The following is a 144179-nucleotide window of genomic DNA, read 5'->3' on the forward strand; positions in this document are numbered from 1 at the left end:
TGCATCTCTTTGACAGCATGTCGTGTATTATTTCCACAAGTTGTATTTTCTCAGAGCACCGCTGCTGTATCAAAAGAGCTATGTTGCCGATCTGGTGCAAGATAATAAAAAGAAAACAGTTCGCCCGTCGCTATTCCTCAGCCTGAGTCCAACCACCCCACACCCACGGCAGTGAAAGTGAAAGCGCATCGCGCTGGCTCTGCTGCTTCTTTGGCCAGCTCTCAAGTAGAATAACAACTCGTCGACGCATTTCCTTTCCAAGCGGTTAACTTCAAAATAAGAGCTCCCTGTTATATGATCAAGGCAACTTTCAAGTCACGTGAACTGATTTTATTTTTAAGTCTAGTAGTAGGAAGTAAGGACTCAATAAGAATTACATGACAGTCACAGTCCAGCGCTCTCATACCGCACCACAGTATACTGGTGTGATAAAAAAAATTATATATTTTTGACGGCTCGACTCAAACAATTGGCGTCGATTCCGGGGGCTTAAAACGACGCGTCGATTCGTCGATTTTTAGAGGACAGGCCTACAATCAATCAATCAAAACCGGGAGCAACTAGGGGTTCAGAGTCTTGCCCAAGGACTCTTCGACATTAACTCAGGGGGAACCCGGATTCGAACTGGGAACCCTTCGGGAACCCTTCGTGTTCTAATAACGGTTTCTCCACCCCTGAGCTATGCCGCCCCTGCTACTTAGAAGTTCTGACCAAGCACTTTAGCCAAAATAGCAGATCTACAAGCTGACGGTCATATGACTGCTCATTCAGAATGCAAATGTATAAACACCTCAGACTATCCATTCAGAGCCAAAATAGCAGATCTACAAGCTCACGTTGTGTTAGTGATGGGCAATCTAGTTCATTTCAGTGAACGGATCATTTCACGTTCCCCTGTGTTCTATTTGTCTGTCATTCAATGTTATATGAGATACTTCAATGGTTTCCAGTGGAAATAAGCTTAGGCTTTTCATGGATCTCCTTTTAGTAGACCTTGTACCAGTGAACTGTACCGTCATGAAACTGTACCTTTTCCTATGCAAACTTCTAATAAAGTCTTCAATCAATCAATCAATCAAACCCCCCTGCCAGCCAGGGGGGGAGGGGCGGGAGGGGACGGGTGAACCACGTACACTCGTACAGTATGATCAGCCATTTCAGGGATTTGAACATTTCATTTCATTTCATTTATTTTTGTTTCGCACATGTAGTGTACATTACAGTTATATTATATTTATACTCAGAATTTCAATATTTTACAGTACACACACATGAACGAAAAGGAGCAAGCAGAAGAATAAATTCTTATAAATACCTGCCCCCTATTCAAAAAAAATATATATATACTAATGATCGGCATATACAGCCTGCATGTTCATGCCTTGAGAAGTGTAAACAAAACCAATCTGAACCAAACAAAAAACAACAAAAGCAAAAAAACAACGATGCTGCCACCTGGCAGTCAGATGAACATATTACAACGTCTCAGTCACAACGTCTCTATGTCCTCCTCAGGCTCATGACAAACGATCTACTTTGTCTTTGAATGAATGTCATCACCTTCATAGTCTATAGTCATTGTCTAATACAGTTAGAAGAAAAAGAATAGCTAGGTTGACGCGATACTTGACCCGCGTCAACCATGCGTTTTTTTTATACAAGTTTGTATAAAAAAAACGTGCGATTGAATTCAACAGGATCAATAGTCTCAATAGCTCTGGTCCATAGCGTTAGCGATAACAGCGTGCAGTGCTGTGCTACAATGATTATTATGTTTATGCTATTCAGTCAGTTAGTAAACTTTTTGGTTACCACCGCGCTCTGACTACTGGTGCGGTATCCCTTTAGATCAACATGTAGAAGGAGGAGAATGGATCGCACACAGTGAAGAAGCACACACTGAAGAAGGCTTACAGCCGAAACGTTTGTTTCTCATCCATGCAAATGCAACAATAAAGAAAAAACAACTCTTGCCACTGTGCGATCCATCCTCCTCCTTCTACATTCAGTCAGTTAGAAACCCACTTGTGTTTAGTAGTGTACCTGTATCCATATGCATGCGGGTCCACCGCCACCAGCTTCAACGGCCGTAGCGTAGATGATATCCGAGCTGATCGTGAAATCCACAGACGAGCAAAACTCCGGGGGTCCGCAGCCGACTACGGGCAGGTATTCCGACACATAAAACTAACCCTAACCCCCAACCCTAACCTCATGCAGTAACCGGCGAACGCGACCACGACGCCGTTGGTTCTTCAACAAGCAATCTGAGTTCACACGCAGTTCCCAGGGGTGGGGGCTGCCAGCAGTGGCGTCAGTTCAGCAAAAGCTAAGGTATGGCGACATGACTGGTGTCTTGCACGCACGGTCGCGTGCCCTCACGCGCATGCAAGACACCAGTTATGTTGCCATACCTTAGCAACAGACACAATGAAAAGTACATGTTATTATTTCCCCTGTAGCCAAGGGATGGCAGCTGCTATAGCTTGCCATACCCAATTGACGCCTCTGGCTGCCAGAGCCGAAAGCCGTGCTGCGTGCACCAGGAAATCAACCATACATTTGTATAATATACAATAAAAGGCAGAGAAATGGGCAGTTATCCTTGATTTTATAGAGGATTCTAAGTGATCACATGCTCACTGGATGTCCTAGGCACATGGAAAACATCGCAAAACAACAGATCTTTGTCAGATTAAAAATCAAAATGTGATTTTTCAAAAAAAAAAACGAACATGTTCGGTTTTTGTATTTCTTAATACGTTTTAATAAACCGAACATGTTCGGTTTTGGCACTAGATGAGTTAAGACAATCAAAATACAGCTCGGTGTCTCTGAAAATGATCACTGCATTTGTTGGGAACCAACTGGTCACAAAGAATAAAGCCTCTCCAAGAGAATACAGCCTCTCTAAGAGAAAACCAAAAACATCCTCAAGGCTTTACAGTGCAGATGCCAAGCTTGAACAAAATCTAAACCAAGTGTGTGAAGCTAGACAGGGATATTTAGCTTAATTGAAATGGATGAAAACAAAGCCAATCTGACCCATTTCCTCAAATGAGTTAGAGAAGATACTGTAGTTCCAATTATGGTCAGGAAATTGGTATTAGTGGAGGGTTTGAGGATCCTGAAAAGGTGTCATCTGTAGCTGTGATTGATGTTCCTCAACTGCAGGCTTCATATTAAGTATAAAGAGGCTGTTACTTGCATACTGTACTTCTACATTCAGCTGATGCAACAACCAAGTCTATCAGAGGTGCATCATTCTCTGCAGAGACACAGATGTGCGGGTGTTATTCTTATGTTTGCATACCAACTGAGACAAACAATTTGGATACATGAAAAAGTTCAAGATATCAAAATGTCAAGTGAGATACTAAATGGTCTGTTAGCATTTGATGCTCTCACTGTCAGTTCACTATAGCAAAACAGAGCCTGAAAATAGTTCCAGCCCTCAACTTCTCCACAACTTTGGTGAGGATGAAGTACCAAGTAAGGCTACTATCTCATTGGCAATTTGTATGCATACTCAAAATCAACCAGCAAATCAATTCATGCTGTTTTCTGTGGCCTGTTTTGAAAACTGAAAGCCAATCTTGATACATTGCCGCCAACAAGTGATGCCTTGACTCTGCACATCATGAGGACCCACAATCAACGAGGGTATCCAAAGCTACCCTCACCAATCAATTGTGGCTGGCACATGGTAGAAGGCAGGTTGAACCTCTTCAGGCCAGATGCTTGGAACTTACAGTTTGTGGATGCAAGGCAAGTAGAAACCAGTGCAGTACAGGGCATTGTCTCTGTCATAAAATAGGGAGTTACTGCAGTGGGGCATATGGATGTGCCTGTGCAGCTTGGTACAAAAACTAATTTGACAATGAGGAAACTGACAATGAAGAAATACGTAGACTTTGATCAGGAGTAGTGCCTCACTTGTGAAACTCAAATAGTTAGGGGCGACATAGCAGAATGTTAGGGTCCATTTGGTTCCTAACTCTTATTTAAGGACACACATGCCTGCAGTGTTTAGTTTGGTGGCTTTGTGTAAAACAGACATACAGTAGGCCTACCTGCAGTGTGTAGTTTGGGTGGTGTTGAGAATACCAGAAAACTCACCCTTGAACAAACACACCCTTTGCACTAGCCATAAATTATAACTACCAGGAAATATGTCGCTAATATTCGGACGTTGTGTCTCTCCTGGAGTTATAAGGCAGAGTCAAATGGCTCTCGCTGGTTGAGCCTCAACGTCCATATTCGCCTCAAAACATGTATAAATCAAGAACTTGCTCACCTCATCGTCGAAACAGCTTTATATCTACCGATGAGCCCACTCGTTGGCATGTGTTAGTCCATATGTTTCTAATAAATTAATGTTTACTCAAACTTCTCCGAGACTCGCGTTTCCTCGTCGGAATCCTTCCGCCTTCAGAACGCTTCAGAACTACAGAACGTTGGAATACTTCCGCATACAAAAACGTCATGTCCTAGTATGAGCGAATCGCAACAGCCATCAACGTCACGTGATATGTTCGGCCATTTTTACCCAAGCAGTTCAAAAACAAGGAAAGCGATGAGACTCTGAGAAGTTTGAGTAAACATTAATTTATTAGAAACATATGGACTAACACATGCCAACGAGTGGGCTCATCGGTAGATATAAAGCTGTTTCGACGATGAGGTGAGCAAGTTCTTGATTTATACATGTTTTGAGGCGAATATGGACGTTGAGGCTCAACCAGCGAGAGCCATTTGACTCTGCCTTATAACTCCAGGAGAGACACAACGTCCGAATATTAGCGACATATCTCCTGGTAGTTATAATTTATGGCTACCTTTGCACGTATAGTCAGTGGTGCTTAAACCTTTTGATGTCAATGAAGGTATTTAGAGTTGTTTAACCCTAAATTACATTGTTAATCGTACTACTGGAGTGATTAATAATTTATCATGTCACATTTGTTGTGAATATTATACCAATGAAATAGTCATAACATATATTAATATACAGTTTAAAAGCTTATGCTCATTTTCTTTAATTTGTGATTTTAATCACTTGAAATTCAGTGTCTTTAGACTTTTATTGTGGATAGTGAGAGTAATATCAGTTTCAGATGTTATAACTGACTGAAAGCAATGTTGTGATGATTTTATAGGTCTTGAGGTTTGCAAATTCAAAATAACATAGAAGATCTTCATTTTATTCTAATGGTTTGTTTTATTCTTCCAAAATAAGTCACTATGTGATGTTCCCAAAATTTGAATTACAATGTTGTCCAGGTATAAAGAAAAGTGGTGTAGCAATATAAACGTAACATAAGTTGTGAACTTATTGTCTACGAAGAACAGAATGAGGGTGAGTTTGTTCGAGGGTGAGTTCTCCTGTTACCATGTACACACATACCTGCAGTGTGTAGTTGGGTGGTGTTGTGTCTGTAACAGGCATAGGCCTACAGTACCTGCAGTGTGTAGTTTGGGTGGTGTTGTGTCTGTAACAGACATACAGTACCTGCAGTGTGTAGTTTGGTGGTGGTGTTGTGTATGTAACAGACAGTACCTGCAGTGTGTAGTTTAGTGGTGTTGTGTGTATAACAGAGTCACAGACATACCTGGAGTGTGTAGTTTGGTGTTGTGCAGTGTCTCTATCTCTCTCTGGAAGAGGTTGCACATGAATTCTGCCGCCACACTAAGGCGCTCCAACACAAACACTCTGACATTGAGCTCCACACAACAATCATCAGTGCCACGCTGTTGTTTGTCCAAAACACACAATATCTCATCTCCCACCGACGTCATGTGTTCTTTTATCTTCAGCCGCGCAGACTCCATGCTGCACAATTCACCTCCTTTGTGCACTAAGCGCCGTTCTGTTTTTATTTATGTTTTTAGCACGATGAAAAGGTGGTGTTCCGTGAGCAGATAGAAGCCAGCAGAGATGAAATCATAGGATGAAATCTCCATGAAAACCTACACGACTTTACTTCCGGGTAAACAATGTGTTTCACGCATGCGCATAAGGGTCCACACGTCGTTGCCTTGCCTCAATGCCTTTCGCCTCCTGGTGGAGGGGATGTCTAACTGTGACTGAAGATAGAGGATGGATCAGTGATGGACCAACGGAATGTTTTTATTATGTTCGTGTCTTTAAAATGCCTATAATGACATGCGTACTACTCTGAAAACACACGAATTGTAAAGCGTGTACAAACTACACAAACATTCAAATTTTACAAACAAAGTGCTTAATAAAGTCACAAACCTTTGTAAATCTTGGCCGGTATTGTATACCCGGGATTACCTTAGTAAGAAAGCCTTTTTTATCCGATATCTTTCTGTTTTCCCATGCATTTCCTGGCGTTCCGCATGCAATGCGCACCATGAAGCGCAGTTGAAGCCCCACCCCGTCCTCACTCTGGTGTCGGAAGCGTAATTTGTCACTACTGTGCTCAAAATAAAAACTCTTACTGATTATCAGTTAAATTGTTATGGTTTGGATATGGCTTTGGGCCTATTATGCTGCTATTATGCTGCTTAATAAAGGGAAAACTTTGTAACTTTGCTAAAGAGAAAAACGTACTGAGAAAGCTATTAATTTGTCACTACTGTGCTCAAAATAAAAACTCTTACTGATTATCAGTTAAATTGTTATGGTTTGGATATGGCTTTGGGCCGATTATGCTGCGTGTATTATTGTAATGGATCAGTAGGTAGTAGGTACTTTGCATTTGAGCGAGCAGCACTAACGTTCATGGGCACTTTCATACTTAAGATTATCGAGAGGAAGCGGGTCTTAACTCAATCCTGGTGGGTTTAGGAATCACGCGTTTTCCCCATGGGGCTTTTAAGCCGTGACATCATTTTGTAGTCAGACCTCCATTATCAATATCTGTCCCTCGCTATTTCAACAGATCCGAGACAAAAATAACGGCTTAAGTATAATTCTACCACTTTCCTTTCAACAACAAAGAGAAGAAAAATTAGTAAATAGTAAAAATAGTAAAAAAGATTCACGGGCGCTGGGGCCTTTTGCCCCCAAAAGTTCTCCTCTGCCTACAAAATGATGTCAGACTTAACAGCCCCTATCCGTCCTCACTCTGGTGTCGGAAGCGTTTTCCGCATTCATTTCTTCCATAGACATTTCATAAAGTATTTATTTCAAAGTTTTTAAGCCTTGGACAAAGCCACCTCGGCTGGAGAGGAATCATGACAATATTCAATTTTTTTTTGAATGTACAGATTAATTAGAAAGCTGAAAAAAGGGCAGGGTACAAGACTGCGTACATCATTATTTTTAAAATTGCGGAAACTACACTCCCAGAATGCATTGCGAATGACACTTGTTTCCTGAAATATAGCCCTTAAATCACGCTCAGTTTAGTTATCCAGGCCAGCATATGGCCTGAAATGTAGTGATTGTCATCTCTGTGGACGCTCTTATCGTCATCCTTAGCATAGTGCATCATATTTGTAAAAGAAAGACGATCGCTCACGGAGTTCTGCTGAAGTGCAATAATCCGCCGGGAAGACAGGGGGCAGTAGCTACTTCCGCGGTAACCGCAAGATATGTGAAAGAAGAAGAAGCTAGACCAATCACAGACGTCGATTTCACCAGATGTATATGTTTAGCAGTATGGGAAATGCAGTTCTTCTCCGTGCGATCTTGATTAAAACGTGTTTTTACTAAAACTAGAGTGATTGCATACATACTCGGGGGTTCTACAGGAGCATATAGAAACCTTTTACAACCACCAGCCTAGTGGTAAGTGTACATTGAATTGCTACGACGTCGACTATGTGGCTGATAATGAAAAACCCTATGGTAAGAATGAATGGCGAGCTTGCTTCCGACACCTCACTGCGACGCTCTGAGATGTGGGCGTGGCCTAGCAAAATGGGTCCGGAAATACATGGGAAAACAGAAAATATCGGATAAAAAGGCTTCTTGTTAAAGAATACGGAAGTCCTGGATAATTATACAATGCCGGACAAGATTTACAATGTGTTGTATTAAGCACTTTGTTTGTGAAACTTGAATGTTTGTGTAGTTTGTATACGCCATAGACTGTAGAAAAATATGGACGATGCGAAGCCATTGGTTTCTATGCAGCGCAAATGGCCCTTTCTACCATAGACATAGAAAGGTAGACGCCTCCTTCGGCTAGGGGGTGTATGCATTGTGCAACTAAGGGAATCTTCGTCGCTTCCGTGTTCATTGCTTCCGTGTGTGTCACACATACGGAAGTCGGTAAGCCAATCAGAGGCAGGTGGGGGCTGGTCTTTACGTATGCAGCCTATAAGAACAGCTGAGCAGCGCAACATCGGAACTGGCTCTGTTGAATTGAATTGTGGTCCTCGGATAAGTCACGGAAAAGACACGCTGTGATTGGCCAGTAGTCACTTTGACTGACAGCGTTCCCTTCGTTTTTTCAGGAAGTCCGGACTAGAACTTTTGCACATCGCTCCAATTAAATGCAGAGGCGAACGAAGCATCTAGCTCTATATATCTGTGCTTTCTACCCCTTGGAATGGGTGTTGCCTTCAAAGAATTGTAAAGGCATCAGAGATGCTATTGGCTGCCAACGGTCACGTGCAACCGCAGGGATACATGGGAGAATGTGGTCGGAGCCTCCCGAAATACAGCACACGAAGAAGAACACAGCCAGCTGGTAACACAGCCGGCTAGTTGGCCACGCCCCCCCTGCAGCGATAGGAACCATACAGTATTCATTTTTTCAAAAGCCCTGGGTGCCAATGACGTATTTGACGTCTTTTGTGTTTTTTGTATAGAATTTTTTTTTTTTTCATTTCAAGAAATTAAAAAAAAAAAAATCAAAAAATCATGGCACATCTACCTTGGAGCCATTTTGGCATTTGGCACAGAAAGAGTTAAGGTTAGAAAACGAAAGGGGAAAATTAATGGGATCCAATGGAGAACAATTCTTTTTGCGATCGGCCGGGGGGGAACAGCGCAACTAGCGGCCAATCATAGGAAGTTTTAGTTCCGTATTGGAGTCATTTTAAATCGGCAGAACTATGCCTATGCCCCTGTTTTCTACTCACGTCCGCAACCGACGTGAATAGCCTACTCATCCTGACGTCCATAACGGTCGAACGTCCTGTTATCAGCAACCGTCATAATCCTGTACCTGGTTTAAAGTCCTGTTCGCAATTTGGTGTGAGGGGAGTTTCTCACCTGAACTGAGTCCTATACATGAAAAATCACAGAGGTGCTTGTCTGGAGGCTGGAGAAAAGGTCCTTATATCTGCAATAGTGAAGTCCAGTGAATTAACAAAATAGGTTTGATTTGGATTTTTAGTGTTTATCCTTATTTTCCATATTATCTAAGAGTGTATGTTTGAGAAACTTCTCAATGCAACAGATATCCATTTTAGAATCATTAAATAGCTTAAATTAGTTTGTAAACAGAGCTGTGTTTCCTTACACCCTTCTGTGGGGTGGAGACACATTAACATGTCAAAGCCAACATTTGCATCTGCAGTTTCTGTTGGCTAATGTGTGGTTGTTGTTCTCAGGTTTCAGCTGCAGATCACCAACAATAGGTTAGGGCGGGTGAAGGGTGGAGATAACAATCCATTGTTCACACGCCTTACCTGACTGCCTAGCCTCAAGCCAGCCTGTTCGCTCCGTTCCCCGATTTTTTAATATCTCTCTGCATCACAGTCTGGAAAGCCTCCTATCTCCAAGCGGAGGTGGGACATAGAAGCGGGATTCACACAGCCATGGCTTCCGATTGGTCTTTGGTGATTTCTGTCAAACACACCAGCGTGTATCCTTGGTCAAAAGCCGCACGGAAAGCCCTCCTCGTGTGTGTATTGGCTGGCTGAGGACGCAGCTACCCTGATTCGTTGGAACAGCACCACGTGGCTTTCCAGCCACTGCGGCTTCCGATTGGTCTGTGGTGCGGGGCGGGACGAATACACCAGTCTCTATTGGCTGGCTGATGACGTACCTACCCTTACTCTGCTCTGATTCGTTGGAACAATACCCAATCAGCAACGTCCTTGCTACGTCACAACGGACGTAGCAAGGTCAACGGAGTATTTTCCAGACTGTGATGCGAGAGACATAATAAAATCACGGAACGAAGCGAACAGGCTGGCACCAGGCTAATGACTGCCACTAGTGTGACAAACTTTGAGAGCCCTTTACTCAGATTCTTGGTTCGAGGTTTAGCTATATTCAAATAAGCATATATTTTCTGTTTCTGGGTATGCACATGTAATACCTCTATTTGGACTAATTGGGGTGTGGGGAATTAATTTCTGATATTGTTTTGACCATTTTGGGTGATCTGGACCTCAAAAGGTCATAGTCAAGGTCATATTGCTATTCTGAAGACCGTGGGCCATAACTTGGCCATTGTTAGGAGTAAAAACAGGTTCAGTAGGTCTAAATACATCAACTAATGCTGACATGTATAATTCATTTCTGATATTGTTTTGAACATTAAGGATCATCTTGTCTTTGAGCTATCAATGTCAATGCCATTTTTCAAAAACGGTTTTGTTCATTACTTGCACTTTTATAGTATTTTTTCATAATTTTGTTTTGTTTATAACACAATACATACAAGTGAGAAATACAACAAATAAACATCCCCATTTAACTTTAAAGGGGGGTTTTAAATGGGTGTTTAAATGAGCAAATAAGACAATTTACGCAATGAAAGTGACAAACACAATTACACAACAAAATCACACAAAATTAAATAACAATTTCCCTCAAAGTGCACCATATTGTGAATGTGTGCATGCAAGTTAGAATGATGTGTTTTTACAGGATGTCTCAGACATGGCAGGAGTGTACTAAAGTCAAAGTGCTCCTTCCATCCATCAGAGCTTGACATTGACTTTTTGAGGCAATTGTCCTTTGGACAAGTATATTTCCCATTCACTTGTCCAGGGACAAAAGTCACTTGTCCGGATAAAATGTAAAGTACATTTTTAATGCACTTGTCCCGGACAACAGGACAACCTTTAAGTCATGCCCTGTTCCATGTTCCATTAGTTCAGCATATGTACAGTACATCTGCATGGTTGTCATATCTAGGTCAGTCACTAACATCAATCCAGCACAATGTGGAAGGGACACGCTCTCTTTCTCCTCCAGGCTAGTTTGTTAGTCCAGTGGTTCTCACCCGCGACACCCAAAATAATCATATTTGAACTGGGGACCCCCCACCCTGACAAGCGCTTGGAATTGCAGGAGTTGAGGCATTGCATTTAGTTTGACTCGGTTCACTAATACTAAATATTGTGAAAATAGCTGATAGACAAGCTAAAAATGCTGCGCGGGATTGTGAGCTTGTAGCTCGGACTTTTTCAAAATGTTTGCCTCTTTCTTATAGTATTTGACAATTTGGTCAATGTTGCCCAGTTTTTATAGTATAGTTAATTCATTTTGAGACAATAATGATATTTTTCTTAAAAAAAGAATGGTATTTACAGTACATAGGTCAGGGGGGAGCCGGAGGTAAGGATAGGCTATGGGTTATTTATTTACATACTGTTCAGCTAACAACCTCTCTGTATGAATGCTCATCATCTTCAGATGGGCATTTTGAACATTACTGCACATCATTTGCCAAACCGCAACTAACGGTGTTTCCCCCTGTATGTTTCCTCCTCATATGTCTTTGTAGATGTCCCTTTTGCCCAAATTGTTCCGCACAAAATGTACATGAAAAGGGTTTTTCTCCTGTATGAATCAGCATGTGTGTTTTTATATAACCCTTTTGACTAAAACCATTGCCACAAACTGTACAAATATAGGGCTTTTCCCCTGTATGAGTCACCATGTGTTGTCTTAAAGTATTGCTTTGACTAAAGTCTTTTCCACAGACCGTACAACTAAAGGGCTTTTCCCCTGTATGCGTCTTCATGTGTGATTTCAGACATCCGATTAATTTAAAACCTTTGCCACAAATCTCACAAATGTAAGACGTTGTTTCTGTATGCATTGTCATGTGTTTTTTTAGATGACTTGAGTGACTACAGCTTTTGCCACAAACTGTACACGTAAAGGGCTTTTCCCCTGTATGCATCCTCATGTGCAATTGTAGATTGCTTTTTAGACTAAAGCCTTTGCAACAAACCGTACAACTAAACGGCTTTTCCCCTGTATGTGACCTCATGTGGTGCTGTAGATTAGCCTTCTGACCACAGCATTTGCCACAAACCTCACAAATATAGCTCTTCTTCCCTGATGGACTCCTCATCCAGGGAGTTTGTTTTGATGATTTTGGATCCTGTGACAGTTTCTTGCTCAAAGACAATCTTTGTCCTTTCACATTTTGTGTCTTTTGTGATTTCAGTGTGTTTAAAGCTAAATGGCCTTCCGTGGTTTCCTCCCAATCCTCATCAATGGCTTCAGAGTCAGATTCAGAACAGTGTGACGAGAGCTGGTCATCAGCAGTTGGTTGTGATGTCCCACAGTCCTCGGCAACAGCCTGTGTTTTCATGTGTTCAGTTGAGGTGCTGGCTACAGGCTCTGTCTCTCTGTTTTCATCATCATCATCATCATCTCCAGTCACCTCTTCTAGTAATGTCATAATTGAACCATCTTCAGAATCCTCTGGTCTTTGAAGTAGCTCCTTCTGTTCTTCTTTACTCAGTGGAGGGTCTGATTCTTCCTGGATCCTCACCTGTTGTTCAAGGACAACCTCCTCTTTACACACAGGGAGGTGCAGGAAGTCTAGGAAAAAAAATCACAGAACTTTTAAACTTCAATATGTATTTATAAGTAACATGAGCTGGTCCCCTGTAGCGGTTACTCTCCCTCTCATGTTACAATTAAATGACTGTGAATGTAAGTTCTACTTCAGCTCACCCTGAACGACAAGCCTAATTTTATTGCATGTTGGCTATGTGCAATAACTGCCAAGTAGGCCTGTGCAATATGACGATATCTATCGTCTGGACGAGAGAAAATCTCTATGGTTTAACTCATGTTAAACCATAGAGATTTGGCAAAACAATGCTTTACAGCAGTATTTTACGTCAAAACAAAACAAACACGGATGTGGTGACTGTGATCCTAGTTGAGTAAACGGACGCGACTCAAGACGCAGAGCCGGGTAACAACACTAATAATCAACTACAAGATGACCAGCCAACAACACAAACCAAGGAACTTTTACCAAAAAGAGGGAGAACTTCTGTTATGTGGACGACGTGGTTTGGATTTTAAATGTCCGATACGGACCAGACCACAGTTGCTTGTAAAGTATGCAGCTTCCCGGTCCCAACAGCGACTCCAACACGACAAAAGTTTTTTTATCGCCTGAGCAAGAATCAAGAATACAGAGAGAATCAACGAGCAAAAGCAGGGTTGAGTAACGTTGCTGTTTGTGCTCCTAAGAAACTCCTGACGCAGACGTTCCATCAGGGGCAATTCTTTCACATTTTTGGACACTTCTCCAACTGATTTTGGCCTAGAATCACACAAAGCAGTACACAGTATCTCTAAAGCAATGTCATCAACATGGATCTTTCCCATTTCCTAGATTCCTTCCTGACTGGCTACGAGAGCCTTCTTAAGTTTGTGTATGCTACATGACGGTCGCTTATTTCCCCATTCTTACTAGTACTATTTTGAAATAAATAAATAAATACTTCAAATAGCCGATCTACATGGGTGCGTTGATTAGACAATCTGCTGGCCGTGAGTGCGCTACGCGCCAACGGTAAATCAGGGCTGAGCATTATTTAGAATTGTGACTCACCGCCACATTGATGCTTTCTGGGACGGCCAGGTTTACGCTTCTTAGGTTGGATCACCACACACTGCAGCGCAGGGGAGGGCAGACAGACAGGGTACTTTCTGGGACGACCACGGCCACGCTTCTGAGGTTCAACCACCATGTGCTGTACCGTCATACTGGAGACATCTGAGAGAGAGAGAGAGAGAGAGAGAGAGTTAGTTTTCTTTTAGCCAGCATCCTCCTTGTAAGCAGTGTTGATTTTGGCAGCACACTTTTGATTTAGTTTTAGTTGTAGTCTTTTGAATAAAATGCGATTTAGTTTTATAGTCATATTTTAGTCATCTGAAATGTTTTAGTTGTTTGTTGACAAAAAAAATTTGGCGGGCCTTGATGGTGTCTTATTGGCTGATTTTACACATTTTGTTGCATCTGAAAATAGACGATCTACAAGCTCACAACGCGTCGTGCTGCAATGCATTGTGAGCTTGTAGATCGGCTATTTTCCGAGTGCAAGACCTGAGTGCAACCAAACATATTACTTGTCTTTTAGTTCTTTAGTTCTCGTTTTTATTTCTTGACAAAATTGTCAATATATTTAGTCATAGTTTTAGTCATCATTGCTTAGTTTTAATTTTGTTTCTCTTTAGTTTTCATCAGTGAAAAAAAGTAGTCGATGAACATTTTTCATCATAGTTTTAGTCGACGAAATCAACACTGTAAGAGCAATACATTCTCCTCCCGAGATAACTACTGTATTATATCTATTTATTGTCAAGACTCCGGAACGAACATGCATGGATATTGTTCTCCTGGACCATCATTTTGGGGACCAAAAATATATTTTACTGTTAAACTTAAGATAGACATTTTGGGGCAGAAATTCTCCTTTAACACAGTCCTCGATCTGCAATAGTCAGTGGAAACTAGGAGGAAATTAAACAGCACACACCTATCCTGCCCAAGTCTACTACAGGTTTCAGCCTTTCATCCAACAGTCCATGTCCCTGGTCCGTCTCTCGCCGTTCCTCTGGTAACGTTGAACATCTTTTGGAGGCCATCTCTCCAGATACTCTAGACCTCTCCCTGTGGTGGTCTGTGGAGAACACCATTGGGAAAAGAAGAAAAGGGGGGGAAGTTAGCATTCAGCAACATTAAACAATATTACTTATTTTCTATCAATATACATCCCATGAAGCTTTGGAGATGTTTTTGTCCTGAGCCAATAATTTCATGACCGGTTCATCGGCCAATAGCAGACTCAGTAGGAGACTCAATTGAGTCTTTGAACTCACATTTTGGCTTAAGAATGCTACAAAAACAAGAATCTCCATGAATTAAAGGCTTCATGGTGTGTGTAATAGATATAAATTAAGTCATTTTTTAACAACTCCCATAAGCATGACTGATAGTACAATATGTTATTGTTGTTTAACATGGTATAGATATCATTCTCAGTGTTAAAAGTCAATGCCATGATGTTTTGATCTGATAACTAATGCACGAGACGAGAATCTGCCCCACTCCAGGGACAGAAAGATTGACCAGCGAAATGTCAAAGTGTCCCGGACACTGGATAATGAGAAACCAAAACATTCTACATCCTTGCTTCTGAGTTCACGAGACTCAGTCACAACACCATCTCATGATCCATTGTTATGTTTAATTGTCCAATCATAATGTGACTAATGTATTTTATGCTGTACACATTCAACTATATATGTGGAATCATTATGCTTTGTACTCAGAGAGCTTACGATGGGTGATTTTGCTATACTGTACTTGTACAGTACTTTGAACTCTGACTAACTTGATTAGCTCCGAGGAGATATTGGTCTCTTCCGCTGCTAGAACCAGTTAACAACCAGCCGGGGATATTATCAGACGTTTCCCCTGACTCCCACGGAAAGGACTATCTCCCACACGTTTTTTCCTCCTGTGCGAGGAGAAATTACCTTGGGACGCCCCGAGCACAGGGAGGCAGAAAACACCTGCCGAAATCTAAACAACCTTTTTACAAACGGAACAATTGCACCATTTTTGAGCTTGAAGCCTCTCTCCAAAGCTTGGGGAATGAACTGATAACAGCTTTAATGGCTAAGATAGACAATGAGGAAATGAAACCGGTTGTTTCTAGGTGCCCCACAATTGCACCATTTTTGCCCATATGGAGAAAGGAATTCGGATATGATGACTCTCTCCCACATCAACATATCGATAAAATCTCACAACGGTCTGAAGAAAGCCGAAATGGAGGCAGCCAGGGTTGGCTCTGGCACAGCGTTCCACACCAGGGACCGGACACAGACAGTTTCTCTCACAGAGACTTGAGAGGCGGGCTTCATTCTCACACACTGTCCTAATTCAACAGAACCCCGGTCATATGTTTATACCTGCTGTCTTAAGAGTCTAGCTAGCTCTTAACACAGCTGCGTTTTTATTGTTTAATGTTTTGTAGTCTATTGTTTTTGTCGCTTTTTGTTACATGTTTTGAGGACATAGCAGCCGTTTGGCCACGGAGATTGCTTGTCTAAGGTTGGGTTTGTATCAGTACGAGACTTCAATATAGATTTCATTTTATGCTCTAGAACGGCTGTTTCAAGAAGTTCTGAGAAGAAATCTTTTTATTTGGGGCCAGAACATATTTTGTTCTGAAGGAATGTCTCTTCGGCCAGTACGATAACCCAATACGGCTGATTAGAGCCACTTAATCACATAAGAAATAGCGTGGTTATTTTAATTAGGAGATTTCACTTTATGCTCTAGAACCGAACGTTCTGACGGAAATCTTCATGCTTTAAGCTTACATGTCTTCGTTTTCGTCTTATCTTATTTTATTTTTAATTTCCGTCTCAGGCCACTCTGAGATGTTGAATACAGGAGCTTTTTATCTCAGCGCTCCTAAGAACATTTTTAAGAAACATGACCATTCAAGCTAAAAAAGCCCCCTGCTCCGAGAAGCAGTGTTTTTATTGTGTAAAACCTGGACCCACACGGATGAAAGGTTACAATCTAAACCCAGAACCTCTTTTTAACCCGGACCTCAAGTCATTCTGGAAGATCATCGGGGACTCCCAGTTATCAACACTGCCTAAAACTTTTCCTGGAACATGTCAATGGATATGTGCGGAGCTGTGGAGAAATCGGACATTATTTGCCACTGGATGTTCGAACCTCATCAGGAAGGAACAGAGGACGCAAGCAATGTTTTCAAGATGCTGAAGGGCTTGACAGAGCCCCCCCCCCCCCCCCCCCCCCCCAGCCGAACCTGGCTGGCCTTTCACTCACAACGCGATGGGACGCGTTGTGAGCTTGTCGATCTGCTACGTGACTTTCATGGATTACAATGTCCCGAAAAGAACAAACACTCTTGACCCTTGGGACGCCCCGAGATAATGGTACTATATATTTTGTTTACTTTTGACTAAGAACGACTTCTGAAAAGAAAAAAAAAGAAAAATCAAGTTCTGACTGACAAACCTGTGTGTTAAATGTTTTTGATAATCTATGTCTGTCTAATCCTCTCTAATCCCATTTTCCTCCCGTGGTTACATTTTGGCCTGTCTAGTATGAAAGCAGGAAAATCAAACCAAGTATAAAGTGAGCGGTGCTACTTCTGTGTACAATAAGGTACAATATGTGCTTGGCTTATGCTGCTTGCTTGCTCAATGCCTGCTGCTTGCGTGAGCTGCTTACGCTGCTTATAGGCTGGCACGGCCTATGTGTTATTTTATTGTTTTATTTTGAAAAAAACTATGAGGGGATTGCTGGAATTGTTTTTTATTTCATTTTTCTTATTTTTACCTTGAGAGGCCACGAGCCGTTTCAGTTTCTGTGTGACCTTGCTCTCTCTTTCTCTCTCAAAAATGGGTTTCATTCGCTCTTGTTCTGTATAATCTACTGTTTACATTCTAATACAGGGCTTGATAACAATGTGCTGGGGTTATATTTGAATCTGTCTTATTTGAATCTGTCTTGGGTTTTTCTCCCTCTGTTGGTGTTCTAACTCACTTGCCTGGTTTGCAAAACTAGGAATTATTTACACATATGACTGTCTCTCTCTCTCTCTCTAAAAAGGGATCTCATTCACTCTTGTTATGACTACACTCGTACTGATAACAACCAACGCTTGGGTTTATTTGAATGTTGCTATGTGATGCCCCTAACGTCTTAATAATTTTTTTCCCCATCAATGACAGGTGGGCTTTATTTTATTTTAGGGGACAGGACGGACTAATGACATGGCAGAACAGGTATAGTGGAACTAACTCCACTAACTCGCTACCAACTTAACTGACTGATTATCAGTGACTGACTGACTGACTGACTGTTTTATTTCAATTTTATTTTAACCAGTTTTCTCCTGTCCTCCTGTTTTGTCGTGAAAAACACTATTTCCTGTGTAACAACTGAACCTTGTTCTTTCAAACCACACCTTATGGACATGAACCAAAAACATTTACTTTTACCATTCTTAACACATAAACTGCAGTATGGGTTAAGGATGGAAGAGGCCTAGCCCTGCTTTACTCAACCTTTAATTTCTCATGTTGGTTTATTTTTGGTAATACTTTATCCTCTTTACTTGAGTAAAAGCAGGCTGAGACGGTTCCAAAAACAATTTAGATGGCTGGGCTCCATTCAAACCCGTTCAGTCAAATTCCACAATTATTACAACCCTACTGGGCTTATACGGGATTACACATTATGAAAAAAAAAAAAAAAAGACATTATGATTATGTTATGTGTTTCTATTTAATTTTCATTCATTTTCTGGTTAGAGAGGCTTTAAACAGGCCTCGCTAACTATTGTATGGTTCACTTCCCCCCTCACAGGCCTGGAAGCTCACTCTAACTCTGACAGTGAGCAGAGTCATTGTCCTTTACTGTACCTCGGTACCCTACTGTACCTCGGTACCATCTGTTTCTCATTTAACCATATTTTAACAAATTATCCTCCAAACAAAACAATTTTTGTCACACCCAATATTTTTGGCTGTGGCAAACGGGAGGGAATGTGTTTGGAATTAATATTTAGAATTAATATTTTCGAATTAATATTTTTTCATTTAATTTTATTTCTTTCATATTTTCATTTTCTGAATTCATATTTCATTTTCTGATTTCATATTTTCATATTTCATTTTGTTTTCATTTCATCCCATTTAAATATATTTCATTTTGTGAAGTTGATTCCAATCAATACAGGGTTAATCTGCTTCCCCTAACAGAACAAACTGACACAACTTGTGTCCTCTTTTGGTGATGTATCTAAACATTTCAATTCAATTTCTATATATAAATACCTTATTGCCTTACATTATGGATTGATTTGTCCCTGTCTTTTCCCTTGTCTTACAGATAAAGATATTTTGATGATAATTGAGAATGAGTTGACAGACACATACTTCACTGCATGTCTGTCCAAAGTGGAAATGTCAAAAAGGATGAGTGAAAAATCCATATGTATTTCGTGAGTATGAAACTGCATCACACACGTTTTCCCGCTGTAAAGTTTTCTTCCAGACCTTGACTCGGACAAAAGCCAGTAAGGAGGAATAGACAGTTGGCTTTAAGGCGGCTCCGGTTTGACACCTCACTATAAATGTCCCCAACCTGCAGGGACAATTAAGACCACTCATTACCTAAAGGTAACCTCGGAGGTGTACGAATTATGACCGCCAAACGGCTGATTTTCGGATGCTGTCTAAATACATTTTGAATGCTTTTGTCTTTAACCTAAATTATGGTAAAGAGTCAAGTTCGTCTTGTTTTGACTAAAATCGGCCCCAAATTGTAATAACCACCCGGGAGCGTGATGCTGATGTGTTTTTATCTTGCTTGACATGGATAATTTCCAATCAATCTTCGACACATTGAACCTTTGTAAAATACATATATATAATAATTAATAATTAAGACAATAAAAATCTTTTACCTCTACTTAAAAAACAAAGTTCAATTATGATATTCTGATTTAAATACCTTTGGAAATATACAGTTCTTTTGACTCTACTCTTCAAAAACTATCGAAATGTTTTTGACTTAAATTGTTCAATTATTATGTTCTGTTTCAAATACCTTAAAAAAAAAGTTTAACCCATGTTTTCTTCCCTTGTTGTTTATGCTGCCTTGACATTTAACACTTCAAATGCTATCTCAGGAGGGAATTGATAGTACAATATGTTATTGTTGTTTAACATGGTATAGATATCATTCTCAGTGTTAAAAGTCAATGCCATGATGTTTTGATCTGATAACTAATGCACGAGACGAGAATCTGCCCCACTCCAGGGACAGAAAGATTGACCAGCGAAATGTCAAAGTGTCCCGGACACTGGATAATGAGAAACCAAAACATTCTACATCCTTGCTTCTGAGTTCACGAGACTCAGTCACAACACCATCTCATGATCCATTGTTATGTTTAATTGTCCAATCATAATGTGACTAATGTATTTTATGCTGTACACATTCAACTATATATGTGGAATCATTATGCTTTGTACTCAGAGAGCTACGATGGGTGATTTTGCTCTTTACTTTACTTTACTTTATTTGTTTATTTAGACGGGACAATGCATATTAATGAACACTACATGATAGCAATGTAAATAAGCCGGAATTAGCAAGAATGCTAAATTTCATCCGTAGTCCCCACATGAAGACAAAACAATACACTTTGAACTCTGACTAAACTTCACCAAAAAACGCATATTCTCCGGTGTGGTCTCATTCATTGTGTGGAGTATTTTATTATGATTGGGGAAAACTGTTCATCAATATGGAATATGATCCAAAATTCCATCAATGACGCCAAGCTTGACCAATGCGACCCTGGGAGTAGAAATGTGAAGCATGACAACAGTGATTCAAAGCGTGTGAAACATGACCAAAAGCTTCACTTCTATGTTTGTGCAACATTTTACAAAAAGCAGGTTGACTTTGCTGATAAAGAATCCTCGACGAAGAGCAATAGTGTGTTGAGTGTGTTGCTTAATATGGTTGAGTACAAAGTCGCTCAAATTCTAAAGTAAAGGGTTCCATTGTCACCTGGATGCCATGTTGGATCTCCATCATAGAGTCTTCCTGTCCTCTCTTCATCCTCTCCTGCCATCTCATCTTCTCTTTCTTCGTCTCTTCCTTCTCTCTCCTCCTCTGGCAGAGGGGAGGGGACAGGACCGCCACATTGATGCTTTCTGGAACAGCCAGGTTTACGCTTCTTAGGTTGGATCTCCACACACTGCAGCGCAGGGGAGGGCAGGCAGACAGGGGACTTTCTGGGACGGCCACGCTTCTGAGGTTCAACCACCATGTGCTGTACCGTCATACTGGAGACATCTGAGAGAGAGAGAGAGAGAGAGAGAGAGAGAGAGAGAGAGAGAGAGGGAGAGAGAGAGAGAGAGAGACAGACAGAGACAGAGGATGGAGGATGTTATTGTCAGTATTATTACTCATAATCCTTGTAATCAACTCAAACAAATAGCAGAGTGCCATGATATGGTGTCACATTCTTAATCCATTGTAATAGATATGTATAAAGATGCAGTCTGCGGATACTAATATACATACTAAAATACTCTCCCCCTCGTTCATCTAGTAACCTCCAGCCCTAACCAGAGGCACAACCAGAGGTCATCAATAAGTCCGTACGCGTCCATGGAAAAGACTTGGTGTTGTCCCTGGCAAATTATAATGTTCTTGTTTTGATCATGTATAGGGCTGGGTTCGGTAACCGCCGTACCGCCGTATCGCGGTATACCGCGGCCTACCGCGGTGTCAGGGTCCTTACCGCGGTCAAAAAAGACAAAAAAATAGGCTATTTTTATTGAGAACGAGCGAGTTTTAAAACGGGGGAGAAGCGAGGACCGCATGCGCTCCATGCCGCTCTGCTCTGGGCCGTGTACCACACGTTGGAAGCCGCCCACATACGTCACTCACACACACACAGTGCACGCAGGGCAGTAGAGTACGGAGCACAACTCTATGACGGAGCAGCAATGCAGCATATACTTTCTCTGTAATCCACTCGACACAAGGATGTTAATACATACCTTGTGTTGTGGCATATCTTTTTTTATTCATACGGATTACTGGCGGAGCGCGGGCCGCGTGGACAAAACCGAAAATGAAACTATTTTACTTTCTCCAGCTCCACCGCGTCGCACGTTGTGCTCCGTCCAGCGGCGCGTCGGCGATTTTATAACCTTTTCTGTCAAGTCTTGTAACTAAAACCTGTATATAGCAGCACTCAATCACTGTGATTTGAGAGTTGAGACGTGACGTGAGTTTACAGAATCACTGTACACGATCTGACTACCCTTCCTCTTCTGGTTTGTTCACATAGCTGTTTGTGTCTGAAAAGCCCAAGTAGCTAGCCTACGTTACTATGGTAACCCGACAGTGCAGATCTAAAAGCTCAGAACGCATCGCGGATGCGATGTGGTGTGAGCTTGTAGATCTGCTCCTTTGAAAGCCAGACCCGCTGTGCTGTACGGAGAAGTATATCTCGGGCAGTCAGGCTGTGTCGCCTCTCCACTGTGGAGAGGCGACTTTTGGGAAGATGATTGCAATATTTTGGCTTATCGCCGAACCTTAATTAATAGATACGGGGGTGCGGTAATTACCGCAGTACCGGCGGTAAATGGGAAGACGGTAATCGCGGTAACAAAATGTCCATACCGCCCCAGGCCTAATCATGTAATGGTTTTCAATGTAATGGGTGTAAACCCATGGGTGGTCATTCAAATGGGTCCCAGAATTATTTTATGGGTCCCGCAACGACACACGCATTATGTATCAATGGAGAAAACATCAAAACAGACTTAATTTAAACAAATAGTGGCAAATAGCTACTTGTACATAGTTAATAGACATAAGCATGGATTCACAAGACAATCTCAATCATCTCATCGATAATGCCAGAACGCACAGCTGTGGAGACTCTTCCACAGTCAGCTCAGCTGGTGCAGTGAAATGACTGATAGCAGGAAGGATAGAGTTGTATGCGGATGCAGTGATTCTTAGTTTAACGCGTAATTTATTTAAAAGTATGCCTCAGGAACGCAGGATGCAGGGCTAGTAGCATCACTGTGTATGTCAGTGGTTCTCTGGTAGCTTTTCATATCAAGGACCCGCAGGGCCCATTTGAAAAGATATGACAAAGACCTCCACAAGGACCTCCATTTGAAAAGATATGCCAAGGACCTTGGCATAGAATACCAGAAAACTCACCCTTGAACAAGCACACCCTTTGCACATATAGTCATAGCCCTAGAATGTCTGTGATCATTCATATAGACTTTGTCAATATTTCATGTATACACAGCCATAGTACGCCCCCATTGCGCGGCGGTTAGCAGCTAATCTGCGCGGCCCTAAAGTGCTGCGCGCTACTTGTGTACTCACCCAATAATGTATTCCTGAATGCCAGAAAGGTCGCCCCTATTAAAGTCATCCCTTTTTTAAATTGGAAATGTCACCCCAGGGCACGGACTAGTCGAGAACGCATTCCCACCTAAACTTCTCTCTCCCCCTGGGAGAAGCAGCACGCATAATCTTGCCATCAATCACTATTCATAGTTCATAATTCCACATTTTGAACTGAAGTTCATGGCTCCCCAAAATGAACAAACTTTGTTATTTATTTAACCATATCTTTGAATACTTTTGATTATTTCATACATATCAATTTGGGGGTCCTTGACATGAAAAGGTTTGAGAACCACTGATAGTAACATAGGCCAGGGGTTGGCAATTAGATTTGGCCTCGGGCCAATTTCTGGCCATGATCTGGCAGGCCAGAACATAATGAAAGGCTAATTTGAGAAATTCATAGTTAAACAATGTTACTGGAACTCAAAGACAGACTGCCTTACAAGACATAAGCATCTATGATAAAAAACAACATCACATCACATACATAGCCTATACATTTAGATATAAGAATGATTCATAATACATCACTTTGCACATCTCACAATGCTGTGCAGCACGACGCCTTGTGAGTTTGTAGATTGAATACTGTGCTCATTCTGCGCAACACCTCTGCACGTCGACAAATTGGTCGTTAGAGAAGTGATCGCAGCTGCTCGGCTACTTGTGCAGAAAGACAGACGGACAGCTATACAACGCTAAACATCAGCCTTATCTGCTTCAATTTGGCAGCTATAAAATGCTAAACATCAGCCTTATCTGCTTCAATTTGGCAAGAGAAATGACACAGGAACACTATCCAAACGCATGGTGCGTTTATAGAGGAATATGGACAGAAAATGTATGCGTTTGTATCCTACCTGCTTCAATTTAATTGGCAAGAGAAATGAGTAATGACACAGGAACACTATCCAAACGCATGGTGCGTTTATAGAGGAATATGGACAGAAAATGTATGCGTGTGTATCCTACCTGGACTCATCATTGTCATCAATGCAAAGCCCCTTTAGAACCACAACAGCTTTGCCGTGACATTTTTGGCTGCTTGAAAGGATGGCACTTCCAAAGTTAGTTTCCACGCACTTTGACCACAGGTAAGGTGGGAATGCGTTCTCTGTTTGGACATTATAGCTACGCTAACCCAGTTGGGTCCAGTTTTGGCCCTGCGGGCCGCCTATTGCCGACCCCCTAGCCTATGTCATAGGCTATAATGACCAGCGCGGACAGAGAGGGGGAGAGAGAAGGGGAGAGAGACACAGCTGCTGCGTGCTGCTTCTCCCAGGGGGAGAGAGAAGTTTAGGTGGGAATGCGTTCTCTGTTTGAAAGAAGAAAGAAGAAAATATTATAACCGGTAAGGTCGGGATTTCCTATACTGGGGGTGAGATTTCCAATTTTTCTTGTTTTTCTTGAGGTCGGGATTTCCTATACTGGGGGTGACACTTCCAATTTTCTAGGTCGTGATTTCCTAGACTGGGGGTCGACATTTCCCGAGTGACTTTTCTGCGATTGAGGGCGACTTGAAAAGAGGGCGACTTATCTGGCTACCTGTATTCCTCATCCTGGGAGAAAGACATTGTCCTATAGTGTCATATCCATTTGAAAGTTCTGGCTGAAAACGTGTACTTTGTAAAATATATCAAAACTTCCTTTTGGAAGCACAAAACGCACGGGGCACACAATTGACAGGTGCTTGTGATTGACGTGGGGTGACTAATCACACCACCTGCGTGATTGTGTGCCCCGTACATTTTGTGCAGGAAGTTTTGATATATTCAGTCCAGCAGTCATTCCGGGCCCCTCGCCCGGTCGTTTAAGTTGTCCGTGTTGGCTCGTGATAAGTGGTGATATTTTACAAAGTACACGTTTTCAGCCAGAAGTTTCAAATGGATATGACACTATAGGACAATGTCTTTATCCCAGGCTGAGGATTTAATTATTGGGTGAGTACACAAGTAACACGCAGCACTTTTGTGCCGCACAGATTAGTTGCTAACCACCGCGCTATGGGGGCGTTCTATGGCCCTATTTGAGGGATTACACAAAGTGTCAATCGACCAAAAATCAGAGACATTCTAGGGCTAGTATAGTCAGTGGTGCTTAAAGCTTTCGATGTCAAGGAAGGTATTTAGAGTTGTTTAACCCTAAATTACATTGTTAATCATACATTCATACTACTTGAGTGATTAATAATTTATCGTGTCACATGTGTTGTGAATATATACCAATGGAATAGTCATAACAACATATATTATAAGATAATATACCTCTGTTCGAATGTCTGTTCGAATGCAGCGACGGTTTGGGCTACGTTCGACCAGATGCTAATGCTGCCATTCCGCCTGCAACTTCCAGGCTTGTAAACATTACCGGCTGACAAAACTAGCGATTTTAAGGGGTTGTTTCGTGCCCTGGTTCATGTCTTATGGACCCTGGTTAGGGAGCTCGGAACTACCTTTACTTTGTGGATACAATTTCGGGAAGAGTGTTTTCTACCTCAACGTTGGAGGCGTTCGACCCCCCCACGGGGAAACCTTTATAGGACCTCGTCTCGGAGCACAACAGTATGCAGCGACGGGTGAGGCAGTGTTGCCGTGGTCTTGGGTCGCGCGCCCCCGACGAGTCGACGACCCATATCTTTTTTGAGCCAGGGTCTCGCACCCCCCCAAGTTCACACCTCGACAACTGTTTTAACAAAGAATCGAGCCTATTTGCATATCAATAGACCTGTATAGTAGGTGTTGAGCGACGTTCGCGACCCCCCAAACATTGAATCACCACTGCACCACTGGCGGTGAGGTTCTATATGGGGCTAATAACATACATACCTGCAGTGTGTAGTTTGGTGTTGTGCAGTGTCTCTATCTCTCTCTGGAAGAGGTTGCACATGAACTCTGCCGCCATACTGAGGCGCTCCAACACAAACACTCTGACATTGAGCTCCACACAACAATCATCAGCGCCACGCTGTTGTTTGTCCAAAACACACAATATCTCCTCTCCCACCGACGTCATGTGTTCTTTTATCTTCAGCCGCGCAGACTCCATGCTGCACATTTCACCTCCTTTGTGCACTAAGCGCCGTTCTGTTTTTATTTATTATGTTTTTAGCACGATGAAAAGGCGGTGTTCCGTGAGCAGATAGAAGCCAGCAGAGATGAAAACTCCATGAAAACCTACACGACTTTACTTCCGGGTAAACAACGTATTTCACGCATGCGCATAAGGGTCCACGCACCGTTGCCTTGCCTCAATGCCTTTCGCCTCCTGGTGGAGGAGATGTGTATTTTTCTGTTTTCCCATGCATTTCCTGGCGTTCCGCTTGCAAAAATGGATCCGGAAATACATGGGAAAACAGAACGATATCGGATAAAAAGGCTTCTTATTAAAGAACACGGAGGTAATTATACAATACCGGCCAAGATTTACAAAGGGTTGTGACTTTATTAAGCACTTTGTTTGTGAAATTTGAATGTTTTTGTAGTTTGTATACGCTTTTCAACTCACGTCCGCCAACCTAGGTGAATCCTCATCCATGACGGTCGTACGTCATGTTATCAGCGACCGTCACGTTTCAGGGCTTTTGTATACTCTCCTCCTGTAGTGCGGCTGTTAAGCTCATTATATTGGAAGGCATAGGCGCCGACTCTGTGTGGGCTGAAGGGCCGCGGCACCCCGCGAGATCAAGCCCGAAATTAACACACGTACAGCTGAGCTTTGTTTGAGGGGAAAACACCAGCCCCCCTGGGGCTGAGGGAGCGATAGAAACTAACGTTGGGACTGGAGGCGGAGCGCTCCCATAGCCTATTTGCATGTATGCAAACATGCCTAATAGTTCTTTTGTTTTAACCGGGCAGGTACATTCCAGTGGGGGGTGTTGGTGTGGGGGCTGTGGTTTTGTTTTGCTGCAAGTAGCCTACTTGTATGCGGTGTTCACTTTATAGGCCTAATAGGCTGTTGCAATAGCGTGGCCATGGTTTGAATACTATTTTGTCTTTCTTTGCATTTTCTTTTCTATCATTTAGCAGACTACTGCATGATGCACGAATACAAGGGCGAGACGGCACAGTGTATTCTCTAATCAATACAATGCCATGGCATTAGCTAGTTTTTTGTTTGATACTTTGATACTATGGTGCTTAACTGTTGAAACATGCTGAACTTTCATTGTAAAAATGTACCATTGACAAATTTTAAATAAAGTACCCCTTTTTTTGCGGGGGGGGGGGGGGGGGTTAGCACTCGATGCTTCAGCACCTCGCGGCATGGACAAAACCCGGCGCCTCTGTTGGAAGGTATTGTGCATTTTATGAAAGAAGCATGAAACTTTCTACAGTGTTTCTATATACTACTAAGTTTGTTTTCAGACGTGGAAGCACTTCTGAATTGACCTTTGCGGCCCCCGAAATCCAAGATGTCCGTCCAAAAAAGTGTTTTTACCTTTATAACTCCAAATGCATTGATTTTAAGACCCATAAATGCATTAAAGTTGAATATAAAATCAGGCATTGCGGACATTTTGGTACCAGGTACGTGTCTGTATCCATTTCAGTTCTTGAGACACAGCATATAGGTACACCTGAGTCTGTAAACGTACCTATATGTTGTATCTCAAAAACTGTAATAGATACAGACACATACTTTAACTTGGTACCAAAATATCCGCAATGCCCAACTTTATATTCAATTATAATATGTTTATGTGTCTTAAAACCAATGCTTTTGGAGTTATAAAGGAGAAAACACTTTTTTGGAAGGACATCTTGGATTTCGGGGGCCGCCATCTTTGATTTTCACGTGGTTCGGCTTCTTAAATCAAAGAGTGGCCTCCAAAGATGATGTGTACCAATTTTCACGCCTGTATCACCGAGTGAACAATTGCTCTTATTATTTCCTGTACTATGAGGCAAGACTCCTGATCAAGATCTAATTCTTCATTGTCAGTTTCTTCATTGTCAAATTAGTTTTTGTAACAAGCTGCACAGGCACATCCATATGCTCCACCTCAGTAAAGCCCTCTTTTATGACAGAGACAATGCCATATATTGCACTGGTTTACACTTGCCTAAGTGGAAACCAGTGCACAAACTGTTCCAAGCATCTGGCCTGAAGAGGTTCTAAGTTTAAAGCTGGGGGACCAACCTGCCTTCTACCATGTGCAGCCACAATTCATTGCTGAGGGCTTTGGATACCCTTGTTGATAGTGGGTCCTCATGATGTGCAGAGTCAGGGCATCACTTGTTGGCGGCATTGTATCAATATTGGCTTTCAGTTTTCAAAACCGGCCACAGAAACTGCATGAATTGATTTGCTGTTGATTTGGGGTCATAGAGTGTGCATACAAACTGCCAATGAGATAGTAGCTGTACTTGGTACTTCATCCTCACCAAAGTTATGGAGAAGTTGAGGGCTGGAACAATTCCCAGGCTCTCTTTTTTCCTATAGTGAACTGGCAGTGAGAGCACTCTGCACTGTAGAGGCTTGAGGATGTTTTTGGAGAGGCTGTCGTGGAAGTCTTTCGTGGAAGTCTTTATTATTTGTGACCAGTTGGTTCCCAACAAATTAAGTGATAATTTTCTTGCCAGACTGCAGCATTTCCAAGGTCCTTCAGTGTATCTTCTGAATCAACATCACCAGTTGTCAGAGAGACTAGATCATAAACATTCTCCTATTGGAAGATGTGATATCTTTTGATTCTTGGTGTCTTCATCATCATGTGTCAGTCCAAAACATGATCCTCTGCCAAGGTTCCACAAACACCTTCATTGTAGGTGATGGACCAACGGTTTATAACTGTCTCATGTCTGTGATCATAAGCAGCAAACCAGGGCATCATGCTCTTGAAATAATATTCACCATTACTCTTGCCAGCATCAACTAATATTAGCTTTGCTACCTGCATTTTCATTACATTACCACATTAGCAGTACATTTACATATGCAACTTTGCTCAACATTATTGCAGCAAATTTAAAATAAATGGTCAGTACTGATTTGTGAGAATACAACCAGGAGGTGTTATCTTAGGTCAAGTCAATATCAGCTTTGGCCCCCTGACAACCAGGTATGACTGCACACACAGAATCAGCCATATCCTCCATTACACCCAAAGACAATTATATTCATTATCACTTTTGCCAGCATCAACTAATATTTGCTTTGCTACTTGCATTTTCATTTCACTACCACATTAGCAGTAATACGTTTGGAAATTCACAAACCCCTCACCAATGAATTGTGGCTAGCACATGGTAGAAGGCAGGTTGGTCCCCCAGCTTTAAACTTAAGAACCTATTCAGGCCAGATACTTGGAACAGTTTGTGCACTGGTTTCCACTTACAGGCAAGTGTAAACCAGTGCAGTATAGGGCATTGTCTCTGTCATAAAAGAGGGCTTTACTGAGGTGGAGCATATGGATGTGCCTGTGCAGCTTGGTACAAAAACTAATTTTACAATGAAGAAACTGACAATGAAGAATTAGATCTTGATCAGGAGTCTTGCCTCATAGTACAGGAAATAATAAGAGCAATCGTTCACTCTGTGATACAGGTGTGAAAATTGGTACACATCATCTTTGGAGGCCACTCTTTGATTTAAGAATCAAAGAGTGGCCGGGCCACGTGAAAATCAAAGATGGCGGCCCCCGAAATCCAAGATGTCTGTCCAAAAAAGTGTTTTTTCCTTTATAACTCCAAAAGCATTGGTTTTAAGACCCATAAACATATTATAGTTGAATATAAAGTTGGGCATTGCGGATATTTTGGTACCAAGTATGTGTCTGTATCTATTACAGTTTTTGAGATACAACATATAGGTACGTTTACAGACTCAGGTGTACCTATATGCTGTATCTCAAGAACTGAAATGGATACAGAGACGTACCTGGTACCAAAATGTCCGCAATGCCTGATTTTATATTCAACTTTAATACATTTATGGGTCTTAAAATCAATGCATTTGGAGTTATAAAGGTAAAAATACTTTTTTGGACGGACATCTTGGATTTCGGGGGCCGCAGAGGTCAATTCAGAAGTGCTTCCACGTCTGAAAACAAACTTCATAGTATATAGAAACACTGTAGAAAGTTTCATGCTTCTTTCATAAAATGCACAATTGGTTTGGTTAACAGCCCCACTACTGCCCAGTGCCCACTCAACTCTCCCCATCAGACCAGACCAGAGCAGTCATTTTTGTTTTGACATTTCAATAAACAAATATATTCACTTCAGTTCACATGAACAATGTTGATGCAAGCTTATAACTAGCTTCCAGTGGCCGTAAGGTAATTTTCCCTCAAGTTCATTGCACATTATTTCATAATGTCTTGAGGAAAATTATGATTATTTTGTGTTTTGTAGCCTACATTAATTGCAAAAGGAAACAAAAATGGTCAAGTTATTTTGTAAGTAGGCCTAATTGCATGAATAAATAATAAATGAAATCGAAGAAATTCCATAAATTAGAACACAAATATTTAAGAAATAGTGAAAATAGCTGATCAACAAGCTCACAACGCGGCGCAAAGTAACGCATTGTGAGCTTGAAGATCTGCTGTTTTCACTAGTGTGGGTCACGGGCAAATGTCTAACTTCTCTTTTGGGTCAAAAGCTAAAAAGTTTGGGAACCACTGGTGTAGACCACGTTGCTCAGCAGAGTTCAGTGTAATGCATGTTGTCAAGTGATGAAAATGGTCTATTAAGGTTACTAGAAGCTGGGCCGCCCTTCGGGCGGCCCAGCGTCTAGTCGGCGACCTGGCCAACTCGGGAACGATGTAAATAGGGAATGAATGCCCCGCCCTTTAATGCAAACCCCATTATACCTGTTGTCATAGGACTCGTTTTGACCATCTGTTTGCCTGTGTCCATTTATGCCCATATATGGAGATATCTGTATCTGTCTTTCTGTCGGCGTCCATTTTATGTCCATATATGGAGATCACTGCAGATATAGTCCTGGGTCCTGTTATGCCCATATATGCCCATACATGGAGATATCTGTCTATTTGCGTCCATGTTATGCCCATATATGGAGATCTCTGTATCTGTCTGTCTGTGTCCCTTTTTGCCCGTATATGGAGATATTTGTGATTCTGCGTCCATTTTATGCCCATATATGCCATATATGGAGATATCTGTTTATCTGCGTCCATTTTATGCACATATATGAGATCTCTGTCGCTTTTTGTTTGTTTCTTCTTTAAGCAGCCTGCTTAAATCTGCATCATTCAAGTCATCCTCCCAGTCCCACGCTTTGTTGCTTGTCTTATGTTTGTCTTTGTCTCTTTTATTTTCTTTTTCTTTTTTGGAGCGGACCCCATGAATGCCCCACCCTTTAATGCAAACCCCAATATACCTGTTGTCATAGGACCCGTTTTGACCATCTGTTTGCCTTTGTGATTCTGCGTCCATTTTATGCCCATATATGCCATATATGGAGATATATGTTTATCTGCGTCCATTTTATGCCCATATATGAGATCTCTGTCGCTTTTTGTTTGTTTCTTCTTTAAGCAGAATACACAGCCTGCTTAAATCTGCATCATTCAAGTCATCCTCCCAGTCCCACGCTTTGTTGCTTGTCTTATGTTTGTCTTTGTCTCTTTTATTTTCTTTTTCTTTTTTGGAGCAGACCCCATGAATGCCCCACCCTTTAATGCAAACCCCAATATACCTGTTGTAATAGGACCCGTTTTGACCATTTGTTTGCCTTTGTCCCCTTATGCCCATATATGGAGATCTCTGCACACACAGTACATACATACATACACATTCACAGAGATTTTTTGTTGACTCATGTGGTGTACGTGATCTCAGAGCCTTTTATGAAGTGATGTCACAATGAGTCAGCGCTTGCGCCGATTTCCTCCGGAACAGCCTGATGTCAACAATCAGCTCCGCATAAGGAGATTCCGAACGTTTCGCGCCGGTTTCGGAAAACCGCGAGTCGGGTCGGGTCGAGGCCCGGCACTGCACTCCGCGCAGCGGCGGGGAACGCGCGTGCCGAATCTGAAGCCGGTGGGACGAACGGTTCTCGAGATACGCGGATTACAAACAAACAGACAGAGATTTGTCGCATTTATAGATAGATTAAGGTCATTAATGGGAGCCCAACTAAAAAGTTACTTTTCACAGTAACACATTACATTTTGATGTAAGTAATCAGTGAAGTAACTGAGTGAGTTACTTTTGAAATTAAGTACCAGGTCTACTAAAAACACATTTCAAAAACTTTTAAACTTATTTTTAAAATAAAAAATAAGAATACAATATTGGGAACATTTAAATAAAATGCAATCCACAATATAAACAAACAAATAATGTTTTGATCATATATACTGTGTATCATTGCTTTATCTGGCTGGGGGGGCGCTCTCCATTCCGACATGCTGCCATCCCGACATTGACTTCTAATTGTCTGAGTGTGGTAGCACTTCCATAGAGGTTAGGGTTAGGTATAGTGTTAGTGTCGTAATGGATTGGGGGGATGTCGGAATGGGGGGATGCATCAGAACCCCATCTCCATATTTCAAAATGAAAACTTCCCATTTTGATCATTGTTTAAAAAAGGGAACTTAAAATGTATGTTTTTTTTTTTTTTTTGCAGAAGGAGTTGCCTGAGTTTTAAACACCTGAGGCTCTATTTTGATTGTCTTAAGTACCAGCTCTTAGGCGCCGTACAGACATCTGCGTCACGCATCATCATCTTATCGTCTGCGAATGGCCACTGGGGGCGCCGTACTAATGCATTCTCAATGCAAGGTTGTTTGGTGTTTTGTCGTTGCCGTGTCTCTTCAAGAGCGTACAGGCTGCGGTTGAGCTTGAGACACGGCAACGACAAAAAACCAAACAACCTTCCATTGACAATGCATTAGTACGGCGCCCCCAGTGGCCATTATCAGACGATAAGATGACGTTGCGTGACGCTAATGTGTGAGCGCGGCCTTATGCCTTAGGCCTGTCCATACTGTCTTAGACCACCAAACCTTTCGTCAGAAAGGTCCTGTTCAACTACAAAGATTCCGTCACACGCATCTTCTGAAAAGCATTACCCCGAATTGGAGTTCGGAAAGCTGCACGTAGGAAAGTCCGAACTCCCCGGTGAAAGGTTTGGTGGTCGGAGATGAACAGGCCTTTAAGTTAAGGCATTAGAGAGCTGGTACTTAAGACAATCTGTTCTGAATTGGCATCCAGGGAATGTGTGTGCAGTTTGGCAGCGACCGGCCCAACTACTCCGGAGATTAGCTGGTAACAGACGGCTGGACGGACGGACGGACGCACAGGAGGCAAAACATAGTAATATGTTAATTCAATTATACAAGTGTTATTATACCAGTGCCTATTCTTTATCATAATAAATATGAATTATAATATTCAATATTAAATTAACATTAATAATATGCATTATTATAATAGTTTATTATAGACAATATACATATACACTCTTGTGGGATTATTGTAACCGTGGGTCGCAGTTAACTATGAAAACTGGCAGATCCTGTCTGTCCGTCCGTCCGTCCGTGAGTAATGCCTCAATGGTTATATAAGACACAGATGATTTCCCGGTTTTAATGGGTTATTCAATTCATGTTAGCAAGTTAATTGATTGATTGATTAGATTGATCAAATAAATACTTTATTCACAGTTTTCACAAAGTACAGAGGTACAGTTATACTGGTCCTATGTATTCAATTAATCAGGACATAATAAAGACACTCAGTACTATGCAAGTAAGATGCCTTAAGGGCGAGAAGCATCCGCAGGGCGCAGGGAAACAAATTGCTAATTGACTATTTAGACTTAACTAAATATAATAATAATAATAAAAAGAAACATGTCATTTACGTTTTATTTATTTACGTACTATTCAACTAACAACTTCTCTGTATGAATGCTCATCATCTTCAGATGGGCATTTTGAACACATCATTTGCCAACACGCAACTAAAGATGTTTCACACCTGTATGTTTCTTCCGCATATGTTTTTGTAGATGACATTTGTCCGCAAATAGTTTCCCACAAAATTTGCAAAAAAGTTCTTCTGTATGAACGCTCATGTGTGTTTGTAGAGAACCCTTCTGACTAAAACCATCACCACAAACTCTACAAAAATAGTGTTTTTCTCCTGTATGAAGCCTCATGTGCATCTGTAGATTATAGTTCTGAAGAAATGCCTTTCCGCAAACCGTACAACTAAATGGCTTTACCCCTGTATGAGTCTTCATATGTCTTGTCAGACTCTGGAGTGATTTAATACGTTTGCCACAAACTTCACAAACGTAAGACGTTGAACCTTTCTCTGTATGGGTCATCATGTGTGATTTTAGATGACTTGAGTGATTACAGCATTTGCCACAAACTGTACACATAAAGGGCTTTTCCCCTGTATGCACCCTCATGTGCACCTTTAGATTGGAAGGCTGAGTAAAGCCTTTGCCACAAAATGTACACGTATAGGGCTTTTCCCCTGTATGAACCCTCAAGTGACATTGTAGATGAGTATTCCCTGTACAGCATTTGCCACAAAACGTACAAATATAGCTCTTCTTCCCTGACTGACTCTTCATCGAGGGAGTTTGTATTGATGATGTTGGACCCTGGGGCAGTTTTTTGCTCAGAGACTTTTTTTTCCCTTTCACATTTTGTGATTTCAGTGTGGTTTCCTCCCAATCGTCATCAATGGCTTCAGAGTCATCAGCCTGTGTTTTCATGTGTTCAGTTGAGGTGCTGGCTACAGGCTCTGTCTCTCCGTTTTCATCATCATCATCATCATCATCATCATCATCATCATCTTCACTTTCCTCTTCTAGTAACGTCTCAGGGAGATGCAGGAAGTCTAGGTAAAACACATTAGAGACAAACAAAAACATTCGTTAGATCTTTAAAATGTTCCATGCAACTTTTCCTCTGTGTTATAGCTGGGGGTCAGATAAGGTGGATATAGTTAGATAGATACCTTTATTATCCCAAGGGGGAAATTTAGTTGTCCAGTAGTAGCACAGCAGTATACAGTTATTTACAAAGTTACAGAGACGTAAGAAAGATAGATAAGAGGGGAAAAAAACAAAACAAAGACAAGAGCAGTACAGTACCAATAAGGAGAAGGTGCATCAATAGAGGGGGCGAATAATATATAAGTATATATACATAAAGTGTCTTGCAAAAGAGACCATAGCAGTCAATGCTAGTTAGTGCAAACAAGTATCTCACTGTCATTGTTAAACAAAGCAAAAATACTCAGAAACTACCAACACTAACAACCTAATAGTGCAGTGTCAAAAATCAGTGCGAAAAAAGAAGAAACTAGGAAGCGTGTCACCGCAAGGCGCACATGAGCACTCTTCCTGGAAGGTCCTTAGAGGTCAAAGTCAATACAGCAATTGTTCCTTAGAGGTCAAAGTCAATACAGCAATGGTTCCGTAAGTCTAAGTTAGGAAGGGAGACCTTTTCAAGCGTCCGTTATGTGTCTCGTTGTCCAGCGTGACACTTGTGGAACACTTCCAGACATCTTTTAGTTTTGAGTCAAATTATTATTTTTATTTAGTAGCCGGGTAATAAGCGGGATAAATACTGGCTCCTTGGGGGTTGTCCATATATAACATCCCGACGGACTGATCGGAACGGAACTCCGGAACTTCCCGAGGCGCAAGCCGAGGGGAGTTATCAGGCCGAAGGGATGTTATATATGGACAACCCCCAAGGAGCCAGTATTTATCCCTTACTTGAGGGACCAGCATTCCTGGTGTTCCAGTGTGGTTACACTGATGCGAGTCGTGAACAATCCACTGGGAACTGAATTACGTCATGTGAAGAATGACAACAGTGTTTTTGTCTTCTTTTTCTTTTCTTTTTTTTTTTTTTTTTACAAAAATTCAACCACTTTCAAATCCAACAACTGAGGCAGCTTCTTCAAACTGTAGTCTGAACAATTAAAGTTATATCTCACCAATGTTTGGAGTGGCATCATGGCAAGGTAACTACATAACCCAAACCTCTGCCAAGGTGTAATTTGCTTAATGCTGTTGAATACAATGTTGTTCAAATTCTAAAGTAAAGTGTTCCATTGTCACCTGGATGCCATGTTGGATCGTCATCATAGCGTCTTCCTGTCCTCTCTTCATCCTCTCCTGCCATCTCATCTTCTCTTTCTTCGTCTCTTCCTGCTCTCTCCTCCTCTGGCAGAGGGGAGGGGACAGGACCGCCACATTTACGCTTTCTGGGACGGCCAGGTTTACGCTTCTTAGGTTGGATCACCACACACTGCACCGCAGGGGAGGGGACAGGACCGGCACATTTACGCTTTCTCGGACGACCAGGTTTCCGCTGACGGCCACGCTTCTGAGGTTCAACCACCATGTGCTGTACCGTCATACTGGAGACATCTGAGAGAGAGAGAGAGAGAGAGAGAGAGAGAGAGAGAGAAAGAGAAAGAGAGAGGATGCAGTATCCTATGTGTTATTATTAACCATAATTCAAACATGACATGGTGTCACACAGGCCTTTGGTGTTATCCATTTTTTGAGGGCACAAAGGCAAAATGCCAGGGCGGGAAGGCCATCAAATAAAACACGATTTTAGTCCATTAATAGAATTTGTTGAATTTAAGGGCTAATGATGATAACCTAAACTGCAGTGAAATAGATAAATGATGGACCATGGTATTTAGTACAATCTGATCCATGCTCAGCCCTGCAACAATCAAAAAAGATGGGGACTCAAGGGAGTTAAGATTTCAGAATAAAAGAAAAAGAAAAAAGGAATATTCGAAGCTTTGTTCGATGGCACGGTGAATAGCCGCAGTGAAGAGCTATCACCGCAAACCCAGACACATCTCTCTGCTTGTACTATCCGACAATCACTGCTTCACCTCCGTTCACTGATTGGTCTAGAAGCTGGGTCGGCGGTCCCCTTGTATTCCACTGGCAGTTTATGAAAACAGCGGGCTGGGGACAGGGAGAAGACAGAGAGCAATGCTCTGGGAGAAGAATTGATTGATTGATTGAAGACTTTATTAGTAGTTTGCATAGGAAAAGTTAGTTTCATGACAGTACAGTTTACTGGTACAAGGTCAACTAAAAGGAGATCCTAGTAAGCTGTTCGGCTTATTGACACAGGAAACCTTTATGTATCTCATATAACATTGAATGACAGACGTATAGAACACCGCACTATGCAGTGGATGTCGTCAGAAAAAAATAAATAGAGACACGGAAGAACGATGGAATGGAAGTAAATGCTGCCGAAATAAAATAGTGCAAGAAGAGGCACGAATGTTACTTTAAGAACAACATAACCACTGCCATGTCCACCATGTGTTGTATTGTTTTTACTATTAAATTATACATGGCCAGACCAGACGGCCAGCATCGCTGCCCCAAGTCTGTGCTTCAGGAAGTCAGAGTGCACATGAATCAGAGGCAGTGTCAAGTAACTAAGTACAGTTACTTGAGTACTGCAGTCTGTATCAAGTACATAGGTACTTTATTAGAGTATTTCCAATTTCCAATACTTTTACTTTCCACTACATCTCGGATTCAAACATGTTCCACTACATTCATTTGAAAACTTTAGTTATTAGTTACTTTGTAGATTTCGATTATTATTACAGGCGGTCTGGCCTGACAGAAAGTAGCTCATAACATGTCTTTTGATTGATTGATTGATTGAAGACTTTATTAGAAGTTTGCATAGGAAAAGGTACAGTTTCATGACGGTACGGTTCACTGGTACAAAGTCTACTAAAAGGAGATCCATGAAAAGACTAAGCTTATTTCCATAGGAAACCATTGAAGTATCTCATATAACATTGAATGACAGACGGATAGAACACAGTACTACCGTAGACTTTTATGAACCAAATTCACTGAGTTTGACATTGTTTAATACAATCAACAAAAGAAAATGTTTTGATTCACTGAATCCCAATGGGAGGTATTGCAACAACCCTAGATTCATCATGTTAAAAAATAAAATAAAAATCTATTGTTGCAACTTGCAATGTGCGGCTACAGTACAGACCCACGGCCACGACGAGGACAGCTACGTGTTTTTTCGCTGTGTTCAACCAGATAAAGCCATTTCAATTCAAGGAGCTTTATTGGCACGAGAAAACATACGTTTACATTGCCAAAGCAAGTGTCACAAATAAAATATAAACAGTTGAAAATGGGGAACATTTACGCTACATTGGGAGGGGGTACAGCATTGTGTAAACAGAGCTATGTCGCATTGTGACATTTTATATAGGCCTACGGGGAAATCTCGCTTGTTCGACGTCCCAAATGTTCGACGGCCCGCAACTTCGACGCGCCGATAGTTCGACTTAGGGATCGCGAGATTTCGGCTCCGCTGTTTCGACGGCACCCTTTTTCGAAAAAACTGACGCCGGTCTTTCGACTGGGCGGCACGCTCTTTCGACAAGGCAGCACGGTATTTCGACAATGAAAAAAACAAGTCTCTCTCACACACGCACAGACAGACTCACAATGCCAACTTACCTCCCCGACTTTTTTGTTCTCTTTCTCGTCTCTCTCCCTCTCTCCCTCTCTCTCTCCCTCTCTCCCTCTCTCCCTCTCTCTCTCTCTCTCTCTCTCTCTGGATTAACATTACCTGAGGACGTGGGGTAAAGTAATCTTTACGGACGGGAAAAGCAGGGCCGTGCTTAGGGCCTAGGGGGACCCAGGCAAGGCAAACCCCGGTTTGAGGCCCCTGGCCCAATTTGGTAACCCTCTCTCCCTCTCTCTCTCTCTCTCTCTCTCTCTGGATTAACATTACCTGAGGACGTGGGGTAAAGTAATCTTTACGGACGGGAAAAGCAGGGCCGTGCTTAGGGCCTAGGGGGACCCAGGCAAGGCAAACCCCGGTTTGAGGCCCCTGGCCCAATTTGGTAACCATCAAAATTGCATATATTTTAAGTCCATGTTAATCATTGCCAGTAAAACAAACACGAGACTGCACCTCTAACGAGGAGCAAACTTGCGCTTTTTATCAAGGCATTCTTTCTTTAAATGTTTCACGCTAATGTTTTTTCATTCATCAATCAGCTATTTTCACTACTTTTGTGCCTATATATATATATATATATATATATATATATTTCTGAAGCCAGAGCCATATATACACACATATATACCTGGAGAGATACTTTCCAAATCTATCTAGACAACCTCTTCGGGTATATATCCTCTTTAGAATATACCAGAGAGAGAGAGAGAGAGAGATACTATATATCCTGCACATATATATATATATATATATATATATATATATATATATATATATATATATATATATATATATATATATATATATATGTATATACAGTATATCCTAAAGAGGATATATACTCGAAGAGGTTGTCTGGATATATGTATGGAGACTATCTCTCCAAGTATATATATCCATATATATTTGGAAAGTATCTCTCCAGGTATATATATATATATACACAGTATATACCTCAATGTCCAAGTTTTACGTATTATATATATTATATATTATATATAATATATATATATATATATATATATATTATATTTAAGTATTATATATAATATACTTCAGTGTTCCAATGTGTGCCACAGACAAAAACCTTCAACTGAAGGTTGAAGGTATATATATATATATATATATATATATATATATATATATATATATATATATACAGTATATTCTAAAGATGATATATACGCGAAGAGGTTGTCTGGATAGATTTGGAAAGTACCTCTCCAGGTGTATATGTGTGTATATATGGCTCTGGCTTCAGAAATATATATATATATATATATATATATATATAGTATGTATATATATATATATATATATATATATATATATATATATATATATATATATATATAGTATATTCTATATATATATATATACCTCAATGTCCAAGTTTTACGTATTATATATATTATATATAATATATATATATATATATTATATTTAAGTATTATATATAATATACTTCAGTGTTCCAATATGTGCCACAGACAAAAACCTTCAACTGAACTCCTATATATATATACCTCAATGTCCACGTTTTACGTATTATATATATTATATATTATATATTATAAATTATATATATAATATATATATATATATATATTATATTTAAGTATTATATATAATATACTTCAGTGTTCCAATATGTGCCACAGACAAAAACCTTCAACTGAACTCCTATATATATATATACACCTCAATGTCCAAGTTTTACATATTATATATTATATATATAATATATATATATATATATATATATATTATATTTAAGTATTATATATAGTATACTTCAGTGTTCCAATATGTGCCACAGACAAAAACCTTCAACTGAACGCAGTACTTGCGCCTCATATTTTATATAGGCGCAAGTAACAAACACTGCGTGCCATCTTTAAGAAGCCCCAGTAAACCCTGTAAAAATGTGATCTCATCCTGGGGGGCGCCACTTTAAAGTAACTGTCCAGGGCCCCCAAAACTAAAGGGAATTGATACACATATGTATATCAATTTAGGGGGCCTCAAAACCTTTTAAATATAAATATTTACACAGACTTTAGAAGAAATGGATCCATTCCCTGCATCCTTTAAATTAGTGTACATGACATCACAGAACATTCATGAAGGAACTGCTTGTGTAATCAGGGCCATTGTTATCTGGTCTCACCTTTGCGAGCCAAGCTCCTTTCAAATTCTAATGAGCTAATATATCCAAAGCAATTGTGCTTCACTCTCACATAATTTTTTTAGAGTTACAAGATTACATAATTGGAATATCAGAGTTATTACCTACAAATAACTATACCTTAATGATAATAAGAACAAGAATAACTTTAAGTGCATGTTTTGCAGTGGTTCTCAACCTTTGTCTCACACTAAATACATGTAAATGGATGTGTGTCCACAGGCAGCCTGTTAATTATATTTCAATTCATAGCTACTTCAATTATTGCCAGTAAAACAAACTAGCATGCCATCTTTAAGAAGCCCCAGTAAACCTGTTTAAAGTATTAAGTTAAACATAACATTTATGTTAAGTCGCTTACCGTTCATTATGTTGACATCATCATGGGCCCACTTCAAACTGTCAGGGGGGCCCCAAATGAGATTGAATATATACATATATATCAATATATGTACCTCAATTTGGTAACCCTCATATATATGTTAAGTCCATAGCTACTTTAATTAATCTCGTCCTGGGGGGCCCCCATTCCCTGCAGCCGGAATGGATACTTCTAAAGTCTGTGTAAATATTTACATTTAAAAAAGTTTTGAGGGCCCCCAAATTGATATTTTTGGGGGCCCTGGACAGTTTGAAGTGGGCCCCCCAGGATGAGATAACATTTTCACAGGGTTTATTGGGGCCTCTTAAAGATGTATGTGACATCACAGAACACACATGAAGGAACTGCTTGGGTAAATTAGGGCCATTGTTATCTGGCCTGCACCTTTGAGAGCCAATCTCTTTTCATATTCTAATGAGCTAATTGTCCAAAGCACCAATCTCTTTTCATATTCTAATGAGCTAATATGTCCAAAGCAATTGTTTCATGTTAACCCTCACTTCAACTGTTCTCTGTTCAACAGCTCAACTGGGGCCCATGCCCATATTGGTTAAAAAAAAATCAAAATCTCATGAGGCCCCCAGCCTGTGTGGGGTTTGCCTGTATGGACTGCACGGCCCTGTTTAAGAGTAGCCTAATGAATGACCACAGTCAGTGCGCAACAGGCTCCGCCAATCACTTATCTTACTTGTTAAAAGCAACATATTATAAAGACATGACAGTAATATGGGTGCATATAAACGTAAAATATACTCTCCTCCCTAGCTGTAGGCCTATGCACATATGAACATGTCTGTGTCCAATAGAAAGCTGCAGAGCATGGAGTTTTTTTTTTTAAACAAGGCAGTACAAGGCAAAAATAACAGGCTATCATCAACACCGTCGGATAGTAGCCTACAGGATGTTAACTTGCAGATCTGTTCTTTTAAGCATGCACACAGAGAGAGGGAGAGGAGAGCATGGAGGAGAGAGAGAAAGCGAGGAGGGGAGAGAGAGAGACAGACAGACAGACAGAAGATGCGCGAACACCCTTTGCTGTTTTAGCACCTCGCAAAAACACTACTGATCTAATAGGTGTGATAACGTGCGCATGCATGCGACCGCTCCAGCTAATAAATCCGTGCACAGGGCTTCTAAATGGAGACCCACTCCCCCCACAAGTTGCCACAACACCCCTGCCTACAGTTCATGCATGTCACGAATACAGGTCACTTCGCCAAAAATCCAACGCAACATAGGCTTCAAAGGAGCTTTATTGGCAAACACGGGCTTATGACAGCAGAACAACAGTTTGCATTTGGGCCATTGTGAGAAAGACAGTAACCAGTCCGCCGTTCGCCCTGTGGCGTGTGTGTGTGTGTGTGTGTGTGTGTGTGTGTGAGAGAGAGAGAGAGAGAGAGAGAGAGAGAGAGAGAGAGAGAGGGGGGAGAGACGAGATCGAGACAAGAGAGAGAGAGAGCGAGAGAGGGAGGGAGGGAGACGAGAAAGAGAACAAAAAAGTCGGGGAGGTAAGGCTGGGTTAGTTGGCATTGTGAGTCTGTCTGTGCGTGTGTGAGAGAGACTTGTTTTTTCATTGTCGAAATACCGTGCCGTCTTGTCGAACTGTTGTCGTGTCGGACAGTTGTCGTGTCGAAACATTGGCGTCCTTTTTTTCGAAAAAGGGTGCCGTCGAAACAGCGGAGCCGAAATCTCGCGATCCCTAAGTCGAACTATCGGCGCGTCGAAATTGCGGGCCGTCGAACAAATGATACGTCGAAATAGCGACACGCTCCCTAGGCCTACAGCTTGTATATAAAGCTATAAAGCTTTTGGAACAAATAACAGCATCATTTTTTTCTCAAAATGCACTAGGGTATCTGTTTCATACTGTATGTGTAGTAGGTCTAGATGTCAATTCCTGGTTTATAGTCCTATAAACCATGAGACTATTTCAATGGGACCGTAGCCTACCTATGTTCCCCAGGTTCTATGTTCCCCACTTTCTTACCACCTAAACCTACCCCTACCCCTAGCCATAACCTCACTAAACTAATGCTGTGAGGTGGGGAACATAGAACCTGGGGAACATAGGTTGGACCCTTTTATATATACTCTATGGTTGGACCCCATTTCAATAAACCCGTTTGAAAAGCAGCTTAACCAACCTGCTCTGTGGAGTTTGAGCAGCTTGTCTTGTTTCTCCAGCAGAGTTTCCAGTGTCTCCATCTCTCTCTGGAAGAGCTCGCACACGAACCGTTCCACCGCGCTGAGACACTCCAACACAAACACTCTGACATCAATCTGAACGCTACAAACATCACGCTGCTGTTTTTCCAAAACACACGACATCTCCTCTCCCACCGACGTCAGGTGTTCATTTATCGACAGCCGTAGAGACTCTATTGTGGTTTTCACTGCTGGAACACGAGACATTTTCCCCACAAAGTGACCGTTGGCTCCGCAGACAGCAGCAACATGAGCAGCAACCGTGGAAAAGGGGAAAAACTACACGTATTAACTTCCGGGGTCAACACAAGGAAGATCAAAGAAGGAATGGACACCGACGTCATTTTAGGCTCCATGGACATCCGCCATGACACTTTGGGTGCAAGGTAAATAAAGAGGTACAGACAGCCACGCCCCTTTCGCTATCTCGCAGTTCCAACCGGCAGATTCGTCGCACCATGGGTGCCAAACTGCAGCCGGAAGTTCGGTGGAAGACTGTGGAGCAGCCTCCCAGCAGCTCACATGAACATGAACAAACACTATTTATGAAAAAGTGAGACCTTTATAACATACTCAGCTCAGGAAAATAAAAGAAGGCGTGTCACACATCTTTTTGTGCTGTGTGGATTTTCGATGTGTGCACTGTCATTTTATAGCAGTATCTAAAGAGCAAAAAGTATGTTTCTAAACGAGCCAAGTATCGCGAGACTATCCACCGTTTCCTGTCTGGGAACCAAATCTCGCGATACTTCGGTGACAGAAACGATTATTATTTACTGTTATTATTATTATTTTATTATGTACTGTGCACATCGAAAAGCAAGTGATTGTAAAAATACCTTTGTTATGTCTTCTTTTATATTCCTGAACAGATTAGATGACAAAGGTCTCAGTAGTTAATAAATAGTTTTTGTTCCAGGTTTGTTCATGAGCTGATCAAGCCTGCTCCATTCACTGACGCGACCACGGTTTTCCCAACGGCCCTGAGCGCAACGGTGTGGGGGCGCGGGAGTGTGGGAAGCCTATTGCCCATCGGCCCCCACCTTTGCGCTCAGGGTCACTGGGAAAACTGCGGTCGCTTCGCTGACATGTATTTTATCGTACTTCCGGTGCGAGTTCTGGCACCCATGCTGAGCTCCATACCATAGAGCAGGGGTGCCCAAAAGGTAGATCGTGATCTACCAGTAGATCACCAAGGGTGTGCAGGTAGATCACATGACATGCCTCTAAAATATATAATTAAAATATAAAAAGAATATGTCAATATGACATCAAGAAGGGCCTGTCAGCTTACTGAATTTCCCCCTTGGGATAATAAAGGTATCTATCTATCATGGCTTCTAAAGTAGGCAAACCTACAATGCAATACTTTGTTCAAGAGTCAGTAGCATTACAAAGCAGGGGCGTTGTAGTTTCAATATTAAGCTGGGTGCTCGTTTTTGAAAACCAATGAAACAGAGCGACCTGAATTCAAAATGCAGACAGGCCTATATAGTAACTGTAAATGTACAAACGTATTGGTATCAAAATATCCCATTTCATGTCAGCAAAAGAAAAGGCATTTTTTTTCATCATTGAGTACTTTATTTAGGCCTACAGTTTGCCAATAGTACAGTGGTACGATAACGATGTCATACAATGAATGCACTGTAGGAATTTTTATGACACATGAGCAATCATGACTTTTCAGCAATCAGTGTGTTTCAACATCTTAACAAAGTAATTAATGCATGATATTGCACCTACATTAACATGCTACAAGCAGAAACAGAACTTTTTTTCCCAAGATCTTTGTCTATTTTAATTGTGGAGGAACATGTTTTTTAAAAAAATGTAATATTTTCTGTGTAAAAAGAAAAAGATAAAAAAAATAATAATAAATATTGTCCAAAAAAAATGTGGAGGAAACATCTCTCCCTCCCTGATCGCGGTCTGTCACCTTCACTGTGCCTGCTGCAGTGCTGCTTGGCCATCATCTAGAAATGAAAAGGAGGAGAGGGGAATAAAAAAAAGTATTACAACCATGACATTGACAACAATATTGCTACAGTAAATTACAATTAGCCTATTATAGTGAACCTTGCTTGATTGATTGATTGATTGAAGGCTTTATTAGAAGTTTGCATAGGAAAATGTACAGATTCATGACGGTACAGTTCACTGGTACAAGGTCTACTAAAAGGAGATCCATGAAAAGACTAAGCTTATTTCAACAGGAAACCATTAAAGTATCTCATATAACATTGAATGACAGACAAATAGAACACAGTACTATGCAGTAGATATGTAAAGAAAAAAAGAAAACAGTAGGTCTATACAATCAGTAAGTACAGTATATACAATATGTACAAGGAAGGGGCAGGTAACAGTAAGTCTAAACAATCAGTATGTACAGTATATACAAGGAAGGGGCAGGGAGGGTAGGGTTGGGCTAGGTTTTTACCAGTTGTGAACGGCTGCTGCCTGTAAGTGGTTTTTTAGGGCAATTTTAAAGGATGCTAGTGATCCACACTCCTTTATGGCCTTCGGTAAGGCATTCCACATTTTTGTGGTGTAGCAGAAGAACGAGTTCGACCCTTTCTTTGAGTTGACTCTGGGTTGAACGTGATCTGTGGCACTGCCTCTGGTGTTGTAATTATGGACATCCTTAACGTTTATAAAGTATTTTGACAGGTACTTGGGTATCATAGTGGTGTAGTGTATCTTGTACACCAGGCCCATTGCAAGTTGCTGTACTCTGTCATCTACTCTGAGCCACCCCACTCTTAACTGGTGAGTAGCGGTGAGGTGAGTCTGATTGGGAAGGTTAAGCAGGACCCTAATTAGTTTATTTTGGGCTGTTTGGAGTTTAGTTTTTAGGGCTTGTGGGGCGTCACGATACCATACGTGGACTCCATAGTCAAAGAGGGGCTGGATTATTGCACCAGCTATGGTCTTCAGTGTGTTGAAGTTTACCATTGGGGCGATCCTCTGTAGGAAACGAGTTCGTTGGTTGATTTTTTGTATTACTTTTGAAGTCATCTTTTCGCTGGAAAGATTAGCTTCAAGGATACATCCTAAGTAGGAGATTTCGTTTTTTCGTGTTATGACCTTGTCACCCACTTTGATTGTGAAGTTCTCTACCTTTTTGAGGTTATGATTTGATCCAAAGAGGATGGACTCGGTTTTGCCCAGGTGAATTGATAATTTGTTGTCGTTAAGCCATGTGCAGATCTTACTCAGTTCAGAGTTAAGTGTCTTTTCAACCTGCAAGTGGTCCTTGCCCGAGACTAGGAGAGCCGAGTCATCCGCGAACAGGAACAGGTTGCAGTCGCAAGCAGATGCCATGTCGTTCACGTATATTAGGAACAACAGAGGTCCCAGTATGCTACCTTGTGGAACTCCACAGCTTACTGGGAGGGGGGGGGACAGGGTACCGTTAATCTCCACCACCTGTTCCCTCCCCACCAGGTAAGATTGCATCCAGCTCACTGCTGCGCTGTCAAGACCGATGGCTTTTAGTTTCTCAATCAGAATAGCATGATCCACGGTGTCAAATGCCTTCTGGAGGTCCATCATGACCATGCCACTATACTTGCCCTGATCCGCTTCGCGTTTGATTTGGTCAGTCAAATAGAGAAGGCATGTGTCAGTGGAATGGGATTTTCTGAATCCAGATTGGAACTCGTAAATCAGATTATTCTCATCGAGATATCTTGCAATCTGTTCGTAGACTATTTTCTCCATGACTTTGGATATGGAGCTAAGAATGGAAACGGGGCGGTAGTTTCCAGGGTCTAGTTTGCTACCTTTTTTATGCAGGGGGGTTACTTTTGCTAGTTTGAAGTCCTGGGGGACATGACCCTGTTCGATGGAAAGGTTAATTATGTGGGTAATGATTGGAGCAATGGTGGCGGCTGAATCTCTGAGAAATCTAGCTGGGATTTTATCAAGGCCAGTGGCCTTGTGTTGAGGTAGGGCGCTCAATTTTTTAAACACTTCATCAGTTGTCACTGTGGAAAGTTTAAAGCTGTCTTTACTGACGCCCAGTTTTTTGTAGAATGTATTAACAAATTCTTCACCATACCGCCCAGATGGGGCGACCAGTCTTTTGACCAGTGAACGGGCTGTGGTGGTAAAGGTTTTGTTAAAATGGGTAGCCACTTCACCTTTGTCAGAAATGAGAGCGGCGTCCGTTTTGATGTTTATGTTGTGGCATATGGTTTTTGATTTTAAGCCTAATTGGTTGTTAAGCAACTTCCATAGGTCTCGTGGGTTGTTTTTGTATTCATCGATTTTGTCGTCGATGTAGTTTTTTTTGGCGGATCTAACTAGGGCGGTTGTCTGGTTTCTAAGTCTCTTGCATTGAGCAGTAAGATGCTCAATGTGTTTTTTGAGGTCATGGTTGAATTTTTTCTTGAGCTTTTTGCAGCACTTTCGTTTTTCATCGTATTTTTTGTCTCTGAGTTTAGCTGATTCTGCAATATCTGAGTTATACCATGGCTCTTGGCGGGCTTTAACCCTGGTGGTATTCAAGGGGGCCACGTCGTCTAGAGCATCGGTCAATTTGGTTTTAAAACCGCACCATGCTTCCTCGACATCTGTACACTGCAGCTCTGGGGAAAAGTCTACACCCGCTAGTTTGAGATTAAAAGCCTCACTGGAGTAGTTCTTCAGGCTTCTAGCAACGACAGTTCTGTGGCCACTAGCTTTGGGTTTGTGTATTTTTCGGGTAGAGTAGATCATATAATGATCACTAAGACCGCATACAATAGCCCCGCTAGCGGTGACTTTGGACTTGTCAGTGGTTACGACGAGATCTATGAGGGTTTGAGAGTGCTCTGTCACCCTGGTGGGTACTGTGACAAGCTGAGTGAGGCTGTATTGATTGCATAACCCATCAAAGGACTTGAACATGGGTGCGTCTTTACGCAAAATGTCCACATTCCAGTCGCCCAAAATGTGACACTCAGTACCGTCCACCTTTGCTAAGCTCTCATCAAACAGCTCAAAGAAGTCATTCTGATCAGGTGGTCTATAGACAGCGCATACTAGTATGTTTTTTGCATGTTCAAAGATTACCTCAATCCATACAGTTTCAAGAGAACTGTGGTGTAAGTCTGGACGGGGCATAAAATTGACATCATTATGTACATACATGCAAACTCCGCCTCCATACCTGTTTCTATCATTTCTGATTACAGTATAGTTGGCAATTTCAATGCTAGCATCCGTAAACGAGTCATCAAGTTTAGTTTCAGAGAAGGATAAAATCTTTACCTTACCGTCATGAAACATTCCCTTAATTAACTCCAGCTTTTTGGGATTCAAGCTATTGATGTTTAAATGGACATGATGAAGACCTGGTTTAGCAAAAACAACAGAGTGCATGTTCTCTGTAGTGATCGAACCAACGTCGGAGCAGGGGGGCTCTTTGTCTTCGACCGAGACAGGAAAGTTTGTCGTGGGGGGGAGGTGGTCATCATAGTCCGGTTGTAGTTGAGACTGAAGTGTGGGAGCGGTGGGGGTGGGGGTGAGCTCAGGTTCCTGTGTTGTCTGTGAGCTCAAACAGGAGGAGATCCATGCCTTTTCGACCGCACGGGGGGTCGGTGTGGCGGCGCCGACAGCTTCAAAGCCAAGATATTGCGCCAGCCACGACTGATCACGATCCCTGGGGGGTGGCGGGACCAGCGGGGGGGCATCCGGCTCGACGGACATCTCCGGCGATCCAGCGGCTGCGAGCTGGGCACCAGCATCCTCGGTGACGAGGGGGGGCGGCAGGGGGACATCAAGGTCCACGTCGGCGCTGTTGTTATCGGGCGGCGGCTCGAAAACCACGGCCGCGAGCTGGTCACGAGTAGCCTCAATGTTGGAGCTTTGCTGTAGAGAGCCGCGTGGGCAGCCATAGCACTCGTCACCAGTAGAACCCGTGTCGATGTTTCCTCCGCTGGGGTTCTTTGTCTCGGAAAGCAGCTGTAATTCCCTCGTGAGACGGGCGGCTTGCCGAGTGACTACGGGACCTGGATGAACCTCAATATCACCAGAAAGAAGCAGAATAAAGTAAATGATGGACCGTCTGTCCATTCTGCCTATCTGGGGTTTGTTCTTAGTCAGCAGCAGCGTCCCAAGGACCGTCAGTTTACCGAAGCCGAGATGTTTTGGCTCCGATCCAACGTGAAGGAAAAAAAACACTGCGTGATTCCTCTCCATTCCGCACATAATTCTCCGTATATACAATTATGAGCGTTCCACGAGTCGGTAAACCATAAAAGAAACAATAGGAAAAAGAGAAGAAAAAGTATCCTTCCTTTCCATTGTCCCTGGACGGAGCGAAAATGCGACTGCTCAGGTCGACTGCTGGTCTTCTCTCTGCTTCTCTACTGCTTCTCTACTGCTGCTGCTTCTCTACTGCTTCTCTACTGCGGAGCGAAAATGCGACTGCTCAGGTCGACTGCTGGTCTTCTCTCTGCTTCTCTACTGCTTCTCTACTGCTGCTGCTTCTCTACTGCTTCATGCAGTACATTGTTTTTTAGTTTTTTAGTACCACCTACCATTTATTTATCAGGAATGTGTTTCTCCTCTGGGCTCCTCTGGAGATGGAGTCATTGGCTATGACATCCAGGTCAATCTTCCTTGCCAGTAAATTACTGGCATGATTAAATACAACAACATTAAATACAACAACAGTTCAGTTGAGAAGAGGTACAATGTACAGTTGGAGTACAGCATTAACAGAATAGTAGACGTTATCTCAGTTTAATCAATTACATTACATTCAAATGAGCTTTATTGGCATGAGAAAATAAAATGAAAACCGTTGAGAAAAAACTGTGGGTGATAAATCAGCAGTTTTCATCATTACATTGAATTTGCTGCTATTAAAATGTCAAACTATTATTTTGGAGGTGGTGATAGCCTAGGCTATAACAGAGCTTGAGACGAGAGCTACATACATCACACAGACATACAGCCTTTGCATACAGCCAGGATGTGGAGGCGGGCTTTGACGCTGGGTGACGCCCTGCTCACATTGAACAAAGCCAACGTGTGATATCGGCCGAGTGCCAGGAATGCAGTTTGGCCAGTTCGGGACAAACTTGTGAAATCGACTGAGTGCTCACCCTGTTGACAATAGGGCTTGAAGTGTGTGACGGAAGTGCTGCGGTTAACGGAAGTTACGTCATGCGATGCGGGTCTGTTTACATTCCCCAGCGAAAAAACTAAAATAGATTGTAGCTCTTAACTCACTCTGAATAGGTGTAACATTGCTTGAATCAATGTTTTTGTTTGTATATTGTTTATTGCGAGCGTAACCGACGGAGCAGGAGACGTAGACCAGCTTTTTTCGTGCAGGGAATACGTTTGCAGGAACACCGCACTGTGACAAAAATACAGCTTCCGGGAAAATTCAGCCCCCCCCTCTTCACGTCTTCTGCCTTCTATTGTCACCAGGCTTTTCTCTTCGCAGATGAGTAAGCCTGGCTACGCGAGGCTACTGAGTGCTAGGAATTGTCGGCGAAAAATCAATGGGCTCTCATAACTGTACGCTCAAGCACCCAGGCGCCCCCTAACATTCCGCCTCTGTTACAAAGGACCCCAAAACCTACCACTTCCATACAGAATGGGATGAAGACATTTTCCCCAGTATTTCCTATTTATTTCCCCCTTACAGTAAGTGTGTTTGTCTAAAATGTAACGCCATGCAGTGCTGCTATTCCAAAGCCCCCCTCAGGCCCTCAGCTAAAACATTTTGGATGGGTAGATCATGTTGAGCTAGTCATTTTAAAAGTAGATCTCACGTCAAAAAAGTGTGGGCACCCCTGCCATAGAGTCCATACACATGCCCATGTGGTCACGTGTTTCCCTTCCTTCTTAAATAACTTCCTTGTTTGGGTGGCGGAAGTGGCACCGGAGGTTCGGTGAATAACATTAGCGTCTATGAGCTTCGGCTGGGACAGCTCATGAACAAAAAATTATTCTGAACGATAGAGACCTTTATAAAACACTCAGCAAGTGATTGTAAAAATACCTGTTATATGTATTCGTTTATATTCCTGGAGGATTATACAACAAAGGTCTCTATTAGTCTGGGAGCCAAAGGGTGATTTTTGGCTGAATGTGGATTCACCTGTAAAAGTTTTTTTTTCTCAACTGATTGTTGTAGCTTGGGGTCACCTTATGCCTCATTCACACTGTTTGTTTGATTGATTGATTGATTGAAGGCTTTATTAGAAGTTTGCATAGGAAAATGTACAGATTCATGACGGTACAGTTCACTGGTACAAGGTCTACTAAAAGGAGATCCATGAAAAGACTAAGCTTATTTCAACAGGAAACCATTTAAGTATCTCATATAACATTGAATGACAGACAAATAGAACACAGTACTATGCAGTAGATATGTAAAGAAAAGGGGAAAAAAAAGAAAGAAAAGAAAACAGTAAATCTAAACAAACAGTAAGTATATACAAGGAATATACAGTAAATCTAAACAAACAGTAAGTATATACAAGGAATATACAAGTATACAAGCATATATAAGGAAGGGGCAGGGAGGGTAGGGTTGGGCTGGGCTAGGTTTTTTACCAGTTGCGAACGGCTGCTGCCTGTAAGTGGTTTTTCAGGGCAATTTTAAAGGATGCTAGTGATCCACACTCCTTTATGGCCTTCGGTAAGGCATTCCACATTTTTGTGGTATAGCAGAAGAACGAGTTCGACCCTTTCTTTGAGTTGACTCTGGGTTGAACGTGATCTGTGGCACTGCCTCTGGTGTTGTAATTATGGACATCCTTAACGTTTATAAAGTATTTTGACAGGTACTTGGGTATCATAGTGGTGTAGTGTATCTTGTACACGGTCACCAGCACTTTCGCCTATAACATATTCGCCTACACGCATTTGGTCCTTTCACCTGGCATTTTCACCTTGGAGGAGAGTCTTTTCACCTACCTGTCTGAGCCATTTCACCTACCCTCAATTCTGCTGTCAGACTGTCCATGTTTGCAAATTATCTCTTTGTCATTTAAATATTATAGTGACTGTGACAGTGGTGTCAAGTGAATCTAACAGTTTACTTGACATTTATTATTTACATCACATTTTATTCCTAAAAAATGGCAAAATAGTTTTTTATGCCTGTTGACAGGCAAGGTTGATTCTATAGGCCAACTTAGGTGTAGCATATCTTATATAGACCTACATATATATATTTTGTATAGCCTAATGTTAAAACAATATAGGCCTACAATACTGTTCATTTTACAATACTGTTCAATACTGCACCAAAGAATGTATAGTATCGGGACATGGATTAATTAATTATTTGGGCGCACCTGATTCCAATAGCTCTGTATTTATGTGATTACTATGGAGTGCATAGGATAGCCGTGTGTAGGTTTGACATGTAACACCACTGTCACAGTCACTATAGGCCTAATATTTAAATGACAAAGAGATAATATGAAAACATGGACAGTCTGAGGGTAGGCGAAATGGCTCAGACAGGTAGGTGAAAAGACTCTCCTCCACGGCAAAAGTGCCCCGCGAAAAGACCTGGCGAAAATGTTATAGGCGATTATGCCTGACACCTTGTACACCAGGGGCCAGTTGCACCACCAGAGCGTAAGTTCTGCCCTAAGTTAGGGAGTAAAGTCCTTACTAGAGGCTTAGTAACTACTAGTTAGTTTGTAACTAAGTGAGTTACTAACAGGTGTTGCACCACGACTTCCTAAGGCATAACGTAACTAGTAATGCGTAGACTGTTCCTAAAGTAATGTATAGTCGCATAAAATGACGTCATAGCTCCCCAATCCAATGAAAACGAACTGTTTCTAGTAAGGAAATAATGCTTGTATCGTCTTTTGTCAACAGAGAGCTCCGTCTGTCGACTCTCTCCACTGGCATGTACACAAGTCACTGATATGCGTGCACAGGGCGAGCGCATCCCTGCGCAGCGCACTGCCCTGCAAACGGATTGTATCACAAATTATATTGGCCTCGTACATTTCCCCCCGTTGTGAAATAACGCAGGGCAACGCATATTTGGAGAGTGGAGACACAGGGGAAGAGAGCGCACCGTTCAATTCGCTGCTTTGTGAAAAGTACTCAAATGAATTAAACAAAAGTATCAATCCTGCAATATAGAAATACTCTATTAATAGCAGACAAATCGTGAGCTTGCAGATCGGCTATTTTCAAATGGCCGAAATGTATATAGGGCTTAATGTATGTTTTAAACAGATGGGTCGTTTCATTGTTGAATTAAATAGCCGATATAATGCTGTCTGCCACGTTAGTAGTGTAGTTGCTCTACTCCCATAGAGATAAGTTTCTTAGTAAGGACTTACACCTGCCCAAAGGCTGGTGTAAATATTTAGTAGTTACTTAGAGATACGTTAGAGTGGTGCAACACCTGAAATTTTAGTAATGCGTAAGCCTTGACTTAGAAGCAATTTACGTTACAACTAGGCTACGTTTGAACTTAGTAACTGCTGGTGCAACCCCGCCCAGGCCCATTGCAAGTTGCTGTACTCTGTCATCTACTCTGAGCCACCCCACTCTTAACTGGTGAGTAGCGGTGAGGTGAGTCTGATAGGGAAGGTTAAGCAGGACCCTAATTAGTTTATTTTGGGCTGTTTGGAGTTTAGTTTTAAGGGCTTGTGGGGCGTCACGATACCATACGTGGACTCCGTAGTCAAAGTAGTCACTGTAAGCAGCAAAGCTAATGGTTTGCTTGGTAATTCAATGTAATCTCAATGGAAACCAGCTTTAAGATGCTGGAGATGAACAAAGCTTGGAAAGCTTTAAAGCTGGTTTCCATTGAGATTACATTGAATTACCAAGCAAACCATTAGCTTTGCTGCTACAGTGTGAATGAGGCATTAAGGATTCAAGATGATGACCAGTGATATCCATTGAGCATTTTTTATTATTAACCCCTTAATGCCTGAAACACAAGAAATCCACCCAAAATAGTTTTATGGTATTTCATACAAAATACTTGATTTAAATGCACAAAGTTTGCTTTCTGCAGTGTTTATCCATAAAAGTGTATACGTACAGTGCATTAGATTAGATATTTATGCATTTGTAATATTAACCATTTCATGCCCAGAACATCAAAATCTCTAATATTAGTCTGGAGGATAGTAACGAAAATCGTTCACTTTTTCATAAAAGCATGAAATTTGGTACACTTGTACAGTTTGGGGCCCTGAACATTTTCAGATATGGAGCCATCGCAAAAACGCCCCCTGGTGGCCATGGTGGACATTTTAATTTCCACCATTACCAATTAATGTGTTTTGCATCATAACTCCTAAGCCAAGCATGATAATACAGAACATGTCTATACCTATGTTTTGATGGTCAAGGATTTCATTGATATAATTTACATCATCATATAATGTTCAGGTGAATAATTAATAGTCAATTCGGTGATGATGTGAGGTAGTCCCATGGTTTTGTCCAATTCTTTTTCACTTTTTCATAATCGTTCAGGATATTTTCCCAGCCGAAGCTCATAGACGCTAATGTTATTTACCGAACCTCCGGTGCCACTTCCGCCACCCAAAGTGGTGTGCCAACTTCCGGGTGGTTTCTTCTCCTTCTTTGAGCCTTCTTGGGTCAACAGCATATTGCAACCAGCGTACAGACACCGTTCCTTAATCCATTCCGCCCCCTAGCGGAGGAGCTGTATAACTGTCAAAACTATGCCTATAAAGTTACAGTATACCCCCCCAAACTAAAAAAATAAAGCCTGTCCGTCTGGGGTTTAAAGCATACAAGCTCATGCAGATCAATGACATCTGTGCCCCAATTTTACTGAAAAGATAAAGCAAAGGACAAGGACAACGTTTGAGTATGAGAAAGCACTGCAAAGCAGAAAGCCCACAACACTCCAAATTAAACTTAAGTCTCAAGGTGAACAATATCACTAAACTGAGAAAACAACCAGCAATGTATGTCCTTTAAACATTGATTTATGTCTGCCTCACCCAGACAGAGCAATGGACACGTTTCAACCTAATAGGTATTCCTCAGCATTGTCATGATGATAGTAATAATAATAATAATAATAATATAATGTTTACAGAATTTAGAAGCACAGAAACAAAATACATGATGATTCGACTACTTCTCGACCTGGGGCCTTTTCTCCCACACATTTTGCTAGCCTAAGATGGCTCAACGGGATTGACTTTAAAAATAGTCAATGCAGTCATCTGCCCTCAATACCCTCAGTACCCGCTTATCTGACCAAACATTTCCAAAAAGTTAGCGACACCCACAGCCACACCACCAGAGTGAGCAGCACAGTTTACAATTTAGGCATTTAGCAGACGCTTTTAATCCAAAGCAAATAAACAGGTAATACACATCACTATAATACCTGCTTATTGTAAATCGCTTTGGATTAAGCGATTAAGAGCACATGCGATCTGATAACACAACCCCATAAGACAAAGATGGGTACATTCTCCTTCTACAACACTGCCACCAGGTGTGGAATTCCTTGACTACTTCCCTTAAAACAGGGATCATAGTATTTTTATCACTGCAATGATTTTATTTTTATTTTTTAATGTAAACAAGACCGTAAAAGGACTTATTTGGGATGCCCCTGTACTTTCACAGTATTACTTTTTTTGTATTGACTATACTTGTACTGTTCTCCATTTGTGTCTAATAAAATATTCAATCAAATCAAACACACACCCATAAACACACAAAAAGAAACAATGGAAAACAATACCCAGCAGCATAAAGAAGTGCATGCATTGGTTTAAAGTGCTAAATACACATTGTCACATATATGCATAACGAGCCAGGGCAAGTTCAGATGTCAAATTACATACTTTATTGATTACATCATTTATTAACAGTTTGCACAAAGCACAGAGGTACAGTTACACTATAATGGTAAAAGAATAACACAACAAACTCACAACAAGAAAATAATCCTTGATACTAGGAGCAGTAAAATATATTTACAGAAGAAAAGAACACATACAGTAGGGGGGTAATTTACTTTGGCAAGGTAGAAGACATCTAGATCCATTTGCAAATTGCAGACAGGTGGTCTTTAATTGCAAGGGTAAGGAGTAATATTGTAATTTAATGTGACTTAGTGCTGTAGTGTCTATTGTCACCATTATCTTGGGTTAGAATAATACCATTTGTCTGTTGTGTCATGTATCAATTAATATGGTTTATTTGTGTGTGTGTGTGTGTGTGTGTGTGTGTGTGTGTGTGTGTGTGTGTGTGTGTGTGTGTGTGTGTGTGTGTGTTTTATTTGAGTACTGTTCAACTAACAACTCATCATCTTTAGATGTGCATTTTGAACACATCATTTGCCAACCCACAACTAAAGGTGTTTCCCCCCTGTATGTTTCCTCCTCATATGTCTTTTTAGATTTTCTTTTTGCCCAAACTGCTCTGCACAAAATGTGCATGTAAAGGGTTTTTCTCCTGTATGAACCAGCATGTGTCTTTGTAGAGGACGTTTTTGACTAAAAGCTTTGCCACAAACTGTACAAATATGTTTTTTTTCTCCTGTATGAGTGTTCATGTGTTGATTTAAAGATGACCTGTGTCTTAAGTTTTTTCCACAAACCGTACAAATGCAGGGCTTTCCCTCAGTATGCGTCATCATGTGTGATTTCAGATACCCGATTAATTTAAAACCTTTGCCACAAACTTCACAAATGTAAGACCTTTTGTCTGTATGCATTGTCATGTGTTTTTTTAGATGACTTATGTGATTAAAGCTTTTGCCACAAACTGTACACATAAAGGGCTTTTCCCCAGTATGCATCCTCATGTGCGCTTGTAGATGGCCTTTTTGACTAAAGCCTTTGCAACAAACTGTACAAGTAAAGGGCTTTTCCCCTGTATGAACCCTCATGTGGTGCTGTAGATTAGACTTGTGACCACATTCCTTTCCACAAACCTCACAAATATAGCTCTTCTTCCCTGATGGACTCCTCATCCAGGGAGTTTGTTTGATGATTTTGGATCCTGTGACAGTTTTTTGCTCAGAGACAATCTTTGTCCTTCCACATTTTGTGTCTTTTGTGATTTCAGTGTGTTTAAAGCTAAATGGCCTTCCGTGGTTTCCTCCCAATCCTCATCAATGGCTTCAGTGTCAGATTCAGAACAGTGTGACGAGAGCTGGTCATCAGCAGTCGGTTGTGTTTTCATGTGTTCAGTTGAGGTGCTGGCTACGGGCTCTGTCTCTCTGTTCTCATCATCATCATCATCTTCACGTTCCTCTTCTAGTAATGTCATAATTGACCCATCATCAGAATCCTCTGGTCTTTGAAGTAGCTCCTCCTGTTCTTCTTTACTCAGTGGAGGGTCTGATTCTTCCTGGATCCTCACCTGTTGTTCAAGGACAACCTCCTCTTTACACACAGGGAGGTGCAGGAAGTCTAGGGAGAAAGACACATTAAAGAAAAAACAAAAACACATTTGATGTTAGATCTTTAAAATGTTCCATGGACACTTTTCCTCTGTGTTATAGCTGTGAGTCAGATATGGTTGACTTATGTTTTGCTTGTGCTTCGGGGTGGGATAATGTAATGAAACTGAAACAACAACCTTACTGTGGCACCTTTGAGCGGTGCTAACCGCTCCTATGTCTGGCTTTGTGTGTAGGTCCCTGTGTACGAGTGTTCGTATGAGCATGGAGTACAACAAGGGTTCATATTTTAGATTGAAATTGGAGAACAGTTAAGATGAGTGTTAAAATGTTTTCATTTACTGCTTTCTATTGTTTTAGCGATTTTAGTAGTTTGATTTCAGTGGGTGGGGGCATGTGTACAATTGGCTAAATATGTATTTTTAGACACAACGAGACGCCAATTTGTTACTATTTACACCAGCCCCCATAAGTCAAAGATTGCGGTGCATCTTGGGAATGAGCTTATTGTGTCTAAAAATACATATTTAACCATGTGCATGCAAATCAAAATCACTAAAATGATAGATAGAAGTAAATGAAAACATTTGAACACTCATCTTCTCTTTCATCTTAATGACAATCTAAAATATGAAAAGTTGTCCTTTAAATATGTTGATATAAGAGAGCTTATTTGTCAGCAATCTGGCTAGCCATCATCAAAGAAAAGGGAGTTTGATGATTAAGAAAAACTTGAGAAATGTTTTGTTAAAGTAGCTTTTACTGTGGCAGAGTCTTAATTTAATGTAACATCATTATTAAATGAACATTAACATTGTCAACATTAACCTTTTTCCATGTCAAGGACCCCCAAATTGACACTTATTAGCGTGTGGACCCCCTTTTGAAAAGAAAGCCAGGGACCCCCATAAGAGATGTTTTATATACCACTCTAGCAGTGATTCTCATTTAATCATCCCCACACTGGAAGAAAGTGAATTTATCAACTGCAAATCAACATGTGATTTACATGTTGCTATGTCCCTGTGATCTAGCGTACGTAGGACAAACTAAACGACCCCTCAAACAAAGAATATCAGAGCACAAAACTGCAATCCGTACAGGAAATATGGATTATGCAATTGCAAAACACTATGCTGAAGCAAATCATGGTTCACCCTCCTCATTAAGATTCACTGGGATTGAGAAAATCGTGATGCCCACCAGAGGGGGTGATATTCTAAAGAGACTGGCCCAGAGAGAAATGTAGTGGATATACACACTCAACACAATGACACCCAATGGACTTAAAGGGATATTTCACTTTCAAAAAACCTTTGGTAAATTTATCGTCTAATCAGGCTTTTATGAACACCCTGAACCACCATGCACCATGTGTGTGCCCGCTGTTCAAACAAAAATATCTGCTTGGAAATTCATTGCATCCATGCATTCGTGATATAGCAGCCATTATGTTGTCTTCAAATGTAAACAAACATGGCTGCCATGTTTGAAAGATGGGGTTGGTATGGGGGTAAAATATGCAATTTCGCAAAAAAGAAATATGGATGAATACAAAGTCGCTCAAATTCTAAAGTAAAGTGTTCCATAGTCACCTGGATGCCATGTTGGATCGCCATCATAGTGTATTCCTGTCCTCTCTTCATCCTCTCCTGCCATCTCATCTTCTCTTTCTTCGTCTCTTCCTTCTCTCTCCTCCTCTGGCAGAGGGGAGGGGACAGGACCGCCACATTGATGCTTTCTGGAACGGCCAGGTTTACGCTTCTTAGGTTGGATCTCCACACACTGCAGCGCAGGGGAGGGCAGACAGACAGGGTACTTTCTGGGACGGCCACGGCCACGCTTCTGAGGTTCAACCACCATGTGCTGTACCGTCATACTGGAGACATCTGAGAGAGAGAGAGAGAGAGAGAGAGAGCGATGCTATTATTAACCATACTACTAGTAATCAACTCAAACAAATAGCAGAGCACCATGACATGGTGTCACATTTTTAATCCATTATAATAGAGATGTATAAAGATGCAGTATGCGATAAATACACAGAAAGTTGAACATTTAAATATCGAAACGCTAAACAGCCCCTTATTCGCTTTATTTTTGATTCGCACCCGGGGTGGCGCCATTGGACAAATCTCCTGCTAGGTAGGTAGGTAGCAGGAAAGGTCGACCTCATTTGCACGACCGCGCGTTTCACAACGGGTCTGTGGCCTTAATGCAGAATAGACCAAAATCAAATATTTGCTTCTGGGGGTCCCTGGAACAAAAATACTTTGCGATGGGGGTCCGTGGCCAAATACATATCATTCATTGACATGACAAAGTTTGAGAAACAATGATAGCAACATATGTTTTTTTTTTTTTCTTTTTTAAACTGTTATGATGTAGAAGACATGTAGAATGTGCCTATCAGTGGTTAAGGACCCCCAAAGTGTGTTTTTGGCCGCAGACCCCCATCTCAAAATATTTTGTTCCATGGATGGACCCTAGCTCTGGTCCATCGCGTCTCCTCCCGGAGACGCTCTGACAGACCCGTCGGGAAATGGCTAGACTCGAGATTGTCGGCCCCTCCGAGCGCTCAACATCAGTCAAAATAAACTAAACTACTTCACTACTCACCAAACCAAAGGTAGTTTTGCGTTGTTGAAAGTCTATTCTCCGCGGTAGTAAACCTCTCAGCACCCCACCTACTCTGTAAAATACATTATTTTTGTCATGGAGAATAGACTTTCAACAACGCAAAACTACCTTTGGTTTGGTGAGTAGTGAAACAGTTTTGTTTATTTTGACTGATGTTGAGCGCTCGGAGGGGCCGACAATCTCGAGTCCAGCCATTTCCCGACGGGTCTGTCAGAGCGTCTCCGGGAGGAGACACGATGGACCAGAGCTAGATGGACCCTAGCCGCAAATTGCAACACTAGATTTTTTTATAATCGGATGAATCTAGGGTTGCAATACCTCCCATAGGGATCCAATGCATGAAAACAGTTTTTTGCTATCTGATTGTATTAAACGACTTCAAACTCAAACTGTGGCTCTATGGAAAGCTTGGAATTTACTCTTGCTAACTGCAAAGTGTTTGTTTCTGAAAAATCCACCGTAGAATTGTTATGATTTATTTTCTGTCAATAAAATCCGAGCGGCCATGTTTTTTGTCTATGTGTACTTCTTCTCGGCTGTGTTGGACGACGCTGCAACGTCCATGTGCGCTCACCGCTGCCGACATGTGAAACGGAATGAGAAACAAGCCGTGTGGGAGTGCGCTCGTTTTGTACGCCGGTGTGCGTCTTCTTCTTTGGGTCTTACGTGCGTGTGCACCATAGAGTTGCACGCAGTATCGCCACCTACGGTCGGCGAAATAACATAACGGTGATGTAGTAACCATGAGACGTATTCAATTTAACCATGAGACCAAAAGCAATTAATCACAGCTGCGTGGGTGCGAAAACGGCACACTATAAATGACGTCACGCACCCACCGAGCTTCCCTTTCCTGGCTATCATGACCTCGATCATGACATTGTGAGTGGTGTGGTTGGACTGAAGCCTTATTCCAATATTTGTACGTTTTGGACCTCCAGTCTCAGAGTCAGACTAATTGATTTTGTTTTGTTGATTGCTCCTTTCTTTTTTCACCATTTTTTGGAGGGTCCATTTATTTCATTTTGATTAAAAAAAAACAATGTCACAAACGTGTTGGAGTTGTGGGTTAGCCTTTGCCAAGGCTAAAAAAGGCTTGAAACGACGCAGGGTCGGTGTGTTTGGCAGTGGGCCCACATCTGGCCAACAGATGTTTCCTGGTGCGTCTTCAGATGACTTTGTTTGTGACAAATGCCTTGCTCTTAAGAAAAATTGAAATTAGGCAAAGACGGGGAGTTAAGAGACCTTTGCCCACCTCATTCAAGAGCCCAGCAGGGAAAAAAAGCTTTTATTTCCCGAGCTGGAAACCTCGCAGAAGGAATCGAACTTTTGCAGAAAAAACTATACCTGAAAGCTTTTAGGAAACTCCTTAAGAACATTGCAGTGAAGAAGGCGATGGTCAAGGCGGTGTGTGAGACAATCATGAATGAGGTATTGTATCTTTGGTCATTATAAATGGGTTGTTATTTATGTATGTGTTCTCATGTGAAATATGCAAAAAATTAAAAATAAAATAAAGAATAAGAAATGCGTTGTTATAGAACTGCAATAGACATTAGAAGTATATAGGCCTATCTGTTGGAAACCACCTAAGGACTATACAAACCATTGACATGTAGGCCTACTGCACATACAAATAGCTAAAACACATTTTAAATGATAAGCTTTTGATAGGCTACCATTTAAATTGTATGGAGAAAAGGGAAGAAAATGATTTGTACCCTGGATATAATAACACAATGTGACATAGCTGTTGACGTGTTTACACAATGGTGTCTCCAGCTGGATATGTTCCCCATGTTCAACATTTTTTTATCATATTTTGGCAATGTAAACTCCAAATGTTTCCTCATGCCAATAAAGCTCCAGTGCATTGAATTGAATTAAAAAACATTTTGCTAGATTGATCCCTTTTAGCTTCGCTTTTAATAACATTGCATTACATAAGCTAGCAATTAACACATTTAAATCGCATAGGCGAATAATACAAGTAAAGCAATGAGCAGTCATAAGACGTTATGCATAAAGCGGGATTCGAACCCCGACCCGAGTTTTACCATGACGCATGTTTTACCACTCGGCCATCAACCCATTAGTAGTCAAGCCATCGCGTGTATCTAAAGGCTCTTTCCTACCGGGCCAGATAATATAAAAAAAAAATCTCTTTCTCCAGATATTTTTTCATTCTAGTGGATGGTAGATACATATGCAAAAAATATAGACCTATCTGTCAGATATATATTTTGTTATCTGTATCTACCAACCACTTGAATGGAAAAATATCTGGAGAAAGAGATTTCTTTATCCGTTATCTGGCCCAGTGGGAATGGGCCTTTAAAGCCTTCTATTTGAGTGGGGAACATCTGACAAAGTGCAATTAATTAAAGAGGAGGCACACTTCCAACCACTGCAGATTACTACCAGAATGGAGTGTTAAAACTGTACAATTTAATGTATCTTATAATGGTGCATTTATTTAACCTTGCCAAATGTGGATGTTCTAAATAAACCTATATCACAGGATTTATACATTCCAAACCAGCTCCATTCCAAATCTTCTAATGATGCTCTTACTGTAAGGTCAGGTATTATCCAAGTATCAGGAAATTAAGCACTAAACAGTGTGCAGTTCAGCTGCTTATCGGAAAGGATAAATGTTTGTTTATGATGATAATATTGATCATAGATTTGTTATTAATGAAATCATAATGAATGCTGAAAATGGTTATTTCTGTTCTTACATACATGTTTACATTACTTTTCTCCTCACTCACAATTTCAATGTGACCCATCTACAACATTGCCAGAGAAAGCCATTGTTGACGGACAAGATCAGTCCATTGGGTCAAAAAGTTACAATGGATAACATCTCCGAGTTCACCTGGGAAGGGACATTAGCCTGGGGAGAAGACCGTGCCCCTGTCACGGTGCAATGCCTGAAGGCAATGTTCCCTTCTGCTAAAACCATCGCCACACACAGGGTTTTGGGCACCAGACAATTTAAAAGGTAACATTTTAACTAGGGGTGCAACGGTTCACGGTATAAAACCGAACCGTACGGTACGCCCTGCACGGTTCAATACGCCTTTATGAACCGCAGATTTTCGGTTTTGCAATTAATTAATTTCTTACAGCTGGACAGACACTGTGCATCGTGCACAAGACAATCTCCACAAAACCCCGCTCCGCGAGTAAACAGGCATGTCAAATCACCGTAGCCCTCACCCCCACCTACTCTGTAACAAGAGCCGACATTCACACTCGCAGCAGAGCAGTTGAGTCCTCACAGAGATGGAAAAACAAAACGAAGCCTTGCTAATCGCTAAGCTGTGCAGTGCGGAGCGCACGCATTGTAGTTGTTGTAACGTGGAGAACAAGTCCAGGAGAAGTCTGCTTGTTGTTGTTAGTCCCATATATCATTACAGACTGTTTTTAGACTAGCCATAAAAGGCACCGTTAGCAAGCAACAAAGCCAAACGTAGCGTAGCCCCCAGCAAGAGTGTCAGTCAGACACCCGCTAGTGTCAGTGACTGACTGCATAGAGCATCGCAGTTGAAGCCCCACCCCGTCCTCACTCTGGTGTCGGAAGCGTTTTCCGCATTCATTTCTTCCATAGACATTTCATAAAGTATTTATTTAAACGTTTTTAAGCCTTGGACAAAGCCACCTCGGCTGGAGAGGGATCGTGTCAATATTCACATTTTTTTGAATGCAAAGATTAATTAGAAAGCTGAAAAAAAGGGCAGGGTACAAGACTGTGTACATCATTATTTTTAAAATTGCGGAAACTACACTCCCAGAATGCATAGCGAATGTTGTTGTTGTTTCCTGAAATAAAGCCCTTAAATCACGCTCAGTTTAGTTATCCAGGCCAGCATACGGCCTGAAATGTAGTGATTGTCATCTCTGTGAACGCTCTTATCGTCATCCTTAACATAGTGGATCATATTTGTAAAAGAAAGACGATCGCTCACGCTGTTCTGCTGACGTGCAATAATCCGCCGGGAAGACAGGGGGCAGTAGCTACTTCCGCGGTAACCGCAAGATACATGAAAGAAGAAGAAGCTAGACCAATCACAGACGTCGATTTCACCGGATGTACATGTTTAGCAGTATGGGAAATGCAGTTCTTCTCCGTGCGATCTTGATTAAAACGTGTTTTTACTAAAACTAGAGTGATTGCATACATACTCGGGGGTTCTACAGGAGCATATAGAACCATTTTACAACCACCAGCCTAGTGGTAAGTGTACATTGAATTGCTACGACTTTGTGGCTGATAATGAAAAACGCTATGGTGAAAATGAATGGGTTGTTTACTTCCGACACCGCACTGCGATGCTCTATAGTGGAAGAACAACGCATGGTGTGTTGCCATGTCTGATTATTATAAGCCACATTGAGCTTGTTTTAATGTAAAGTTGCTTGTATGCTAAATAATGGTGGGTGCGGTGGTGAGCTTGTAGATAGGCTCGGCCACTTTCAAATAGCCAACGTATATAGGTTTAAAGACCTCACGTGGCCTATATTCACTTATTTAAGCCTTGTTTTCATAGACCTGGTTGCTTATTCCTCTCGCAAAATTTGGCAACACTGAACACACTCACAGTCTCACACCAGTCTATTTTGGTTGTAGTAATGACTGAAAACTTACAGAGGCTATTTGCTCAGAGGCTATTTGAAGCCTACTATAGTATCTCTTGTGTGCAAAACAATTTGTTCATAAATAAAGCACCTTGTAACTGAAGACGATGGACAATATTGATGATAATGATAATAGAAAAGAAAATCTTTTTCCCCCCTTTTGATTTTTATTTTATATTGTTATTTTTTTAACCCACGTTAAAGTTGTACCATGTAACTTTTTTTATAAAACAAATCTTAAAATTGTCCTAACTCTTAAATCGCTAAAGTTTTAGAACACCCACTCCGTTATTTTCAGCTTCTGAAGCCTTCTCTTTATATGTTTCCTATGATCCTGACCGGGGTCCGGTTTTCGCGCAAAAATTACGTCATCATACACTACCGGCCAATCACAGCGAGGGTTATACACTGCCGGCCAATCACAGCGCATCTTGAAGTGGGGTCGCTAGCTATCACAATAGGGCGGCCATATTTGTAGGCGCCCGTGTGTCTCCATCTATACTCGGGTGAAACACTCCGTTTCTCCGGAATGCCTGAACGCACAGGAACCAGGGACCCCTCTAAAGATAGATCTCGGCGAGGCGGGGGTGACGCGGGGGTGTGAGGCCCGGTCCGCGGCGAAAAACGGCCGAAAGACGCGGACGCTACTGACCGCTAGTTGAGCAACTTACACAGTATTGCTTTAAGGCTAAGAGTCACTGTCATAATTCAATTTGCTTAGAAGCAAAATAAAAAGAGATTTTTGGAAAGTCAAACTTTTTTTTTTTTTAATGGAAAACACGTACCGAACCGTACCGAAACCGTGACCCCAAAACCGAGGTACGAACCGAACCGTGGACTACACGAACCGTGGCACCCCTAATTTTAACACAGGTCGAATCTATTGAGTAGGTCTAGATGAACTAATGTTTCATTATTCATTAATTATTTTCTAATTTCATTTGTTTATGTCCAAATTGAACATGGCTTCCTTGTTAGATTTAGGTCCATGTCACAAATTACTTTTCATACAAATGTGTAGAGTTGATGAATTACCCCTGGGATGTTTATTGTAGTTTGTGAACATCAATCACAAACTACAAAAATTACACATAAATATGTGTAATTGAAGGGTGCAGACAGAGGAGGAGGCCAAAAGCTTCCTGGCTAAACGCATCGGCGTGGTGCTGTCCACCATCCTGTACACAGCCAAGCTCCGCACGCTGAATTTTGTTCAGGCCTGTGTGGGGCTGGAGCTGTGGAGGTACGGCTGTGCCCAGAAGGTCATCTCCTCGTTGTGTGCCCTGGGAATCTGCCAGGCTAAGAAGACCATATCTGCCCACGTGGACAGACTGACCAGTGGCCCTGATCACCAGATCCAAAAGTGGAAACTTGCCATGGAGGTATTTGCATATTTCTTTTTTTTAAATACTGTATATGCAAATGTATTTTGCACAACCATGCATGTGATGTTTAAGTTTGCTCTGATGACATATTTAGAAGTCATTTTTATATTTTCACTGTAGTATTGAAATAGTAACTTTGTTTAGCCTATAGTCTGTGTTTAGTCTGTGAAAAACTGCAAAACAATAACTTTTCTTTGTGTAGAACACCCCTATCCCAAGAGATAGGACAAGGAGGAAATTGGAGTTCATCCAAGATCCTAACTTGTCCTATTCACTAACGTGGGACAACGTTCAGGTAATTGGAAAACAACAAAAACATGCCTGATGCATAGATTTTCAACCACAACACCCCATTATTATGATATTGCAAAGAGAGTTATTTTAATACATGTGGCTCATTATGCAAGTTGTAATTGTTCCATACAGATGAGTGTCCACGCAAAACATTATAACCAGAGCCATGGGAATACATTTCTCCTCTGGGCATTGTGTTTTGCCCACAAAAACAAGTTGGACTTTCGCAGTCAGGATGGCCCTGGCCAAATAGCCCAGGATGCCTCACCATGGGAAGTATTGCCCAGTGCAGAGGTACATATACTACCTCTCCTTCACAATCTATTATTAAAAAATGAAAGATTACTCAGATACATTATGCATTATTATTATAAACATTTATTTCTGCAGACATACTCATCTTTCAAAGAAAGAATGGTGGTGATTGTGGAAAGGATATTGTGTGACCACTTGGACCTGGCCGACATCCAGGACAAAGTGGTCCAACACGTCCCCCACCAGCACAGTCAAGCCCTACGACAGAAGAGCACTGTTGTAGGCAAAGTTGTTTTCATTATGTGTACATTCTTGTGTTATTAAATAAAACATCAGGGTTTCCGCCACCGTTATATAGGCCGGGCGCCCCGCCCGGTCTGATATCGCCCCCGCCCGGCCAGACGTCCAGGGAAAATGATGCAAAATTTCTCCTAAAAGCGTACAGGCAGGCGACACGGCTCTGGAATGTGTTCAAGAATGTGCATGCATCCTGCCTCGCTGCGCTGTCTATCAGCGCACATTAACACCAGATAGATTTGTGTTACATAGTTGTTATTTTTTATTCTTTTGTGCTGTGCTGTATGGCTGCAGCGTGCAGAGCATACACCATACCCCTTTTTTGCAAAGAGACTTCACGTCGTCGTCATTAGACACACACACACACACACACACACATTTGCAGAGAGAGGGAGAGCTATATTATTAGCCGACATGCTAACAGTGCCGCTATGTGTCCGATGGGACGCGATGCCAGATGAGAACCACAACAAAAAGTTTTCATCATCTTCACCTCCCAGCGAGTCAACAGTTTGCAAATGCGGATCCTACATGCTGCCTGCATTAACATTGGATATGTTTCTTTAGCCTACTTGAACGGGGCAATAGTGTTCCGTTTCTCTCTCTCGCTCTCTCTCTCTCTCCCCCCCAGTCCCTCCCGTACGAACGTTGTGCAGTGCAGGCTTGCTGGCGTGTGAGCTTGATGAAAACCGCTAATCTACAGGCTCACATTATGCAAAAAAAAGACGTGCATCCGGACGCGATGAGCGCTCAACTGCCTGCAACTAATTCAAAATCGCGCAATGCAACCCGTAAAGCGACATGCCTCATTGTGCGAACATGAAGTGACTGTTATGGAGAAACTAGTCTTTAGCTGTGAGTTTTCTCAATCCCCCAAAACAGGCACAGGAGTAGCGCTAGGTAGAGAGGCGCGTGTGTGTCTTTGTTTTCAAAGAGTCAGAACAAACTCCTGGGCTGGTGATCAACACTGCTTTTCCGACGTTTCCTCCCAACAGCGACACATATCCACACGTTACTGAGCTGCATGTGTGTCCAGCCTGCTTGCAAGTGTTTGTGTGTTAAGATAAACACATCTCCAACTCCGACCGTCTAACTTTGCTCAGCGTTGCCATGTTTTGTTTGTGAGAGAAACAAGCAATCAGGTCTATGCAAATAAAATGTATGTTTTTGTAGTGGAGTAAAGGTACAATATTTGGATCCGAAATTGTGGTGGAGTAGAAGGAATCAAAATACTGAAAACTGGAAATAGACAAGTAAAGTACAAATACCTTGAAAATAATTAAGACACTTCTCTTTACTTCTTTAGGCCAAAAATGATAAATGTTCTCTTATTATTTTGAGGGCAAAAATAAGAATTAATATTAAAAATTAAGTGAATTAATTACTGGAATTAATTAATTAATTATCAAAAAAATTCGGCGCGAGATCCCCCCCTGGTCAAGACTTTTTCCTGCAGGAAACCCTGAACATGTAATGTTATTTAACTTGAGCATGAAAACTACAATAGCTTAAAGCCATATAATGTATGTTTTCTTTAGTGAATATTTTTGTTGTTGAATTTTGTTTGTATTTAGTGTAAATCAGCTGTCCTGCTCCTACCAAGTAGTGTGATTTCACAGGTTAATCTTGGAGTTGTCTTGGCCAACCCAATAAGCACACCTGGGGTCATCCGCATCATGGATCATCTTTCCACGTTTGTGCCATCCATTAACGGGAAGCCGGTCCCGGTTCTCTGTGGCGGGGATGGGCTGAGTATTGAACGGATGTTCCAGTGCAGGAGGGCCAATGCAAGGGGGGCACTGGAAAGGATGGAAGGATTAGTGGAGTCGCCACAGGAATTCCACAAAGAAATCCATCTTATGCAGGTTAGATCAAAATATTAAAATGTTCTTAAAATATATTTCTAATAACTCGTTTCTAGAGAATATACTGTATCCAGAGCTCCATGTTTATACCTCTAGACATTTTCCACCTTTATGAAATGATATTATCTATTTGATGCTTTGTGGTTTCTACTGTAGGCAATAAGTATTTATTCAAATGACACATTGTCTTCATGCCATGGAGGAGCTCCTTTTTAAAGGCAGTAGCGTGGCTGCCCGGGGTACCCTTTCCCACCTCAAGGCATTCTTCTGCCACAAAGGCCTTAAGAAGGAGGTCAAGGACAATATTCAGCACTCCTGGGACATGATTGAGGTACCTAAATATTATTTTTTTTGGCAGGCATACAGTATATAATGTTAATACACACAGTGTGTGTTCTTTTTCAGTAATATTATTTTCTAACTCATAACATGCATATATTTCTTATATTTTGGTGCTATGACGTTCGCAACCAGAGGCTACATCACTCTGTTGGCCAAGAAAATGGCAGGTGGCCTGGAGGATGTGGAGGACCGATTATCGTGTCCAAAGACTCGCAATGGCCATTGTGGACTTCTGCTGGATGCCAACCAATTTTGATGACATCAAGAAGGCTGCTTCCCTGTCTAATTTCCCCTACTGCTGCTTTCAAGGTATAAATAGTGTCATATTGAATTGGCATAATTTAGCGAAATTACTCTCTAAATAACAACAACATGGTAAACAAAGATGATGTGTTCTGTCATCCATCACACTAGATAAAGGAGGTCCCATGGTGCAATGCTGCAGTTGTAAGTGCAGAGGGTCCTGGTTTCACCTCCAATGTGTGGGACGGACCAGTGTCCCCAAAGGAGACTGGTACTGCAGCACTTGCCTGACTGCGAGTGCCAGACATCTCACACTACGTTCACTACGTTTCACTCCGGGAGAGTCTGAGATTACCAGGGCAGATTCTATTTCGGCGTGGGCGGGCTAAAGCCTATTGACGTCACACACACACACACACACATACACACACACACACGCGACGTGGCGTGACATTGCAAAAATACGTTATTTCTCATAACATATTATATGTCTGCATGTTTACGTTAGTGCAAAATGGTATTAAAACGTGAGGAAACGGCACTATTTCATAGTTTATTAATAATACGAGTCGAGTCTGACTCCGCCATGACAGTTTTCACGGACCAATCAGAGTCCACTAGACTCTCACGTGGGCAGAGGACACCAATCAGAGTCCACGAGCGAGTCTCACGTGAGCTCAAGAGCTCTGTTTGGAGGGGGCTGGGACCGGAGCATAGAGTTCACGTGCCCCAAGCATACAACCCTGATTGGCCCATTCAATGCGCCCGCTCTTCAGGCGCGTTTGAAATAGATTAAAATATGTGCAGCTTCAGTCCACACTACAAACCACCCACCAACAGGGGGGGGTGATGTGCGGACTGAAGTGTCAGGCTACTGCAGCACCACCTGTGCTAAAGATGGCAGCTACATTTATTGTATCTGCCATCAACGCAGAGGTGGCAAAATGGTACAGTGTGCCAAGGGGGAGAGCTGCCTCAGGTACGAGTGGTACCACATCGAGTGCCTGCTTCAACAGCAATGCCCTCTCACAAAAGGTAAACATGGCATTTGCATTATGCTTTAATGGCAGAAAGATTTTATTAACCTACATATACTATATCAAAACTATACACTTAGCTTATGTCTTTGCTTTGTAGACAAGTGGTACTGTTCGGAGGTGTGTGCTTCTGAACCTGTGGCAGGAGCAGACCACCTCCTTGAATACACCAAGGCCTTGATGTGGGAGGGGCTGTCCCATATGACCCGGCGCGACTGTGTCAGGGAGGGAGATGGACCGGCCATCATCAACTGCTGGAGGATGGATTTGGTCCCTTTCTGGAACAATGACCACAAAAAGTACTTTGAAATTGGACACAGGATGCTGACTGGTTAGTGCTGTTAAAAAACATAACAGAAATGACCATTTATATAGGCTACTCTTTGTTCTAGTCAAAAAACTTACCCATACATCCAACTTGACAGGGGTAGCAGGCCATCTTCCTGAGGCTCAAAGGAGCAACTTGATCTGGAACCGAGTGGCCAAGCTAAGGGGCCAGCCAGGGGGAAATATTCCTCTGGACCTGGTCAATGAATTCTTGAACAGGGAATTCAAAGGTATGGTGAACATGTTTTATTCATATAAGTAATACTGAAATATTACAATGTGAAAAAAATAATATATATATATATATATATATATATATATATATATATATATATATATATATATATATATATATATATATTATTTCTTTCTTAAAGACATGCTCCGAAGGTCCAAGGGCCAATACACGGCCAAACACATCAACCGATGTGCACAAATGTCTGGGCCTTTTGGCAAAGAGATGGAGCGCATTATGACTTCCTCCCAAATAGGTATTACCTTGCCTACTGTATTGACGATGTATTATCTGCTTAATGTAAATCGCTCTGGATTAATGCCTAAATTGTAAATTGTAGGGCACTACTACCAACCCTAGGAGATCAACCCTGTCACGTTGTGTGGTGGAGGATGTGGCCACCTTTGTGGCTGAGTTTGCAAGTGATGGTCTGTTTGACTATAGGCCAGGGAGAAGCCATCACGGGTTCGAGGACTTCAGTTATGAAGCCAGCATTAACTAAGGACCCAATACAAATGGGGGAAAAAATGAAGTCCTTCTCAGTGGAAGAGGTAAGACCATGCATCTTATCTTCAGCATATTCTTATTTTACTCTCTGCATTTCTATTTTGCACTCTACATCTTTTATTTTGTCTATCTTCACTCTATCTTTTCTTCTAGATCATTACTGTTTTTTTGTGATTAGTGTTTAGTAACTATTCATGTGTGCCATTTCATAATGACCAGCACATTGACATAATGCTGTGCAAGGTAACCCAGCATCCCAGCATCTACACTTTCTCGAACGGAGGGGCTACTGCTCGATTTGAATGTTGTAGCAGTGCAGCCTGTGTGGGAGGAATGGTTTCCATTGAGAGACAATTATGAGCAAACAGGTCCTCCCAGTTTCATAATAGCGACTTTAAGCTTTTGACGGCTACGGCAGATGAAAACGGTAACCAGAAATGATCATCGCTCGATAGATAAACCTGCCGCCGTCGTGGCCGTCTCTACAACGCCAGAAGCTCCCTTCCCACGTAGTGGCTGGAACGTCTGCTGCCTGTATGTATCACCATGGGAACCAAAGAGTTCAGTAAAAGAGGTGGGACCCCGTCGCCGATGGCTGTTCGCTTAAAGATTTTGACTGCTACGGCGATTACGTCATAGCAGCCGTAGTCCCGCCTCACGTTGCGGTTGTAGAAACGGGCTGCTTAAACTGCCTAATGTCCGTTGTCTTGTCATACAGAACACAGGTGTATATTTCAAGCACTGTAACACTGTTTGATTCTTGGCTAAGCACTTCAAAAGCATTAACCATACTATAAATAACCCCTTCTGGGATAACAAGCAGTACTCAATATGTACCAACTTAAAGGCTTTTATGAAGTCCCTTTATAATAATGATGATAATGATAGCTCAAATGTATAGCTATTTTCTAAGTACCCAAAGTCGCTTTACATAGGGAAAGGAACGAACCAACTTTGTGTTCTTTTGGGTCAACTGCTTTAGGTGGTCATTTTCCATTTTGTTTAGCTGTTTCAGATTATTTTGGGCACCCATTCTAGAATGTTTTAGGATGCTTTTGTATGCTTTTATGAGATTCTTTAGTTGTCTTTTGAGTCAATCGCCAATACTGTAGGCGGCCATTTTCAATTTTGTCAGTAAGTTCCTGTTTCAGATTTATTTGGGCACCCCTTCTAGGATGTCTTAGGATGACCCAGGGGACACATGTGCCAAAGCGTATGCCTTTATGAGATTCCATAGGTTATTGAGTCAATAGCCAACACTGTAGGTGACCATTTTCAATATTGTCATTAATTCACTTCCTGTTTAAGATTTCTTTGGGCACCTCTTCTAGGATGTCTTAGGATGACCCAAGGGAGTGTGCCAAATATTATGCTTTTTGGAGATAATTTTTGTGTCTTTTGAGTCAACGGTCAACAGTTTAGGTGGCCATTTTGACTTTTGTCCATAACTCACTTCCTGTTTAAGTATTTTTGGGCACCCCTTCTAGGATGTTCTAGGATGACCCAAGGGACATGTGTGCCAAATTGTATGCTTTTTGGAGTTTCTTTTGGTGTATTTTGAGTCAGTCAACAGTTTAAGCGGCCATTTTGACTTTTGTCCATAACTCACTTCCTGTTTATGATTTTTTGGGGCATCCCTTCTAGGATGTTTTAGGATGACCCAAGGGACATGTGTGCCAAATCTTATGCTTTTTGGAGATTCTTTTGATGTCTTTTCAGTCAACAGTCAACAGTTTAGGCGGCCATTTTGAAATGTGTCCATAACTCACTTCCTGTTTAAGATTTTTTGGGCACCCCTTCTAGGATGTTTTAGGAAGACCCAAGGGACATGTGTACCAAATTTGGTGCTTTTATCCGCCGCGTAACGATTTGGCCATTTTCTGAGGTTAATTCCCCCTACTATATGGGAGGTATTGCAACCCTAGATTCATCCGATTATAAAAAAAAGTCTAGTGTTGCAATTTGCCGCTAGATGGACCCCTATCGCAAAATATTTTGTTCCAGGGACCCCCAGAGGTCTATTCTGCATCTAGGTTAAGGCGAATAGACTCGTTGGGAAACGAGTTTGTTTTAGGTGGACCTTTCCTGTATTCAACAAGACAAAGCTATTTCAATAAACACGTTTGAAAAGCAGCTTAACCAACCTGCTCTGTGGAGTTTGATGTGTGGCTGTAAAAGGGCGTCCAGCAGCTTGTCTTGTTTCCCCAGCAGAGTTTCCAGTGTCTCCATCTCTCTCTGGAAGAGCTCGCACACGAACCGTTCCACCGCACTGAGACACTCCAACACAAACACTCTGACATCAATCTGAACGCTACAAACGTCACTTAGCTGTTTTTCCAAAACACACGACATATCCTCTCCCACCGACGTCAGGTGTTCATTTATCGACAGCCGTAGAGACTCTATTGTACACGTTTTCACTGGAACAAGAGACATGTTTTTTTTCCACCAAGCAGTGACTGTTGTTGGCTCCTCAAGCGGTTGCAACCGTGGACAAAAACGACACGCTTTAAATTCCGGGTCAAAACATGGATTCAGACCCTAAGTACAGACACCGTTCCTTAATGCATTCCGCCCCCTAGCGGAGGAGCTGTATAACTGTCAAGTGTCAAAACTAGAGAGAGAGAGAGAGAGAGAGAGAGAGAGAGAGAGAGAGATTGAGAAATTGATTGATTGATTGAAGACTTTATTAGAAGTTTGCATAGGAAAAGGTACAGTTTCATGACGGTACAGTTAACTGGTACAATGTCTACTAAAAGGAGATCCATGAAAAGACTAAGCTTATTTCCACTGGAAACCATTGAAGTATGTCATATAACATTGAATGACAGACAAATAGAACACAGTAGGCTACTATGCAGTAGATATGTAAAGAAAAACAAAAAAGAAAACAGTAAGTCTAAACAAACAGTATACAAATAAGGGGCAGGGGAGGGTAGGGTTGGGCTAGGTTCATTTTTTTTTACCAGTTGCGAACGGCTGCTGCCTGTAAGTGGTTTTTCAGGGCAATTTTAAAGGATGCTAGTGATCCACACTCCTTTATGGCCTTCGGTAAGGCTTTCCACATTTTGGTGGTATAGCAGAAAAACGAGTTTGAGAGAGAGAGAGAGAGAGAGAGAGAGAGAGAGAGAGAGAGAGAGAGAGAGAGAGAGAATTCCGTGTCAACTTTTGACTTCTTTGCCACTCACTTGCAAGTATGGCCCCAAAATGTTAGATAACCCTACTGGATAGGAGGTAGGGCAACAAAACACATTTTCCTCATCTCTAAGGCCTGAGGCCTCCCATACATGAAATGGATTAGGCTATTGTATAAAAATATTTTACTGCAAAAGTGGTGAAATTGGTATAGGCCTATGCCTATAAAATTACAGTAGGGCCAATAGACCGGTTTCTTGTTTACAAACATTGAGACTAAATGCACAGCTGAATGTATCATGTAATCAATTCCCACCAATCCCCAAACCTGTTGTTTTGGGGAGCGCTGCATGGTTTCTATTTATTGGCTAATTTTGGTACCGACCCATCAGTGTGACGTGGACCAGAAACCCGTCTATACGCCCCAAACTAAAAATAAAGCCTGTCCGTCTGGGGGTTAAGGCATACAAACTCATGCAGATCAATTCAAAATGCAAGCTCTGAGAGGCTTGAAACCTGGCATACTTGACCTTTACGTTCTAGGATAGACCAAATGTCAATATCTGAATTGAAATGGAAGATAAAGTCATCTGAATACCTACAATAGGCGGAAATGTACTAAATCTATAGAATGCTCTCTTTACTTTGTAGTGACTTTGACACGGTTTGCCATATCGACACATATGAAGGCAGGCATGAACATGAACTCAAACTATCCACCTGTTTCCGTATCTGCGGGACACTTCCGGTTAACAGCAGACATACAAGCTCACGTCGTGTCGCAGATGCAACCGTTGTGAGCTTGTAGATCACACCCGGAAATGCCGCTCGCCTTCTGCGCAATGCACGATGGGATGTTGGAAAGTTGTGGATAGAACTAGATGCAATTGGAAATTGCAAGTGTGGTTGCAGTGGTCCCCTTTCAAGTCAATGGGGAAAATAAATTCACTAATATTCTAATGGTCATGGACGGAGATGTCTGTGGCAGTCCATGTCCCTTTCATGCCCATGTATGTAGATCCCTGACATCAACATTAAGCCCATTATCTGGAATGCCCATATGGACATATACATGATGATTTTTGTTTGGAAATGTTGCAGTCTAAAGTCACAAGTGAGAATATGAAGGAATGAGGGGTAAACTATAGACTATAGTTCAATCATTCTTTCCATACTGATGATTAACAAAACAAATAAATTGCGTTTGATTTTCCTTAAAAGATAAAGCAACAGACAAGGACAACTTTTGATTATGAGAGAAAGCACTGCAAAGCAGAACCCACAACACTCCGAATTAACTAAAGTCTCAAGGTGCAATGTGCTGAACAATATCACTAAACTGAGAAAACAACCAGCAATGAATGTCCTTTAAACATTGATTTATGTTTGCCTCACCCAGACAGAGCAATGGACACGGTTCAACCTAATAGGTATTCCTCAGCATTCTCACGATAATAATAAGGGTAATAATAATAATAATAATAATGTTTACAAAATGTAATTAAAAGCTCAGAAACAAAATACATGATGATTCGACTACATCTCCAACTGGGGCCTTTTCTTAGGCCGGACTCACACATGTGCGTCACGCATCGAATCTTATCGTCTGAGAATGGCCACTGGGAGCGCCGTACTAATGCATTGTCAATGCAAGGTTGTTTGGTTTTTTGTCTCAAGCTCAACCGCAGCCTGTCTTTTGGCCAAGAGACACGGCAACGATAAAACACCAACTTCCATTGACAATGCATTAGTACGGCGCCCCCAGTGGCCATTCTCAGACGATAAGGAGAAGATGTTCACGCATATGTCTGTGGCGCGCCTCACACATTTTGCTAGCCTAAGATGACTCAACAGGATTGACTTTCAAAATAGTCAATGCAGTCATCTGCCCTCAATCCCCTCAGTACCCGCTTATCTGACCAAACATCTCCAAAAAGTTAGCGACACCCACAGCCACAACACCAGAATGAGAGCACAGTTTACAGTTTAGGCATTTAGGCAGACGCTTTTAATCCAAAGCAATTTACAATAAGCAGGTAATACACATCACTATAATACCTGTTTATTGTAAATCCCTTTGGATTAAAAGCGATTAAGAGCACACGACGACCTGATAACACAACCCCATAACTTAAGACAAATATGAGTAAATTCTCCTTCAACACTGCCACCCAGGTGTGGAATTCCTTGAGGGGTCTTAAATGTTTTCAGGCCACGGACTCCCAAACTGATGGGGGGATGGAGCAGGGTTCCCCAATTAGTTTTCCCCAAGGGCCGAATCATGTCAAGGGTACCAAGCCGAGGGCCACAACATTGCAGGGGGCGACGGTGGTGTTCCCGCTACTCCAGCGACAGTTCAGATATCGTCGTTGTCGGGTGAAAACCTTGTATGTCCAAAACCGTTCGTTTTGCATTTATCATTTTAAAAATGATTTAAACTAGTGAAAACAGCCGATCTACAAGCACACAACGCCGGTGCGAGGCGTTGTGTGCTTGTAGATCGGCTGTTTTCACTACTTTTGTGAGACTGCCTTGAATGATGAAGCAGGGCTTTACTTTGCGAAAGAACGTACAAATTTGGAGATACGAGGTTTCCACCTGACAACGACTATATACTAGTGTTGTTGCTGCTCTTATACCACCATTATGACTGGGGTTGTTGGGGGCCAGACAGTAGCCCCCCGCGGGCCGCGAATGGCCCGCAGGCCACCTATTGGGGAACCCTGCCCTACAGTATCCCCGCGGACCACATGCCTTAAAACATGTAGCTTGCTGGCCTCCTTCAAAACTGCCCTAAAAAATCACCTTTCAGGAGGCCAGAGGCGGAGGTAGTTATCACTACCAGTTATCACTTCTCCCATAGACAGGCGAGAAGTGAGCACCCCCCCCCATACCTTAGCCCACCCCCTTGTTTCCCCTACCCTGTACATATACCGGTAGTATTTTTATAACTGCAATGATTCCCCCCCCCCCCCCCCCCAATGTAAACAAGACCGTAAAAGGACTTATACCTTATACCTTACATTGGTTTTAAGTGCTAAACGAGTCAGTGCAAGTTGAGATGTCAAATGACATACTTTATTTATTAGATAATCTTTTAACAGTTCGCACAAAGCAGAGAGGTATAGTTACACTATAATGCAAAAAGAAAACTCTGTGGTCCTCTGTATTCAATTAATCAGCACACCATAGCAGCATTGATTGTGAAAATAGATTAACTATCTGTGCACTATGTAATGTTGTGTCCCCCCTGTATGTTTTTCTATTATGTCTTTTGTAATTGATGTTTTATGTGTGGCTGCAACAGGGGTGAAAGCCCAAGCTAAATCTCCCTTGTGGACAATAAAGTTGATCATACTTTGTCGGTCCTGCAGGGCCTCAGAACCGCTAGGCCAAAGAGACATCTCTTTGGTCCGGGGGAGATACTAGACTTTTGAGGCTTCAAGGATGGGGCTGCGACTCTCTCCGTCACACTCACCCCCCTTTGACCTCCTCCTATGGGGAAGCCCGAATCCGGGTCACGGCACCAATGTAACGGAGGTGATCCGAACTTCCCCACCCGGTTTCGAACCCGGGTCTCCCGCGTGAAAGTCCAATATCTTAACCATCATTCCATAGGGATATCCCTTTGGAGCTTGTAGCTCGGACATTTTCAAAATGTTTGCCTCTTTTTTATAGTATTTGACAATTTGGTCAATGTTGCCCAGTTTTTTATAGTATAGTTAATTCATTTTGAGACAATTATATTTTTCTTAAAAAATGCATGCTATTTACAGTATACAGGTAATGGGGGAGCCGGAGGTAAGGATAGGCTATAGGTTATTTATTTACATACTGTTCAGCTAACAACCTCTCTGTATGAATGCTCATCATCTTCCGATGGGCATTTTGAACACGTCATTTGCCAAACCGCAACTAACAGTGTTTCCCCCTGTATGTTTCCTCCTCATATGTCTTTGTAGATATCCTTTTCGCCCAAATCGTTCCGCACAAAATGTACATGAAAAGGGTTTTTCTCCTGTATGAACCAGCATGTGTCTTTTTATATGACCCTTTTGACTAAAACCATTGCCACAAATTGTACAAATATAGGGCTTTTTCCCTGTATGAGTCACCATGTGTTGTCTTAAATTATTGCTTTGACTAAAGTCTTTTCCACAGACCGTACAACTAAAGGGCTTTTCCCCTGTATGCGTCTTCATGTGTGATTTCAGACATCCGATTAATTTAAAACCTTTGCCACAAACTTCACAAATGTAAGACGTTGTCTCTGAATGCATTATCATGTGTTTTCTTAGAGTACTTGAATGACTAAAGCTTTTGCCACAAACTGTACACGTAAAGGGCTTGTCCCCTGTATGTATCCTCATGTGCGCTTGTAGATTGCCTATTTGACTAAAGCCTTTGCAACAAACCGTACAACTAAAGGGCTTTTCCCCTGTATGAACCCTCATGTGGTGTTGTAGATTACACTTCAGACCAAATTCCTTTCCACAAACCTCACAAGTATAGCTCTTCTTCCCTGTGTGATTCCTCATCAAGTGAATTTGCCTAATGTGCAATTTTAGATTGCCTTTTTGACTAAAGCCTTTGCAACAAACCGTACAAGTAAAGGGCTTTTCCCCTGTATGAACCCTCATGTGTTTTTGTAGATTACCCTTCAGACTACAGCATTTGCCACAAACCTCACAAGTATAGCTCTTCTTCCCTGAGTGATTCCTCATCAAGTGAGTTTGTTTTGATGATTTTGGATCCTGGGACAGTTTATTGCTCAGAGACAATCTTTGTCCTTCCACATTCTGTGTTTTTTGTGATTTCAGTGTGTTTAAAGCTAAATGGCCTTCCGTGGTTTCCTCCCAATCCTCATCAATGGCTTCAGAGTCAGATTCAGAGTGTGAAGAGAGCTGGTCATCAGCAGTTGGTTGTGATGTCCCACAGTCCTCGGCAACAGCCTGTGTTTTCATGTGTTCAGTTGAGGTGCTGGCTACAGGCTCTGTCTCTCTGTTCTCATCATCATCTCCACTTTCCTCTTCTAGTAATGTCATAATTGACCCATCATCAGAATCCTCTGGTCTTTGAAGTAGCTCCTCCTGTTCTTCTTTACTCAGTGGAGGGTCTGATTCTTCCTGGATCCTCACCTGTTGTTCAAGGACAACCTCCTCTTTACACACAGGGAGGTGCAGGAAGTCTAGGGAGAAAGACACATTAAAGAAAAACAAAAAAACATTTGATAACTCATTTGCTGCTATGGCCGAAAATCCCGAAAAAATCCGCCCTGCCATGCCCGTAGAACCCGGAAATTTCCCATTTTTGAAAAAAATAAAATAAAAAATGTAGTAGGCATGATAGCAATCGCGAAATTGCATCTTTAACCCCCATAGCAACCCCATCTTTCAAACATGGCAGCCATCTTTGTTTACATTTTAGGAAAACACAATGGCTGCTATCTCATGAATGCCTGAACGGATTTGGATTGTTTTGTTTGAAAGCTGTGAGCAATGTGGACACACGTGGTGCATTATCTAGGCATGGGTGTGCATGATCCGTGCACTATGAATTACATGGAAGTCTATGGAGACAGGGGCATATGAGAGTACAAAGGTATTGTTAAATGGCAGCAAATGAGTTAATGTTACAATATTCCATGACATTTTTCCTCTGTGTTATAGCTGTGGGTCAGATACGGTGGATACGGTTGACTTATATTTTGCTTTGGTTCGGGATAACGTAATGAAACTGAAACAACACCTTTACCGTGCTTTTGAGGAGATATGGAGATAACTAACAAATCACGGAAATGATAAAAATGTATTCTAAATGCACAAATATTATTTTCCAAAATAAGCTACTATGTGATGTAAATGAAATTAGAAATACAATGTGTTCCAGGTGTAAAGAAAAATATGTAGGGATATTTGGTATAAACTTTAGTTGCACACTTATTGTCTCTTAAAGGACAGGTACCTATCCTGCCCAACATTATACAAAGCATAATTTAGGCAAAAAACAACAATCTCTGTGCACAAATACGGTCAGGAAAGGAGAGATATTGTTTGTTTTGTGATCTTGGATAAATTAAAAATGAGGTTAACTTTTAGTTTTATTGCCTTAAATATGTTGATATAAGAGAGCTTATTTCTTCTCTGTGGTGATTTCCTTGAGTTATAGGATTGTGAAAAACTTGAGAAATGTTTTGTTAAAGTAGCTTTTACTGTGGCAGATTTTATTTGTCAAGCTTGGTAGAGAAGACAGAATACTGTATAATTCGGAGTTGTAATTTAATGTAAAATTATTATTAAGTTAACATTAACATTGTTAACATTAACCTTTTTTCATGTCTAGGACCCCCAAATTGACACTTATTAGCGTGTGGACCCCTCTTTGAAAAGAAAGCCCCATAAGAGATGTTTTACCACTCTAGCAGTGATTCTCAACCATTTTAATTTCAAGGACAGTTTGACATGCATTAGGCTACAGACCCCCAGTGAACACAATTTATATCGTAATCAATGTTAATTTAACTCTGAGAGTCTACAAAAGGAACCGAATGGACCAGTTAGCGTCCATTTGGTTACATAAGGATTTTGTTCCCAACTATAATTTAACTGGGGACCTGGAGCTCCCTCAAAAACTCCTGGGCCCCTAAATCTAACCTCAGTTTGAGAACCACTGATCTGACTACACCATTTCAACACACACACACACACACACACACACACACACACACACACACACACACACACACACACACACACACACACACACACGCACACAATGCGCATTTCCGGATGCTACCGCCAATGAATGGAGGGATATGGGCCCCTAAATCTAACCTCTAATTTGTAATATTTTTTAAAGATGTGATTAATTGAACATAAGACAGCAAGCACCATAGACCAAGGGTTTTCAAAGTGGGTGCCCAGGCACCCTGGGGTGCCGTGACGGCAGTCCAGGGGCTCCGCAAGATAATGGGATAATATTTGGATGCTCCAAGCCCTGAACCAGTATGCCTCCTTTGCCCGGAGAAGTTATCAAATGCAGCGCTGGTGCCAAGTAATGTGATTTACTCAATAAAACACAAATTCATTCAGAAGTTGTCCAATCCTCCACAATTGAATATCATTCTATTTCAATAACAACCACAACCTGTCCCTCTCATCATCAAAGTACTCTATCCACCCCAAACAACCCTTGGGAACCTTCAGGAAGAATTGGAATCTCTGATCATTCCCGGAGGATGGAACACCCCTGCTTCTACTGGGTGACTTCTACCTACCGACTGAAGAGAAGTATCTTCCCCGACTCCCGTTACGTCCCTTCTGTCCTCCTTTGACCTCTCACTTTCCCCTTCTCCCCCTACCACAAAGCAGGTAATGCACTGGACCTTGTATTCTCCAGACATTGCTCTCCCTTTAACCTTTCTGTTATCCCTCTAGAATCAGAACTCAGACCACTTCATAATCTTTTCCCTCTCCCTCTCCGCCCTCCTACCTAAACCTAAACCTCTCACCCCACGACGTAACCTGAAAACCCTATACCCCACCACTCTCTCGTCCTCTATACTATCCACTCTTCCAACCTCTGATGCTTTCCTCTCCTTCTCCCCTGATACTGCACTTGTGTAGACGGAGACGCAGCCAGCATCAGCATGTCGTCTTGGCAGAGGCGTTCAAAGTCTGGCTGTATCTCACCAGAATAGTTGACCACTGGATCTCTTGCAACGCTGGCTGTATCTCACCAGAATAGTTGACCACAGGGTCTCTTGTAACGGTTGCAAAACGTCCATTTCATCAAAGGGGGTAAATACTAGCAATATGCAGAAACATTTGTCCATGCAGCATGCAATAACCTTGCGGGAATGTAATATTTTTAGAGGTAGCTAAAGCTGTTAGGCTAGCAGCACCACCAGCTAATATTAAGGGCTGGCTGGCAGATCAGGCAACCGCAAGGACGTTAATGAGCGCTGCTTTTGCAAGTCTGTTTGCGACATGTTTATTAATTCAAATGTAATACCCACACTTCCACAATTCCATACTTTTTAAAGACATTTTAAGGCCTTGAATTTCAAAAACGAAATTCAATACTTTTCATCTTTTCAAGATCTGCGGGGACCCTGTGAATACAAAACACTGATGCTGGCTTTCAAAGCAGCCAAAGGTATGGCACCTCCGTACCTTCAAAGCCTGATCAACCCCTACAACCCCAACCGTTCACTCAGATCAGCTAACACAGGGATGATGACAGAACCCTCAATAAAAACTAATTTGATGTTGATGTTTTAGCTTGCTTAGCTTTGATGAATCACTTTACTTATTGTAAGTCGCTCTGGATTAAGAGTGTCTGCTAAATGCAACATTTGTAATCAAATTTGTAATGCAAAAAATGTAATCCAATCTATTTTTGATTTAAAATATATTAGATCATACTGTTATGCAAAGGGTAAAATAGTAACATATGCCATAAATATAAGGTGCTCAACAGTCCCCAAATAAGATACACGTGTGGTGCTATGCACATGTCCTCCTGAATCTGGAGCTGGCTGACACAACCCAACACAACCAAACCCATTGACAGTTGCTCACTGTTAGCTCTGCTGAATGATTTTGCAGTGTTCATCAGAGAGTTGTATAAAATAATGAATCTGTCGGAGAATGAAAAGCCAGATAGGACAGTACAGGTGACACAGAAGGCTTTCTCCAATTGGTGGGACATAAGCACGAGGCCATGAAGAAGGCTTTTGGTTTTTGCCAATTTTCTTTGGCCGCCAAACGAATGCTCATTTTTCTTTTTTTTTACGCCGCCATACAGAGCTTTGTTGTTTCTCCAGCAGAGCCTGTCTGATCACATGGGGGGAGGAGTGGGTGTCTTCAGTAGCAACTAACATTGCGCTCAAAACAATGTGATGCGACTTAATCTCTCTCTCTCTCTCTTTCTTTCTGGATTCAGTGAGTCAATGTCAAAGTCTGTTCTTTAGATGAAAAGTTAAATATTTATGAACATTTTATGTTGTTGAGCTGCCCATCACCATGTAAACAGAAGGAACCTAAAGTGTACTGCACCTTTGTGACCAGAGTGTGCTATACACGCACATGTAATACTCAAATTGAACTGGCTCCCATTGGAGCCATTTGTTGGAAATCCCGCCTCTCGCCAAGCCTCGTGCTACTTCTGTTGTTCAATGCAATTCAATGGGATCCCAGAAGTACCGCAAGACTTTGCGAGAGACAGGATTTTCACCGGGAGCTCAAAAAGATTTTAAAAACAACAATGTCGGTGCTATGGTGATGTTATCGCTTGGTTGGGTTACTAACAGTATTTGGGGCTGACTTGGAGCGAAAAGCTTCACGCAACACATAGCTCCTGTCTGAAGCCCTTGTCGGGTAAGATATAGCAACCCAAAATGGAATATATTGCTTCTTTTGAGAGAGGGAAAAAAAAACTCCTGGACCATCATTTTGGGGACCAAATAAAGACTTTTAAAGGTAAGATGGCCGTTTTGGTAAGAAATTAAACAGTACATACCTATCCTGCCCAACTCTACTACAGGTTTCAGCCTCGCATCCAACAGTCCATGTCCCTGGTCCATCTCTTGCTGTTCCTCTGGCAACGTTAAATATCGTTTGGAGGCCATCTCTCCAGGTGCTCTAGACCTCTCCCTGTGGCGGTCTGTGGAAAACACCATTGGGAAAAAGTTAGCATTCAGCACCATTAAATGATAATAATTACTTATTTTCTATTAGTTATACATCCCATGAAGCTGTGGAGATGTTTCTGTTCTGAGCCAATAAGTTGATGACCGGGTCATCGGTCAATATGAGACTCTGTAGGAGACTGCAACATAAACAAAAGAAGCTCCATGAATTCAAGGCTTCATGGGATGTGTTATTGGGATAAGTATTTCTAGGGTGTTAACTACTCCTTTAACCGATGACCATTATGAACTGGAAAAAAGAATTCAACCACTTTCAAATCAACTACTGAGGAAGCTTCTTCAAACTGCAGTTTGAACAATTACAGTTATTATCTCACCAATATTTGGAGTGACATCATGGCAAGGTAACTACATAACCCAAACCTCTACCAAGGTGTAATTTGCTTAATGTGGTTGAATACAAAGTCGCTCAAATTCTAAAGTAAAGTGTTCCATTGTCACCTGGATGCCATGTTGGATCGTCATCATAGCATCTTCCTATCCTCTCTTCATCCTCTCCTGCCATCTCATCTTCTCTTTCTTCGTCTCTTCCTGCTCTCTCCTCCTCTGGCAGAGGGGAGGGGACAGGACCGCCACATTTACGCTTTCTGGGACGGCCAGGTTTACGCTTCTTAGGTTGGATCACCACACACTGCACCGCAGGGGAGGGCAGGCAGACAGGGGACTTTCTGGGACGGCCACGGCCACGCTTCTGAGGTTCAACCACCATGTGCTGCACCGTCATACTGGAGACATCTGAGAGAGAGAGAGAGAGAGAGAGAGAGAGAGAGAGAGAGGATGCAGGATCCGATTTGTTATTATTGTCCGTCTTATTGAAAATCTCCTTGTATGGGCCGGTCTGTCCGTGACACCAGCTATTGTGTCCCTCTCCCGAGTCTCCTGTACTAGTGGTGGAAAAAGTACTCAAATGTTCTACTTAAGTAAAAGTATCAATACCGCAATGCTCTGTTGGGGTGCCCACACACCAAAATACCTATGAGAGTGGAATCCGCATTCCGCCAAAGCATTTCAAATAGAATGTAGCGTTCTTTTTTTTTTTTTTTTTTTTTGTAGAAATCCTCTACTGGCATGAAACTGCTCCATTCTCATTGAAATGCATTGGCGGACTGCAGATTCCACTCTCATAGGTATTTTGATGTGTGGGCACCCTAACAAGTATACGTCCGGAATTCAAAATTGACTTTAGTAAAAGAACAAAAGTATCTATGTCAAACTATACTAAAGGTACTCATGCACAATATCCTGTTTCACATGTTTTCCAAATGTATAAAAATCCTTTGAAAATAGCCATGGCATAAGTGGTTAATGTATACTTTCCAAACTAAAGCTTCAAATAATTGTAGTGGAGTATAAGTACAATATTTCCCTCTGAGATGTAGTGGAGTAGAAGTATTGAAAATTAGAAATACTCCAGTAAAGTAAAAGTACCTGAAAATTGTGCTAAAGTACTGTACTTGAGTAAATGTACTTAGTTACACACTGCCCGTACACTGGACACTGGTACACACTCACTAAACACTCTAGTTAATTTCACTTTTTAAGTTTAAGCTGTTAACATTGTTAATGTTACAGTCTTTTTACTGTGTGTAACCTATTCTCATTCTCACAATAGATAGGCTAGTCCTCATTACTTAACATTTTAAGTAATTAAGAACTTTTTAATACCTCAAGAAAGAAAATAAACAAGGCCATAACTGCGTCAAAGGTCATCCACACACTATCCTATAAAAACTGTTCAAATATTAGCCAAATTGTAAAATAATATAAAAAAGAGGCAAACGTTGGGTAAATAGCCGATATACAAGCTCACAACGCTCAAAAACATTTTTTGGGGGACCCATAACTTTTTTTCTGGGACCCATTTGAATGACCGTCTGTGGGTCCCGGGTTACCTGTTAGTTTCCGGGATCTATTACCTTGAAAACATAGCAACATCACTAATTGCAAAAGTAGTTAAACTGTCCACAAGCTACTGGCAAATGTGGTTCAGCTAGTAGCTTAGCTACTTGTTTTTATTGATCTGAATTAATATTTTATTAGCAGTTCACATAGGAAAAGCAGTAATGTCTACTAGAATTTAAACCCAAGAAAGCACTATGGCTTGTTTACATTGGAATTCTTTTGTACTCAATTCATTGAAGCAAAGCTGGTATCTACAAAGCTGGTATCTACGGACCCCCATTTAATGGCATTTGTATGTCTGAGACCCCAATTTAAATTGTACAATCAATGCTAACTTAACTCGGAGAGTCTTCTTCGAGTCCTTTGCAATCTTAGATGTCATTCTGCCAGTGTCTGGCGCAGGACACGGAGAGTGTAGCCTACAAATGGAACCAACAGGTACATTTGGTTCCATTTGTACACTCTCTGAGTTACCCATAAGGGACGGATTAACTTAACTGGGGGGTCCCCGGACCATACTTTGAGAACCAAACCAATGGTGCAGTCAGAAGCGGCGATTACGGTGGGCAGTGTGGGCAAGTGCCCAGAGGCGCCAAGCCACCGGGGCCGCCGAAGCGGTGAGCGCCTCACAGTAAAATACATTTCTACTAATTACCCATCAACCCATGTGTCGGCAGTGTGTCAGGAGGGGAGACAACAACAAAACAAAATGAACAGAAAGAAAGCAAGTGGGGCACAAAACAAGAGGAAGAAGGAAGAAAGGGCAAAAAAATTGGAATCATATCCAAAATTGACATCTTTTTTTACCGGTGGCGCTGCCGCAGCGGCCGCGCGCGCCAGCCCCGAGTCTAATGTTACCGGTACCAGTGACGGTCCGGCGGGTCCGCGATCCGGGGATGATGATTCAGATCATGGGGAAATGGAGCAGGATCCACAGCCACCTGCCGAGCCTGCCCAGGACGAAGTGGTGGTGGCTGGCTCTTCTGGAGCGCAAGCTGCTGGAACGCAGCAGCCCGAAGCCGTAAGTGAAAATGATGATGATGATGATGATGATCATGAAGTGATTGAGCCCATGGAGGGCGAGGGCGAAAAAGACATGAGAAGACCGACATCTTTATTATCGGACTTTCTTTATCCTCCCCATTTAGACACTTACTGTAGCTGTGAAGTATAAAGTGATGGTTATTTCATTTTGAAGTAAATGTGTTATTTCATTTTCAAACAGTATAGTCTCTCTGTGTTGTTATTTAACCTTTCAGAAGCCCATTTGGGGTATGTACAGACGGGGGGGGGCGGGGGGGGTGGACGGACATGGGGGGGGGGGGGGGGGGGGGCGCATCATAGGTACACTGCCCAGAGCGTCAGAGCCTGTTCCCCCGGGCCTGGGTGCAGTGTGTAGTTTGGTGTTATGTATAACAGACTAGCCCCATATAGAACCTTGCCCCAACCGTCGCTGCATTCGAACAGACATTCGACCAGAGGGGCCGCTAATGCTGCCATTCCGGCTGCAACTTCCAGGCTTGTAAACATTACCGGCTGACAAAACTAGCGATTTTAACGGATTGTTTCGTGCCCTGGTTCATGTTTTATTGACCCTGGTTAGGTTATCACAGTCTGGGAGCTCGGAACTACCTTTACTTTGTGGATACAATTTCGGGAAGAGTGATTTCTACCTCAACGTTGGAGGCGTTCGACCCCCCCATGGGGAAACCTTTATAGGACCTCGTCTCGGAGCACAACAGTATGCAGCGACGGGTGAGGTTCTATATGGGGCTAATAACAGACATACCTACAGTGTGTAGTTTAGTGGTGTTGTGTATAACAGACATACCTGCAGTGTGTAGTTTGGTGTTGTGCAGTGTCTCTATCTCTCTCTGGAAGAGGTTGCACATGAACTCTGCCGCCATACTGAGGCGCTCCAACACAAACACTCTGACATTGAGCTCCACACAACAATCATCAGCGCCACGCTGCTGTTTGTCCAAAACACACAATATCTCCTCTCCCACCGACGTCATGTGTTCTTTTATCTTCAGCCGCGCAGACTCCATGCTGCACATTTCACCTCCTTTGTGCACTAAGGCTAAGCACCGTTATGTTTTTAGATTGTGTTTTATATGTTAATAGCACGATGAAAACTCCATGAAAGCATGAAAGCCTACACGACTTTACTTCCGGGTAAACAACGTGTCTCACGCATGCGCATAAGGATCTTCTTCTTCTTCTTCTTTTACGTTTCCGGCAGTGTAGACGCCGTACGGCGTATTACTGCCCTCCACGGGTTGGTGGTTTAATTGTGGGCTCGCCTGTAAGGCGAGCACACTTTAGATATTGTCATTGTGGGCTCGCCTATAGGCGAGCACACTTTAGTTATTGTCATTATTTATTTCTATACTAAGCAGTGCAAGTATCAAAAAACTTCGGTTCCTTTCTACTCCTACATACTTAGTGAGAAAATGAAAATAAAAACATCAATGTGTTCAGTTTACAGTGGCGAAGTGTGCTATTATTTTCTATAGCAATCGGCCAAATGGTGGCGCTGTAGGAAGCCTTCGAAAGTGCAAACTTTGAACAGGTATAGCTCATGCTGTGTTTGAGGTACAGCCATGAAACCTGTATACACGTATGCGTCTCCTCATGCCGAACAACTTTTAGCCTCTAACTTTTGACCTCTGACCTTTAGGTCTCCCACAATTCGGAATAATATGAAAAACAGTAAAAATCTATCTCCTCCTGGGATTTTCGCGATACGCGCATGAAACTTTTTTCACATGAACTTTGGACCAATACGGTCAAACTGTCTTCACAGATTTCTTTTAAAGTTAAATATAATTTTTTAATAATTCAATCAATATTGCGGTTTTATGCAAATTATTCTTCGCCCTCTAAATCATACATGCAAAGTTACACGTTCATGGCATTTGGCAAAGATGTGGAGGGTTAGTCAAAGTATCACTGAAACCGATTTTATTCCAATCGGCCAAAGGGGGGCGCTATACGAAGCGTTTGAAAATTCAAACTTCAAACGGGCATAAGTCATGACTCGTTTCGTTTGAAGACACGCAACTTGTTACACGCGTGCTTTGACTCGAGCGGAAGACATCTGTGTCGTTGTTAAAGGGGAGTTTCGGTCAAAAACGACTTTCCTACCTTTAAAATGTTGATTCAGGAAGCTTCTGGGTTGATCCTGGTTAGTTTTGACCCATAGCGGCATTTTGTTCTATTTTGGATTTTCTCCCCTGCACCCCACGGCTCCAAACGGCACCTCTTGGGTCACTCCATAATCCGGTTATTATTCTCGCTCAAAACTCACTTTTCTCGCTCGGTCTCAGTCCCTGGTAACGTTGTTAGCATATACGAGCTACAACAGCTCCTGGTCGCCGCCATGTTTGTTTACAAGAAGCTCAACTCTGAACTCTCAGCCCTGCAAGAGAAACACTGGGAAATCCCATACCCGTTGGGAAACGCGCGTTCACGAGCTGCTGCTGCTGCTCACAGCTCCACCCCCCTCCCCCCACAGCCTGTTGTGCCTGTTGAGGTAGACAAGAGGCTACACCATACATCACTCTGCAGACTTTGTCGACATAGTTACATCTTTTTTCTTTGGCTAAGAGCATTTTTGTGTTTTATTGTTCGTCGCGCGTCGGGGAGTCACGCGATACAAAACGTGATTTCACAGTGTTCTCTCCTGGGCTGAGAGTTCAGAGTTGAGCTAAAAGTAAACAAACATGGCGGCGACCAGGAGCTGGTGTAGCTTGGATTTGCTAACAACGTTACCAGGGACTGAGACCGAGCGAGAAAAGTGAGTTTTGAGCGAGAATAATAACCGGATTATGGAGTGACCCAAGAGGTGCCGTTTGGAGCCGTGGGGTGCAGGGGAGAAAATCCAAAATGGAACAAAATGCTGCTATGGGTCAAAACTAACCAGGATCAACCCAGAAGCTTCCTGAATCAACATTTTAAAGGTAGGAAAGTCGTTTTTGACCGAAACTCCCCTTTAAGTAAGCTCCGCCCTTCGATTTTCCGCCATTTTGAGCAGTTTGTAAAACGCGTAAACCCGCTTTTATTCTGGAATTTTCGCTCCACGTGCACAAAACTTTTTTTACGTGAACTTTGGACCGATATCTAAAGATCTGTCAGATCGAATTTCTTTAAAATTGAAACATGCTTTTTTAAATAAATTCAATGAATATTGCAGTTTTATGCAAATTATTCTTCTGCCTCTAAATCATACATGCAAAGTAACATGTTCATGGCATTTGGCAAAGATGTAGAGTGTTAGTCCAAATATCACTAAAACCAATCTTACCCCAATTGGCCAAAGGGGGGCGCTATATCATTTTGAGCAGTTTGTGAAACGCTTAAACCCGTTAGGATCTTTTTTTGCAATTTGCATGAAACATTCTACACACTATCTAAGGACCTTTATCTAATATGCCTATGAAGTGCACACACACAAAAAAATTATAATAATGAATATAGCTGCAAGCAGCGATAAAGTGGCCAAAGCCAAAAACACCTCAAATCATGAACACAGCCTGCAATGTGCGTGAAATCTTGCAAGCACATTCCCAATAGGTCAAGGAACAGATACCACCCTTCTTACATTGGCCTGTTATAGCGCCACCAGCGGGTCAACTTTTGCACAACACATTTTTGGAACAAAATGGACCAATCGTTGACGTCAGTAACGTCAAAGAGAGCACTGCCTGCGATCTTGACATTTTGTACTTTTATAGCCATTGTTCTCCAGCGGAAGCGAGCCCACAATTGTTTCGAAGGAACAATATTTTTCTAGTTATTTATCTATCAGGCAGGCGGTCAGTAGACGGGATCTTCGGTTCCTTTCTACTCCTACATACTTAGTGAGAAAATGAAAATAAAAACATCAATGTGTTCAGTTTACAGTGGCGAAGTGTGCTATTATTTTTTATAGCAATCGGCCAAATGGTGGCGCTGTAGGAAGCCTTCGAAAGTGCGAACTTTGAACAGGTATAGCTCATGCTGTGTTTTAGGTACAGCCATGAAACCTGTATACACGTATGCGTCTCCTCATGCCGAACAACTTTTACGCTCTGACTTTTGACCTCTGACCTTTAGATCCCCCAGAATTTTGAATTATATGAAAAACAGTAAAAATCTATCTCCTCCTGGGTTTTTTGCATAACGCGCACAAAACTTTTTTCACATGAACTTTGGACCAATACGGTCAAACTAGTCTCGGCGGATTTCTTTTAAAGTGAAATATATTTTTTTAATAATTCAATCAATATTGCGGTTTTATGCAAATTATTCTTCGGCCTCTAAATCATACATGCAAAGTTACACGTTCATGGCATTTGGCAAAGATGTGGAGGGTTAGTCAAAGTATCACTGAAACCAATTTTATTCCAATCGGCCAAAGGGGGGCGCTATACGAAGCGTTTGAAAATTCAAACTTCAAACGGGCATAAGTCATGACTCGTTTCGTTTGAAGACATGCAACTTGTTACACGCGTGCTTTGACTCAAGCGGAAGACATCTGTGTCGTTGTTAAGTAAGCTCCGCCCTTTGATTTTCCGCCATTTTGAGCAGTTTGTAAAACGCGTAAACCCGCTTTTATTCTGGAATTTTCGCTCCACGTGCACAAAACTTTTTTTACGTGAACTTTGGACCGATATCTAAAGATCTGTCAGATCGGATTTCTTTAAAATTGAAACATGCTTTATTAAATAAATTCAATGAATATTGCAGTTTTATGCAAATTATTCTTCTGCCTCTAAATCATACATGCAAAGTAACATGTTCATGGCATTTGGCAAAGATGTAGAGTGTTAGTCCAAATATCACTAAAACCAATCTTACCCCAATTGGCCAAAGGGGGGCGCTATATCATTTTGAGCAGTTTGTGAAACGCTTAAACCCGTTAGGATTTTTTTTTGCAATTTGCATGAAACATTCTACACACAATCTAAGGACCTTTATCTAATATGCCTATGAAGTGCACACACACACAAAAAAAAAAAATAATGAATATAGCTGCAAGCAGCGATAAAGTGGACAAAGCCAAAAACACCTCAAATCATGAACACAGCCTGCAATGTGCGTGAAATCTTGCAAGCACATTCCCAATAGGTCAAGGAACAGATACCACCCTTCTTACATTGGCCTGTTATAGCGCCACCAGCGGGTCAACTTTTGCACAACACATTTTTGGAACAAAATGGACCAATCTTTGACGTCAGTAACGTCAAAGAGAGCACTGCCTGCGATCTTGACATTTTGTACTTTTATAGCCATTGTTTTCCGGCTTGAAGCGAGCCCACAATTGTTTCGAAGGAACAATATTTTTCTAGTTACTCATATTCTTCCATATAGCCCAGTGTCATGCAGGAACTGCAGTACTGCCTTTGTAATCTTCTGATGGTTCTCACTGTGCCCAAACAAAGTAAAAAGAGAAAAAACTTCCACTCCTATTTCTGCCATGCTTGTAAAAAGCCCCTGTCTCTCAGTCTGATACTCCCTACACTCCAGGAACACGTGTGTCACAGTTTCTGACTGCCCGCACTGGCATAAACCAGTGTCGTGCTTCCCTATAACAAACAGGCTCCCGTTCAGTCCACTGTGCCCCAGCCTGAGTCTACATAGCTTCACTTCGTCCCTACGAGATGGGGTGTTGCAGTTACACACCTTATTCACTTTTGGCTGTACCTTGTGATAGTGTCTCCCCTTTTCCTCCCTCTCCCAGTTCATCGTTCATTAGCCCTTCTCTAATTAGACCCCTCAGTTCCACCCTCCCCAGGGGTAAGTTAATATCTATTTCCCTATCTAAACTTTCCTTCGCCAGGAGGTCCACCCTCTCGTTCCCCTCCACCCCAGCGTGCCCCGGGACCCAACACAGAGTCACCTCACAGTCTCCTATTCTTCCCATGACATTTTGAATTTCTATGACTATGTCAGGCCGGGCCTTACTTTTTCCCCTTCTCAAAGCCTCTAGTGCTGCTGCAGAGTCGGAGCATATTACTACTTCATTTGGCCTCTCCCGCTCCACCCATCTTAGTGCCCATAAGATTGCCATCATCTCTGCTGTGAACACCGAGCTCTCATCTGATAGTCGGACGCTGTATTTTTCCTCCAGCTGTTCTATATAGATGCCAAATCCTGCCCTCCTCCTCACTGGGTCCCTTGACCCGTCTGTGTACACTAATACCTTACCTGCCCTCGCTACGTTTAAGTACTCCTCAACCCTCCCCCTCACCTCACTCTTATCTTCCTCCTGGAGGAAACGGAGCTCCACTTCAACCTCTGGTATCAACCACGGTGGTGTAGGAGGCCACATTGTTTGTTCTGCTATGCCTACTTGTCCAATTCCTAATCTCCCTGCCCACTGGTTTACACTTGCTACAAAAGGTTCATACTTTTTCCCTCCCTCCTCCTCTAGCAACAGACATCTAGCTGGGAATGCAAGGTTGCTCCCACTGATCTTTGACCAATACTGTAGTCCCAGTTTAACCCGTCTCATCCATAATGGCATTTTGCCCATTTCGACCAGCAGAGCTGGTATGGGCGCCCTGGCTTGGATCACGTCCAACCTACTTAGTACAGTTCTTGCTGCCGCCCCATACACCATACTGCCATAGTCTAGGGCCGCCCTAATCATGGCCTGAAATTAAATGCAGCGTGTCCCTGTCTGCGCCCCACTCACACCCAGACAGGCTTCTCAAGACATTAATCACTTTTCCACACTTCTCAACTGTTTTGCTTATGTGCACTGCCCATGTCATTCGCTCCTCAAACCAGACCCCCAGAAATTTGAACACCTTGACCTTTTCAAGTGGTGACCCGTATAGCGCCAATGCCACCTCTGGTTGCTTCCTTTTAAAGCCGAATATGCCTTCTGAGTCTGTTTTAAAATAAACCCCACATTCCGACCCCTTTTCCAAATCGCCCCGTCGTCAGCGAACAGGGAAAGGCCAAACCCTCCTCCTATTTTGGCAAAGATATCGTTAATCATTATATTAAATAGGACAGGAGAAATTACACTCCCTTGCGGGGATCTACGCGCTGTTGCCTTGCCTTAATCCTAATGCATTTCGCCTCCTGGTGGAGGAGATGTGTAACTGTGACTCCTCCAAGAGGATGGATGGACGGACAGACAGACAGACAGACAGACAGACGGATTTTGACCCGTTTTCAAGTTTAAATAGAGTTCATTCTGATGGTCTCTATGAGATAAGTGGCATCTGTGACGTTACAGGTCAAATATGACCTGACAGAGAATTGTGACTCAATTCCCTTCAAACTGTCAAACGATAAATATTGTGAAAATAGCCAAGCTCATAATGACTCGCACTGCGAGAAGTTGTGACTGTGAGCTCTTAAAAATCATCAAATTGTAAATTACAAAAATGTGCTGATAGCCGGTAAGCTATCTCTTATCTTGGTTTGTTTACTGTTGACTAAAAAATTAATAAAATGTTGCACATTAAACGGCCTCTGACATTTAAAAAACATTTTATTTGCTAATATTTTGATGATGTCATTGTGGGAATGCTCAATAAGCCAATCAAATTAATTTACTGTACTTATTGTTTTGATTGATTGATTGATTGAAGACTTTATTAGAAGTTTGCATAGGAAAAGGCACAGTTTCATGACGGTACAGTTCACTGGTACAAGGTCTACTAAAAGGAGATCCATGAAAAGACTAAGCTTATTTCCACAGGAAACCATTAAAGTATCTCATATAACATTGAATGACAGACGAATAGAACACAGTACTATGCACTAGATATGTAAATAAAATAAAATGAGAGAACAAAAAAAAGAAAACAGTAAACAAACAGTAAGTATACAAAGAAGGGGCAGGGGAGGGGAGGGTTGGGCTAGGTTAGTTTTTAAAATTAAAATTCACTCTAATGTGCTTTGCCCATGCCTACACGATTTTAGAAATCTTAGAATTGTAATAACATTAGGGTTAAGTGACTTTGACACCCAACGTGTACAGGCCAGGCCTTAGGAAAGGTCATATTGTTTCAAATATTTTGTATGTGTCTTTCCACATACCTATTTACTTTATTGTTACTTTTTTTACACTACAGAGCTTTAAAAAAGGCTTTACTGTATATAATATGGGTTCTTATTTATAAGTGCGTTATATATTTTTCACCAACACGCTCAGCTGCGGCTCATTAAAAATGAGCTTCTTTAGCATTTAGCTTGCCTGTCTTTCATGCAGTGCAGAACCACAGCTGATTGACAGCGGCGCTGTCCATTGCTGGCAGTGCTGAACTAGCGCTGTTCCGTGCTGATCTGGCACTGTCCATGGTGCTGAATTGCCATAACCTCAGTGTTGATATAACAGAATGTGGTCTATAACAGTATATGTGTGTGCTGTGGGTATGCTTAATTGTCGTGTATTCTAGAATAAATATAGCACAAATAAAGGTATTATTTTCTTGTTGGCCTTTATGTATCATGGGCCATGCTTAACATGGACCGTGGTGGAGGTGCTTCCTACCTCTATGAAAACAATGATGAATAGATCAGATATTCACACTCTGTGGTTTTAATGCAGTTACACATCACATTAGTGCATGATGTCAATTGTGCTACTTTGAGAGATTTATAGGGTTATATAGGCTCTTTTATTCACTACACATCGTAATTGAATCTATCTGGATTGTTCTGAAATGTTTTATTTGCAAAGACCACATTTTGTGTCATACCTTTCACCCTCAAAAAGTTAATAATAATAATAATAATAATCATAGATGTCTAATAGCAATGATAGAGTTTTAATTAATACTTTTAGTGTGCCATAATGGCGTGTGGCGAAAGTTATGTTATGAGAGGAAGACAGTGGACAAGACAGACACTGTGATGAGGGAGAGGAAGGTGGAGACAGAAGAGAGGAAGAGAGCGGACAATACAGAACATCTGATGAAGAAGAGGTAGGTGGATACACATCAGAGGAAGACAGGGGCCAAGACAGACACTCTGACAAGGAAGAGGAATGTGGAGACAGTAGAGAGGAAGACAGCAGACAAGACAGACACTGTGACGAGGAAGAGCAAGGTGGAGACAGAAGACAGGAAGACAGCAGCCAAGATGGACCCTTGGATGAAGAAGAGGAAAGTCGAGAGAGAACAAGGAAAGAACGTCTGCATACAGACGATATCGAGGAAGAGTACACAGACACAGAAAATAGATCATTTGATGATCTAGAACTTAGAGCAACATAACCTGGTCCTAAAGGTTTTAACATTAAAATTAAAGACGGGAGAAGAATTAGGCCACAGTCTGCTGATAGAAAACTCAGGAAACCATGGACACATGTGTTTTCCAAAGAGTTCATGCAAATTAACCCTTGCTGTACTCTGAAATTTAAATATCAGCATACGAACCCTGAAAGTAGCCGTAAAAGGCATTTGCCTTACCTGCGTGCATGTGCAGTGTGTACGTTCAGTACCTGCAAAGCTTACTATATATTCTCCATACAAAATCGACCGAAATCCACACAAAAAGACATAGACGTGAAAGTGATCCGGCACGGAGAAGTTGTCCATCCAAGAAAAGAGCAGAGATTTCGTCGTGCAAGCTATTCCCGACGGGGAGAAATTGCCAGATCCATCAGTATAGGTGTTAGCAACCTACACTATCAGCTGCTTGGGGAAACACCTAAACAAGAGCTGATAGCTGGCAATATCACCAGGAGTCTGACCAAAGACGTGCTAAAAATGATTTCATCTGAGGTGAGGAAAAGCACACGACTCCTTGATGATGTGGTTCTAGAGCTGATGTTGACACAAAACATCATGAAAGAGTTGGGTAGCAGTAACAATTTAACTAATGGAGGCTACATCCAGCACCTGCAAGTGGACCCATTTGGGGTCCACATGTACACGGACGCTGGTGTGCGCATTTTAGTTGAGCACTTGAGGAAAGCACCAGTGACACTATACATCGATGCTACTGGTGGGGTTGTGTCAAAAATACCCAACCAACCCAAAAGAGTGCTATATTATGCCTCACCCAGTCTCTGAGCTGTTGTCCAATCAACACTCAGTACCGACTCTGTCATTTTGGCTGATGGAGACAGTGAGGAAAGTGTCAATGTGCACAACAAGAAAAGTCAGGCAGGTGGAGGTGGAGCCCGACTACAGTTGGGCTCTAATAAACAGCGTTTTGCTGGCATTCAATAAGGAAAGTGTTCCGACTTACCTTAATAGAGTATTGTAGTGGGAAAACAACTGAGCCAGAGAGAGCTTGACTCATTCACTGTGTTGCATGTCTGTTCAGCCCACATCCTCAAGGCAGTATCTAACGGATTTGGAAACAAAACAAAGGACAAAGGTTTGCAGCAATATGCAACCTATTGCTTTGCAGCTTTGCTGAACTGCAAAAATTATGACAGAGGCACTTCACATCTTTGAACACATGTGTGTTCTGTTTAAAGCGAAGGAAGAAAGCCCTCTGGTCAAAGGCGCAAAAAACAGCTTAGACCAGCATATAATGTCTGTCAAAGACATTGAAGTCGACCTCGAAGAAGACACCCAGAAAGAGGAACACCAAATTGAATATACTGCTGGTTCAAAGACCTTGATGGGGAAGTCTCCGTTCAATGCCGAGTGCCGACTTCATGGCAGTTCTAGAGCAGGCCCACTCCAACATCCTGATGGAGGAAGACACAAGTGGGGACAATCTGTATTTCTGTCCTGGGATTATATTCCCACTTTGGAGTGGGATACTCCTAGGTTCACTGGCCAGGTATGCCAAGGGCAGTACAGTCAAAGAACTACCATCCAAGACCCGTGAGACCAACTGCCATGTGGAAAATTGGTTTTGGCTGGTCAAACAAACAATCCTCCAAAAGAAAAAAATGCCTCCGGCGTGCAAATTTCATCCATAAAATGTATGTTTCTTTGCAGGGAAGATACAAAGAACATATCATGAAGCACAACTTACCTAATCGTCTGTTAACAGATCCTCTACCCACTATTAATGACTTGGACCAGGCAGAAGAGCAATGGGCGAAGAGAGAGAAGAATGCTAATAAGGCCAAAAGGAGATCAAAATACTTTGAACCTCCAGACCTGATCCCGAAGGCCAAGCATAAGAACAAAACATCAAAAAGACATAGAAAGGGCAGTCACAAGAGAGTGGTAGAAAGCGAATCCTCTGAAGAAGCTGCTTCTGCTACAGAAAAAAAAGGTACGGTTAGTAAAGGAAACGGAAAGTGAGACAGAAGAGCAAGGTGGAGGGATAACAGAGGCACAGAGAGTCCAAGAGAGACACTCGAAAGATGAAGGGGAGGGCAGAGAGAGAACAGAAGAAGAGCGAGGCCCTCTCATGAGGAAGAAGATAGGCCTAGTGCAGTGGTTCTCAACCTGTGGGTCGGGACCCCCAAATTATTTTGGGGGGTCCCCAGAAGTTTAGCTAAATGTTAACATTGTTTTCTCACTCAAAAGTAAACAGACCAACATACAGTATAAGTGTATACAGGGTATCTGAACATTTCTAAAGTGACAATTTAAGGACTTTAAAGACATGTTTAGTACCTCTGGTCAAACATTGGTCAAATTGTAAAATATTAGAGGCAGAAATTGTGAAAATAGCCGATCTACATGCTCACAACGCCTCGCGTTGCGAGGCGTTGTGAGCATGTAGATATGCTATTTTCACAATGGAATAGATGGGGTCAAACTAAATGTAATGTCAACTCCTACAATTCCAAGTGCTCGTCACGGTGGGGGGGTCCCCAGTTCAAATATGATTATTTTGGGGGTCGCGGCCTGAAAAGGTTGAGAACCACTGGCCTAGCGGAGAGAGAACAGAGGAAGAGAGTGGCCACGAGAGACCCTTTGACCATGAAGAAATAATAAAGATTGATGATGAAGAAGAGAACAAATTTAAAGGACAGGAATGTGAGACGGAGACATTGGAACAGGGTGCAGCCTATGCAAAAGCAGGTCCTGCGGATGACAACCGTACCAAGGATACGGATATACTAGCGGAGGTATTGCATTCTAATGCTGCATTCACACTGAGAGAAGCCAAGCTAATGGTTTGCTTGGTAATTCAATGTATTCTCTATGGAAACCAGCTTTAAAAGTTTTCCAAGCTTTTTTTCCGGCTTGGAAATTTTAAAAGCTGGTTTGCATAGAGAATACATTGAATTACCAAGCAAACCATTAGCTTGGCTTTTCTGTATGTGAATGAGGCATAACTGTTGATAATGATAATGAGGAGAAGAGGATGGGTAAGGACCTAAATTATATAAACAGTATATGCATCTTTATTTTAGGTACAAACACTTTGGAAGAATCGTAGGAATAAGGAGGTGGTGGTGGCTGTCATAAATTCTGCAAACAAACGGGGGAGCTTCATATTAGCCCTATTCACGGCCCGCCCACCTACTTCCGTTTCTCAGTATCCCCCGGGTGCTGACTTCAATTTAGAAGGGGAAACTATAACAGCAATAGCTGGACAAATCGTTATTTCTAACAGTAAAGTAAATTATAATGCTTTGTGCCGTTTACTATCTTGTGTTCTTGATCATGCAAGCCGTATTTTATACTTTACTATTCGTAAATTGCATTAAATTTGCGATTTCTGTGCTAACTCTATAGGCTTATAGTAGGATGTTCCCCTTCAAAACGGGACTTCAGCACCCGGGGGATGCTGAGTGGGCGGGTCGTGAATAGGGCTAATTACACCACTTAGAATTTAACTCAATCAAGCCACACAGGTGACTTTTGGGAGAGGTAAATATAATGTGCACCACTGATGGAGAAATAGCTAGTAGCTAACCTGTTTAGTCGTTCGCAGAATGACGTAGAATACGTTTACATCTATTCTATCTGACAGTTATTCTGTGTAAACTGTACCATATAAAATTCCTTATAGCCATTCCATCTTTGTCATTTCTGAACCAAAATAACATGTTTCAAGGACCCGCTTAATACGTTTCCATTTCTTATTGCATTTTAGGCTCACAGAGTTCTTACAATATAAACATTGTCATACTTAACATTTTACATTGTATTCTCTTGTTTTAGGCGATGGAATGCTACTGCCGCTGTGGCAAACAGCGGTCATGCAAAGAGTGTGTTTGTTTTAAACCACTACATAGCTGGCCTGATTGTGAATGGTGACAGGACAATGTTTCACCAACAGAGTCTTCCAAGGGTAAGTTTTAATTCAAATTGTTGATTAGGTCAGTTTATTTATATCTATTAATATTTAAAGGTGAAAAACACCCATTTTCAATATTGACCTATGTCATTAATTGCGACCGTTAGGTCGCAGTTTAGTATCAAAACCTCCACCGGCCGTCCGTCCGTCCGTCGGTCACACGTCACACGTCACACCTTTGTTTGTGTACGGTGTGATGTCATGCTGATGTCAGCAGTGTGATGTCATACTGATGTCAGCAGCTATGTCTCTATATATGGAGTTATATGTTGTTCGTGTCCAAATATGGGGCTTGTGAGGTCAGACTTAGTGAGATTCGTCGGTTATCTCCATATATGGAGGGAGAACCAGCTTATGAGCCGATGAGTTGTGTCAGAGTCGAGATCCTGCTTGCATCTAATCTGTCGGTAGATAATGCCGGTCTTATATAAGGGTCATTTGTGTACGGTGTGATGTCATACTGATGTCAGCAGTGTGATGTCATACTGATGTCAGCAGCTATGTCTCTATATATGGAGTTATATGTTGTTCGTGTCCAAATATGGGGCTTGTGAGGTCAAACTTAATGAGATTCGTCGGTTATATTTGTGGAGATAAGCGACCAACGTTGGTCGCTTATCTCCCGATTAGGGAGTCTTACTGGTATACCTTAAAGGAGTAGTATTGAAACTAGAAGCAGTGCTCTTCCGAGCACAGATCTCCACCAGGTTTGGAATTATGATCGTGGGCCTCCGTTGTTTCCTATTGAGTGTGTAAAAGAGTGGCATTTGTTCCTTGGCCTAGTGGGAATGTGCGTTCAAAATTAAACAGAAATTGAATGCTTTGAGGCATTTTGTTCCAAAAATGTGTTTTGCAAAACTCAAGCTGATGGTGGCACTAGATGAGGTCAATGTGAAAAGGGTGGCATGTGTTCCATGAGCTAGTGTCAATGTGCATACAAAATTTCACGGAAATTGCAAACTGCGTTCATGATTTGAAGCATTTTGTTAAAGACGGACGAATCCTGCAAACTTTAGAGGCCAATTTTAGCCAATAGGACGGAATATGAAATATTGGACAGATCTTGTCAGGACTACAGCCTGAGGTTTAGGTTCTGGGCCTGTTTTTGAGTGTGATTTTGCCTTGTGCTTTCTGCCCTGACTAATTGTCATCTCTTGCCATTTTTAGTGCCGTCACTCCCACTCATCTGCTCATTCCCAGTCAGAGTTGAGGTTCACACCTGCACTCCATTCATGTGTCACACTCAGCCCTACTTAAACCCAGGTTCTCCATTGTTCTTGTTGCCAGATTATATTCCTGCAGTCCCTGTGTCCTCAGCTCCCCAGTCCCCAGTGCCATCAGTTTGTTTTGTTTAACCCGCTTCTGACCTTTGCATGGATTTTTGACTTCCCTTTTTGCCTGCTGGATATTGGATTTGTTTGCCAGGGTTTTTTGAGATCTGTTCATGGACTATTTGATTATTCCTGCTATTCAACCTGCTTTGAACTATTAAAACCCTGTTTAACCTTGAACCTGTGTCCGTCCGCTTCTGGGTCCAGAAACTACATCCTGACAGACCAACGGTATGTGCTAATCGGTATGTATTCTTTTAAACTATCAATCTCCATAAGATAATTGTTTTATAAGATCTGAAATGTAATATTGCCATCACATTAATTTTCAAATGGTGACCAGATGGTGTACTGCACTACAGATGCACCAGAAGCCGCTCAAAGGAGCCTCATTCGGCCAAGGTAAATGTATTTCATGCTTACTTCTGGTGCTCAAACACTCAAAATTCCCAATGGGGCTCAAAAGAGGACTGTCTGTCTGTCTGTATCTCATACATGGGAATACTGATATATTATTGATTACTTCAGTCTATATTAGTAGCCTTAGTAGTCTTTTTTATGTGCAATGCATTCATATTTAAGTTCATATAACCTTTGGTCATTTTATCCTCAGGCTTTTATGAACACCCTGGACAGTTTTTAAGTTGCTTGATTCAATATTTAGATATTTGATGTAAATGTTACACATCCTCCAGGGCCGCTCCCCAAACACACTCATTGTAACTTCTAACTCCATTTTAACCATGATAGATCATTAAAAACACCCATTATTCTTTCTGTTGACTCATACTACCCTCCTAGCTTTGTTTTTTCGAAACCTTTTTATTTAATTGTGAATCATTTCTTTGGGGAAATGGAAAAATGTAATACAAAAAAGAATTATTATAAAGAAATTTAAAATGTTATCGAGAAAAAAAAAGAAAAAAAAAAACACACACCCTGCTCATGTATTACGAGGGTATTATAATTCACCAGAAAAAAAAATAGTTTTTAATGATTTTAATGATTAGTTTGAATTTCACAATATGTGTGTTTGGGGAGAGGCCCTGGGTCTGGAGGGCCTGGTAACATTTACATCAAATATCTAAATACTGACTCAAGCAACTTAAAAAGTGTTCAGGGTGTCCATAAAAGCCTGATCAGACGATAAAATTAACAAGTATTTTTTAAAGTTAAATATCCCTTTAACTTAACTAGTTCAGTGCCAAACGACTTTCAGATCAACTATCTCACTATGGACTTCCCTGCCAAACGACTTAAATCGACTTTTACTTAAAAAAAAATATATATATATATATATATATATATATAATATATATATATATATATATATTCTTTTTGATTTTTGATTTTTTTTTTGACCATTAAATCTAGTAAACATGATTTCAATCGCGATTGTGTATGTTCCACCCCCCATACAACCCCATCTTTCATACAGGGCAGCCATCTTTGCTTACATAACATGTAAAACATAATGGCTATTTTCTCAAGAATGCCTGAACGGATTTCCAATCTGTTTTTTTGTTTTGTTTGAAAGCTGTGAACAGCCTGCACAAACATGGTGCATGATCTGTGCATGATCTGTGCACTATAAATTACATGGAAGTCTATGGAGATTTATGGCAATATGAGCCAAAAAGCCCATATTTAATTGGCAGGGAGCGATGGACGTTTTGCCCAAGGTTTAGAGGGGGGAGGGGCGGGCGCGCAGAGGCGTTTTGTGTACTTCCGGTTCGTCCACAGACACAGTGTTGTGTTGTTGTCGTCTCCGTTAGATAAAAATGCTTTCTTTTCACCTTTTTCTACTTTTATCACTTGTCAAAAGACGTTTTATTTGGATGCTTGATCTTTTTACCGTTCATTTTTTTTTGTTAGTGTTGTCATCGGTTTTTATTTATAAAAGGGAAACGTATGTAGGGCCTATGCTACAGTCTTCACAGCAGAGCAGACAGGCAGAGAGAGGTAAGATAACGCTATTATTATCATAAAATACAGCAGTCTATCTAATAAAACGTTTGTTAAATGTGCTTATAGCAGTAGTGTCTTTTAGGGTTTGGGCCGGGGTCTTTATTTGATGTAAAGAAAGTTTAATATTAACGCTAGCCTCATTAGCATCTTAGCTCCGTCTATAATAGGCTACATCATCAGACTGTTGGTTCTCTAAGTGGGGTCCGGGGACCCCCAGGGAGTTCCAGGGGGTCCCCAGCTAAATTATAGTTAGGAACCAAATAGACCCTAATGCCTCGTGCACACTACAGATATATAGTTGAACGTTTAGCTTGGTAATTCAATGTTATCTCTATGGAAACCAGCTTTAAAAGCTTTGTTCTGAGCATCTCCTGCGTCTTAAAGCTGGTTTCCATTGAGATTACATTGAATTACCAAGCAAAACGTTCAACTATATATCTATAGTGTGCACGAGGCATTAGGGGTATGTAACTGTACAAATCATTTGGTCCCATGTGTACACTCTGAGTTATGCTAACGTATGATTTTACAATATAAATTGGGGTCTCAGAGATACAAATGCTATTAAATGGGGGTCAGTAGCCTAATGGATGTCAAACTGGGGGTCCTTGAAATTAATTTGTGTCATCATCATGTTTGTTCCCCCCTATAGACTTGTTTATAGAACTTTAATTTTTAACAAAAATATGAACAACCTCGTTTCCTGACAACCATAGGCTGCTAAAGACCCATTTACGTCATATTTCACAACAAAGTATAAAGTTAAATAACTAAATTGTTCACAGTGGAAAAAAATAACACTTTCTTTCTTACCCTTTCAGGTCATCACGGTCTGCAATCAAGGTCTGCAATAAATGTCCATCAATAAGAAGAATTGTAATTCATTATGCTGCTATATATTTGTTTTCAGCTTTAATGTATTCCCATAGAAGTATAATATTCTGTACTACTAACCATCGACTAACCACGTTCATCTGTTTCGATTAAAACACATGAATCATGACATGTTTACGTCTTGTGAATTATATCAGCTTTATTCAAATGCATTCAGACAATACAGGCAATATCATTTCACAGGCAATTAGCCTTTTATTTAGGAAAACAATAGAATGTAGTCTTGTATCAGCTTTATTCAAATGTATTCAGACAATACAAGCAATATCATTTCACATGCAATTGGCCTTTTATTTAGGAAAACAATAGAATGTAGAGTATTGTATTTTGGGGGGATTTTGTTTGCATATTGTAAATTAAATTGAATAAGGTTCTGAATAATGTAGGTGTAGCTATAGAATAGGCAAAGACAACTGTGTGTTGTGAATAGAATCAATAGTTTCCTTCCCAATAAAGTACAGGGGCGTGAGTTTTCCTGAACCAAACAGTCGTCAACCTCCCTCACCACGAAGGACCACAGAAAGTTTGTTGTTCCTTCTTGGAGCTCTTTCAAGAGGTTGAATTCTCAAATCTGATTGCTGCTACATCCTGCCATCGGAACCCTGATCGGCTGATGTGGTCCATGTCATCGCAGTTCCTGAAAGAAAAATAAATGTACCCAAGACTATGTATATTATTAAATGTATTTTTATGTATGGTAAGAACAGATATTTACTGTTACTATAGCTATCATTTTACAATGTTAATGAAACTGGACTTAGTCAAAAGTAAAGTTGTTTATAACATGTACTGTAGACTATTTTTTACTTAGTAAAATCTTCCATTTTAATTTAATTAAAGAATACATTTAACCAAATGGACCTGCAAAGGTCTACACTCAGATTGAAATTAACATTGAGGATTTTTACTCTACTTGTACAGATTGTTTGGTCCCCATATACTCGTTTGATAATCACCAAATTAATAAGAGGCAATAAGAATTGACTTGTATTATCCCACATTCCCACTGACCCCCATTTAGGCCAGTGACCCCATAAGAGAATGTTTTACGGCTCTAGCAGTGATTCCCAACCATTTTAATTTCAAGGACCCCCAGTTTGACATCCATTAGGCTACTGACCCCCATTTAATAGCATTTGTATCTCTGAGACCCCAACTTATATTGTAAAATCATACGTTAGCATAACTCAAGAGTGTACACATGGAACCAAATGATTTGTACAGTTACATACCCCTAAGGGTCCATTTGGTTCCTAACTATAATTTAGCTGGGGACCCCCTGGAACTCCCTGGGGGTCCCCGGACCCCACTTAGAGAACCAACAGTCTGATGATGTAGCCTATTATAGACAGGGCTAAGATGCTAATGAGGCTAGCGTTAATATTAAACTTTCTTTAAATCAAATAAAGACCCCGGCCCAAACCCTAAAAGACACTACTGCTAAGCACATTTAACAAACGTTTTATTAGATAGATTGCTGTATTTTATGATAATAATAGCGTTATCTTACCTCTCTCTGTCTGTCTGCTCTGCTGTAAAGACTGTAGCATAGGCCCTACATACGTTTCCCTTTTATAAATAAAAACCGATGACAACACTAACAAAAAAAAGAACGGTAAAAAGATGAAGCATCCAAATAAAACGTCTTTTGACAAGTGATAAAAGTAGAAAAAAGTGAAAAGAAAGCATTTTTATCCAACGGAGAAATGTCAACACAACACTGTGTCTGTGGACGAACCGGAAGTACACAAAACGCCTCTGCGCGCCCGCCCCTCCCCCCTTCCCCCCTTCTGCAATAGGCCCATTAAGAACATATAAATGCATTCGAAATTAAATAACTTGGAACCTCATTGGCTAAGGGCCCTGCCTTTGTACTGTTGGTACAAAAGCAGTGTCTTACGTCATTATGAGGAGAACTTGACTGATAGTAGATTAATAATGAAGACAACATACGTGTGCTGTGCTCGCTTTCAACGAGTCCACAATAAAAAAATAACCCTGGTCTAACTCGGGATGGTGTTTTCCTCTGGTGTTTCAGTCAGAGTGTATCAAAGGGTGCGTTCGGAAATGCGCACCGGACTGCGCGGGCGTTTATCGTGGGCTTGCCCAGGTCGTAACTCTTCGCGGGCACTCGCGCCTGCGGCGCTCGGGCGCGATAGCAGGACCAAGATCCGCTGGCCTTCGCGCCGCTTGCAATGTCGTGGACAATAACTGTGACATCTAACCATAAAACGAGCGCTCTACCACACCCGGTGCGCATTTACGAACGCACCCTTTGATACACTCTGACTGAATCACCAGCAGAAAACACTCTCTCGGTCTAACTCATCCCTATCTACCTAGGTGGTGGTGTCGGCTGCTGAGGCCAATGAGGTCTTTCTGGAGGCCCATGCCAGTAGTATCGGTGGTCACTGTGGAGTGGAGAAAACCCATGAAGCAGTGAGCCGCCGATACTACTGGCCGAATATGCAGAGTGATCTAAGAACATGGGTAAGTTCCAGTCCAGTAGGCCTATGAATGTCTGGATGTACCCTACCAGTCAAAAGTTTGGCCACAGCATGTGTGAGATGCTGTGTCCAAACTTTTGACTGGTAGGGTATGGATGTACCGTATGTATTCTTTGTACATGCAGGCCTATTTATGCAGGCCTAGGAAACCACTGTCAAATTGAAGTAGTATTTACATTCAAACACCCATGTCATTGTATATCCCCTTCACTTACTTGTGCTTGACCAAAGTTCAATAATATATTTTTTGTCCCATTCCTAAGCCAATAATTTGATTATAATACATGTACTGTACAAAATCCCCACACACTCTGGCAAGGAGTGGGTGGAGTTTGACTATTTTGCTCTGATAGTTGCACTCATTGGTGGGTGTGGTCTGTAGTTGGGCAAATTCAGAACACCTGTGGGAAGCCTATATAGGCTCAGGTGGCACTTCACACCAAACATTTGTGCTGAACACAGAACTCTGTCTGCCATGATGCGTTAATGTGTAAGTTGCTTGCATTTGCCGTATTTAAGAGCCTGTGATGTTATCTCTATGAAGTGCCAAAGATCCTGTAATGTGTATATATGTGTATAATGAGTAGACTAGAGTATTGTTCCTGTAATGCTATTTGGGTGATTTGTTCCTGTAATGCTTGGTGATTTGTTCCTGTAATGTTTGTATAGTTTTGTTCCGGTAATGTTTGTATAGTTTTGTTCATGTAATGTCTATGCTAAGTTAGTTATCCCCTAGTTTGTTTATGCTAAGTTCATTTATGCCATAGTTATTTATACCCAAGTTTGTTGCTGATATATTGTTTCCATTTCTGTTTAGTTAAACCATCATCATCACCACCATCATCGTCATGTTCCCCCATAAAGTCAATAAATCCATTTTAACACCACTACCAGTCTGGTCCTGATGCTCTGACCGGCATCCTGGGGAGGAGTTAAGAGTATAACTATGAACAATCTATTGAGCTATTTTACATGTACCCTCATTGATTCTGGATGGAGATGGAGACCCACCGGAATCAATGGACCTAAAGACTCTCCTCAAATGATTGGCTTAGGAATGCAACAAAAACAAAACAAAAGAATATTCTTGAACTCAAGTCTCTATGGGGTGAGTAATTGCGACCATCAGGTCGCAGTTACTATTAAAACCTCCACCGTCTGTCAGTCTGTATGTCCGTCAAGTCACACTTGTGCCCTACTCATATCTCCGCCACCGTTGCCCTTATCCACACCAAACTTTGCACACACACTCCTTGGCTGCCAAACCACAACCTCCACCCCATTTCTCAAATGGTCCTCTTCTCTTCCATGAGGCTGATTCAAAACCCATTTTTGGACACTGCTCCTACATATTTTGCCCTAAAATCACGCAAAGCGGTACACAATATGTTTAAAGTCATGTCATCAACATGGATCTGTCCCATTTCCCATATTCCCTCCTGATTGGCTATGACTGCCTTCTAAAGTTTGTATATGCGACGTGACGGTCGCTTATCTCCCAATTACGGAGTCTTCCTGGTCGATAGAAAATAAGTCATTTTGGGGGTGAACTACTCCTTTAATGTGCATATCATTTGACTTCAGATCGCAGAGTGTCCAGGCTGCCAAGCCAAGCGTGGCAGCTTGAAGGCCAGCAGCCAGTATCAGCCCATCACAGTGAGTGTTGTGCAACTGAATATCCCTCGCTCCATTTGCTAGGATGACCAGCCAATCATACAGATGTCTAATTGTCTGTATTCTCTCCCTAAGGTCAGGGAGCCATTTGAACTGGTGGGAATAGACTTAATGTCTCTGCAGTCTACGGAGGAGGGCCACAGATACATCTGCGTGATTGTTGATTATTTTACCAAATGGTCAGAGGCGTACGCCATCAAAGACAAGACGGCTGACACAATCACTGGGTGCATCCTGAAATGGGTGTATCGATGTGGGGTCCCGCAGAGACTGTTGTCAGACCTGGGGCGTGAGTTTCGAAACAAGGTACAGTACAACACTCATGAAACATTATTATATATTATATTTGTGTTACTACTAAACTATTATTACTACTAATACTAGTAGTAGTTGTTGTTGTGTATAGTGTGGGGGGGGGGGGCATACCATTGCTAGGAATCTGATTAGGACGATAAAAATACCAAAAGTGTTTTGTTAAAGTGAAATATCTCTTTAATGCAAAACATAATTTTAGGTGAATGACAAACTCTGTGTGGAGCTGGGAATAACCCGCATCTTTTCGGCTCCTTACCACCCCCAGACCAATGGACAGGTAGAGAAAATGAACAGCTCCATCCAGAGGTAAGTTGCATAATGTCAAATTGGCAGATACACCTTATGTTGTTGACTGTACACTGCTGTAGACAATGCCTATGTATGTAATGTGGACATATTCATGCAGGTCCCTGACTGCAATGTGTGCAGACCACCCTACAAGGTGGCACACATATTTGCAACCAACAATGTTTGCCCTCCGGACCAAGATGCATATCACGACGAGGTATTCTCCCTTCTACCTACTGTTTGGTAGGGAGGCGAGATTACCATCACAGGTCTGTGAGGACTATGAAGTAAGTGGCTCCATTTGTTAGTTCACAGTTAGTACCAGAGCACCAGATCAAAGAACATCAGGGAGGAGCAGAGGAAGGGTGGGAAAATGGCCCCAGAGATGCTGGGGCCATTTACCATCACTGACATAAAGGGGAAAGTGGTGTACTCGGTAGGGACCAAACATGAGAAGCTAGTGACTGAGCATGACACTGGGGCAGTCATTTCGGAAGCCACTACTTTAGACCAGGGCTGAAATTACTTTTTTTTTTTTTTTTTTTTTTCTAAAATGTGATAAAGCTACAACAGCATGTCATAAATATCAGGCTACATTTCACTTAAACGCCAGAGCTTAACTCTGCATGTAAATAAGACTTTTTTTTTTTATTAATGTGAGAGATCGGGACATAATTCTGCTGGTCCTCCCAAATTTAGAACTTGAATATCTCAAAAGTAGTATTTCAGCATGGCATCATTCTATAAGCCATATCTTCAAAACTGTTGGGTCAATCTCCACAACCAATATATCATTTTGTAGCTATGATTTCCATATATGGGACACATATATTGCTAATTTGGACCAGCTGAAACGCTATGTAGAGCCAGAGGAGAGGATTCCAGCAAAGCTTAAGCTAGCTGGAACCTCTTCTTTGGCTCACCCCCCTCCACCACTTTCCCCTTTATGTCAGCCTCCTGCTCCCCACCCTCCCCAACTGTCACCCAGTCCCTCCAGCCCTCTTCCTGGGCCTGCACACTGCACAGCCTCCGTTCAGCCCCTCTGGGCCTCCTCCTGTTCACCAGTAGGGCTGTCACGATTATGACTTTTTACATGACGATTAATTTTCTCTCAAATATTTGCGATTAACGATTTAATTGTGTTTTTGTCGTTGAGAATTACATTTCTGTTTGGCTTTTAGGCTTCGAAGTTGCACATGGTAGATACGACACATAACCTAAATATACAAAGAAATTGCTGACATATTTGACAACTTAATACTTAAAAAATAACATTGATAGTGGAAATAGCCGATCTACAAGCTCACACCGCGTCACGATGCGACGCGTTGTGAGCTTGTAGATCTGCTATTTCCACTACTTTTTTTACTTTAAAAAAAAATATTAACATTTTTCAACATGGAAACGATTATGACGATTATGAAAAATGATCGCGATTATGTCCAAAAATCGCGATTAGACGATTGTAATAATTGTGACAGCCCTATCCACCAGTCACCACCACCACCACCACCATTCAGCCCCTCTGGGCCTCCTCCTGTCCACCAGTCCCCACCACCTGGCCCCCTCCACACCACCTCCAGCCCTCCAACCTGCAGCCCTAACGCCATTGGTAAATCCCATTCAATAATGTAACATCAAGAATAATAATGCCATCCACAATATCAAATGACAAATTTTATTTTTGTATTTTAGTCCTCAACGATATATGGACCGGGGCCATCAAGGGTATTGTAGTGTGGGCGAAAATGGGCCCATACCCACTACTTACCCTTGACCTGCAAAGCTTGGCACCAAGGGAAAAGCTCACGGATGCAGTAAGTCTTGTTTTGTGAGCAAGTGTTGTAATTGATATTAAAGTGATTTTTAATTGTATACATTTTTTGTGTGTAGACAGTTAACGCATATCTGACATGGGTGGCCCCAAAAGAGCCCAAGGGGCCACCCATGTCCTCCCAATAAAGGAGATGCAGTTGGTCTGGGATTCAAAACGCAGGGGGGTAAAAAACGTAAGTATAATGTTTGCTTTTAAAAGTCTGGGTTATGATCACACCATAGTCACAAATGTAATTATCAATTGCAGATCGATGCCCTTGCATTTTTATGTGGTCATGGGAGTGGTGCAGAAAAATGACCACTACACTCTAGTAGTAAGTGAACTTTAATCAATGCAAATTATGCAACGATATTTACAACTAATCTTTTGAAGTATTAAAGTATCCTATCTGCTGAAGGTGATGTATGTCAAAGACAACAGGTGCATTTTTATCAACCCCCATGGGAGCAACACCAGAAGAGATCAAGCACTGCCAAACAGCAACAAGGCAAGTAACTCCTAAATGTATTGTGCTTCAAGTATGTTCCATGGTTTCTTTTCTTTTTTCCCTCAGATATTATATGCGCAGGATGAGAGGCGGGACCATCTCGCATTGGCAGTGTGAAACAGTCTCTCATCCTTGCCAAAGAGACGCTGTTTCCTGTGGGGTGTTTGTTTGCAAAGTAAGATTATATAGCCTAGAATATGTGTTCAAATAACACTTTAATACATTGTAAAATAACGCAGCTAACATTAATACATTGTAAAATAACGCAGCTAACATTAACCTGTGTTCTAAGATGGCTGAGCACCTGATACTGGCCACCCCTGGGATTGAGCAGGGCCTCCTGGGAGAACAAGCATGAGCCCTGAATCTCATGGAGGACTCTGGTACGCTTCAATCAAATGTACAGTATACACAGACACACCTACTGTAGTGTGTGTGCGCGCCTCACCAAAACATTTGACTTCACTTAAATCAAATTATGTTTTACAGATGACATGACCAGCATATGCAGGTGGTGTGGGAAGGAAACTCCTCCGGGAAGGGCAACTGTAGATGACTGGGTAGGAAACCTTTAAAGTTCTTTAGATGGAGAGCACATTTTTTGAAATAAATAATAATAATAACAATGTATCCATCTTTTTCCAGATTCAATGCTCAATCTGTTCATTGTGGTTCCACTGGCTTTTTAAGAGCATTTGTGTTCACTCACTGCAAACTAGGTGTGTGTTTTATTTTTAATCACTACACACTAGGTGTGTGTGTTTTTTATTTGTAATCACTGCTCACTAGGTGTGTGTGTGTGTGTGTGTGTGTGTGTGTGTGTGTGTGTGTGTGTGTGTGTGTGTGTGTGTGTGTGTGTGTGTGTGTGTTTTTTTGTGTTCTTTTGGCCCAAAAAAGCTGACCTGATAAGGGACCTGCTCACTCCTCAAGCATTGAAGGAAGCATGAGCTCAGTTTGAGGCTCCCCAGGTTGGCAGTGGGAGAGCAGTGCCCAAGATGATATCTTGAGAAATTTGGGTTACAAGATTGTGGGATAAAAAAATAGACCTAGTCTGGATGACCATGCAGACTTCTGCAAAATTTAACATTGGAGGCCTATTTACGTGGCATGCAATTTTGACAGATGCTAGGTTCATTATTATCTAAAACCCTAGAGTCTGCAGAATGCAGATTATTAAATGTTCTCGCAGTTTTCTGAGGCAACGTTTGTCTTGTTTCAGTGTACCCTGCTTAAGTCTCTCTGGATGAAAGCATCTGCTAAATGACTAAACTTTACGTTCAACCCTACCTAGGTACATTATGATGTATTTGTAAAGGTTACAAACTGATACACAGAAGCATACTGCAATGTATGCCCGTTTGGGCCCTTTCGTGGCAAATTATTGTTACACTGTAGAAGAGACTATGAAGGCAATTCGTACTCTTGTGTGCCATGTATGGTATGTGACAAATAAAATAATGCTACTTTTGAATCATGTGGTTGTCTGATTTACTTAGTCCTCTTTATTTGCTCTTTGTGTAATGGGGGAATGTCCTGTACATAGTGACTATCAGAGCATAGGGCTGTCCTGGATAGGGCTGTCCTGGATAATATTGTCAAGTCTAAGTGGACATGCCTAGCCTCTGTGCAACGGCTGCAACTGCATCTTATAACATAGGCTTACAACTTCTAGGTGATTACATCACCTTAAAATTGGACTGTTCATGAGGTCAGTTATGAGGTCATGCTATAAACAAACTGTCTGAATAGATTTCATAATTAGAAGTTTGCATAAGAAAAGTACAGGGCAGTACATTTCAGATACAAGGTCTACTATAGGATTTAAAATCAAAGAAAGCACAATGGCTTGCTTACATTGGGGTTCTTTTGCACTCAATTAATACAAAATACATATCAATAAAAACAAAAAACAGTAGGCCTACTATGCTTGCTAAAGAAAATTACATAATTCAAAAAAGGCTAACTTTAGACTAAGATTCTTAAATTCTCTTATAGGAACCCGGGCTATTATTTGTCTCAAGAGTAGCGGGCACCAGGCTCTTGTTGGAAGCAGGACAGTATAAGAGACAAGGCTTTTATTCCTATTTCTCAAAAATATCAGAATGATTCAGATCAGATTTTTTTATTAGATACCGTATTTTTGGAAAAAAATATAAATATTATATATTATATATTAGGTTATTTATAAAGAAAAGCGTTTTTATTGGAAAATCATCATAGAAAGGCTCATACAGAGATAACATTCTGCTGTATTGTATTGCATTAACCAATTCATACTGAAAATCAGCTCCTCATAATGTGTATCAGAATAGAATACAGTCCACACAGCATACTGCTGGGGAATAAAAAACACTACATTTCCCATCAAGCTCAGCGGCTCGTTTCGTCATTCAGATGCGACTCTCCCTGGTAAACAGGAACCACAGGATACTAGCATGGATACTAGTATAGCCGCATTAGCTTCATTGAGCTTCATTTACTGTTTGGATTAAACTTCCACGCTAAAGATCTCATGTGCGGCGATGTTCGCGAGGACTACGCACACGCACCGGTAAGTTGCCAAAGTCATCCGTCTTTGCCAAACGGAACGTGAAATGAGCGGCGTCCAAATATCGCTGCGCAGTTTGTAGACAGTGTACGGTAAATCACCGTAACAGCTGGCTTGGGATGTGAGTGACAGTCAGACAGAGTGGAGAAAGGTACTCCTGAATGATACGTAACGTTAAAAAAAAGAGGAAAAAGGAGGCTCTTATTGGAGCGTCGGCTCTTAATTACTTAATTCAATTGCGCACCCGGAAATTAAAGCAGGTCCGGTTCTTTATTAAATATAGGATATTATTAGAGCATTTACGGTAGTTTCATGACAGTCAAATCACTGGTACAAGGTCAACTAAAAGGAGATCCTAGTAAGCTTTTTGGCTTATTTATTTAGGAACCACTTTCGATATCTCGTATAACATTGAAAGACAGACGGATAGAAGTAGGTACTCTGTAAAGGGAATTCAGTAACAAAAGGGAAAACATAAAAAAAAAAAAAACAGTTCTAAAAAATAATAATAATTAATTGAAATAGGAGATATTTCCAAAGGCAAGAGGGTATGTATATGTAGGTAGGTATATGCCTTGGTCTATGGTCAGGGGGAGGCTTTGTCTTTTTGAGCGGTGGTCACACCGTCTCCATAGCGTGGCCGTGTGTGTATCCGTTTGTGTGTGTCTGTCTGTATGTAGCCTGTGGTGTATGTAGCCTGCTATACCTTTTGTGACCACACATGTTAAAGGAGGGGCGCTGTTCTTCAGGCCAGGCACACTCACATTCACACACACACACACACACACACACACACAAATACACACACACAGGCATGCACACACACACACACACACACGCAGCCTCCACCGCTCAGTTCACACGAGTGTGATTTTTTTATACCAGTTCGAGTTCTACTAGACTAACGTTATATCATGCGTCATATTTACAATTTCCAAGTAGGCTGTATACCATGAAGACTAATCTGATGAATGATGGCGAGTGAGATGTTGAGAGACAAATCGGTTGCCTATTAAACAGCCGAGTTAGAAATGCAGTGTCAATGTCTCAAGTTAATCCAGTGACCACGTCTGTGTGTGTGAAGGCTGTTTGTCTTTACTCTGTATCGGGATTACAAATGACAACTTGCGTGGCCATCGTGGTGCAGTGGTCTATGCTCTGAAATGGTGATTTTGTGCCAGGAATGAGAGGAGATCGAATCCCGTTGACTCTTTTTTTATTTTTTTATTTGTATTCATTCATTTATTGATGCGTTTATTTGTACGCTTTAAATGGTCTGAATAATGAATGTAGCCTACGTGACACATGTTTACTCATGGCAAATAGTTTTATTTATAAAACATATTGTTAGACACAGTGACAGGAAGAAGTGGTTTGTTTGTCTTCCTGTTTCAAACAACAACAAAAAGCAACCTACGGAGCACCACGGTCCACAGCGCGACAACGTGAGTGTCCTACATTTCTTAATCTAAACAAGATTCAGATAGGTATTTTTAATATAGGCACTGACGCGGACACGCCGGACAGCCTCGCGTTTTCTCGCCATGTCCAACATCTGCCGTTTCTAGGACGACGACTGATGCTGTCTCATCTTAAACTGGTCTCTTCATGGTGGTCTCTACATGTTAAGACTCAACATGATGAAACTATTCATAAAACCGCTCGTAACTGGTAAAAACCAAACCTAGGCCATGCCATAACTCTCCCCCTAACACTTCTATTGTAAATATCTAGGCCTACTGTTACTGTAGGCCAGGGCTCTTCAACAGGGGGCCCGGGACCCCTAGGGGGTCCTCAGAGTTACTACAGGGGGTCCTCCAAATCTTCCAATCCTTTATATATTAACAACTTGAACCCTAGTGTCCATATTCTGAGAACTGTAGCCACAAATAGCAGATCTACAAGCTCACAACGCCTCGCGAGTCGCGCTGCAAGGCATTGTGAGCTTGTAGATCGGTTATTTTTGGCAAAGAGGGGAAAAAGAGCAGACTAAGTACAGAGTAAAAGGTCAAGTTTATTAGGTAAGGGCAGTACAAGTGGTTAATTATCTGAAAACACAAATTGACATGAATCCAAAATACACTGATGATTGTGTATCAAACAATGAAACTATATGGAATCTATGAAAAGGTTGTGGGGGTCCCTGCTTCATCTGTCTCTCAACTAAGGGGTCCTTGACCTGAAAACGTTGAAGACCCCTGCTGTAGGCTATATATATTTTTGCACTGTCATTTAGTTTTTTTTATTTCTGACAATATACTGCATAGTACTATGTTCTATCCGTCTGTCATTCAATGTTATATACATAAAGGTTTCCTTGTGCAAATAAGCCGAAAACCTTACTAGGATCTCCTTTTAGTTGACCTTGTACCAGTGAACTGTACTGTCATGAAACTACCGTTTCCTATCCAAACTTCTAATAAAGTCTTCAATCAATCAATCATTCAAAAACTAGCCGATCTACAAGCTTGTGCTAGTGAGTGTGTGTGTGTGTGTGTGTGTGTGTGTGTGTGTGTGTGCGTGTGTGTGAGAAAGAAAATCTCCCACTACTTCTCTTTCCTTCTTTTTTTATTGACAAAATATCACAGTTACTGCTTAGCCCTTAACCCAAAGTTATTTTTATGTAATTATGTATATCTAGCTATCTCTCTGCCATGTAGGATAAAGATAGCTAGATACAATTAACAATTCACAATTATTTATTATTACACAATTTAGGGAAAAAAAAACTAAAAGAAACATGAATGACCTGTAGTTTGGGTTCATGGTTCTATAACTTTCTTCTACATTGAAAGAGAACCATGTAGCAGAACATTACAGTATATATATATATATATATATATATATATATATATATATATATATATATATATATATATATTTATATATATACACCAGTATATGTTTTCGTATTAGTAATACAGTAGGCCTATTGCCTAGTGCTTACCTTGCTTTTCTGCAAATCACTCTGGATGCAGTCTGTCAAATGCCCAAAATGTAAGTAGAATACATTATACGTATCTAGATTTCAGGCAGATAACTCTTGAATTAATTAGAATATATGTGTATAGAGCATTTAATGCTGTTGGAGACAACAAAAGTTCAGGAGTACAGACCACACCGGATAACCACCTTCTACCTTCCCTAACGCTCCAATCTAACTACTTTTCTCCTCCCTACCTCACCTGCCTCAGATCTCACTGATAACAACCCCTCCCTTATCTCCTCCTACCAAGCAATCAAGCGCTGCATTTAAACCTGGCCTCGCCAGCAGCATTTCATGCTCAGTTCTCGCATTGTGTGAAACCCACGCAACTAGTACCTCGTACTAAAAAACCCTTTTGTCTTCGACAAGTTTGTCTTCATCGACATTTATAAAAACCATCGCTATTTCTCGACTTCCATCCGCTAAAAATGGAAAACGACGAACCAATGGACCTGCTCGCGTCTGAGGACGAGATCCCGCCGACCGCGGACCTCAGACTGGTTCTGGACAGGCAGCGAGCCACCGCCACCGCCATCACCACCACCGCGGCCACCAGAACCTCCACTTCCACCACCACTACGCCGCCACCTTCCCTCACCCCCACCCCCGCGGAACTTCACCACGGGCCAAGGAACACCCCCGCACGGAGCCATCACTCATCACCGGCGCGTTCTACTCACCGCCCCTCCGCTGCCTCCGCCACCGGCCCGTACACCAGGAGCCGTTCTGTCACCTCCGTGCCATCGGCCAGGTCAGTCACTCCCTCCATTGCCATTAATGATTGGACCATACGTGGCTTACAGAACGCCCTGACTAGTTTAAACGTAACTTTTCCCCGTGCTGCAGTTAAAGCCACTCTGTTTGATCTATACTGTAATGCTATGCGAGATCCCTCCATGCCCGGTCCGTCGCACGTCGATGACGCGGGACCGACAGGCGTGTCAGAGGGAAACCCCGGGGAATCCCCGTCCCGCCCACCCCCTAGGAAAGCTCTTAGTAAAACTCGCCACGTCGCTTCCCCCGCCATTTCCCCCGCTGTCACTACTAACGTCTCTGCAACCACTGTTCACTCTTCCCCATCCACGTATTCTAACCCACTGCTGCACTTACTTAATATGTATGCACAGGGGACTGCACAAACCCAAACCCCCGTCCAATCTTCCATTATTCTCGGCCACACACAAACACCCCCCCCTCCCCCCCGCAATCAGGCCACGGGTCTAACGACCCAGAGCCAATCTGTCCTCCCTCCCTCCACCATGCTTAATCAGCCTACTCTCTTCCAACAGGCTTTAACTGCCCCCCCCCCCCCACAGCTAATCAGTTCACTTTTTCCCAAACCCAGGCCCAAACTGTTCCCCCTCCCCCCACCATGTTTAATCAGCCTACTCTCCTTCAACAGGCTTTAACTGCCCCCCTCCCCCCCACAGCTAACCAGCTCACTTTTTCCCAAACCCAGGCCCAAACTGTTCCCCCTCCCCCCACCATGTTTAATCAGCCTACTCTCCTTCAACAGGCTTTAACTGCCCCCCTCCCCCCCACAGCTAACCAGCTCACTTTTCCCCAAACCCAGGCCCTACCACCCATTCTTCACTCCCTCGCCACGGCCAACCAGGCCGCTTACTTCAACCCACAGCTACAAACTGCCCCCCTGAACTACCTACCAGTAGCCCAGGCCCACGTCCACACACCCATACCTCAATTTTCTTTTTCCCTCTCCACAGCCCTGCCCGCTCCCGTACCTCAGTCGGCCATCTCCGCCAACCCGATGCCGGTGTCAAACGCACTCCGCATCCAGATTCTCCAGGGTACGGACGTGGACCTAGCTGCTTTAATCAAACCCTCTGCTTTCTCCCACCAGGCCAGGACCGTAGATTGCGGAGGGGTGTCCATCACCCTCCGCGATCTCAACTCAGCCACTAACCCCACTATTCTCTCCCCCACAGAATTCGTCCTGGCTTTTTCCCTCTACCGGAATGTCATTTGTTCCGTTTTCCCCTACCGCAGGCAGGAGCTGGACGATTATTTGCAAATAATCATGGACCTAGCTATCCGTTTCTCCGGGCCCCGTTTTCTACCACTATCTCAGGCAGTTCGCAGCGACGGCGGCAGCCCGACTCCAGCAGTCGAACCAGCTGACCTACTGGGGGGCACTGGACTCCGAGCTGTACTGCCGGCTCTTTGCCGGCAGAACCGCCGTCGCTTGCGACCTGTGCAGTTGCCCGGCCCACCCCACCTCAGCCTGCGTCCTCGCCACCTCCCGCCCCTCAACCTCCACCTCTGTCACCCGGCCATCTTCCTATCAGGTACCCCAAACCCATACACAACTCCCACAGCTCATGGCCCGCCCAGCTAAGCCCGTAACCCAACGCCCCACCGCACTCCCAGCCTCCTCCCAGGATAGGGATCGTCGAGGCCGCCCCATCCTATTTGTCGGGCAAAAAATGCTGTGCAATAATTTCAATGACAAGGGCTGTAACTCGTCCGCTTGTAAATTGTTGCATGTATGCTCTTTTTGCTCCGGAGCCCACTCCCGTGTTGCATGCCCCCACAACCCCACCAAACCCTCAAGCAGTTGACTAGTAAAGCACCTAGCCACCCCTATCAACATCCCAGCCCTAGCTTCAGAGCTAACTTCACACCCAGACCCCGATTTTGTCCGATTTTTCCTAGACGGCCTCAACCACGGCTTCTCCCCGGGCCTTGTCACACCCCCAGACACAAATCTCACCTGCAATAACCTCCAATCCGCCCTGACAGACCCAGACACTGTCGATACCCTAATCACCAAGGAAGTCCAGCAAGGTTTCATGATAGGCCCATTTCCCTCTCCCCCCTTCACCAAATTCCGCATCAGCCCCGTCGGAATAGCCACCCGCAAATACTCCGGCAAAAAACGCCTCATCATAGACCTGTCTTCCCCCCACGGTTCCGCAAATCCTAGCATTAACAGTCTCATCCCCAGCTCCGACTATTCCCTCCATTATTCTACAGTGGCCCACGCCACATCCCTCATTCGCCTAGCCGGCCGCGGTGCCTGGCTGGCCAAAGCCGACATCACCTCGGCCTTCAAGGTCCTCCCCCTCCACCCAGACTCCTGGCGCTGGTTCGGAGTCTGCTGGAAAGGCCAATACTATTTTGCAGTCCGCCTAACTTTCGGATGCAAAAGCAGCCCCAAGCTGTTCGATAACCTGTCAGAACTGTTATGCTGGATTTTATTAAACAACTACCGCATCCCCTCCCTCGTCCACCTGCTAGACGACTTCCTCACTATTGACCCCCCATCATCCCCCCCCGCACACAGTCTGTCTTGTCTGAAAGCAGCCTTCACAGCTCTCGGTGTTCCCCTCGCCGAAGACAAGACAGAAGGCCCTGCCACTAGCGTTGAATTCCTAGGAATTAAACTAGACACTCTCGCCTTCCAGGCCTCCCTTCCCCAGGAAAAATTGGACAGAATCACCCTAATCGTGGCAAACTTCTCAGACACCACCTCCTGCACAAAACAGCAACTACTCCAACTCCTAGGCCACCTCAATTTCGCAACCCGCATTATCCCCCAAGGCCGTTCGTTCATCTCCCACCTCCTCTCACTAGCCTCCTCCGTCCCATCCCTCCACCACCAGGTCTCACTCTCACAAGAGTGCAGAATGGAGCTCAGGCTCTGGCGAGTCCTCCTCCAAAACTGGAACGGCATTAGTTTTTTCTATGATAACTTTCACTCCTCACCAGAGGACCTCCAGTTATTCACTGATGCCGCACCCTCTGTAGGCTACGGAGGCTATTACCGTGGGCGCTGGTTCGCGGACGAATGGCCAAAGGAGATGCTAGATTCCCAGTGCGACCCCCACCATTCCTCCGCTATGCACGAGCTCTATCCCATCGTCGTAGCGGCTTCCCTTTGGGGTTCAGAATGGACCAGCCGCTCCGTTCTCATCCACTCAGACAGCCAAGCCACCGTAGATATTATTAACAAAGGCCGTTCCTCCTCACTCCCCATCATGTCCCTCCTCAGACGGCTCACCTGGCTCACGGTCACTCACAATTTCATTATCCGTGCTGCCCATATTCCCGGTCACCTCAATGCCATAGCTGACTCACTTTCTCGTTTTCTCTTCCAGAAATTCAGGCTACTGGCTCCAGACGCGGACATCCACCCCACTCCGGCACCTCCGTTTTCTCACATGACCTTCCCATAGACCACCCTCTCCGCCACCTCATACTCCACGCCCAACAAACCATTCTCCTGTCACTCGCCACGTCCACCCTGTCCTCCTACTGGACCGCCTGGAAAAATTTCCAATTATTCCACTCCACCTATGCACTACCTTTCCCGTCCCTAGACCTAGCCACCCTCGCCTCCTACATCAGCCACTGCCACACTTCCCGGTCTATGCCCTGGTCCACCATCCGTGCCTACCTCGCCGGTATTAACTTCGTTACAAAACTACTCACCGGCGCTCCTCACCCCTTCCATTCACATCCCCACGTCTCTCTGCTTCTTAAAGGCATTAGACGGTACGAGCCACGCCATCCTCCTAGCCGCCAACCCCTCACCTCACCAATTCTCGCCGATTGTATCACGGTACTCCGTTCCGGCCATGCCAATCCGTTCACCGACTCCACACTCGAATCGGTCTTCCTCCTGGCCTTTTACGGGTTCCTCAGGTGCTCTGAGTTCACCGCTCCCAATACCAGATTCGATCCGGCTCGCCACCCTTGCCTCGCCGACCTCACAATCCTAGACCATTCTACCCTGATCTACACGCTCAGGCACAGTAAAACAGACCAATTCGGAGCATCGACTCCCATTTACCTTTTCAAGCTAAATTCACCCCTCAGTCCCTACGAGCCTCTCGTGCGCCACCTTCACACCCGCCGGTCCCAAAACGCTTCACCTTCCGACCCACTATTCATTTCCGAAACCGGCACCGTGATCACCCGGTCCTGGTTCCATCGCCACCTTCGCCAAATCCTAGCCAAGGCCGGCTACGCAGCCGAGCACTTTTCCGGCCACTCGTTCCGTATAGGTGCGGCGTCCTCAGCATCCCGGCAAGGTATCCCCGAGCACATCATACAGATTCTCGGTCGCTGGTCGTCGTCCGCTTACCACACATACATCCGCTCCAACGCCCACGACCTCCGCCAAGCCCACGCTGCGCTCATCCGTTAATCACGGCTCTTTTGGGGTCTCGGTCCAGGCCCAGCCAATCGAGGGCCAGAGCCCCAGAGCCAAACAACCCAGGGCTCATGCCCCGAGCTCCCTGCCTCCCCCCCCTCCCACACAACCCAGGGCTCATGCCCCAAGCACCCTACCTCCCCCCCCTCCCCGCTCTGTGCAGCACCGCCCTCCCAGACCCTCCAGGGTCCGTGCGCCAGGCACCCCACTCCCCCCCCGCTCCATTCACTGCCGCCCCCCTACGCCCCGTCACATACCGGCACTAATGTCCCTCCGGTTCCCTTACCCTCCTCCCACATCACGCCCTCCCACGCCGCACCGACGCCGCCGTCGTGGCTCCCATCGTCCCCACCCTTACCTGCCACCCCATCTGTCATCCATCTCCATCCCCTGCACGGCCTCCATCCTACTACACCTCCCACCCAACGTCCGTCCCCGTCGTCCCCGTTAAAACCCCTCCATCACTAACATTTTCTCCCCCTGTTAACCAAGCCAGTCACTTACCATCCACCCCAGTATTCACTCCCGCATCTATCCCATAATTCAATCCAGTATTCATTCATTCCAGTATTCATTTCATTCCATTATTCACTCCAGTATTCACCCCTACTCCCATTTCAGTCCCCATTCCATTATTCACTTCACCATCCGTCCGCCTCCTAAGGCGCAGCCTTCAGTCACAAAGGCACTGCCTTCTCTCAATGCATTTCATGTCACAACGTTTTCTCTGCCACAATGTTCAATAAATGCAACTAAACTGGTTCTCTGTTTGATGGTGTGGTCTTTGCTAGTGAAATGCTGTTGGAGACAACAAAAGTTCAGGAGTACAGACCACACCGGATAACCACCTTCTACCTTCCCTAACGCTCCAATCTAACTACTTTTCTCCTCCCTACCTCACCTGCCTCAGATCTCACTGATAACAACCCCTCCCTTATCTCCTCCTACCAAGCAATCAAGCGCTGCATTTAAACCTGGCCTCGCCAGCAGCATTTCATGCTCAGTTCTCGCATCCCGCCTCCACCCCTTTCTCCTCCCCATCTACAGTAACTAACTTTCCTTTGCTTTTCCTCCAGATACCAGTTCCAGAGGGGAAACTCAGCCCAGGTGGGGGTCTCGGTCCAGGCCCAGCCAATCGAGGGCCAGAGCCCCAGAGCCAAACAACCCAGGGCTCATGCCCCGAGCTCCCTGCCTCCCCCCCCCTCCCACACAACCCAGGGCTCATGCCCCAAGCACCCTACCTCCCCCCCCCTCCCCGCTCTGTGCAGCACCGCCCTCCCAGACCCTCCAGGGTCCGTGCGCCAGGCACCCCACTCCCCCCCCGCTCCATTCACTGCCGCCCCCCTACGCCCCGTCACATACCGGCACTAATGTCCCTCCGGTTCCCTTACCCTCCTCCCACATCACGCCCTCCCACGCCACACCGACGCCGCCGTCGTGGCTCCCATCGTCCCCACCCTTACCTGCCACCCCATCTGTCATCCATCTCCATCCCCTGCACGGCCTCCATCCTACTACACCTCCCACCCAACGTCCGTCCCCGTCGTCCCCGTTAAAACCCCTCCATCACTAACATTTTCTCCCCCTGTTAACCAAGCCAGTCACTTACCATCCACCCCAGTATTCACTCCCGCATCTATCCCATAATTCAATCCAGTATTCATTCATTCCAGTATTCATTTCATTCCATTATTCACTCCAGTATTCACCCCTACTCCCATTTCAGTCCCCATTCCATTATTCACTTCACCATCCGTCCGCCTCCTAAGGCGCAGCCTTCAGTCACAAAGGCACTGCCTTCTCTCAATGCATTTCATGTCACAACGTTTTCTCTGCCACAATGTTCAATAAATGCAACTAAACTGGTTCTCTGTTTGATGGTGTGGTCTTTGCTAGTGAACTGAGCATTATATAAGAAGCATAGTTTCGTCTAGGATTATAAGTCATGCAGACTTTTTTTTTTTTTTTTTTACAGTTTTAGACAGGTCAAGCAATCGGGAAACGAAAGAATGGCCTTGAGGGTTAATACTCATTGCAAAATGAAGGTGGCCAAGAAGAGAGAGAAGATCCTGTTTAACAGTTGAAATGCAATGGGCTAGAGGCGAACCGGAAAATCTACAACTAAAAAAAAACATCCAATAAATGCAGCAGGAAAGGTAGTGTGTACTGTAGGTGTTGGATAAAATCCGACAAAGTTTCTGATTAAGTATCAAAAATACGAGGGCTGCTTCGACACCCAAATGTTAATTTGACCGCAAAGTAAAATTTGAAACGCCATTTGAGAGAGGCATCACATTTCTTCTTTCTTGTCACAGAGAAAGCACATAACTGAACCAGCAGACACAGATCCTTTACTATGACTGTAGTTTCAATGCTCTGCTCCGACCTGGTGATGCAGGAGAAGCAGGAGGAGTGGGAGGAGGCCATCGTGGAGGAGTACGAGGAGAGGATGGAGTCTCATGTGGCAAACTTCTTTTCCCTCAGGAAGCTGGGGGAGAAGAAGACTCCACAAGAGACTCTGCAAGAGTCGGAGGCCATTCTGGAAGAGAAGGAGGAATGGGAATCTGCAGTGGCCAACTTCTTTTTCCTCATGTGAGATGTGAGATCCCAGAGCCCTTGCGGGCAGACATGCTTTTAGGGGAGCCCAGCGGCTTCTTTCCCACTAATCTAAACACAAGGTTAGATTATCACAAATGTGTGTATTTACCAATATGTATAATTTGCTAATATCCTATTTTTGCTCACAGGATCCTGGCAACTGGCGAAAGCTTTAACAGTCTAGCCTTCCAACCACCTTGGACGGAAGACAGCGGCAGAATGTGTACACAAGACGTGCCGTGCCATCGTCGAAACAATGTTGGAGACACAGATGCCAGCTCCCATAGAGGCTGATTGGAGAGACATTGCAGACCGTTTTTGGACCAAGTGGACTTCTCCTCATTGCATAGGGGCCATTGATGGAAAGCATGTCCTTCTACAGGCACCGGCAAATCCTGGAACCTTTTTTAAACTATAATAAAATGTTTTCCATTGTGTTAATGGCTTTAGTTGATGCGGACTACAAGTTCTGAGTCGTCTGTGCAGGAGACTATGGCCATAACAGTGATGCCGGAAATCTATGCTGACTCACTGCTGGCACAGGGGATGGAAGCAGGAACACTGCATGTTCCTAGGGAAATCCCACTGCCAGGCTCTGGCAAACTGGGTGATATGCCCTATGTCATGGTTGGGGATGCCGCCTTTACCCTCAAGACCTGATGAGATCTGATGAGGCCATATGGTGGCAGAGGTCTGTCCAAGGACTAGGAGATATTCAACTATGGGTTATCTAGGGCAAGGATGGTTGCTGAATGCGCCTTATATCCTAGTCGTTAGGTAAAGGGCATTAATACTCCACTAATACTCCAGGCTAATTACCTGTTTGCACCTCACCGCCGTTACCGCTCCTTGAGATCGATGATTAATCGGAAACATGAGCGCCATTTACCCCGTTCCCCAAGAGAGGTAGAGAAGGTAGACCTTCAGGGACCATGGACACAGACGGGAGCATTTCGCTGTTACTACGTGTCATCTGTTCGACACCCAACTCTAACCCTTACCCTAAGGGTCGTTTCATACCGTTATAAGGAGCCTAACTAATTTCGGTTCGGGAGGACGCCCCGACCCGAAATTATTTAGGTTCGGGGGGAGTTCATCCATACTTTCTTAACGGCTAGTGCCCAAGTCGCTTGTAAATATTGGAGGTCCGTGGCATGACGACGTTTGTGGCCGATGAATGAGCGTTGCAGGGCGGATATACATATCTGACTTGCCCTCGCGCTGCACACTGAATGACTGGAGGTCCAGTGAGTAGCAGCTCCAGCAGGCAGCAGCACCACCGGGGTCTCTTCTCTCTCTCTCATTCACACTCACAAACGCTCGGCTCGAGCTCTGTCAAAAACATTTAATCTACAAGCTCACATTATAGACGCTCCCTTGCTGCATGCATGTCATCACGCAGTCACACAACTCGTCAATTAGCAAAGTTATGTTTAAGCTCTTCTTTTCTCTTTAAAACGGTCGGCGACGCGTTAGCAGCGATACACGCAGCAAAGGCGTGTGTGTGTGTGTGTGTGTGTGTGTGTGTGTGTGTGTGTGTGTCGCGCGCGCGCCTCCCAGTCCACCACTCTTCGTCTCCAGTATCCGCTCTCTGATGCCCAATACACGGCCACACAAGCATTTGGAAGTCGGCGTGTCTCCCACACAAACGACGGCTGTTTCCTTGGATTCACAGCCAAGAATATGAACGTGAAGCCGGGATGAATGAATGAGAAGACACCGCTGAGTACCGAAATTAAGTTGGGAGGTCACAACATTTCGTCAGCACCGTAGAGCCGAATTTAGTCGGTTGACGCCCCCCGACCCGGGGGATGCGAACCATATTTGGGTTCGCCTACTGCCGAACCGAAATTAGTTAGGCTCCTTATAACGGTATGGATCGACCCTAAACCTAACCTCTGTGGGGTGAGTCGCTAACCCTCCCGACACTCCTTTGTCGAAATGACGGTCGTTCGAAAGATCGAGATTTCCACAACACAGACCTTGAGAGGGAAGAACTTCTTATCTCTCCAAGATAATGACTGGGGTGCACTCGTATTCAACTACACAGGCAAATTACAGAACCCTCAGCCGGTATGTTAATAACATATTAAATAACAGTCAAATATCTATAGTCACTTCTGTGAAAGTCTGCAATGTAACCTTCTTTATAAACGAATTATTTGATGACTTGATTTCCTCAGATGTTCAGAGGTTTACATCGATGGAACATTTAAATCTCCACCGCGGCCTTACTACCAATTTGTAGCGATACACGGAAGGTAAGCTTTATTAACTTTTTATTATAACGTATGATTTTCGTCTGTAGGCCAGTCCAAAAAGCACATTGTATTTACTTAATCTCATAACAAATCTGTTTAGCTTCATTATGAATTGTGTAACAGTGGCTGGGAATGCAATACAATTCTACAAAATGTAACATTATTGGAATTGGAATGGGGGAAAAAACATATTCATTACAAAAAGCCTCATATTAAAAGGCTTGACGGCCGCTACTGGGCCTGCTACATGACGGAGTGGGAAGGTAGATATATGCTCCTGGACAAGGGTCCGCTGAGATGGTGTGAGCCAAAGATGGTTAACTGTACGCTCAACAACGGCTCCACACTCGCACTTCAAGATTGCATGCAACTGTCACAGGGGTACTACATTCAATCTCAAGTAAGTTTTATGACCTTGTTGATGACCTGGCACGCATGGTCAAGGTACAAAGAATGCAGCTGCATGTGTTGGCCACGTCATAGGGATTATTCACAGGCGATCTGACCTACGAGGATGAGAACGGCTGCAAGGTTGACTGCAATGGCCACAGCACTGGTGTTTCAACCCGAGTTTGTGGAATCAGCAATATTCAATCATAGTCAAGTGCCAAAATAAATAAAAGCCTGTTACCAATAGCCGCCTGGCCTCTTTTAAGCGCCCGGGGTCCACATTGTTTTTGCGAAATAAACGCCTGGGCTACTAATTGGTGATTTACTCTGTGTGTGTGTGTGTGTGTGTGTGTGTGTGTGTGTGTGTGTGTGTGTGTGTGTGTGTGTGTGTGTGTGTGTAATAAAATGTCCCAACAGTGTTACCATAATAGAATGTTTAGTTGAACTATAAGACATGTTGGCAGTTTTATATAAGTTTGGTATGTTTATAGTATACTGATTATGAATTGAGGTGTTAATAGATCTATGGAGAACACTGGGAGGTGAACTGGTTATGCTGTCATAACAATTGAGCTATTTTTTATTTAGGCAAAATGAAGAATTCGCCTATGTGAATACCGTGGCGTACAGGAAAACCCTTGGATTGCCCGAAGATGATGGCCAGACGTAGGTTTGAATTTATATAGTTTGACTATCATTTCACAGTTTATCTTTGTCCGCTGAATTTATTATGGATCGCTTTGAAAACTTGAAAATGTTTTTCTTTGTCATTGGTAAACAGAATGTTATGCTTGTCCAGTCCTCAACATTTGGAGAAATGTATAAAGAAGTAGACTTTTATAATTGCAGCTGAACTGAAACATGTGCATTGTACAGAAGCTTTGTGGTGATAATACTTGTTACATGTCTTGTCACACACGTGATTGATCACTTCTGCTTAGGAGTTAAACTTGTTCATTTTTCCCTGCTAGGAGAGGCTACTTGTTCAAAAGGGGAGAGTGAGTGTATACCGGCTATTGGAATCGCCAAAAAACTATGAAGGAGGTCTTCACGTCCTTGACCCCTGAGGTGGAAGGTATGACGGAAGGTAAATATATTGTGAACAAACTATTTAGACTGTGCAGACGAAAACGGCTGTGTTGTCACTTTTTTCCCCAGTGTTCATACAAGGGATGTAAGAGACAAGTGATGTAATGTCTGCTCCAATTCTCCCTTGATTTGTTTATTCTCCAGACATTGCAGCATGCTTGTTACTAAAAGTTTCAAATAAATGTAGTGGAGTAAAAACATTTTATTAGCATCAGAGATTTAGTGGAGTAGGAGTAAAAGTATTTAGTCCTAGAGCGATGTTACTAGGTTTTCAAAGTAATGGGTCCTGGGACCCACAGGTGGTCATTCAGAGTCCCCAATAAAATGTTTTTGAGCGCTGTGAGCTTGTAGATCGTCTATTTTCAAAATTGTTTGCCTATTTATTTTGCAATTTGGCTAATGTTTGAACTTAGAACTAGGATTTCTAAATACACTAGGCTACAGACACCCATGTAATGATATATAATTACAGACCCATAAAGTTCTATTTGGTTCCTAACTATCATTTATCTGGGGACCCCCCTGGAACTCCCTCAAGGACCCTCTGGACCCCACTTTGAGAACCACTAGTGAAATGTTTTTAGCTGTTCCAGTTTTAACTGATAATACATATTTACAGTGTTTATCTTACACAATACATAAAAAACAAATTAAACCATCTAACTATTATAGCAACTTGAAATGAAGTAGAGCAGCAGAGACCGCACTAGTTTCAGTGCGCATGGCCAGACGTCACATTTCAGCACCGTCCCTTGTTTGAGGGTTAGGCTCACCGAATTCATCAGGGCACCCCCTTTGGTGTAGCACCTGACACGCAGTGCCACTACGGTCAGGGAGCGGCCCGGTGCTACGCTAAAACTTGTGCCCCTAGAAATGGCGTCGGTGGAATCAAAACATTGACGTTTCTATCGTCTGTAAGACTGTCTACGCTGATTTTATTTGCCTTCAGTACAGAGTGGCTGGTCAAGATTACCATTGGAATATGAAAAGATGTAATGTTTATTCACACATGAACTGTGTCCTTGTGGGTACATTAAAGTCTTTAGTGTCACTCACTGACTGGTGGATTTGGTGCCTTCGGCCCTTCAGTCAGCGTTCCACTTCCCCCCCCCCCCGTGGGTACCTTCCCCTCGGCATTCAGTCTAAAGGAAGAAACGTAAACTGTGCTGTACAATACCTAATAATCGTATTGTTTCCTGAGCAGAGTATTTTATAAAGGTCTCTATCATTCAGAAATGGTGTTTGTTCATAAGCTGCCCAACCGGCTCTCATAGCCAACAATGGCCTCGTTTCCCAAAGCGCAGGTTGTACGAAGCCCTGTCAAGTTTGTGCTGATAGTCGAAAGCGATGCAACCTTTCAGAGGTTAATTGCAGAAGACATCCCCACAAACCTAGGTCCCTGCATCATGATCAAGGGTAAAGGCTATCCGGATGTGGAGACCAGATTGTGTGGATCCCACATTCGCTCTGGTCGATGCTGACCCTGACGGCATAGAAATCTTGTGTGTCTACAAGTATGGATCAATGACACGCTCTTTTGACACCCCAGACACCCCAGTGTCACGTGGCTGGGCCTGCTTCACTCTGACCTCAAGAGGCATAAGGTTCGTAAAGCGGCCCGGATGCCTCTGAAGGAGAGCGAGCATAACCATCTGACAAGCCTGCTGATGAGACCTTATTTCAGTAAGCTACCAGCCCCACCGCAGTACCAACCAGCGACACCAGCCCCACCGCAGTACCAACCATGTGTGGCGTGAGAAGAGGTTAAATTGCGTGATTCTCTTGAATCTTGGCAGCCCTGTATACAATGTAAAAGATACTAATTAAATTCATTCATAATTATAATTATTTGACTATTATACCTGTATTTGGTAAATAAAATAAAAAGCCGAAATTAAATAAATATTGAGCATGTTTTGATTTTACCAGAGATGCGAACGATTCGGAAGGAGCATGCTGATTGGTCGACTCAGTCACGTGTCCGCATACGAATGGATCGGCGGGCCAGTGGCTTTGCGTGAATGACTACAGCGGTTGGTTCAGGAGCCGTCAGACGCTCTCAAAACCTTCTGTGGAATCAATCGCATCACCAGCTCCCACACAGAGACTTCCACCGTGAACCAGTTCTACCGAGACGGTAAGTTGACATCCTATCTTAACGGAATTGTTAGCCCCATCCTGCCATCCTGGCCTTCATGCTGGGAGTGTTTCAGATCCCCCTGGATGAGTGTGAGGAGATGTACCTGAAGTTGAGTTCGGACGTCTTCAGACAGAACGTCATTGTGGGAACGATGAAGATGGGCTGGAACCACGCTTTCTACAACAGCGAAATCTGGGAGAACCTCCTCAAGTCAGTCTGCTTTCTTGTTGCCCTCCGTTCCTCACTTATTTCTCTGTCTCCCCTTCCCTCCATCATTTCTTACCATGTCCTTGACCTTTATAGCTAACCTGCCTTTCTTCTTTCTCCTCGGTCCTTCCTACCTTCCTTCTTTTCCTCCTTCTTTCTTTGCTGATTCATTGATCCAATTCAATATTCAATTTTGGTTTATTTTTCAATAATGACACTGCCTCGTTGTACTTTATCCCGTACATAAAAAAATGACAAAATATTTTGTCCAGAACCGAAAGGAAATACCTGAGCCAAACTGAACAAAAAAAGTAACAAAATAACTCAGACGGTGTAGCCCCTTCCCTATTTTAGAAACGGCTCTACTCATTCCAAAGTAGTGAAGTGGAGTGGTGAAAGACATTAGTTTTAACTTTTAACTTTATCTTTGTATGTTTTCCCCCAGGGAGAGAATGGGTGAGAGGCTTATGGTTGAGAGCGCCCGCGATCCAAAGTGTCCTAAAGTAAGTCTCAGCATCTCTGCTGTCAGGCAGAAACCAGCTAACTCCAAAACTTTCATTTTTCAGGAAATGGTTTTCAATAGCACTGATATATGAAGAAAATAAATAAAACAAAACAGAAACATTATTATAACCACTATCATAATCTATTATAGTGGAAGGCCCCAGATGTGCAGAGCCACCTCGCACCTGTACAATAAACACCTCAGAGTTGAATAACGTTATCAACACCCCCATGGAGGTACCTCACTGGCCAACATGCCACACCCAAAGTATTGAGAGGGTTGTCAAAATGGTGACTGAAGCTTCCTCCAATACTTTACTTCTCCCAGGAAAAGAGGGATGGAGGTATCAGGGATCAGGTTACCAGCAGGAGGCTGATGTCCAAGGCTGAGTCAAAGCAGGACTTGTTCAACTTAGCAACATTCTGGAAGTGATATTTGATATCCATAAGTGTATGGGAGCGCTTCGCTGTTTCTAGATGTCATCTTTTCGACACCCAACTCTAACCCTTACCCTAACCCTAACCTCCGTGGGGTGAGCCGCTAACCCTCCGGTCGAAATGATGGTTGTTCGAAAGAGCGAGATTTCCCCAAATGTATTCACTGTTATGCACTTAACTGTTTAATAAATATGTACATTTGATTTGGCTTTGTCATTATAAAACATTTTCCTTTTGTCTTATAATATCCTAAAAAGCGGTGAAAATCATTTTTCCCTTTTTAAAGTTAAAAATTATGTAGGTTAGAGTTATTCTATCCAAAAAATAATTCCATATTTGAATTCCCCATAAAGAAACACATAATTTAGACACCCCATATGTTAAGATTTCATTTGGATTTTAATATCTTATAAATGAGATAGGACGGGTACAATTAACAATTTAAACATGCAAATTGATGTAGGTTAGAGTTGTCCTATCACAAAAAATAATGTCATATTTGAATTCTCCATCAAAAAACACATTAAATGGACACCCAACACGTTTGGATTTCCAAAATAAAAAAAAGTATGACCCGCCCTAATGTCTTGGACTTCACTTCTGAGGTGAATAAAACACAACTTAAGAAGGGGACCTGCCACTGCACAAACCTAGGTCCCTGCATCATGATAACGGGTAAAGGCTATCCGGATGTGGAGACCAGATTGTGTGGACCCCACATTCGCTCTGGTCGATGCTGACCCTGACGGCATAGAAATCTTGTGTGTCTACAAGTATGGATCAATGACACACTCTTTTGACACCCCATACACCCCAGTGTCACGTGGCTGGGCCTGCTTCCCTCTGACCATAAGGTTCCTAAAGAGGCCAGGATGCCTCTGAAGGAGAGTGAGCATAACCTGCTGATGAGACCTTATTTCAGTAATCTACCAGCCCCACCACAGTACCAACCAGCGTCACCAGCCCCACCGCAGTACCAACCAGCGTTCCCAGCACAACAGCAGCAGCAACCACCAGCCCCACAGCAGCAACCACCAACACCTGCACTACAAGCATCCGGCACCACAAGGACCCCATCAACCCCAGCCAAACAGCTCCAGCCCAACCGAGGCCATGAGGACCACTGGCAGGAAGTGCTGAAGAGTATATGCAGGGGTCTTCAACGTTTTCAGGCCGGGGACCCCCAATCTGATGGGGAGATGGAGAAGGGACCCCCTACCACCTCGTAGGGTGGGGGGGTCGGGGCTACGACATATTTTTTTATTTTAAACATGTACAAGTTACAGCGAGCAGGGTAGGCCGTACCATTTCTAAACATACTACTTATTAACTGAGAACCAATGTCAATAATATCAACAATCTGTCAATTGCATAGTAATCATGTATATAAGCTATTCAAAATGGATAGAATCATGATTTATTTTTTAACATGAATGTAAAAAGAAAAAAAAAAAAAAAAAAAAACATTTTTCTTTTTTCCCCCCTTTTTTTTAAGCAATAATTTCGCGGACCCCCTGCAGTACCTCCGCGGACCCCCTAGGGGTCGCGGACCCCCTGTTGAAGACCCCTGGTATATGGGACTCAGGGGAATGTGGTGTTGGACAGGTATGGAACGCCACTGCCGCCAGCCATCTGGCCATAAGGCCTCAGGCACACCCTCTAAAACTGCTATGTTCCCCGCAAGGAGCTGTCTGCCACCACTGCTGCGCCGGGAGAGGGGGGAGGAAATGTGGCTATAGATTTGAGGGATCCTGATTCCTGAAGACTCCCTACAGAGATATTAGCCAGTTTAAGCAACGCTACGGCAACGGCAGATGACAACGGTATTCGGAAATGATCCTCGCTCGATAGATAAACCTGCCGTCGCCGCGGCCGTCTCTACTACGGCAGAAGGTCCCTTCCCACGTAGCGTCTACTCCGTGTGCTGCGTGTGCGCGTCGCCATGGGAACCAAAGCGTTCAGTGAAAGGGGTGGGAACCCGTCGCCGCCGAGGCTTTGCTTAACCATTTCGATCGCTACGGCGATTACGTCATAGCAGCCGTAGTCCCGCCTCACGTTGCGGTAGTAGAAACAGTCTGCTTAATGTCGCTAATGTTGTGAACAGCAGTTTCGTGAAGATGCAGATCTTTCTGAAGGTACATGGAGGGAATGTCAGAACTCGGATGAAGACAATGACATTTGGGTGAATGACCGACATGAACAGTTTGTAATTTGAGGTGGCCACTGGCACACATAGTAACATTGAGATGGAGGTGGACAGTGAGCAAAATGTCTAATAATTCTTAATTTTAATGTCTTGGGGCACCTCTTTACCCTGGGTCTGATATAACGATAGCACAGTGCATAGTACTGATCTTGTCACAGCATGAGCTGTTGAAGACCATTTAGCACTTCTGAGTGTTATTTTGCCTTCTAACAATTTATTGCCATAATCTCTCCAAATATAGAAATCCATCTGACTCTGTTAATATACACTTCTGTAAAATGTGCATTGCATATCTTTCAACAGAAGAGGCACGGTGTCCTGAGTCTAATGCTACATGTGAGGAAAAGGGGAATTTCAAAGACGACAACTGTTGAATATGTCTTTCATTTGCAGACCAGATTAGGAACATTTTACAAATCAAGATAGGCTGAGTAATGTGTGCAAGGGTGCTATGTACCAGGCACTCCCAATGGGAAACAATGATGTCTCACTACTGTGGAACTGTGATATAGGGTCCCAGTGTTGGAGCCAAATTGCCCTTTCTGTTCATTTTGTTTGTTTTGATTGATATTCATTGTGTCCTTGTTGAAAACACTAGGGGAAAGCTCCGAGAGCGGCCTGCAAAGACTAAAGCAGGAGAAATGGTCAAATATTCGTCGTCGCCATCCAGCAGACAACAACAGCAGCCATGGCACATCTGGGTCCCTTTCTGCCACAACCCGCGAACATATTTCGCAACCAAAATGCTTTGATGTTCATCGGTTCCCCGACGCGGCCACGGCGGAAGTGGAGGAGCTGGGCTTTCATCTGGAGTAGAATGCCTCCAGGCGCTGTGCTTGCACAATACCAGTTCGACTTGCAGGTCCTGATTAGGACTGGACAAGTCAGAGTAAAGAGAGGACGGCGCCGCCTACATCTAAGTGTTCACCTACGGAACTGGAAGATGGATCGTTTCAAGCTTTAGCGTCAGACTCGTATCAGAAGTCGACCTTAAAATGTCCCCCTTGGGATAATAAAGATATCTATCTATCTAAAAGGAGTCTCCTGCAAAATGCCACTACAGGTGTGTTCATATAGTTACATTGCAGTGGGTGATGACGAGCCCCAGGTGCGCATTGAGGAAGGCCAAACCGTTTTTTACGTGTTCATGACAAGCCATGTGTTGCTGGTGTCTTTCAATGTGTGTTAAAGTGAGTTTTATATTATCAGAAAGACTATACAGTATTATGTTAATAACTTTAATAACTTAAACCTACCCAGTTGCCCCTCACAGTAGGACCTAAAGGTACAGGCTCTACCCGGTTTTTAACTGTTCATCATTATTTTCTTTGGCCAGCAGAGCAGTGTTTAATGAATTTCAGCCAATGTTCATTTTTAAAATGTGCTATTTGCAAAGTTTGTGGTTTGGGAAGGACAACCCTGACATGCTCATCTACCTCAAGCAGTTTGTAGATGACATGCATATTATAATACAAAGGCTGGTGAAACAACAGCTGTTTCAAAAGTGTAAAGAAAGTAAAGTACAGATTCTCTGTACTTAAGTACAGTACTCAAGTAAATGTACTTGAGTACTGTCCACCATTGGGTCTAAGGACCCCCAGGGGTTTTGGATTATTCAAAAAGCTTATTTTTTTTCATGAATTAATAACAAAATGCAAATGCAATGCAATCTATATTAATCTATATCAATCTATATCAAGTGCTAAATATCTAGTATCTATCAGTGGTGCAGTTGAACATAATATTAGAATTCACATCCCTGTTAACACAAATTGTCAATTTCACAGAAAAAGAGCAAGGCAACCTCTTCAGAAACTGATATCACATGATTGAAGAGCTGAAGAAGCCGCTCCGATCCGCCTTAGAGGTAAAATATATTTGACTATTTTGAGTTTAAGTAGTAATTTACTGTGCATTTTGCTGCAACAGAGCATTTGATGTTCTGTGTTTTGGTGTAGTTAACTCGACTAAACTGCCCAATGAAGAGCTACCCGATGACGAGCTGCCCAGGAGCTTGATTGCAGCCCAAAAGAAAATGAGGGAACTCCAGAGGGAGAACTTATTCTCTTAAAGAAGTGAAATTTGAGTACAGTATTTGCTGTCTCATTGAATTTAATTAGTAAATGGGATGATACCTCATTTCTCCTGTGGTTGGGGAGTGAATCTATCAATAAATCGATTCACAGATGAACATAATGTAATATATAATTATATACTGTAATTTATACTGTACATTATTTGTTGAGTAACACTTAATTTTGTTTTTTTTTACGGTGCCTCTTGTGGCTCTCCTGGCTCTAATGTCACGGTCCTCAAACAGAAACTCAAGTCTCTGAGGACTGGAAGTGCATCTCTTTATGTCGGAGATCTAGCAGTTCATGGCAGGGAGACGCTGTGCAGTTCCAGCCTGACTGGGAAGCAGTCCGGGGCCCACAAAGACATTGAGTCAAAGCCACCACTTGATGGGGATAAGCTTGATGCTTGGTAAGTGTATTTAATTAAAGCCCAAACTAATTATAAAATCCCTACATATATTATTGATCTTCTATAAAAAAAAAAGAACAGACTGCAATGTGATGTATGATGGAGGTGATCTTGATGAGTTATTTACTGTCACTTTCAATATGGAGAAAAGGACATGACACACACAACACTATCTCACACACCTTCACCAAATAATAAAAAAAAGAACTGTGATGTAAATGATATAACAAAATATTCAGCTGATATAAAGTCTCTTTACTATGACGCATAATTGGATGAAGGCTATATGTCTAAATTGCAATTTGTTTCGATGTGCATGATGTTTACCATTTGCTATTTCACAGGGATTTCAGACACACCGAGGGAGGAGGGACATCTGCTGGTTCCGCTGGGCCGTCTGTTCGTCACAAGACGGGTGAGAACTGTTTCTGCTCATGATCAAAAAATGTCCTACTTGCCATTCGTCAGGAAGACAGCTAAATGGACTTCAAAGTTTGTGATGTACCTCTTCCAGATTGCCCTATTCATGCCCACATCATTCAAGGCAAAGAAGATGACCTTGACAAGATGAAGATGAAGAAGTTCATTCTGGAGACAGCTAAGACCTGGACCACACTTACTTCTCCTGCTCTGGAAGCCGTAGAAGCAGCAGGTGGAGTACCTGCTCTTGCCCCCCTTGCCCAGACCCCTAGGGGACCCCGAGGCAGGGACACTGAATGTAGGCATGATGTCAACTTCAGGGGGCATGTGCTGCAGCCCATCACCCCCAACCAAGGTCAGGAAAAAACGTTCCAGAAATGCAAGCACTGCTTGAACAAGAACTATCTGGTCCGTAAGGAGACGCAGTATGTCTGCGTGGGCTGCAGCTATGAACCCCTATACATGTACCCCTGTTATTTTGAGTACCACCAGCGGCTCCTTTCTCACACACGCACGCACTCACGCAAGCACGCACGCACACACACACACACACACACACACACACACACACACACACACACACACACACACACACACACACACACACACACACACACACACACACACACAGTGTTTTGTTTTTTATTTCCTTTGTAAAAAGGGTAGAAGCACTTGACAATTTATGTAATATCAATCGCTCAGAATACAAGCCCCTTGTTTTGAGAATACCTAATGTTCATGTATGAAGTCAATGAAGCCAAAAGTAAAAGATTCAGATGGCCTTTCAGCCTGTCTTCATGTTGCTATTTGAACTTCATGTGAGTATTATTTTATGAAATATCAATCGCTCAGAATACAAGCACTGTGTACGTGAAAAACCATTGCATTTGTATTATGTTGGCCTATCTATGTTGATGCACTGAGCTCAACTTGCACTGAAGTGCCGGACAGTACCTACTCTTGATGTCTGATGTCAAAAATAAAAGATTCAAATGACCTGCTTGTCTTTTTATCCAATGTGTTGAGAGAACTAGCCTGTTTCAACTATCCATACTGTAGGACCTAGGTGGTAAATGGTAAAGACTCACATTATTTTTTCTAGGTGGGGTACAATGATAAAGTTCCAAGAATACGAACTCAAGTAAACTAAAAGCATCTCATATCTCCATTCCCATAATTCAGTAAATGTACTTATTTTCCATCACTAATTTGTTGACAGGGGTTATCATGATGCTGGCCTGTGGTGAACATTTCTGTCAAAATTATATTTTTGCCACAGACATACAGTACAAAATGAGTAGACTATGACTAGAAACACTTTGTGCTGGTACCAAATGGACTTATAAAGTGCACTCAGTGTGGCTTGTTTTGTAGGCTCTAATGTGTCATAGTAAATCAGTGTTATAAATATCTGAAGGAAACCTGGAAACATTCAGTAATGTGAGTTTATGATCAAAGCCAGAACATTATAATGCGGTCTAAAAACTATGACAGGCCAAGCCTGCCATGTTTGAATTGCACAGAAAATGAGAAAATAATATTAAGCTACCCGAATGACCATTACAGGTACGCTGAGAGTACTCTGAGTGTGTACAAATGTAACCAAATGGTTCCATTTTTGGACCTTCATACTTTACTACTAGTAAAGTAGACATCCTATGGATTATTTTGATGTATGCCATGTTGATACGGAAACAATGCTGTGGCCTTTTATAACATAAAAATGTGATCATCTCAGAAATGAATTTGAAAGGGAAGGTTTTTTGCGAAGGCTTGCCTAATTTTAGGACACATTCATAGGACATTGTGTGCTTTGTCTTTCCTAGGCTGTATGAACATGTGTTAATTTACCAATAATCATTTACTTTTTGAAGAGTGTTAAAAACACTGACAATTGACTTCTTATTTATTATTAACTATTATTATTATTATTATCTATGTTATATTGCAAACTGAGCCAGGAGTAGGTCTTGATAAGCGCTATGCTTCTCCCTTCCCCAGTATACTGGACACTTTGATATGTCAAATGGACTTGACAACCTGTGCCTTGGACATTGCTTTCTTTCCCTATTGTGATTGTGTCTTGCTCATACTGCACTAATGCACCTTGCAACATTATGCAGTATTTGGCATGGACTAACACAACCTCCCTCCCATGACAAAGGTTTAAACAGACCAAAAGGAAAACACAGGGCTTAAATAGACAGGGATTAACAGGACACAGGTGAACTCAACAGACAATCAACGCTGGGATAGGCTGGGGGACTGAGAGGACACAGGTGGAAGCACTGACAAAATCACAAGACTGGCTAGACAAGGCAGGTAACAGTAACTAGGCAGACAGGAAACACTGGGAGCAATACTACAAAATAAGGGTAGGGTACCAGCAAAGTAACAGAAAACTAAAACCAACCGGAACAATGGGAAACTGCAAATCAGCAACTGTTGTTGTTTACACACAAACAGACTTTATTTTCCCCAGAGATTACTTCTGTGTACTTATACTGTATATTATTCAACTCATCATGAGCAGAGAGCTTTCATTTTCCGAGAGCGACTTAGCGGAGACTACTTTGATCACACAGTTTGTACAAGAGCAATGTTCGGCTTGTGCCACTTGTCTTTCAATGTCCACAAACTAACCAATTTGTCTTTGTTTGTGAAGATGCATGGGCCTCTTTGGTGTATGTCTGCATTTTGTTTTGAAAGAGACAACAGTAAACTGACAAGGTTAAGCCATGGGACAAACTATGTTTCAACACAAATTGCATTTACCACACTCAAGTTCATACCGGTGCTCCTAAAATGTAACAATCCACTCTCACCTTGGTCTTACTTTTAGTCTAGGCAAATAAAAGCACCAACACTAATATATAATAGGTGATAAACATTTATTTTGTGTGTTCAAATGCCCGTCACGTCAGGCAAATTTTCATGCAAACAGTTTAAAAAGCATGCACATCGAAAAGATACGATCCTAGGACAGATTAAAATAGGACCAGAAAAAAAAGAGTACTGGTGTAGGCTCCGGGGTGCTGCGTTGGTCACTCGCCAACAAGCTCAGCTTTTTGGCTGACTGGTAAACGTGTTAAGTAGCGGCCCGGGTTCGCCTCCCAGTTGTTGCCTCTAGGTCACGCCGGGCAGTGCCGTGAAAGACTGCACGGAGTCGTGGTAGGAGGAGGTGTCGATCCTCCATCCCTGGTTGCGTTTGAACCCCCCGGTTTCACTTTTTTTTTTCTTCAAAATTTCCCATCGCCCGCAGCGTAGCCCCCTCCACTGCCCGCCTACCAATACCAGCCGGGGAGCTCATTGAATCCGTAGGAGGAGGCGTGCACGGGGAGGAGGAGGACAGACAGCCTCTTACTAGTCTGGAGAAATGCAGATAAACAGGGCGTTTCAATTTCATCAATATATATATCCTTCTTCAAATCACTTACTTAGGCCAACATCGTTACTTATATTGAAACTATTAACGTTATGGAGAATGCATTCTAACGCGATTAACCAGAGCTCTCAGCTGTGTGTGTGTGTGTGTGTGTGTGTGTGTGTGTGTGTGTGTGTGTGTGTGTGGAAAAAGATGTGGCAAGCCCCCCGCATTTAGAGGTGAGCCTTAGAGCCCCGCTGCCCCGGTGAGAGGCAACATCCCCTCTCTGTGAATTTTTGCGAATCCGCCAATTCAACTATTAAACATAAACAAGCATATTCACATGAACAAAAGTAACAACCAGATTTGGGTGGAAACATATTTTTTATATGCACAGATAAATTTGTGGCTTTAGCTTTAGTGCCAGCCCAGTAGCCCTGAGGGAGCAGAGAAGTTGCTTTCTGAGGGCTGTGAGAGTGGCTCTGCGGGCGATGGGAAGATAAAGTACATTGTGCAGACATACAGTAAGTAACAGTCAATTAATTAATTTGACTGGCTTATCGCGCATTCCCATAATGACATCAAAAAAATATTAACTTGTTTTTTTAAGATGACTGCCTATGACGAGTTTGACGAGTTATATTTATGTGTCCACTCTGCCAATGACGAGTTTGACGAGTTTTACTTAGAAAAAAAAAGAAAATGTATTTTTGCACCCCATTAAATCTAGTTAAAACGATTTCAATCGCGATTTTGCATGTTTCACCCCCATACAACCCCATATGTCAAACAGGGCAACCATCTTTGTTTACATAACATGTAAAACATAATGGCTATTATCTCAAGAATGCTTGAACGGATTTCCAATTGTTTTTTTTTGTTTGAAAGCTGTGAACATCCTGCACACACATGGTGCATGATTTGTGCATGGGCGTGCATGATCCGTGCACTATAAATTACATGGAAGTCTATGGAGGCTTCTGGCGGGGAGCCCTGATGGGAGCCCATTCAAAATGGCAGTAAATGAGTTGACAGTACCCCTTTAGGTGACATAGCCCCTTTAACTAGCGGCCTGGGTTCGCCTGCCTGTTGTTGCCTCGTGATCATGCTACACTGGCTCATCTTTCCTTTTTTTTTTTTTTTTTTATCCCACGTATTTGAACCCATTTTCACCCAGTGCCAATTGCCTATGTCAGGGGTTTTCAAAGTGGTTGACGGGGCACCCTGGGGTGCCGCGAGATCATTTGATAATATTTGGACACTTGAAAAAATATTATTTAGAATAATTTTAAACTTGAAGTACAAAGTTATTTTCAGTTAGTTCTAACCAAAATGGCTATTATCTCAATGTTTTCCTCACAACATAATCACTAAGATATCATCACTGTCGGGTAGAAACCTTGTATATCCAAGTTTCAAATGTCTACGTCTTTTGCCCTGCTTCATCATACAAGACCGTCACACAAAACTAGTGAAAACAGCCGATCTACAAGCACACTGTAGATCTGCTGTTTTCACTAGGTTAGTACATTTTATATATGATAAACACAAAACGAACAGTTTTGGACATACAAGGTTTCCACCCAACAACGACAATATGCTATAAATATAAGGTGCTGGGAGTGAGAATTATAATTATAATAATATGCCTCGGATTAAAAAATATATATATGGGGTGCCCTGAGACAAAAAAGTTTGGGAACCCCTGGCCTATGTAATCCTGGGCTCTGCTCTCCCTCTGCCACGCCTGGGGAGACAACAGACTGACCTCATGCTTCCTTCTATGCATGAGGAGTCCAAGTTGCTTCTTTTCACCTGACAGTGGGGATTTCCCTGGTTTGGACATAGCACATGGAAGGAACACGTTATTCCAACCAGTTCGTTTCCCCTCCATCAGGCGCCCCAGCTGGCCAGGGAGAGGCATTATTGAGACCAGGATTACTGCATGTTTTTGTGAGGGTATCAACCCTAGGAGACACGAGGAGAACATGCAAACTCCACACAGAAAGGCCCTATCGCCAACCCCACCTAGGGTGTGGGCGCTGATGACGCGGAGGGAGGAACACGCCCCCAGTGAGGCGAAGCGCTAACCACTGCGCCACCGTGCCCCCCGTTCCATTGTTAATTTATAGATTACCACCAAGGTTTCTTTTAGCCTCTTTGCACAAAAAGTTTTTTTTTTTTTTTAAATCAGTATAAATGTATTAAAAGCATCACAGAAAATGTGACGAAACTTGTTCTCGTCAAATTTGACGAGAAGACAACAGAATGGATATTATGTGTAGTGTCAACAGGTTTCAATAGTGCGTATCTAGATCACACAGTCTCTCAACTGCATACAACTCAAGTAAATATAGGTGTTGCCAGCACTTTCATCAGAACAAAAGATTTTAAATGGCGTACCATTAATCAATTATGATCTGATAATATTCTAGATTATGTTTATTAGAATGATATTAAACCAGCAACAGGCTATATAATCTGGGGGGAGGTCATTTTGTAAGGGGTCATGCTCAAGCTCCCTCAGCCCTATGTTCCCTCAGCCCTATGTTCCCTCAGTCCTATGTTCCCTCACTCCCTAACAATTTATTATACACTATGTTCCCTCAACCCTATGTTTCCCCCAGCCCTATGTTCCCTCAATTCCAAAATAGACCCTATGTTCCCTCAGCCCTATGTTCCCTCAACCCAAAAATAGACCCTATGTTCCCTCAGCCCTATGTTCCCTCAGCCCAAAATAGACGGTGCCATGGCATTGGTCCGACATCTCATTGTTCCGATGTCCCATTAAGGGCGTCTTACTGGGCAGGGTCGCGCCATCTGTCTTGGCCACCAGTCTTGGCCATATATGGATTCTGTTGGTGTGGTTCCCCTAACAGGGCATCATCTGGGAATACCCATATGTGAACTTTTAATTTATGTTATTTTTTATTAATATATATCGGACCAGTTACCCATATGGAGATCCCTGTTACCCATGCATTCACTGATATGGCCTTAATAATGATGACATCAGGGATCTCCATATTTGGGCATATAAAGAGATTCTGTTAGTGTGGTTCCCCTAACAGGACTTTATATGGGAATGCCCATATTTGGAGACCAAGGAGTGTGTGTGCAAAGTTTGGCATGGATAGGGGCAACGATGGCGGAGATATGAGTAGGGAAAAAGTGTGACGTGACGTGTGACGGACAGACTGACTAACTGACAGACTGACTGACGGACTAACAGATAGCC

The 144179-nt window shown here is 42.5% G+C and overlaps 1 protein-coding gene across 1 annotated transcript; it reads right to left on the bottom strand.

Moving 5' to 3' along the window:
• Positions 1–14703: 14703 nt before the first annotated feature.
• Positions 14704–74367, bottom strand: LOC308306259 (uncharacterized protein; the record flags this gene model as incomplete). Its single annotated transcript, XM_080751159.1, has 8 exons — positions 74050–74367; positions 71242–71373; positions 69009–71114; positions 59430–59723; positions 57639–57844; positions 36225–36414; positions 20778–20923; positions 14704–14820 (listed from the first exon to the last, which is right to left on the bottom strand). Exons 3-8 carry the CDS (start codon positions 69025–69027, stop codon positions 14704–14706), a joined length of 972 nt encoding a protein of 323 aa, XP_080607285.1. The 5' UTR covers positions 69028–71114; positions 71242–71373; positions 74050–74367.
• Between the last annotated feature and the right edge of the window lie 69812 nt (positions 74368–144179).

The sequence above is a fragment of the Nannobrachium achirus genome (assembly GCF_963921795.1).
Source record: "Nannobrachium achirus genome assembly, chromosome: 20".
Lineage (NCBI taxonomy): Eukaryota > Metazoa > Chordata > Actinopteri > Myctophiformes > Myctophidae > Nannobrachium > Nannobrachium achirus.